Raw genomic sequence first — 144,179 nt, 5'->3', positions numbered from 1 at the left:
GCTAGTTTTCTATAAATGATAGTAAAATTCTATTTAACTATTTTTAAGTTAAAATATTAGATATAATAAATATAACAAATAACTACTTATTTCAAGTTACATGAAATAATTTAATTTAATATAAATAATGATTACCAACCATTACATACACCGCACACGAATAGTGAAAGAATATTTTTAGTTGAATCTGTCCTAAATACTTTGATTTTAAGTATTTATTTCAAATTAACTTTCCAATTGATAAAAATGTATTTTATGAAATATAATTACATTTAGCTATACAGTTTGATTTTTACAAAAGTTTCCACCCGTTTATTTCGAGGTCAACTTTGTTTTCATACTTCTTGTATTTTTGCTGTAAAAAGCAACTTTAATTCGAAATGTTTAAGCTAATATAATTTTTTTTAATAGTTTTAATACAATAATTTTGTTACAATTATTTTCCAAAAATACGGATAGAATTCATTAAAAAAATCGATCGAAATCGTCCTTATTCCTTTATCAAATTCCATGTTTTGCCAATCATTTAAAAGTTTATTGTGCTGACTATTAACGAAAAAGAGACTCATGGTTTAAAAATGATTGATAAAGCTGCTGCATTGCTGCATTACTTCAAATTTGGAACGCAAAATTAACTCTACATATTCATAAAATTTGTGAAACCTACCCTTTTCCGACCTAATATTCTTTGTCTTATTTTATTGATTTAATTTAAATTAACCTACTCCAATTTAATTGAATTATGGTATGGATAAACTCAAAAAATAAAAAAATTATATTTATAGAAAATATTCGTAATTAAAACATGAAATATAAAATAAAATAATTATAATTTAATTAAGTTTATATTCATTATATTAAAACCAAAAATCATTAATTTTATTTGATAATTAAATTGTATTTTATACAAAATTGAATTAGTTCATACCTAGCTCGAATAGTAGGTAAATTGCACGACTATTTTTGGATAATAATTAGATAATGTGGACATGGCGTTCACTAAGATTTTTAGGATATGAAAGATAATTCCGTCAAACTCGAATGCCATCATTCTAGTTTGTCCATTTTATTTGCATTGTTCAAAAATTAATTACAAGCAGATTCACGTGGTTATTGAATCGATTTTGATACTTTTGTCTAAAGTTTTTAGTTCGTGATGCTTGTAAATTTGAAAAAAGTTGTAGAGAGCAGTTTGGTAGACTCGCCAAATAGGAAGTCACTCACGAAGATTCAAGTATGTATTAATCATTTTATAAAGCACCCTTTCTGTCCCACGATCTATAAATGATGTAAGAACCTTTTCTAAACTTTTAATAAATACCAAATTAGTTTAAAACTCGGCAAATTCATGTATTTATTTTTAGTAACAAAAATTCGGATATTGGAAATTACAATATAACACCATCATAAAATAATAAAAAACTGTTCAAATTATTTAAATTATTCATTAATAAGGACCCCTGAATATAATATAGTTTGATTCTAGAAAACGGCGATGGATACTGTTAGCAAACGTTTAAACTAAGTAGGAATTCGGGAAGCAAATCAAGAACATGGGAGTAAAAAAATCAGTTCGAGAATTACACAGTTCTACATCAAAAATTCTTTTAGGTTGGTAGCTATGTAGAATAAAATTATGTAATTTACCTGATTCAAGAGTCCGGTTTTTTTTCGTAATGAAAAGCAAATTATATCCAGGTAACGTTTTGTTTGTAAATACGTGTTATGCTTTTAGCTAATTAATGTTCGTACATATACACTTGTATGCTATTTTCATTTTTGTAAAACTACCCGAATACATCCACAATGGAAGTTGTGGTAATTATGTATAGATACTTTCTGGAAGAAAAATAATTACTTGATAATATACAGAGTGTTTACTAAAAGAATAGTTAACTTTAGCACTAGTAAATAAATTGGATGCAAAATTTGCAATTCATTCGTTTTTCAATTAATACATATCCAATCTACAAGTAGTTCATAAATTTGTTTTTAATTATTATACATTATAATAGTCTAAGATCCCAATTAGGATCGACCTTCACCCATCTATTTACCGGATGAAAGTTATTTTTTATGAAATATAAAATGTTAACAAATATCCCTGCAATGGGTTGCCTAAAAAAATGTGGTCCAGACTACTTTTAGTGAAAATATCAAGAGTAAAATTTTTAGAAATTTTTCACTGACTTGCAAATCTTACGAATTTTGATCTACTCGAAAGTAAAAGCCATAAAGAATATGCAGCAGCTATGTTGTCTGCCTTTTTTCGTTCACTATAATCGCATTTATACAGGTTGTGAATAGTAATTACGTTCATCTGTTAATTCATTGACTCGCATATATAAATAAAGATAATTTTATTGCAAATACGGTGCTATATGATTGTCCACAAAATCAGTCAAAAAATAATGTTTACAAGCTTTCCCAGTTTTGATATTTTTATTAAAAGTTGTCTGGACCATATTTTTTAAGGCAACCCACAACAGGGATATTTGTAAATATTTTACATTTCATAAAAAATAACTTTCATTCGGTAAGCAGATAGGTGAAGGTCGACCTTAATTCGGATCTTGTACTATAACAAAAATATTTATGACATAACATTATACACGTTATACATCTTTTAGGTGTAAAATTTACAAAATTAAAAAACCCCCCGAGAAATGTTTCGGGAATGGAACCCTATGAAGACTTTAAGCTTAAATAAGCTTTAAAAAAAAAAAATTTGGGTCATCCGTTTAGGCGCTACAATGCCACAGACAGACAGGCAGACACCCACACAAAGCGGTCAAACTTATAACACCCCTTTTTTAGTTCGGGGGTTAAAAACTGCTTGATTATAAGTTTTACTAATATTTGCAGTAAGTGAATATAGTTATTTATTGTACTTGATTCGACGAAAAATGTAAATTTTGAGGCGTACACTTTCACATAGTACTTTTTCCATATCTTCTAAAATGAGACGATACGCGTTTTTCCAATTTTTATTTTTCAATCCGTTTTCGAAATAAAAGGATGGAAACTTTTTATAAAAATTAACCTGTATATATAAGAACAAACTTCCGTAAGTTTTAATTGTCCAAAATGAAAAAGATGTAAACGGTATAAATCCGAATAAAAGAGGGTGTGTAATTTTGTTATATAAAAAAAGAAGAAATATTACTTGCAGACAGCATTCATAACATGGAAACGAAAAAGTATAATACAGAAAAATTCTAGAAAACTTTTTCTAATTAAACTAATTTCATGAAATGGTGACGTTTTTTTTTTTTTGCACAACATTTTTGTAATATTCCCTATATTATGATTTATGGACATATTTATTAGTCTGAACAACATTTCTTGTAATTGAAATTAATATTTATGTATCTGTTAAGTTGGTAGCGTATGAGAATATTATCTTTTGTTCCTTACAGGATAATCTTACGGGTACTTCCCGGCTAAATGACTCTTGAAAACTTTCATAAAAAGACGTTAAGTCTCTACATTATTTATTGCACACAAAAATTGGTTAATAATGTAAACTGTATATGTAAAATTCAAAGCATGGGAAAGAAAATATCTTACAAATGAGCAAATTTAATAAATTAAAGTAGAGAGAATTTAACATTATAACTATATTCTATAGCAGGCATGGGCGAGTTATTTTAAGTCGAAGTCACTATTGTTATAACTTTATTGGGTGCCATAAACTTTACTGTGTGTCTCTTTATCCAAGTCCGCATTGCTCATAGAGGATGAAGCGAGACGGATATATGACTCGTCTACCTATCTCAGTTTCTCTTATAGTAATGAGATAGGTACAAATAAAATGTTATTCTCTGTCTTACTCGTATTTTTGGTTGTCAATGGTTAAGTTGTCACTGTCTTACTCGCATTTTAGATACAGAAGTATGAGTGTCTTCTCTAAGCCACGTTTGCCCATGCCTGTTCTATAGAATAAAAATTAGAATCCACTTTTTAGTGCTATAAAGCACTAGAGTTTTATTAGTTTTAAAAAAAAATGTATGTTCTTATTTTTTAGTTCGCTAAGTTTAATATTGTATACTCTTAAAGTAGAATGGAAAAAATCTATTAACCTGGATGGTTTCCGAACTGACGACCTTTCTCATCAAGAGCGGGTGTAATAACCATTACACATCATCTGATCGTTGACAAAACTATTAATATTTTGAGATAGTATTATTTTCGATCGTTTATCTTGGTGATCCTGGTTAGGATTCTAGGACAATTGGTGGAGGACTGATACATGTGCAAATTGTCAAGTTAATCGGGTAATTTGACCTAAAATTTGAGTACATTGTTTAGTAGTTATTACCTACAAACAAGTTAATATAGGCATGTTAAAATGTTGATATTCCTTTGTATCTGTATATATTCTCAAGGTGTGTTCTTAAGTCATCATTTGAGCAGAATCGAGCAGGGCTTGAAACGACGCAAAAAATTTTTAAATGTATAAGTGTACCAAACACTGTCAAAAGGTATCCGGTTTCGCACGCCAAAATGATAAAACATTAAATTTTCCTCCAGTAAACAGAGTTCTAAAGCAGTCACCCATTCAAGTACTGACTGTGACTAATGTTGCTTAATTCGACAGGTTTCTAGGTATTAACTTTAAAATTTATTATTTACACAATTTGTGAAACTTTAAGTAGGATACTGTACATAAAAATCTACCGGATAAAATTATCTACCCGATGAAGAAAATTGTTTTATAATCGGCTCTATGTGGTTAAGAAGGAGTTAACGAATAAACATGATAGAACAGCGACTTTCTTTTATACTATCTACACATAGTTTCTGACATAGAGTTTCAATGGATTTATCTGATATAATATGTAGATGCTTGATGAAATGGATGACTGAAGACACACACATATAGGTATAATATGATGGAATTTTATACTTGAACAACTTTTTCAATCATTGAGTTTTGTGTTAATTGTCCAAGACATTTAGTTTCATAGATAATTATTATATAAATTTATATAACATGTTCAAATCTAGGTTAAATTTAGTTCATATTATAGATAAGGCGGTAAGAGTAAAACAGACTTCACATGATTAGGAAGCTTTTTACAATTATACATTTATTTTTTCATGAAGTGTGAGTTTCTAAACCCCATCAAGAAATAATAGATTACGATGCCACATTTTTTTGCTCAAACAAAAGTAGGCCTGTTTAACAACCAAAAAAACAGAATTATCAATACGATTAACACTAAAATAGTTTTTGACAATTATAAAATTTTATACAAAATATGAAAACTTTACGAAAGAGTGGCTCACTGTCAATTTGTGAGAAAGTGGCGCTACATTAGTTTATTTTTTAAATGTGTACTACCCACAAGTATAAAACCAACTTTTAAAAAGCCACTAGTTCACTTTCAACAAGTGCACATGTGACTTGTGGGATTATGGAAACGAACCTTTTCGAAGATGGCAGTCGGTGATGATTATTCTTTAATTAGACACTACCGAAACTGTCTGGAATTATTAATAATTACATGTCCGGATTTTATAACAATATAATATTAAATCCATCCATACTATGACCATCCTAATCGTAACCAAAAAGTCGGGCTCCCCCCCGAATATGCGATTTACTATGTAGCATTTTGGCTAGGATAACTGTAATAAAATTAAATTTCTGTTCATGATTTGGATCAGCAAAAGATAGATCAGTATCATTTGGGTCAGCAACAAATAGATTTCTATTTAGTCGAAATTTTGTGAAATCGTTAGTAAAATAGTTTAGATCCATGTTATTTTTCTTAAATCTGTAAAGCATACGGAAAACTTATTGTCTTGGGTATGTTCTAGTAATTTACATACAAACTTAAAGAGGGAACTATCGATGCATCAAAACATTCAAGCCAAGACAAAGATTCAAATAAACTTTCCGATGGCGTCTAAACTGTAATAACTATACCCTTTTGTAAACCACAACAACAACAAAAATAAATACCAGTAATTGACAGGAACCAGATGTATTATTATTGATTTTATTTCAATCCAAACATATTACTGTACAAACCAGATGACACCGTTCGACACATACATGTACAACAGCAATTAATCAATCACAATATACCATATCAATCTATTGTTTTAATTTTTATTAACTTTCTGATAGGCGGTTATTGTTTTCACCGAAAAAATTAAAACCGCTTACCGCATATATGGCCGCAGCTCAACGATTATTTTCCACATATTCATATAGCGAACTCGAATTTGTTAATGTATTGATTACCAAACCTACCAAAAAGTTAAATACTTACCAGTATAATGAATCATGAATGCACCATGTATCAACTCATCGGCGTGGTTTTAATATACCTAAATCGAAACATTAGAATTTTGAATTAAACATGGTATAAATTTATTTCCCATTCAATCGTTTTCGTATCATTATTTCCGTTCGCAATGGCTGGTTATTGTAACTATTATCGTGATAAATGATCCCCTAGATGAAAATAACACTGACCATTACTTAATGATAAATCAACCACAATATATGTACCTTTAACGTTTTAGTCGCAGGTAAATGTATCGAGTTTTGTGGGCATCGAGTTTTAAACGGGTTGCTATAAGTTTGACTGCTATGTGTGCATGTCTGTGTGTTTGTTTGTGTGTGGTTTCGTAGCGCCTGAACGAATAAACCGATTTTAATTTTTTTAGATTTCATTTGAAAGGTAATTTAACAGAGTATATTCTTAAACTAAAAAATTGGCGATGATTTTCAAAATCGATTCAGTTTGGAAATAGGCATGACATATAAATAATTACTATGGAAATGAATAATCAAATAAACCTGGTTCAATTCATTTCGAAATGGTAAAATAATTAGTTAATTTAAAACAATAATTTAAAAGACCAAAGTCAACTCAAATATTTCAATTTCAATTAAAATATTTCCAAAAATTAGTCCCAAAAAATGATAGCTCTCTAAGTATTCTTTTTATCTCATCTGGTTTCCTTGACCATCACTTTGATATTAATTTAAGAAGGATTGTTATAAGCTTAAAGTGAATAAATCGCATTTGTCGGGGCTTTTTAAATTTTTTAAATTTCACTTGTGTTGAATTTTAAACAGAAATATCTATTTTCATTATCCCTTAATTCATTTTTACTTAGTCACGCAGGTTTGTATGTAGGTTAGATATATACTTGGCGTAACTCAAAAACCATAAACCGTGTTTTGTTGAAATTTTGGATTTAGGATTGTTACAACTGACTATTTGATCCTAGAATATTGCAAAAAATTTCTAACAAAGAGAAAAATTGTCATTTGAAATAATTCCGAACTTCAAATAATCACATTCAAGTTTAATTGTTCTAAAGTTTATTATGTAGCATCACTTACCCTGAAAAAACGCTTAGTCGTTTTTCTAAGCTGTAACTTATCGTTTTTTTTTATTGATTAAAATCTTTGGTCTGTTATCGAAGTCTTACAATCTGGTCTGAGATAAACTCACTAAAAATAATATTTCTGACTAGGTAATGTTCAAGTAAAGACTTGGTGGGAATTAGATTTGTAAAAATTATAAGCTTGTGTAAAACCAACTTTCGATTTTTGAAAATTTCAAATATTTTACATTTATTTAACCGGTACTAAACATTATAGTTTTTGTTTTTGACCTTGAAAGTTATAATCAGTAAATAAAGTTTATTTTTATACACAAATTCATTATCTAATTGAGTGTACATTTCCGTTTGTGTTTTTCTATTTTATTGGCAATAAAAAATTTGTTTGTACATATTTGAACACTCAAATTTTGTTCAAGCACATCAAATATTTTAATTTAAGTTTTTTAATTGCGCAATAAAATTATTTAAAACTTTATTTGCTCATAGAGACATGACATAACTTTTTTTCTAAATAGTACTTATTAGACTTTCTAAACTTTAATCAAAAATGAAATATTAATCAAAATTTTAGGAAAAAATTACTTAGAGATGGGAATTGAAAAGTAGAAAAATAGTTTTATAATAAAGCAACGTATTATAAATAATTTCAAAATAGTTATAAGGATCTTATAGTTGGAGTACTGATAGAAAATGTTAAGATTTAGCCGTAGGTACTATTGCCATTTTATCAAATTTTTAATAGGTTTTTAACACGCTTTTAATAGCTTCATACTCGTGTCAGTATGTTAGTATGTAACGGAAAGTTTGAACATGATTTTGATTCTCTTCAAAACGTCGGATTGACTCGAACTTTGGCATACTTATCAAGGATCGATGACAATACAGTAACTTATTTGATTATCCTGATCAGAATTTTCAGTATTAACGATTTTCCTATCTGAAAATATATACATTTATTTGTGCTCCCACCATATTTTATACTGAATTTTTGATAAATAAATGATAAAAAAACTAAAAAACACAAAATGAATAATAGTTTAAAAAACCTGCTGTTGTAAATAGTTGAACTAAATGGTAGAGAATAATTTCTTTCAATTCACAAAAATTATCTGATCTTAAAAAAGCGTGTGGTGCTTTTTAAGATATTTTATAATTATTACTTTTACCAATATCTGTCTATAAAATATTTACAATAATTGAAATTTAGCACCCTCGCTTTTTTACCATAAAATGATTTTTTTTTTTTTGGAATTGAAAGAAATTAATTTTTACTTTTTGAGTATATAAGTACTAATATTCGTAGATATTATATACATTCAATCTCTAAATTGATTTTGTTAATTATTTCAGAAGAAAGTTAAAATTGTCCAGCAAAGCGGGTCAGTAACGGCAACTTGTCTGTACTTTAACTTTGTTAGACAATAACATTAAACTTAAAGGGGGTCTGCTGTAAAGAGAAGGCAACGAAAAAGTTTAAAATTTGCGGTCTGTAACTTTGACTTTGAATTCGTTCAATATAACTGCGTTAGTAAGACTTTTTTTGATTTAATCTTTCGAAAATAATCGAATATTTTGCTGGTCTGTTAAACCTATGAACCCGGACAATTAAAGTGGAAAGCGGGTTCAAGCAACGCAAACAAATAGTAAAACAAAATATGTATTGAAATGAATAAATTAAAAAAAACCACATTTATATGATAAAAGAAAAAAAAACTTTCAATGTATTATGTATATAAAGAAAAAACCACAAAATATATTCTATAAATAAATAATGTAAATAGACATTAGAATTTTTCCATAATAAAGTTGGTATCGAGGGCCTTATGCTAGAAGTGCAAATCTGTCAAAACCTACTTCATTCAGTATGAAACTTTCCATTTTAAAACAACGTGAAAAAAATTAATGCTTTCATGTCTTCTCTTTCAATAATGCCGATTCATCTTTATTCATTATTTCCAAATACCTTGTGGCTTATCTACGTGTAGATTATTTGTAATACCTTATTTAACAGATGGGCAAAGGAGTATTTTCACACTGAACCCTCCCCCAGATTTTTACGCACTTATTTCTTCAAATTTAACTATTTCTTTCGATAAATCCGTAAGAGAAAGAGCACAAAACTAAAGAGTTTAGCACAAATCCTTAAACTTAAACTAAATAGTATGGGAAAGCACATAGATGATAGGGGCCTGAAATATAGTTTCAGGGCTCATAGGGGCTTTCTTTAATTTGCCACTAGATGTAGGGGGGGGGGCAAGCTTTGTCAAATTTTGAAAAATCATATCATATTTTAAAAAAAAAAAAGAGTGTGTGTACTTATGTACACGCGTTAGAAGTTATACTTCTTTGGCGTATGAAAAAAATTTAAAATAACTCAAATGCAGTAGTAATCGACAATAAATATTAAAATCAATCAAAAAGATTTTGTTAAAGATTTGTCAAGTAATCTGTAATATAAATTAAAAAGAGATGATTAAAATTATTCGATTCGATTCACAAAATGATAAAATATTATTATCTAAAGTAATAAATAATAAATAATAAATAATTAAATTTTATTATTATTTGATTATTTGTTAGAAAAATAATAAGTTCTTTAGAAATATATCTATATATTATACTTACAAAATTAACCTCTAATATTTGAAAACACTGTAACTATACACTGTACTGTAACTATATTCAGTGTTGATATATTTTTTTATTATTTCAATTCTGTGGCTAACTTCATCATGTCGTTCGTGCGCGCGCAGCTCACAAATTCACTCTCATCCAAACGCGCCAAAAGAAGTATAACTTCAAAACTTTAATAAATAACTTCTTTTTAATATTTAAAGCTATGTTGATAGAGTAATGGCAATAAATGCTAGTTTTAAGTTAATAAGTGCAATTAAAAACAGTACCACATGTAACCTATCTATATTCTTTGAGTTTTGACTTTGAGCATGACATCGAAGTTAAGAACTTTCTCTATCTAATTATTTAGTAATAGGTTCCAGTGTACAAATAAACTTTAGCTATACAAAATAAATATTCATTCAAGTTATTGGAAGGTAAAATTTAAAATTATTATCGATTAATTCCCAATTTTATCTTTTTAATTTATTATGTTATAATATATAACTATCAATTTTTTTAACCTAATATTTTAATAAGATAAAAACCAACAAGAATAACAAATTTTCATCGAATTCCGTGACACAATTATCTACAAATACGCCTTTAGGCACTCTTTCTGCACGAAAATATTCTATTTAGGTAGTCATTACTTTGCTACTAATTTAATTACAATTAGGCCCGGTAAAATTTTTTCGTTACAGTCATATATTTCTTAAGATTAACTCGTCTATATCTGAGTAGGTAAATATTTTAGCTACAAAAGATTAAAAATTTGCCACAATTTATTCTTTTTAACAAATGGTATAGGTATTAACAAAATATTTCAAAATCGATATAATGGCGGATATGTTCATCTGGCATGAGGGGCTCGCATCTACCTTATCAACATTAAAATATATTTATTATACATCATTTTTAAACAAAGAACCAACAACTTAGTTCCACAGTGTGTTGTTATACCCTGTTTATACAGGATCCTCCACTTAATACGTAGAAAAGTATAAGAATAATTAGTCATATTCAAATAGTCACATGTCTGCCCAAATTAGATAACAGTCAAAAATTTGAGTCGAACAGTTCAATTAGTGAAAAACAACTAATTTCTGCTATAATGTACAGTGTGAAAGAAAACCTAAAACTCAAATAAATCGTTGATCAAAATAATTGGACATTTCTGCTGTAAACTTATATATAACATAATACACAAAGTTAAAAATTCATCCAGAACTCAAGTTCCATGCGACACACTTCGTGTAAAAATAGCATTTTTTCAGTTGAAATTCAGTAATCTTAATTTTATGAAAAATTTCAGTTTTCGCGAAATCAATGCAGTCAATAGTTGATATTGTTATATTGCACAGGGCTTGTTACACGCTTGGACAGGGGCCCCAAAAATGGAAAATTTTGAAAACACATTCGAAAATTTGAAAAAAAAAAATAACACATGAAAAAAACAAAAAATCCATGTCAACAATATCGATCATTCATTTTTTACGCTCATCGATGTGTCAAGAAAAAGTTCGTGATTTAGGCTTACTGTTTATCGAAAAAGACAAGCTTGAAAAACTTGACTTTGATGATGTCATTCATCAATTTGCGACTGAGAAAAGTAGAAAAAAGTTGTAATTTAGATAGTAAATTATAAGTTAACTGTAAAATATATTGATTATGCAAAATTAACTAGTTATTCATTATTTTGAAATATCGGGAGGGGGTATTTTACAATGAGGGCCCCTCATATTTGGCCCCAAAAACCTGAGCTTGCTTGGGGCCCCGTCAGAGGTAAATCCGGCACTGCTCGTTGTGGACACAGTTTAGAATATTTTTGACTGATATGTATGTATTTATAAGCATCTGATGATGTAAGACATGTATGATGTTTACTACAATGCTGGTTAGGTATAGAGACAGACGCCATAGTATCTATTTTAGGATAAGAAATAGTACAGTATTGAATAGAGTACACCAGAAGTATTGTAAACTAGTATGGGCCTGACACCCATACTGAATTGATTCGTCCACCATTCACATCGATATGGTATTCACACCGTTATGTATTCACATCGATACTGATACAGCCTCAAAAAATTTCTTACCATGTAACAAAATTTTAATTAAATAATACCGTGTAATGCATATATGTACATTGTACATGTTCCTATACTTTATCACGAAATGGAATAGTCCATTGGCAAAATTTGTAACATTAGAGGTCTCCCGCCTGTGATGAAGATTTTATTTATCATAACCATTTCAGATGAAAATATTGTCTTTTTTCATACTTTTAAGAGCGTGATTTTTGTGATCGTCGAGGTTTTAGTTTTTGAATTTTTTTTTTTTTAATTTGTCTTTCCATTTTTTCGAGACATACTAATTTTGATATACTATAATGATGTTCTAAAAAGCATCCTGTATATGAGGTAAATTTTATAAAAGAAATTTATATGATTAATAATTCATATCCCTAGAGAGTGTGAGACATATTGATGTGTATTAATTTTCTTTTTATGATAACAACTCAATTTACCATTGTTTTAAATCTTCATGCATTAAATGTTATATGCAATTAATTTTTTATGTTTAAACAACATTCATCATCCTGAGGTAGAGTGGATAGCGACTTAAGAGATCTTGTTTGATGTTCCATTCTCATACAATTAGGGTAATAGGTTGTAAACATGAATATTCAAAAGACTGGGGTTAGTTTGTTCAAAAACCAGCCAATTTTTTTACTTTATAAAAACGTCAAAGAACTACTCATCATCATTTTGGAAAATAGTTTTTGATTTAACTTTATGAAATTTGGAAAATAGTTCTGGAACAGTCTCAATGGCCACAAAGCTCAACAGTTTCAAGTTTTCGAGATATCTTCCACAGAATTTGTAATATACTTAATTCTTTACAACACCACGCTCTAATTTTAAATTAACACAGAATGTGCAATGTTATAATGCCAAAATTTATCTCTGAAAGGCGATCAGACCCGGTAACTCTTTGGATTCACTTGAAGTTTGAAATTTTAACCATTGGAAGCAGTTTCAAAACAAGAATTGTACTCCATTTTTCCAGAAACTGTATAATAATGTATGTTCTGCCGCTAAATCAGCTTTTTCGGAAGCGAAAAATGACCATTTTGTAGTGACTATTCACTAAATTCACTATTTCAAACTTAAGAGAGTACATTATGCGTTTCTTAACTTTCAGGAAAATATGTTTTAAGCTTTTGAGTTTTCTACAAAGCCAATAATTTTGGTTTAATTTGTATATACTGCAATTTACTTTATAAAAATACAGTAGAGTCTCAATATTTCGAACACTAATCGAAAATGTCCACTCATATGAGCTTTTTTTGTCCGCACTTCAAAATAATATAATATTACTTGAATTTTTCCATACAATCCCAGTGATCCAAATAAATTAATTAATCCGAAACTCCCTGATTTTTACTGAATCCGGATTATCGAGACTCTAGTGTAGGTACTCATGAAATACATATAACAGCTCTTGATTTATATAATTAGTTCAACAACCATAAAGTTGATATAAATAAAATAAAAATTTATTTTTTCTTTTTAGCGGAAAATTCTTAATTAACAGAAACGAATGTTTAATGAACTGCAACATTTTATAATGAAAAATCAATTCCGCATGAATAAAAATTGTTGTTTAATGTTTATGATTTTCATTTTCAAATATATCATATACTCACTTTTTATGTAAAATTTGTAAATGAAGGTCATATTGGCCATAATATTTTATATGTCCTCTCGACCCCTCCCGCCACTTGCAATTATGATGCATTAATACAATTATATTTCATGAATTTAATATGTTTTTTACCTCCGTGTACAGAGAAGATCGGTAATATAAGAGAGATATTCTGTCATAATTAAAAATCTGTTTAATGTAAAATCTATCAAATCTTTTCATTTTAAACGTTTCTCTCGGTTTCTAAAAATGGTCATTATGTCATTGATTATGTCATGCAGTCAAGCTATGGTAATTGTCACAGATTTAGAGCAGGTTGTGATGATAATCGAAAAACCGTTCAGACACAATCGATTCTTTAGTATAAGAGGATTTCAACAGAAAAAATAAAAGGCAGCATAGGTTCATTCCGCCCTTTTGAATACCAAAAAAAGTTTTTATGTGGTAATAGACAGTGTTCCTTAATACAGCAGATCGTTGGTCAGGAATTATGATCGGGTATAATATCTTAGTATTACTTTTTTCATTAATTTCCTACAATTTTTGGAAAAAAAGGTGCCTAATACATACAAAAATTTCTACTTAATCTTAGCTTTCTATGGTGTGTTTTGTGCCGAATATGGTTCAATACTAGTGGGTTCCTGACTTTCAGACCAAATTCGTTAAAATAAATGTTGTAATTCACATAATATAATTGGGCCCGAAAAATATCCAAAATAATGTACCGACCAAATTGTTTCATTTATTATTTTATTATACTAGCTCCAGCCTGATCATAATTTCCTATTCGTTGTGTGCGTAGTCATGGTGGGGATAATAAAATCGATGCCAGCGCTTTAAGTGAAAAATTTTGGAGATAAAGTGGGCTGTTATGACTAATTTGCAATTATTTACATGTTAATGATATAGAAACTGTCAAATTAAAATGATTGAAAAACACTAATTAATTAAACTTAATGCATTAAAAATTGTGAAAATAAGAAATCAAATTGTACAAATATTATTTTTCAAATGTTAATTATCGTAATTATTTATTTAAATTTGTGAAACAAGAATATTAAATTTTAAATGTAAGTTTTCAATGCAATCCACACAATTATATATGCATCCATTAATTCTATAATTAAAGTAGTGTATCGTTGTCATGGAAACGAAATTCACGCTCGGAGCGAATACATGGCCTCAAGTAAAATAATAAAAATCTGGTTGATTAAAGAGCCTACAAAAACAGTCTGTAAATAGAGAACGTGTGGCGTTCTTGTTACCTTTTTTTTAATATATTATTTTTTATTGTTATTATTTATTATTATTTTAATAAAACGTTTACCTTGGACTTCGATCTTTGAATATTGTGCACACACTTTGAGTTTTTTTTTTTTTTTATTAAAATTGTAAAATATTCAAAAATTATAAATTTTAGTTCAAACGCAAAGAAAAATTTATGCAAAAACCAGCATCAAATTTTTCATGAAATTAGCAATCGATACTAGCTATTCGAAACTATTGATCCAATGTTTAAACTCAAATCTGTAAAACGTACCATATTTAAAATCCAGAATCCTATTGCATTTGAGATTGTAGTTTTCATTTGTGTAGAAAAAATTTAAAATATAGCATAGGTAATGGTATATAGAATATAGGTAATTAAGAAAAGGCATTTGTAAAGACTGTTTTTTTCAGCCATTTTAGGAACTTTAGAGTATAGTATTTTTAAAAATACTTGTGACTTTTTCAATAAAACTACATTATCTAAAAATTAAAATTTCTTCAATTTTAGTAATATCTGCAGATATTAAAAGCTATTTGCTGACAAATCTGACAAAAATAAAGGATAATTTATTAACATAAAACAGCAAAAATTTTTTTATTATTTTAGCTGCTATCATGTGATCAAGAAAATGGTTTGGATTGGCTAAATTTTGCGACGAAGTAATAGCAACATTGTTTTAATTGGCTGAAAATAGCGGCATAAACATCATGTTAAAGATATCACAAATAGTGCATAGGTACCTACAAATAATGCATGAGCTTACAAAAAGGTGCTCACAAATACCATTTTAATGGGATTTTTAAATCAAGTATTTTTAACCGACTTCAAACAAAAACGGAGGAGGTTATCAATTCGACTGTATTTTTTCTTTATGTGTGTTACCTCAGAACTTTCGACTGGGTGAACCGATTTTGATTATTCTTTATCTATTTGAAAGCTGGTGCTCCCGTGTGGTCCCATTTCATTTTGGTCCAGTTCTAACAACGGCATCCATGAGAAAACTATAAAAGACTTAAATTTGCATTAAGTATGTCGACAACTGGACGATTAACTCAGTATCACGCCAACCGATTTCGATGATTCTTTTTTTAGTGACAAATTAGTTATTGTACTTCAGATTCATTAAAAATCACAAAAAAAAAACTTTTTACAAAAAGAAAACCGACTTCAAAAGAAAAACTCTTCCAAAACCAATTAATATGCACTAAAAAGTAAAAAAATAACGATAATATAATGTAGTTAAAATTAGTGTTATTTTTGGAGTCGGTGTCATCCAAGCTAATGTAACAAACTGTTCTGTCACAGTTGTTCCCTTGGCTGACACCGACTCCAAAAATTTTATAGCAATAATTTTAACTACATAACTACGTATTAATATGTTTTGGAAAAATTTTTCTTTTGAAGTCAGTTTTCTTTTTGTTAAAAGTTTTTATTATTATTTGTTATTTTCTGAAAAAATTTAGAAAATGATGAATAGAAATGAAGAAAACACTTTTTATAATCTGAGAAGGTTTCCAGATATCACTCAGATATTCTATTGAAATAAATCTATTTTAAGCATCAATAAAAATCACTTACAAATACAATTTTCTAAAATATATCCAATTTCTTTTTAAAATTGTTAAAATTTGCATTTCTCTTTGGTTTTTATAGTTAAAAGCTTCTATTTTTCTTACCTGTTAAATACATTTACGATAATTTAATATAAAGATGATCGGAGACAAATAAACTTAATTTTTCGTGGTTGAATTTTTGTGTAGGATTTGGATAAATGCTGTCATTTAAGGTATGATAATTCCTATTACTCATGATTTTTGTTTGTTGGTTCTTGTACGATAAAATAGTGTGCAATACTAAATTTTAGGAACTTTTATCAAACAAATTTGTAGCGCCTTTAATCCTCAATTATAAATAGGTATAAAAGTTAAAACACTTTTCTCAAGCCACTTTACTGCATAGTCCAAGCGTGAAATGTGAATTATCTGTTCACAAGGTTACATCAACACGGACCAATATGAAATCAGGAATTTTTGTTATCTCGGAGGTAATTTGTAAGCGTACCCATGGCGGCTATTTATATGGTATCGTTATAAAAGTGTTTCTTCTTGAATTTTTTTTTTACAATTATTAGTATGACACCATTGAAATGGAAAATGCTGTAGTTTCTCAAACAACTGATGAATATTTTTGTGAACAAGCGAAACCAGCACATCGTGATAAACTTCCAAAAATGTTGACAGTTTATTAAATGCGTATAAAACATAGAAGGAGCCTCAAATAAATAATAAAATGTACCCCACATTTTATATCATTCTTTATGTTTTGACGAAGTACACGTAATTCTATGCACTTATTTTTATATGAAATTAATGTTACGTCATAAACATAATTCACTACCTACTTGAGAGCAACATGAATCATAAACTAGGGGAAATATATTTTAAGTTGACCCCTGGGGCGGTTGGGTCATCATCCAACAAATAGACGCATGTATATTATATACATCTTTCATTCTTTTCAACTCATTAGAAGTTTCAATTTTGGTGCAATTATTTAACAAAATATTTTTTACAATTACAGTCAAAACTCTCGGCCGGTCAAAAATTATTTTGTCCAGAGAAAAATACAACATAAATTTTTTGTTTGTGTATAGATCTTAATGATTGTAATTTCTAGGGAAAGAAAGGTTAAAGAACCAATCCATCCCATCATAAGTAACCTCAACCCAATAAAAACAAACTTTTTGCAGTTAAAATGGATTTTAACCAATTAGGATAAGACTGCCATGTATATTGATTGCGAAAGGCTTAAACATGTATTACATGAGCTGTTGAAAATGGATTTACAATAACTTTTTCAATAAAAAAAATCCAGCAGAAATCGATAAAAATTTATCATGCATTACATTGCAAAAATATGAAGGTTTTATTGCCGGACATCCTTCATTCCAACAATAGGTAAGATCTAGTACCTAAAGTTCGAACTACTTTGAATTCTTCTAAAATTTCTTGCCAGATATTGCTGTTAACTGAATTTGGCGAAGAGGTATGTTTTCCTTGAGTTCGAGTGCCAATGACCAAAATTTTTTCCAAGTTCTTGCGATTCTCGATTGAGTTTCTATAATGTTGTTAATTTGAAGAGTTATTATTTTTCCAAAATATTTTTGCTACCATTTGGCAATGTATATAATTTGTACTATAAACAGAGTAAGTGTTGATTTTCAACACCCACCCCCCACTAAAAAAAAGGGGTGTTATAAGTTTGACCGCCATGTGTGTGTGTGTACGGTTTGTTTCGTTTGAAAGGTAATTTAATGGAGTGTTCTATGTTTCAAGTGCCACTTTAAGGTTCCGTACCCGAAAAAACAAAAAAATTGACGATGATTTGTAAAAGGATTGTAATTTAATGGAGAGTGTTCTTAGATATGAAAGTGCGGGTGCCCTATCCGAAAAATTTGCCGGGGGTTTTTTAAATTTTGTACATTTCACTTTTACTTCTAGATAACAACCCCTTTCCTTATAGAGTGATGTACATAAAATAATTTACGCACCAACATAGGTAGATACGCACGCTTTGGCTCTCAATATATATAGTATCTATTCTATTGAACGCGCTCGCCTGCTTATATTAACTTATTATATAACAACACCTTGGTATATTTCATCTCTTTTCATAAATGAATTAATGATGTAATTTCTTAAACGTATATATTGCGAAACTTGTTATTTATTATTAGCGTATTTATTATGTTTAAATACGTCTATAAATTACATTTGAATTTATACAAAGGTACAGGATTGTCTTAAAAAGGCATAACAAATGTCTTTATAAAAGTAATACAACTTAATATGCAATGTAAATATTGAAAATGGTGGCTAAGTATTACAAGCCACTAAAGGATAAAAGACTAAAAATAGTAAATTCTACCATTATAAGATTTGAACCGAACGTTTTCATAATTAGATTTCTCTTAATTTCAAGAGCTCGCAGTGTAAATACTGTCGTTAATGTTAAGGAATAACATGGTTGAAAGTATTTTTGATCATTTTGACAATAAATTAAGCAGTGGTAGAAAAAACTATAGGCAGAATGATTTGCAATTGATGTAATTGATTGAGTTTCAAAGTCGCTGTTGCGCGATTGAGTCAGAATCAAGTTCGTTATGTCAAAATATAGAAGTCTGTGTGCATACAAGACTTTTGTCGGTTTAAATAGAAAATAAAACATGTCGGTTTAAATAGAAAATTTCAAAAAAATTTGCAAAATCAAGTTTTTTTCACAGAGATTGTCTTTGTTTGGATGCAAGAAATGACCTATGAAAAGTCCATTGCAATATCATGTGCGTAAAAAAATCCATTGCAATATCATGTGCGTAAAAAGGTCAAAGGTCGCGAAAATAGGTTTTTTACAAATATCTCGTAAGCTATTAAGTTTATCGCAGTTAGTTACTATTCAAGTTTGTGTGTTAATTTTACATAAAAAGTAATTATTTTTAACAGGAATCAATTTTATATTCTTGTTACCAACTTATGTTTGAAATTTTTTTCCTAAATCTCAATTTTTGGTATTGGTAAACCTCAATTACCTGATTCATAAAATGAAGATAATAAGGAATTCATGGAATTTTTAGGCTAAAGATTTGAAATATACTTCTTCATTTTCATCATCATTTTCTTACAGAATCCTAGTTTGTTTTTTTAATCGAAAAACAAGTAATTTTTTTGTCAAATAAATTTTCTAATACTATTTTTCCATTTTTTATGTTTAAAAAACCATAACATCAGATACTCGAAATTGAGATATAGGGAAAATTTTTTGGAACAGAAGTGACTTATTTTGAAGCAACGAACAAGAATCTACTACAAAAAACATGTAGTTCCATTTAAAAAGCAAAGTTGATATGCATTTAATCAAGGAGGAGTTCTCGTGAAAGAAAAACTGAATAATGAATTTTCATTCCAACTAAATGGGTGCAAAGTTTAAAAAAAAAAATTATTCTGTATAATTTTTCATATTCAATCGTCTAGAATTAAATAATTCTAGAATTCTACACTATACCATCTTTTGAAAGACGGTACTGTAGAATGTGTAAGCCATAAGTAAACTGATGTCGGTAATAAATATGGTAATGTTAAAATATATTGATATTTATTATTAATTGCATCTATATACCGATATGTTTATAAATATAATATATATTGCTTTGCTATTTACATTATACATTTTGTTTAATTATTTTGCTTGTATATTTATTAGGATCAATTACACACAAGTGAAATTTAGAAAAATTAAAAAACCCCCGAAAAAATTTTCGGCTACGGAACCTTACAGTCGCATTTGAAACATATCTAAGAAAACTCTCCATTAAAAACGGTATTTTTGATAGTTAATTTCTCATAAACTGTACTCCTTAAAGCCTTTTCAAAACTGAGCCAATTTGGAAGATCATCGCGTACATACGGTTTTCCCTAAGTTCGTACTTAAAGCATAGCTGAGATCTCATTCTGAGATCATTCTTCATTAAATTACCTTTCAAACAAAACCAAAAAAAACAAAATCGAGTCATCCGTTAAGGCGGTACGATGCCACAGACAGACAGACACACAAACACCCTTTTCTTTTAGTTCGGGGGTTAATAAAACAAGTGAAAACAAATAATTGACTGAGTTGATTGTTAAAATACCCTGTGTTAAAAAAAGTGAAAAATCCGAATTAAGTTTAGTAGCAAGCGGAACCCATTAATTTGTGCTTTCGGCATATAATTAAAAATTAGCCTATTAAACCGAAGTAGAGTTTATTTGGTTTATAGTTTATTTGAATTTTGTTTTTTATTCTCAATTTTGTTCTTTTGAAACTTAAAAATAACCGATGAATTGTTTTTTATTTTAATAAGGAATTTTAGTTGTAAACGAAGGAAAAACTCGTTTTTGATTAATAAAGCAAAATAATGAGAGTTATTACGTTGAAAATTGCTTCATGTTTTTTTACTAAATAAACCTCCTTAACTATAAAAAACAAACTATGCAAAACGATAATTTTGCTAATTTAGAAAATATAATTTTAAAGACGTGCAACGCAATAAAATAAATTTCACACATTTTAATTTTTGTTCGTACAACTTCAAATATCAAAGGACAAATTTAATTTGATAAAAGTAGTATTTCATGGATGAATTAGTTTAAGATGTAGGTAGATACTCACTACAAACTTAAAGCAATTACCTAACTCATTTACTTTTGTTATAAAACTTCCTGATTTTGTATAAATTGAGGAGAACTAAAACAGAGACTATTCCTACCCACGACAAATTAATTTTCAGTTTTATTTCCAATTAATATACTGGATGGAACATAATGATTCAGTTTTTTTTTTTACAATGCATGTTTGTAACTCAAAGCTTTTCATTTCATTTAAGGTAGTTGTCATCGTTGCGGACCTAAAAAAAAAGAATACCTATTCGCGAATTATTGTTTTGTTTTTCGGAGTTGCGAGTCATCGAGTCTTTGGCTGCAGTAAAGGGACCATTCATAAATAACGACTAATGTCTAAATTTTATGACTTGTATCTCTTCCGTCATTTTTGTAACAAGTGGTTGCCTTTATAACAGAAATAGGGGACTTCTTTAGAAATAATTAAATTAAAACAACAGTTTAAAGCTTTTTTATTTTCATGCAGTTTTATTTTAAGGAGTGTTGATACCATAACGAAAGTCTTACCAAAAAACTGAAAATTTGTGTCAATTAATGGGTATTTAATACGCCTTTTGTATAAAAAGTCAATTCTCTGTACGGTTTACGACAAATTAATTATTTAAAAAAAGCTCTTTTTACATGGTGGTATGTGAAGATAAGCGCTTTTAAAAACATTTCACCACTAACATAAAAATTTTTATAAGTAGTCCTCAAGCTTAAAGCTTTAATATCATACCAAAAATAAGAACTGTGCATAAAAATGAAAATATTTTTTTGGTAAAAACACTGACTTTGTTAGCTATTTCTCCTAAGCCATACGGAGAATCTATATGAATTTTTCGCAAAAGGCGTACAAAAGGATGATTAATTGGTGACTAAAATTAAAAGTTTTGGTATCATTTTCATTTTTACGATATCGAAATACTTAAAAGAGTTGAAATGAAAATACTAACAAAAATTTAAAATTTTATTTATTAATTAATCAGGTCTTTTGTGAATAATTCATATTGATTCTGTGTACGATTTTTGGTAAAATATAAACTGTCTCATAAATCGACATAAATTACTAATTTTTGATATCATTTTCATTTTTTACGGTATCGAAATATCTTAAACGTACATAAACCTTATAAAATAGATCGAGTTAGTAACATTTTTAACATTTTGTTTTCGTATAAATCTTGCGTTTTGATATTTTAGATTTTGACATGTGATACCACAAAGATTTTTATCTTCATTTTTATTCACTAAATAAAATTTAAAAAAAAAATTGAATACCTTAATTAAATATACAGCATTTCCTAGGAACTCTAATCTTAACAAATCATTTATACTAACATTAAAACATTTAGTCATTAATCTTACGTATAAAAAACTAAAAGAAAAATTATTTGAATAAATAAATATAAATATCTATTGCATGAATAGAGACGAGACAAATAATAATAGGAAGAGCAATGAAATTTACAGGAGTTCATGTACAAGTTTCTGGAATATTATATGTTGTACAATTTAGATATACCTCTTTAAATATAAATATAGGAAAAACATACACAAATATTGTTATGATAATCATAATAATAATAATATGTATACCTATATAGAGTTCGTAAACAATTTATGTTAAATAAAATAAAATTGGAGCTCTAAATACTTCAGACTACAGAGAATTTTTTTCTGCATTAAATTACAGGAGTTATTTTTTTAATTAAATAGGTTCAATATCACGTACTGAATGTAAATGCACAAAATCCTTACAAAAATAGTCAGGGGAAGTGTCTCCATTTTAAGGAAAACCATTTTGGGTTGTAATTCCATAACCGTGCACTCCATACCAAAAATGATAATCTTTATTGTAGGTAGTGGTAGTTAAATTTCCTGTCTTTTTTGTCAAATATTTTTTTTGTATCACTAACTATAATATATATATATATATATATATATATATATATATATATATATATATATATATATATATATATATATATATATATATATATATATATGACATTTTACTTATTGATTATTTGACCGATATTTCTTCTAATAATTGTTTAAACAATAAAATGCTAATAACTTAACTTTTAAACCTCAAAATTTTCTAAAACTTTCATTTTAAACTCTTCTTTCTATAATTACTGTTGTTGAAGATATTACGCGTTCGATATTGCATTACAGCTACAGTTAATTGATAATTTTTTAATTTTTTCTTCCACTAATTTACAGGAGTGCACTACTTAAAATCTATACTTGATGAATTAACTGTAATATTAGTTTAAAAAAGACATACTTCTGATTTAGCAGTCAACCTAATATGTGCATAGATTACCCACAATTTGTTTGATCTGGATATTAAATATGACATAAAATTTCTTTGTACTTACTTTAAATTATCTCTTTCAGATAACTCACAGCTCAATTTTTGGAATGATAAAACATAAATTTTAGACAAAAAATACAAATTGACAGATCCTAAAATATTTTTGCCAATTTTTACAATTCATGGCAAGTTGAATCAATTACAAAAGTTTTAGTTTCCTAGGTTACCTTCATGTCAGATTTTGAGGTCGTTTTTATTTGTTTCCCTTTTTTATGGGTTTTACCTTCCAACCAGCAAACAAATCATAACGTGCGAGATGGAACATAGTTCCAAAAAATGTCTATATTATTGTATTTGGGAGGCAAATATATCTTGTGAAATGCCTGTTTTGTTTTTCATGGAAAATGTAGCATTATGCTACCGAATAATCTATAAAAAAAAAAACAAAAATTGTTTGTACTATTTTTTTAAAGTATTTTACAAACTCTCATTAGGATATAAAAATGAAAAAATGGAGTACACATGAAAAGAAAATACTTGTAATTCGTCTTGATGCCGTTAGCTTGTGCTGCCTAATATATATTTTTACAATAGAAAATACTCTCTTCAATATATTTAGTATGTAGTAGTAGATATATAGAATAGTATAGTAGAAATAAAAGGAAAATTCTGTATATATATATATATATGTTATAACAGACCTATTCTGAAATACTTGTAACACATACATACATACTCCTAAAAATAGGAACTAACAACTTTCACTCTGCGTGTACTATTTTCACAGACTGTACTTCCACACTACAATTTATGTGTATGTATTAGTGTATTAGAGTATTGATCCAGAATTTCAAAATAAATGTGTCTGTCTGTTTATGTAGTCTGTCTGGTTACAACACAAACATACTATAAATGTATAGTAAAGTACACCCAGCATGTCCGCACACACCCGTTTTCATATCCCCGAAGCTTTAATGTTCTCTCCACATTATATAGTACACATTTTGATGAAAATTTTCGTTATAAAATGAGATAGATGTATATAATATGTATTATATATTGTGAATGTTGTCTCATTTTATTAATGTTATGACCTTCAACCTTTTTTCTCTCAGTATATTCTGCTTCCGCCACATTTCTCTATGTATTTTATGCTGTATATACACTTTACAATAACAATAATATGAACCAAAAACATTCTGATGAATACTTGAAATTATATTTTGAAAAGTTTTTAACTTTTTTTTATATTATTGAGAGTTGAATGAAAATCCTTTATTAAAAATGTATGTATTGCACTTTTTGAATCATTATTTTTTTATCAAATAATGTGAAAAAATGCAGATGATCGATTATATAATTAAAGTTTTATTTAACTCACATTCATCGCAAGTTTTAGATGACTTCCATTCAAATAGTTTAGTAATGCCTAACAGAATTAAATCAGTTGCCAAGAGATCATCTGCTTGTTCCTTAATTGTATAGGTGCAGTAGAATCCCAGAGGGGGTTCGGCTAGCTGAATTTGTTTCGATTATTAGCTAGGACTGTATAAAAAAATGATTGTTCTCGTGAGTCGATGAACAGAGCTTAAGAGCATCTTCTTTGGACAATTTCAAGTAGAAAGTGCCTTATATACCTTTGCTCAAAGCCCAATAGGTATTAGTTATAAGGAGTTATGTGCACTTTTATGTCCCCCATGTCCCCATGAGGATTAACCCTTATAGAAAGTTAATCTGGTAGGACATGTAATTGTTTTGCCATATTGTTGGTATGGTGTCATTTGATTGATTTTGTTTGAGTATTTTATTTAAGTTGTAATTTTGAGATTAATTTAATAGCTGATAAAAATTTAAGAATATGCTGGTATTCACTCTATACGGATATTGTGACGGAAATGCAAGAGCACCAGTGCGGTAATATCAGTGAAGGTTTTCTGAACAAAGAATTATTAATAAATCATTGTTTTTAAGTCTGCTTTGTCATTTGGTAGAAAACGGTAATTTTTCTAAAGCTAATGCGATCGTTCCCTACAGCAAAAACGTTCCGACGAGGAAGATATATTCTTAATATGGTTGAAAATAGTCCCTCTAGAAGCGTACGAAGAAAAACTTTTAATTAATAAACCATTAAACTACTTTACTCAACAATGTCTTTACTTTATTGGTTAAATTCAATAGTGTCCATAACTCCTTAACTATTGTGTTTTGGACTTAAAAGTGTGCAAAAAATACGCTCTTAAAATGTATATTTAGTACATATATCATTTTAAGTGATTGTACTCTCACAAGGGTAGAGAGCCGTGTGGAAAGGGTGGGCGAATCGACATGGGTAGCATAGACAACAGACAAAACAGCAATAGAAAGTAGACTATGAATGTCTTAGGTTTGTCTTTCTATGTATTCTAATGATTTTTGGGCCTCGAAGTACAAAATTTTACTATAATATTCCTCAGTAAGTTGAAGAAAATGCCATTCTTTTGCGTAGAACCCCTAAATAGGCGGTATTTCGAATTATTTAGACTTTGTAACTCGAACAAAATGTTATTTCCTATCGAAGCTTTGATATATTTATACTTTGTAATGCGAATTTAGACTCCATATGTCGTAGTTAGTAAAATATAGTGGCATATTTTTGTTTCAATTAATATATACTTGAAAATCACGCCGTTATGTCGAAAACTCAAAACTCGAAATTAATGTGACGTTCAAATTATCGTATATCCACTCTATTTAACGTCGTGCTTTATCAGTCAGAATGGTATTTCCTAAAAAGGCATCATATGCTACCTGAACCAAGCCATGTAATTTATCATAAGAATTTAATTTTCTCTTCTGAAGTTTGATTTAACAAATGAGCACTTGGTTACAAATCAACTCTCAATGAAATATATGGAAAATTTTCTAAATATCTTGAAGTATTTTATAAAAATGATAGATCATAAAAGTCTGTTAAAATTGATTCTACCTGAAATATATTTTAAGGTTCATTAAACATAGACGCTGTCCATCCACTTATTTTTTTTATATTCTATAATCATCCTATCAAAGTCCCTCAAATTAAAATAAGATTATATTATTCAGGAATTTTGTGAGTGGCTTAAAAAGTTAATTCAAATCGAAAAACTTTAATTAGAATGAATAATTAGAAGATCCTATGTAGAAACTGTTGTGTCTCTAAAAACTAAAAAATATATTTTTTTCTCAGCCACTTGTGTATAACTACTAATTTGCGAGGCCCTAAGGCTTTCTTGTATAATGATACATATACAAAAATTTATTTTTTACTTTTAAATGCGATAGTAATAGCTTTGATAAACGTTTTTTACTTAAAGACTATTAATTTCGTTTTTTCAACACTTCCTGCATTTTGCTTCAACCTTTTTTTCATAGAGTTAGAGTCCGATTGACACATTTCCTACGATTTTCAATTCTCTATCACATCTTAAAGTACGTCTGTTTTCAAATATAATAAACATAATCAATTTAATATTACAAGGCTTCCATCATATTCGTAATATTTTTCTGTGTCTGCAAATATTGCATTCTACTTACACGTCAACCCTAGTAGCTCAATTGGTGAAGGCGTAACTAATTCTGCTCGCGGTATGGCTAGGGTAGCGGGTTCGGTTCCCGTCGTCACAACAAAAATTAATTTAATTAATAGTTTTGATGGGCTGGTGTAGTGTATGGTATATGCACGAAGGAGGTGCAATCAGCCTCTGAAAATAATTGAGGAGCTGATAAATGAAATCATCAGCGGAAAAGGTGGTAAAACACATATATAGTATCACAATGGGCTCCATAGCCTAAGTGTGTCCTTCATGGATAATATAAAAAAATAAAGTTTTCTGATTCGTTTTTTTTTTATTTAATATATAAAAAATTATCTTAGCTTAATTTTTTATCAAAATAATGTTAACTAAAAATTACAATTTGTATTTGGGATAAACTGCAAGAACAAATCGCAATTTTATGAATTATTGTATTAATTATTGTATTAAGATAGATAGAGGAATGCAAGAAATTATCAAAACTGCTCTGATTTTACGAAATCGCCGATCGATATATGATATCCTTCGCTGATTGTGATTCTTTTTTATTGAAAAAGTCCAGTGCTGTAATATAAGAATATACGACGATATATCTCGTGATTTTCTTACTAGTTACTGTACAAAACATCATTTCTACACACAAAAAATTAGCTTGATTGAATTTATATTTGAAATGCATGTTGATTTAAAGACCAAACAAATAGACGCCAAGAACATGTATTACGATATAGTGATATGCTTATACATTTTGATTTAATAAAACACACACTATGATTGGTTGATTCAAAATATTATATATTATAAAATATGACACGTATACTCAATGTCACAAAAAATGCTCGTTTTAAAACATTCTAAGTGTTACTATTATAACATAACATATGATGCGTACGCTTAGAATGTTTTAACTGTGGCACTTTTTCTGACAGTGAGTGTACATAACATTATATGCATGTATAATATTTTATAATTATGGTAATATATTACACTGATATAAAATACTCATTAGATTACAATTTTATATAAATAATAATCTACATACTGAGTTTGACAAAAATGTTGGAAGTGGTAGATACTCCAGACTACAGAGAAATTTTTTCTGCATTAAAAATTACAGGAGTTACTTTTAACTTCCCAAAGGGATAGTTATTGTAATGAGTCCGATTTTGTAAATTGTAATTTAGACATATCTCCACGTTTCAAGGCCTTTAGAGTCGAATAGTATGGTTTTTAAAAGGATGTCCGTGTGTGCACATGTATGTATGTATGTATGTATGTATGTATGTATGTATGTATGTATGTTCGGATTCAATTTTCGTCTCGTATATCTCGAGAACAAATGATGATATTGACATGGGACCAGTTTCATTTAATGCATAATTATATAAATTAAACCTGATTAGGTTTGTTTTGAGCCAAATCGGTCAAGCCGTTTTTTGTACCGAATGAAAAATTGTATAATTGTCACTATTATCACTTATTATTTATATATTTTTAACGTCATGAGGGGTGCAGGGTTTGAAGCCCCCGTTGGGGTTGCAAGGGGCAAAACCAGTGCTGTGGGTTCCACGGAAAAATGAAAAAAAAATTTTTTGCCTTTGTATTAACAATTAGTATGTAATATCTAATATTGGTTAACATTAAAAAAAATTGATGGAAATTTTGAAAAACAACAATTCAAGTATTGTTAAAAAAAGCAACGCAACGTTTCGTGTTTTTTACTAAGACTTCTTGAAGCAACTAAAAAATAAAAAGAATATATATTAAACATTATAAATACAGACAGGTAATATAGTACAACGAAGGTATATTGAATATTTAATGGTCACCATTTTTATAATTTTGCAACTTCAGGAAGCCTTTGTCCAAATTCCTGCCAGCCTGCATTATTTAATTGCAAATTAGACTATAAAATGAAGATAATATATCAAGGTCTCGTGGTCTAAGGCTATTAAGGAAATTGCATCTTGTTCTTATATTGTTTCCTAAAATCTAACTAAATCAAGCCTAGCTAGCCCTGCATTATTGTACATACACACTCAGAATTAGGACATACTTGAGTATTCTCCCTTCGATTTTGTATAATCTGCCTTTATTTACATGTAAAATTTTTGCTGTACAAATAAACAAGTTTTCTTTTTATTACAACTTTACAAACAATTTGTGAACTAGATTTTTAGTTCTAAAACAGATAATTGCCATTATAAATTTTTTTTTACTCTTTAATGTACAAGTAAAAACATATTTCTTATTATACCTACGTTTACAATATTATACAGATAATTTCCAAAGATTATATTGTTACTATTTTAATATACAGTGGCTTAATTTATTCTAAAATACATACACCAAGAGGCAGGGGGTTGCCAAATTTTATACCATGTATATGAAATATACCAAGGTATACTAAGTTTAGTCCCAAGTTTGTAACGCTTAAAAATATTGATACTATGAACAAAATTTTTGTAAAGGTGTTCATAAAGTCACCTAGTTAGTCTATTTCCGGTTGTCTGTCTGTCTGTTGTCTGTCCGTCTGTCAACACGATTACTCAAAAAAGGAAAACGATTTTATTCCGTGCTTAGGACGTTAAAAGTGAGGTCAAGTTCGTAAACGAGCAACATAGGTCAATTGGGTCTTGAGTCCGTAGGACCCATATTGTAAACCATAAGACATAAAACAAAAGTTTAAATGTAAAAAATGTTCCTTTTAAAAAAATTAAACAACTTTTGTTTGAAACATTTTTTCGTAAACAACACTGTTTACCCGTGAGAGCGCAAATTATATAGTATGTATTATATGAGAATATCAGTTATATGTGTGTGACATGTATGGATGTGTAATGTGACAGAGTAATCAACACTGTCTATACATGGTATTTCAACAATAAACTCAGTTAATTGTTTGATTTCACTTGTTTTTTTATGAACTTCGTGTATCATTTTAAGAATTCCGCTTAATTCTAGCAGTTATTTTGTGATCAAAATTCTATTGGTCCTTTTCTTTCCCTTTTGTTTTGGCAGAACGCTAGCTTTATACCCGTTTTAAGGGTACCATAAGTAACTGTGTGTTTCTATTGTACATGTATTTCACAGGTATACAATACATAATGTATAGCAAGCATGGGCAAGTTATTTTAAATCGAAGTCACCATTGTTATAACTTTATTGCGTGCCATAAACTTTATTGTGTGTCTTTTTATCCAAGTCCGCATTGCTTATAGAGGAGGAAGCGAGACGGGTATACGACTCTTCTACCTATCTCAGTTTCTCTTAAAGTAATGAGGTGAGTAGAAAAAAAATGTTGTCTCTCTGTCTCACTCGTATTTTTGGTTGTCACTGGTTAGGTTGTCACTGTCTTACTCGTATTTTAGATACAGAAGTCTGAGTGACTTCTCTAAGCCACGTTGGCCCATGCCTGATGTATAGCGTCAATGTTTCAATGGGTATTATTTTTCGTGTGATTGCAATGAAAATGATATTCATTTATACATAAAATATAAAATATTCGATTTATTCGACAGTTATCTATGACACCAACAAAGACTTAACATATTATATATATTTATTAAACATCTGAAACGACAAGCATGTTGAAAAGCTTTTCTACATTTTCTGAATGACAAAATTAATAAAGCTTTACCATTTAAAATTATAGAGTTTGAACCATGGTATTATATGACATTTGTGTGATATACTACAATATAAGCCAAATTTAACGCGTAGGTTTACTGGGACTCATAATATAATAACTACAATTTTCCGAATGCTCGACCGTAGGCAGGGAGGTGTTATTTTCGTACCTAAAAATCAAGCATAACTTGAAAACCGTGTATTAGTTGATAGGAAGTTGTAGCTGAAATAATTAACCACATTTTACTATGTATATACCATTATACTAAGTATATAAAATATACAAGTTATATATCCTAAATTCACTTAAACTATTAATTAGTATACTTATATAAAATATGTCAAGGACGTTATTAACAAATATGCAATGACGTATTTTATACACAACATTTATAAATAGCTTTCTAAAAACATCCTTATTAAATTGCATTCCAATCTAATGACGTATTTCACATACATCATTTATAAACAGCTTTCTAAAACACCCTTATCAAACTGCATTCCAATCTAGCGATACTTTCTAAAAACAAACCAAAATTTAGTATATAAGCCATCGTTAAATTGATAACGATTGTCTTTTTCATTACACAAGTTCGGCTTCTTGCACGCTTGATTGTAGCGAACTAGCGATAGAATTATAAGTTGTATAATTGTTATTGTATTTAAATTAAAATAAGTTTAACATTGTATTGTTGTTAAATTAAATAAAGTATTTTTTTTAATACATTCGAAATCTAAAATATAATTTACATAACAAAATTTTGATATACGTGTTTATAAAATCACCTAAGTAGCCCATTTTCGGTTGTATGCCCGTCTGTTTGTCGGTCCGTCTGTCTGTCAACACGATTACTCAAAAACAAAAAGTGATATCAAGCTGAATTTTTTACAGCGTGCTCGGGACATAAAAAGTGAGGTCGAGTTCGTAAATGAGTAACATAGGGCAATTGGATCTTGTAAACCGTTAGAGATAGAACAAAAGTTTAAGCGTATAAAATCTTCCTTATAAAATAAGCAACTTTTGCTTTAAACATTTTTTCGTAAACATCACTGTTTGCCCGTGCGAGTGCAAATTAGGCGCAAATTATATAGTATGTATTATATGGGAATATCAATTATATGTATGTATGTGTGACATGTATGTATGTGTAATGCGACAGTGTAATTAACACAGTGTATACAAGGTTTTTCACTCAGTCAATTGTTTTTTTTTTCACTTTTTATACCATGCATATATGAAATATACATAGTATATTAAGTTTAGTCCCAAGTTTGTAACGCTTAAAAATAATGATGCTAGGAAAAAAATTTTGTCATAGCTGTTCATAAAAACACCTAATTAGTCCATTTCCGGTTGTCCGTCCGTCCGGCCGTCCGGCCGTCCGTCCGTCCGTCCGTCCGTCCGTCTGTGGTCACGATAACTCAAAAACGAAAAAAGATATCGAGCTGAAATTTTTACAGCTTACTCAGGACGTAAAAAGTGAGGCTAAGTTCGTAAATGAGCATCATAGGTCAATTGGGTCTTGGGTCCGTAGGACCCATTTTGTAAACCGTTAGAGATAGAACAAAAGTTTAAATGTAAAAAATGTTCCTTATAAAAAAATAAAAAACTTTTGTTTGAAACATTTTTTTGTAAACATCACTGTTTACCCACGAGGGCGTTAATTAGGTACAAATTTTATAGTATTTGTATGTTGTATGTGTGTTTGTTTAAAAGTGAATATCTTTTGTTATTTACGTGACGTCAAAAAAACAAATGAGTGCGCAATGTATGACACTGTCTATACATTTTATACATACTGTCTATACATGTGTTATGTGATAAAGAAATCAACACTGACTATGCATGGTATTTCAACAATAAACTCAGTCAATTGTTTGTTTTCACTTGTTTATTTTAATACGGGTTTCTAGCATATCAAAACTAGGCTACATATCTTATTTTTAAGTATTTGTGAAAATAGTTTTTGGCAAAAACTTGCAAGCTGATCGGTGGATAATACATCCTTAAAGTGACTTTGGGGCTTGATCCACAAATAAAGGCAAATAATGCCATCGGGCAATAATAGCCTAATATATCGCCCAATACTATAGTCGTAGGAACGAAGAAATGAAGTTCGAAAAGTTTGAGCAGTAAGTCGGATTTGAACGCGGTTTTCGATTCGTTAGAGCGTTAAGAAATTTTGTGATTTCAGTTTATTTTTAAGAAATTAAAAATATGCAATTTGCATAAATAATATGCAATTTATAATTTCATTTTAAATTAACCGTAAATATACTCAATTCATAATTCCATTAATGGTATTGAAAATGATTCCAAACTTGTTATTCGGGGTTTTTGGGGTCGATGTACACGAATTTCGTATCAGAATCGGGTATCTCGGAGATCAATTCTGTCGCGATATTACACGAATAACAAAGTTTGAAATCATTTTCATCATTATTAACCGAATTGTGAATTTTGTATATTTACGGTTAATTTAAAATGCAATTATAAAATGCATATTATTCATGCAAATTGCATAATTTTAATTTCTTTTAAATTTAGGTCATAAAATTTTCTGGCGTTCTAAGCAAGCCGAATGCAGATAACTGTATTCAAATCCGACTACGACAGTTCAAATTTTTCCCGTTTAGACCGTTTTCAGTGTTTTGTTTCTGGGACTACTATGTCTCTTACGATCTAGCCCACTATTTGCAAGTAACAGGTGACAGTCCACACAGGACATTTAAGATGATTATCTATAAGTTTATGTGTATGTATATAATTGTGAATATTGTTCGATTATATGACAGTTTGATAGCTATTACCTACAGTATAAAATATATATTATTGAATATTTTCGATTACTTTATGTATAATATTAAAGCTTATAACAGATGAATAGAGTATCTATCTATAGCTACGTATGTGTTGTATGTATGTAGTATAAACCTATTAAACAATATTATAATAAATGACATTGAAATGAAATTCATGCATAATATACAACATAAAATTACATAAAAACTAAACATATAAATTATATAAACATATATAATTATGTACACAAAGTATAACTTTAATATATTTATATTATTCATAACGTTACATTTTTAGAAAAAAAATTACATTTTTATATTCATGTATAGCACAATGAAACTAAATATCTCAAAGGAAAAAATTCATGCATCTTTGATATTTTCTAGAGTTTTTTATTACCATGTAAAAACTTCGTAAAAAAAATTGGATCTGCCGATAGAAGTAATACACTTTTAGTATAAAAATTTGAAATTTCATAATATTTGAATTAAAATTATCAACATCAATCTGGTTTTCACATATGTTGACACTCGGAGCAACATTTATATGCATGTTTCTACGGTTTTTTATTATTATTTAAATATATTACGGGCTGTACAAGATTTTGACAAAATAATAAATATAATTCAATTGAAATAAAAATTAATATACAATCATATGATTTGTGAATAGTATTTGTATTTACCAAAATTTCAATGTACTTGTTATATACGCAGCACTAATTTTACACAATACGTCAGTTTTTCATTTGATTGAAAGAGCGAAAAAATTCTATCTTAAAATTCCTATATCTTGGCCAATTTTGAAGCTTAAAAGTCGAAAAAAAATCAAAAATTTGTAAAAACAAATCAGCTAGAACTTTTAGTTAAACTTTTGTTATTTGATACATAGTTTTGTTAAAAACTGATTAAAATCCCCAACTACCCCTAAAACAAGGGTGTTGGGCGCGCACCTGAGAGGTCGACTTTTTTACGAACTTTTTACGACCTAATAAACAACTGTGGTAAATTTCAAAGATGATAGAATTTTTACTTTATTACGATGATTTCTGATTTAATTTTTTTGTGCTATATTAATATATCAACATTAATAATAATAGGGTTTTTTGTAGGTAAATATATATATTTTTATTTCCCTTGAACTGTTACCTTGAATGCAAGTTAGTAGGCATTACAGAAATACACGAATTCATGTAATTATTACTTATACCAATTAGCTTTCTTAATAAGTATCAATTCATTATAATATTTTATCAAATTTACTGTTTATTAGGTTTGTTTTATTACTTCGTAATAATCAAATATTGAGCTTGGGGGGAGGGGGCACATTCTAAGTCACACAGTCACACAGATATTGAACTGAGATATTGCAATAAAAGGTTTTTAATCTTCTGAAAATGTGCTTTTCATCATAAATAAAAGGAAACATCCATTAATTCACTTTTGAAATATATTTGTTAACATTTGGAATTATAAAAAATGGATGAAAATTAGAAAAATCTGAGCTAAGAGTGAAATTACACGCAAAAAACATGCCATAAAAGTATAGGTATATAATATAGGAGACCATATAAAAATATAAAATAGTTCGCATTGTGTTCGAGACTGTTCTTAGATATGTTTCAAGCGCGAATTTAGGGTTTCATTTCCGAAAAATTTGTCGGGAGTTTTTTTTTATTTTGTAAATTTTACTTGTATGAAAAAATAGTCTCACCGTAGCAAATACCAAAAACGCGCTACCCGTTGTAGAGTTATGGAAGAAAAACGGTTTCAAGATTGCATCTTCAAGAGTTTATAGCGCCAAAATGGACAACTCATACCGGGACAAATTTAACTAAATCGATTTATTTTAAGCTAAGCTACATGTAGTAGAGCGTTGTAAAAACCTTTTCAGGACACCACGTAGAATTTCTTGTTTTTCTTCTGGCTGATTTGAACTTATGCCATTGCACTATATTAAATTTTGCAGTTTTAACATACATTGAAGTGTTTTTTATGTGAGGTATGCTTTATTACGTAACAAGGATAATTTTCGTAAGATTAATTTAGAAAACTAGTATTTATGAGTTAAAAGTATGTCAAATATTTCTCAATAAAATTATAACAAGCGGGAATCAATTTTTCCATAAAATACATTTGAAATGATGAAATGAATGGTGATTTTTGTTAAAAAAATAAAAATTTTTACTAGTAGAGATTTTTTCCAATCTTTAGGCATCAATATTTGAAAAACTATAGGTATACATCAAAAAATTTTACTCTTAATTTTTCGTCTAATTTTCCCTAACAGAATTGGCCCTCAAAATTTGGAAAGTAAGTCTAAAATATTTTCATACACTTATTTACTTTCTTGGAAACGTCCTTAAAAGGTAGGTAATTTTTTTGTAAAAAAATTGAATTAGATAAGTTTACTTTTTGCGACAAATACTGTTTTTATTAAATTTATACTTTGTACCTCGAAGTTATCACGGGAACGGAAAATCTTTTAGAATAACTGAAAAAAGGATGCAAGTTTTTTTCATTTTTGAATTCATTATGATTTAACTGTCATCATGATAACCGTTTTCTTGGTAAAAGTTACGTTATAAGCAAGTAACACGGGCTGTATTTTATTTTCAAAAAATTAGGGTTCCGCATCAAACAAATAATACCCATGAAATTGTAAAGAATAGAAGGCCTAAATGAGAACAAGAGAAAGGAAGGTTGCCTTATAACACGTTGGACTTTTTTTTAATTGAAACTTTCCAGTGAAGAGGCGGGTAACTTCTAATGCTATAAAATAGAGCGTCAGTATTCCATTCCTCTGTCTGATACCGGTTGATGGTCGGCATGATTGCCATCCGTTCAACAATGTCTACATGGGTTATTACTGCAAAGGTTTTTACTAGTTATTAACAAGAAATTTTTTAAGAGTCTATATTGTTTATAAATGGTGGAGTATTCAATTAATTAATTAAGTGAAATTTACAAAATTTAAAACACCCCCGACAAATGCGATTTATTTCTTGTAAACCGATTTTTGGAAACTTAGCTATAAAATGTTCTCAATCAAGGTGGTTTGGTCGTTTAGGGGCTAAAATACCACTGAGAAACATACAGACGCACAGATAAACACTTAAAAATTATAACACTCGCTTCTTAAATCATTATCAAAGTGATGGTCAAGGACATCAGATGAGATGAAAAGGATACTTAGAGAGCTATCATTTTTTGGGAAAACTTTTGAAAATATTTTAATCGAAATAGAAATATTTGAGTTTAGTTTGTTCTTTGGAATTATTGTTTTGAATTACCTAATTATTTCACCATTTCACTTTTGAAAATGAATTGAGCCAGGTTTATTGGACCATTCATTTCCATAATAATTATTTATATGTTAAAATTACACGTCATGCCTTTTCCAAACTGAATCGATTTTGAAGATCATCGCCAATTTTTAGTTTTTTCGAGAACGGAACTCTAAACACAGCTAAGAACACTTTTCGTTAAATTATCTTTCAAATGAAACCATAAAAATTAATATCGGTTCATCCGTTTAGGCGCTACGATACCACAGATAGACAATCACACATACACCCTTTTTTTTAATTCGAGGGTTAAAAAAATCATTCGCTCAATACTACAAACTTATCTAGAATAAATTCTTTGTTCACGAGTGCATATTTTTCAGGGGCGTAGCTACCGCCATATCAGTCGTATCAATGATACGGGGCCCCGAGATACAGAGGTCCCTAACGTATGTTAAAAAAATTACATTAGGACTTCGATCGGACAGGAATGGCTATCAGACTTGTCACTATTGTCTATGGAGGCAGAAATTTTAGAAAAACTTAAATCGTCTTCAGCTATAGATTTTTTAATGAAAAAAGGCACGAAAAGTGTGTGTTTTTATTTTGAATTGTTTGGCTAGTTCAATTTCTAGGAGGAAGTGTTTACTTATAATCAATAAATATTTATTTTTATTTAATGCAAGCATTTTTGTCTCTTTTGTGAGAAATCTTTACCATTCATTTGAGCCCCCCAACTAATTCTGATACAGGGCTCCACCAAAGCGAGCTACGCCACTGATATTTTTCTTAATTATACATATCATTAAGAAATAAGTTAAACATAATTGTAAAGATAGTACATAAAATAAAGACACTGTAATTTTTACATTGGTAAATGTATGAAACAAACTTAGAATAATGATGTTTAGTTTGTTTTATCGCTTTGCACATTGCAGGAGTCAATGTCCTGTTGGTGCTATGGTGCTGGTGTCGGTAGTGTTATGTGGTGACTGATATACCCCGCATTACATCACCACACCTCTGGATATATCCATATTATTATATACTTTGGCATCAAGATATTGAGATCCTAACTCACTAGCAACATATTCATAGTATTCATACCTTCATTTAACAAGCCGTAGTAAGGCTTTGAGGTACCAGACCATTAAATTTCTGAATAAGTAAAATATTATGTTCAGTTAAAACCTCGATTCATTAATATTTGATAGTATTTAATAATATACCACTGATAAATGCGATATATATATTCCAAAGAACTTGATATAATTCTTTACGTGCATAACGGCTTCTTATAAGGTATTTCCGATTGATAACAGAGACAAAAACTAAATTGTGAAATTATAAATGAAGTTAAATCAAACTTAACGGTAAATTGTTTTCAGTTTTTTGGAACTATGTTCCTTATCGCACGTTATGATTTGTTTACTGTTTGGGAGGTAAAACCACAAAAAGTGCAACTGTCACCGAAATCCGAGATAATAGAGAAATTAAACATAGTAGAGATAAGTTAAAGTACAAGGAAATTTTATGTTAAGGATGTTCCAGCATGGTATTTGCAGTTTCTATGTTAAAGCAATGGTACAATTTTTTTTTCGACAGAATTTAACGAAAAATTAAATTTAAGAATTTAATAATGCTTACTATTAATTCCCAAAGTTTCAGAAATTTTGACCGTTTAAAATGGGAAATAATTATGCCAACGTCCCAATTTCGATCGATTTACGTCAAAAGTAATATCTCGAAAGTGAAAATTAATTTCTAAATTTTTTTTTTAGAATTGTATTGTATAAACATTTTTTTCTACTTTTTCTTCAATATATAAATAATATCATAAAAAATAGTTGGAGAGACCGGACATTTTACATGCTTTAAATGGGACATGACCCTCAAAATCGCGAACTTTGTCTTTAAATATCTCGCGATCTAAACGGTCAAAAATTATGAAATTTTAGGAGTTCATAAATAAAGCTATTATAAACCCGAGAAAAAAAATTCGGCCAAATCTGTCGAAAAGTGATTTCATGCTGGTACTACCTTAAGTTAAATTATATATCCTCATCAATTAAATTGTGGTCAATGCACCCACATAATGGGTTGACTACTTAATCAGAAGTAAGCCTTATTAAACTTATATTGCAATTAATTCATATAGAGTTAAGGGTAGCTATAATACTTAATTCTTTAAACAATAAAACAAGAATTTTACTTTTTAAATTAATACTTAAAATTTTCAGAATTACCAATCCACAGATATGCAAACAGTATCTTGTAAGAATAAATGAAAAAAAAAAGAATATAAACATAAAATTACCTACGTTCAGAAATAAGAAAGCTTCGAGAGAAAAAGAAAAACAATTGAAAGGAACTAATGCACTAAACCCTCCAAGGTAGAGTACCACAAAACTAATATTAATAATTAGTTACTAACTAATTAATTAGTAACTAGTACGAAAGGAACATAATTCCTACCGGGTATCTCACGACACCACCCTTTTTAGTGTACATTTGGGACATCGCTTTATTTATTGAAAAGTTTGGTGTTTTTTTTTGGGATCAATCTTTCTGCCATTTTTTTGCAAACCACCCATTTCCGGCGTTATTGAAGAGAGTCACCCATAAGAGCTTATGTAATTTTCCCTAATTTTAATTAATTATAAATCTTTAACAACGCGGTAAAAATATGTTATTTTTCTTCACCTAACTAATAGAATTATGATGTTTTATATGATTAATGTTCGATTTTGTTTTTCCGGGTGAAACAAAAGCTTTTTATCAATTATATGAATATTAAAAACTAAAACATATCTAAAAATTAAATACTACATAAAATATTATAGCGTGGGCCATAATTATCTATTCATAATCGTGTAAAAGAAAATGCAGCTAATATGTAATTAATTTTCTGACTGGACTAATGTTGTGCATAAACTTGCCTCGAAGTTAACAACGACCGATCCAGCCGTCCCGGCCGTCTTCAAATCAACTTTTGTTGTGAAGTTGTTAGCTCTTATTTCAAAAATTACTTTCTTCAATTAGCGTAGATAAAAAGAAAATGTAAAACCCTCGTTAAAACGAAAACTATATGTACATGTTACTTTTTATCTAAATCACGAGGTATACCTATTAAAACTATAAAATGTCTACTTATATATCTTAAATTTTATAAAATACATAAAATAGATTTTCGTAGATATATAAACAGACCCGTATGTGTAACATGCCAGTAGTGACCCTAGATATGGTCTTACATGTTTTAAAGCAACCTTACAGTAAAATATACATTTTTTACCTCTATATACAAATTACGAAATTATTTGCTGAGCTTTCTTGAATATATTTAGTTTATACACTAAACAAATAAAAATCATAACACATTTTTTCGTCAAAAATACACAAATTTGCATGAGTGTAACTTTACTAGCATTTCACCAATAATTTTTTCATATTTTGCATACTATCGGAGATTTTTTGAAATCATCTTAATTTAAAAGCATATTTAATAAGTGCGTGCATTAAATTCGCTTATAATTTTACAACGAAAATTCATACAGCTTTACGGGATGGGGGAGGTCTAAAGCAATTTTATAAAGAGCGTTATAGTTTTCATAAAGTAACTCTTGCGATACGTCAGGCAAACATTGAACCCTTTTTCCTTTTATATAGGGTCTTGAATTTTCGATCACCACGACACCTCTTCTAGCTTTAGAGTAGAATGGACTATTTATGTCATGAAATTTTTGTGCATTTTTAACGAAACAAAAAATGTCACGTTTTTGATTGTATGTAGTGTACATGAATGTCTGAATGTACATGAAAACGTTACAGAAAACAGAAAAAATTAAGAAGAACAATAATATTTTATAAATAATCCTTAAGGGTTTCGGCATTAATCCGAAATCCGATTTTCTAAGTTTCAGACGCTCGATTCTCTGATAGGGATAATTTCCCGTTTCATGTATGAAAATACTTGTTTTCTGTGAACCCTAACTTGCCTTTAATTACTCACCAAATCTTGCTTAAAAAAGATAATAATGGAAAAATCGATGGGATTTCTTCACAGCGTTTTTAAAATCACACACGTTTTGGTCTTACACACTACAGTCTATATACACAATGAATATCTAGCCTGTATATGGATGCTGTGTGGGTTTGATGCCATAGTTTTATTGATACAATATAAAATAGTTTTTAATATTATTATTGGTAATGTTTATATTGCTTATGTAAATAATATTAAATGGTATTTCAAATAAAACATTTTATTTTCATGTATCTTTTTGCTCTGGTAATGCTTAAAATGTTTCAAATATTTTAAAACATCGGTTATTTCAAGTGTAATTTTGTCCGAATACTATTATCAAATGTTTAATAAAGGTTTCAATAACAGCTTTTTGAAAATAATGGTTTGGTAAACCATTTATTTTGTTCACGTAATTTATTCCACAGCTTTGAATCGAATAAAGGTTAATCAATACTTCTTGGTAGAAAAAAAGGTTTAAACACTAAAGGTCTGAAATTCTGGCTTATTCTTCATGATAGTTCATAACCTCAGTAATAAGTGTTCAATTATGCTTGGGGATGGAGGGAGAAAATTCAGCAGAAAATTGACTTTAAAAGATATAAAAGAGTTTGTACTTCTTGGATAACTAAAAATATTTTGCTTTTTTTGCTTTTGCGACAAATGATTTCAATTAAAATAGCAAATCGGGAGCTAGAAACATATATACACAAAATCCAATAAAAAATATCACTATTATATCTTATCGGCTCTTGAAAATCTCGTTTTATCATACACACATTGACGGAAAACTTCAGATGTTGCATGCTGACGTAAATCTCCGCCAATGTGTCAACACTCTAAGACATTAAACGTATCTGCCAGTCTTGCAAGACAAGAATGTATACTCTCTACCAAAAACGCTACATTTTTTTCGTTTCATAATTCTGTGAAAAGTTTTCTCTCTTACATTGAATTCATACGGAGCTAAAAGATTCGCTCATTATGCTTTACCTGTAGAGCAATAGTGTCCAAAAGTTCACACTTTTTCCAAAAAGACTACACAGACACAAGAGAAACCAACCAGAAAGGCGTAACTGCTTGGAATCACCAAGATAGCTTCGTTTTAACATCAAAAAAAAGACAAAGGAACATGAACTATCAAATGAAATAAAAAATGAATCGGAAAAGTTTCTACTTCGATACGTATAATAACGATCTTTTAAAGGCAGAAAATGTTTAAGTTAAAAAAATTATTAAAAAGATTATGAAAATTATATGATATTGACTTTGTATTTGGAAAACATAACCTCTAGTATATTACAAACCACGTTAAAAGCCAACAGCTGGTGAAATTTGATGCGAAAAAAATAATTAAAAACACTGCGACCTGCATCTGTATTCACTCTAGCAGTATGTTCCTAACAATGATCATTTCTATTAATTTTTTACCCTGAAATGAAGGGTTCTCTAGAATCATATTTTTCTTTAAGAGAAATTTAAGAGTAAGAACAACACCGATGGCGTATGTATTGTTATTGTGAAAAATGAAAGTTTTTGAAGATTTGAAGCCTTTGGTTGCGTTGAAAAATAAAGGATGATTCGGAAAATTAAAAATATTTAAAATGGAAAATTTAGAAATGGTGCAATGTCGCTTGTCTTTTAAGTAACACGAAAAAAATTGAGAAACCATTTCAATAAATCACGGCGTTTACTTTTCAACGAAAAAAATTTTCCAAAGAAAAGTCATCCCCCAACGTAAGATCAAAATGATTTAAAATGAGCAAAACAAACTTCACGGAGAAGTATATAGTTTAATGTCGTTGTATTTCCATTACACAAAACTTCGCCATCTCTTAGTCTATGTATCTCGTCCGTGTATAGAGGTTAATATGCGAAATTATAAAGATAAGATCAGATTAAACATTATTATCATCTTGAGAAAGTAATAAACATCCAAGTCATGTAAAAAGCCATCATTTTATTACAAAACCTCAAGTAATTATTATTTGGTAGTTGTTGTTTTTTAATAGATTTGCATTAACAATCTTAAAATATCACAAATCAATTTAGAAGAAAGTTTACAGAGGCCATTGAATCCGCGCACAATAGATAAAATAATTTATTATTATTGAATGATGACTCTTAAACAATTTGTTTTGGTTATCCATACTATACCGAGTGTCTACAACAAGTGAAATTTACAAAATTTAAAAAACCCCTGAAAAATGTGATTTATTTCTTGTTAACCGATTTTTGGAAACTTACCTATAAAATATTGTCAACCAAGTCGGTTCGACCGTTTAAGGGATGCCACTGAGAAACACACAGACGCACAGATAAACACTTTAAAATTATAACACTCCTTCTTAAATCAATATCAAAGTGATTGTCAAGAATATCAGATGAAATGAAAAGGATACTTAGAGAGCTACCATTTTTTGGGACAAATTTTTGGAAATATTTTAATTGAAATTGAAATATTTGAGTTGGCTTTGTTCTTTTGAATTATTGTTTTGAATTACTTAATTATTTTACCATTTCACTTTTCGAAATGAATTAAGCCAGGTTTATTTGACCATTCGTTTCCATAGTAATTATTTATATGTTAAAATTATATATCATGCCTTTTCCAAACTGAATCAATTTTGAACATCGTCGCCAATTTTTTAGTTTTTTTCAGGTATGGAACCCTAAACATGGCTAAGAACACTCTCCATTAAATTACCTTCCAAATGAAGAAATTAAAATCGGTTCATCCGTTTAAGCGCTACGATACCACAGATACACACACATAGCGGTCAAACATATAACACCCCTTTTTTTTAGTTCGGGGCTAAAAACATATTTCTTCCCCATAAAACACAATTCAATATTTTACGGATGAACCCTGTAGTTTTTTGAAACACTAGATAGGCCTCCGAAAATCTAGGACTAAACTAATATTAATTGGGTCTCAGTCAAATTTTCTCATATTGCGTGATTTTGTAGACTTGCATGCTGATCAAAAGTTTCAATGGCACATGATCCAAATGTTTCTGTCCGTCATAGACTGTTTTTTCCTGTGATGTTGGGACAAGGCCGCCCAGGGAGTCAAGCATGTAAGCAATTGCGAGGTTTTTGGTAAAACGTTGCTTGTCTTATTGTCCTTACGATGGAAGTAAAGGTGGTTTTGAGGAGCAAGCTAAGCGGAAGCAAGTGAGTTAAAGGCTAGAATGTGGTGGATTCGTATTTAAAGTTGTCATTTTTTATCTTGCGAGCAATATAAAATTCATAAAAAGGATCAGTGAGAACAAAGGACGGATTAATGGTTCGCAAAGTAAAATCTTACAAAAAAAAAGTTGTGCTACCTTCGTAATCCGTGAAAATTGCAATATTTTCGGATATTTTGAGCTCAAAAACTATGAGCTTTTGAGTTAGTTGCTGTCATTTTGAAAGTATATTAAATTTGAAACACTTTTAGCCAATTCACAGCTCTATATGTCTAATAGTTCTGCGCTGTACTATTTATTAACTCCCGAACTAAAAAAAGGAGTGTTATAAGTTTGACCGCTATGTGTGTGTGTCTGCTTGTCTGTGGCATCCTAACGCCTAAACGGATAAACCGATTTTGATTTTTTTGGTTTTGTTCGAAAGGTAATTTAATGGAAGTGTTCTTAGCTCAGCTATTCAGGTGCAAATTTAGGTAGTTTTTTAAATTTTGTAAATTTTACTTTATTATACAAATTCCTTTATAGACCAATTATTATATTTTAAAACCCATTTAACAGGTCCAAAATGTATATTATGGGGCAAACACATCAAGGTTTTACCATGTAGATGCTTTTGTTTTTATTTTTTGTATCATAAATTATTTAAGTAATTAAAATGATCGTTTTTGGTTCAATTTTAAAATATGAATTCAATACAATAACAATTATTCTTATTTTTAAGTATATTGTTGTCTGTTACGGTTCAAATAATAAAAATTGCTTTCGTACTTTGTTCTCAGGTTAACTTACACACATATAACAGTGAATACATACAGTTTATCAGCATTTTTTATCTAGTTTTTATGTATATCTAATAATAAAATTTATTCAAATTATAACCTATTTTATGTAGATTATTCTATTCATTATTTAAATATTATTCTATACTGACTTATGACAAAAATTTATTATTTATTTCTTTTTGTGCCCTATAGTCTTAGAGCTAATGACAATTTAAGCCAGTCCATTCTTCAAGATTGAAGCAAAGCAAAAAATAGAAAAAATTCCTCAATTCGTTGATCGTATCGTACATTCAAGAGGAGTTTGGGGGAATTTAAATGCTTGCAAAACATTTCATTCTAATAGTGATTTTTATCATCCTAAGTTTTAAGAGATAAATTATTTCGTGCGGTATTCAAATATTCTGATTCTACGTTGAAAACTGTCGACAGCAAAATAACCATCAACTTTTGTTTGAAACTTTATCCTAAATTTTGTTTATTTTCGCTTATCATTGGTAAGAAGTTTTGAATGAATGTGAGTAAAAGCCAATTAAAATTATAATTAAAAATTCTCGAAGCTAGGAATAAATGCTTCTATTTTCGATTAAAATTCGTCTAAATAGTCGACTAAGATTAAGTAAAATCCGATGATGATTTACATTTTTAGAATGTTCATTAAACTAACTTTAATTTTTAAGGCTATTCAAAGAAGTCAGAACGCTGGCTCTCCGACTATTAAATTAAAGTATAGTTTATGAGAATGAATAATGACTTGCCACTTAAATTTTAAACTATTCGAAGCAGCGTCTATTGTTTGGATTCTTCATACTTTTTGTTAAAATGTAACATCTCTGTTTGGAAAAAAGATACTATCTCAAACCGAACTTAAAAGTAACCAAAAAATTTCTAAATGTAATAAATAATAGGGTGCTCGAAATAGCTTCAAACTTGGTCAAAGTGCATGAAAAAAGATGAAACGATATACGAATGGATCATGTGTCCTTACGTCATGTGCATTTTCATTTCAAAGATAAATGGAGTGGAAAAATTAAAAATAAATAAAATTAAAGAAAATTATTCAATTTTATGATAACAAAAAGCGTTTGTATTGAAAATTGAATCGGCTGTATTCAATTACCACATCTTGATGACGAAAAAACCAATAGCAAGGAATTATGTTATGGTTTCAACTTTTGCTACTGCTAGTATTCGAAGTCAAAAGACATTATTTCCACTTAAAACCAACCTTTTACCAATTAACTACTAAATATCGTATTATATTTTGCAAATCCACGTATTTTTTTACCTTGTTTCTATATTTATAACATATCAAAGTAGATATATTAAATTGATTTTTTAAACTTTTCCAATTCATTAAAAATAATGCTAGCACTTAAATTCAACATTCTCTCTACAAAAAATTTCAATTAATATCTCAATCAATTGATTATTTTCACTTGTTTATTATGACAGAAACTTGTTGCTGCAGCGTAATTTTTATAAACCAGCAAAGGCTTAAGGTAGCTGTAACCCTAAACACAATTCCTAAAAAGATGTGGAAAAATGAAGACTTTTCAATCAATTTCAAGTTTGAGTTGGTTAGGTAATAAAAATCACTAGTTGGTATGCTTTTTCATTTCAAAGTCCTGAATTTCATACATTTACAATAAATGTCTTTACTTTGTGCGTTCCGGAATGATTTTACAACTGAACCCTGGCAATTTATAGGAAGCCCTCCAACCATAAAATAGTTATCGTCTTGGAACTTCAGTTGGGTATATCAGAGGTCTTATAATATCGGAATATCGATGGACTTAAGCAAAATTAGTTAAACTGCAGTAGGAATAGAATAACAAATTGTGCTGAAAATGTTCTTGAATGTTTTTATATTAAATATTACCTCTCAATAGGCTTTTGCTCACTAAGAATAAATCGGTTGGATAAAAGTTTCTAATGATTAATCAGGATTTGTAGATAACAAAACAGAAAATTATTTTTCATAAAAAATAAGGATTATTATTATTTTTATAAACTAATTTTAGTAAAATTAAACATTCAGTCTCGTGACAGCAAATACTAATCTGAAAGCATTGAAAGTATTTTGTCACACCATGACAAACGCTATGTAATTGTCTTTTACTATAATGAAGCAGGTGACTTGAATACAACTGCTTAAATTAGCCTGAATAAAAATACTTGTATGCCAGGTCGTGATGTCATTCAAGACGCCATGACACTCTTCATTGTTTTCGAAGTTAATTTCAATTGATTTTTGAAAATGCAAAATAAATAATGCAAATAGTGTTTTTTTTAAATAACACTTTTTTATGGTGTACCTAAATCAGATACGTATGTAACGTATAAACGAATTTTTCAAATTTAAGACAAAGGCCTATTATTTTGTAGCTCTAAGTCCATATTAAGTACTGTGCGTGTTGTCTTGATTACAAAATTTAATTTTCATGTAAAATATTTAACATCATTAAAAAAAGCATTATTAATTCGGCAACGTGTCTGATGGCCATGAAATAATGTACACATTTTATCATATTGCATTTTTCACGAACATACAACAAATATGAGAAGATAAGGTGCACACACCAACATAACGAAAATAAAAAACCAAATTTATTAAATATGCATGCATATACAATAAAATATTCACACGGCATCATATTTTTTAAAATTTTCCATATTTGTATATATATGAGTGTGAGTGTATTTGAAATTGTGTAAAGTTTTCATCAGTGTATGTGTGTACCTGATATTTATTACGAAATTATTTCAAGGTCCTAAATAATATATAATCAATAACACAGAAAACTTTTAAAATATAATACGATTTACGTAACATAAGCAAACATTTTTTAATATCTCCTTTGTTTTACTTTCGAATGAAATTTTCTTACCAGCAGCTTTTCTCACGCATATTCTAGTCTAGATAAGAACAGTCTTAACGAAAACCGGCCTATCTTATTTTTTCCAATGTTATTGAAATTCATCTGTTTTCATTTTGCCATATATAAACGTACAGGTAAAGTACAATAATTATACAAAAATAATTATTTGTATTTCTTCAGCATTTTATCTTTTTATGATCCTAATTTCTCTGTTTTAGCGGTAAGATGTAATTGACCTTAATGAATTTGATTTGGACAAAAAAATTTGATTTGGATCAATTTTATTGTATCCCAATTATTTTGTGAAAACACCATTGTTTGACTGTAGACAATTTTGTCATACAATAAATAATTCGATTGAAATATTCGACTGAAATCTACTTTTTTCCTTTCACATACGCAGTATATAAAACTCACGTAATGAAGTTAAGCCGAAGATAATTTGTAATATGAGTTCGTCAATAATTGCACGCATGGATACGGCATTTTCATATCTTATGGTAATTAAAATGAAATAAAAAAAACTTTTAACAAAAAGAAAACCAACTTCAAAAGGAAAACTTTTCCAAAATATATTAAAATGCACTAAAAAGTAAAAAAATAACGATAATAGAATGTAGTTAAAATTATTGTTATTTTTGGAGTCAGTGTCAGCCAAGCTTATGTAGAAAACTGTTCTGTCAGAGTTGTTTTCTTGGCTGACACCGACTCCAAAAATAACAATAATTTTAATTACATTATAATATATTATCGTTATTTTTTTACTTTTTAGTGCATTTTAATATATTTTGGAAAAGTTTTTCTTTTGAAGTCGGTTTTCTTTTTGTTAAAAGTTTTTTTTATTTTGTGATTTTTAGTGAATCTGAAGTACACTCATTAACTTGTCATTAAGAAATGGGAATCATCGAAATGATACTGAGTTATTCGTCCTCTTGTCGTGCATACTTAATGCAAATTAAAGACTTTTATGGTTTTTTCATGGATGTCGTTGTCAGAACTGTACCAAAATGAAATGGGACCAAACGGGAAGCACCACCTTTCAAACAGATAAAAAATCATCAAAATCGGTTCACCCAGGCAAAAGTTCTGAGGTAACAAACATAAAAAAAAAATACAGTCGAATTGATAACCTCCTCCGTTTTTGTTTGAAGTCGGTTAAAAATGAGTCAAAATAATTTACGATATTTCATTTTTCAATTTTTTATAATCTTTTTACAGAGATACAGCTAAATTTTTTTATTTTTTATACCTACTATACAGCACAAAGCTACTAAAAGTATCATGTATGAAGGACTTATATAAAGTACAAAAAAATTAGAAACAAATTTAAAAATTTGGTTTCATAATAAGAATATGTAATTTGAGTCTCTTATTTACCAGGATGAAATGTTTGTGTATTCTGTATACACAATTACATAGTAGTAGAGTGAAATTACGCCTTGTGTATGGATTAAAAGTTCGAGCAGTGAAACTTTGGGGTTTTTCTTTTCACATCAAAATAAGTATTTTTTGAAATTTTTTACTTTCCCGGAGTGGTGCAACATGTTTAAAAAACAAAATGGCGTCAAAAATGAAATTTTTTTCAGAAATTTTATCATTTTTATTTTATATTCGCAAATGGAGACATCGGTGCATATCCAAATTTGGTAGGTTTGTAGTCCATGTTAAGAACTACTCCTCATAATTTTTTGGTGGGGTTTCGTCCCTTCCCCTCCCAGTTATATATATATGTATACATACATATGGTAAAACAGTTCATTTGACTATAACTTGAAAAATATTCGATTGATTTTAATGAAACTAATATCAATAGTAGGTTTTATTACTTACAACTTTCGGTAAAAATTTTAGCGAAATCCGTTAAATAGTTTGGCCAAAATTTCCAATTTAGGGAATTGTTTAAAATGGCTGCCATTTTATGCCATTTTGTCCTACGAGGTTAAATTTGTTTTTAAATTGTAGCATTTTTTATTATCTTTCGATTTTATAATAAGTGGCTTACCCGTAAAATGACTCCTTGATCCATATTTTTGCGAAAAACGGGAAATTTAACACTTTCTGGAAATAATTGTTTGGAGGGTGTATGGACTGGCTTTGGGGGGTGTTTTTTGCTTGAGCATGAGAAAACTATTTTTAAAAGAGGTCTATATGGTTTAAAGCAAAATTTTAAAGTTTTAACCCCCGCGCTGTAAGGGGGAAGGGGTGTATGAAATAAATGTATCTAAAAAGATTTTAAAAAGAGGTCAAAATAGTTTAAAATGCTAAAGTAACCCAAAATTTTAGATGCTTTTATTAATATAGCACTTTTTACAACATCCACCCCTTCCCCTCCCGCTTTCATATTTTTTGCAAATTCAAAATTTTTATGACGTATAAAGGGGTTTTTAGGGTCGCTGATCTCGAATTTTGCAATAGATTATCAAAAACAATTGTAATATTTTTAGGGGGTGTACTTATTTGGACTTATTTGGGCCAAAAGTTCGAGATCAGCGACCCCAAAAACCCCTTTATACGTCATAAAAATTTTGAATTTGCAAAAAATATGAAAGCGGGAGGGGAAGGGGTGGATGTTGTAAAAAGTGCTATATTAATAAAAGCATCTAAAATTTTGGGTTACTTTAGCATTTTAAACTATTTTGACCTCTTTTTAAAATCTTTTTAGATACATTTATTTCATACACCCCTTCCCCCTTACAGCGCGGGGGTTAAAACTTTAAAATTTTGCTTTAAACCATATAGACCTCTTTTAAAAATAGTTTTCTCATGCTCAAGCAAAAAACACCCCCCAAAGCCAGTCCATACACCCTCCAAACAATTATTTCCAGAAAGTGTTAAATTTTCCGTTTTTCGCAAAAATATGGATCAAGGAGTCATTTTACGGGTAAACCACTTATTATAAAATCGAAAGATAATAAAAAATGCTACAATTTAAAAACAAATTTAACCTCGTAGGACAAAATGGCATAAAATGGCAGCCATTTTAAACAATTCCCTAAATTGGAAATTTTGGCCAAACTATTTAACGGATTTCGCTAAAATTTTTACCGAAAGTTGTAAGTAATAAAACCTACTATTGATATTAGTTTCATTAAAATCAATCGAATATTTTTCAAGTTATAGTCAAATGAACTGTTTTACCATATGTATGTATACATATATATATAACTGGGAGGGGAAGGGACGAAACCCCACCAAAAAATTATGAGGAGTAGTTCTTAACATGGACTACAAACCTACCAAATTTGGATATGCACCGATGTCTCCATTTGCGAATATAAAACAAAAATGATAAAATTTCTGAAAAAAATTTCATTTTTGACGCCATTTTGTTTTTTAAACATGTTGCACCACTCCGGGAAAGTAAAAAATTTCAAAAAATACTTATTTTGATGTGAAAAGAAAAACCCCAAAGTTTCGCTGCTCGAACTTTTAATCCATATAACAGCCTTTTTTTGCTTAGATTTACTCCAGTATAGTTAATTAGTTAGTTAGTTACATACAATTTGTGTCTCTTACATAGAACAGAAGAGACCGAGATACATCCTAGACCGTATACTCGGGTTCCAGTTCAAACTTCTGTGTAATTTTTTTGTTTCTTTCTATTTATTCAAATAGAAATACATAATGTATTTTTTCTCTGGGACTGTGTAGTTAAACGTAGCTCTTTTCGTACCTTCTTTCCTTCTTTATAGTATTTTACTGATCATTGTCAGTTCTTTTCATACCCTGTATATTTGAAATATATATCACAGTATACTAATTTTTGTTTCAAGTTTGAAACGCTTAAAGATATTGATGATATTTTTAAATATTTTTATCATGAAATTACTAGTTAGTTGATAAATGGAAATCGTCTCCAGCCATCCATTGATAAATATTTTCTTGAAAACTATTAATCAATTTAATAATAACAAAAATATATACAAATAAATTAAATTTATAATTAATAACATATTTTTTGTACTGTTACAAAAAAATTGTACACGTGTCCCAAACATCTCTATGCACTACACATAGTTAAGAGTATTTACATCCAATTGAATTGTTTATTAGACCTGGTTTTTTTTTTACAATATTGCCTATTACTAAACGTACTTTGTGACTATAATATTATATTGTGAACTAAATTGCACCCTAGTGAGTACCACCAGACACTTGTCATTGGCGCAGTCAATATGTCAATTATCCTAACCGCAGGCAATTACTTGTGGTGATGGATCTATACTCTATATCTTGTATATGTATATGGGTATCCATACAAATTCATATATTCCATTTCTGTGTTCTCTGCAATGTAATAATACTTATTTTTTTATACTCACCCCTATGTATTTCACCCTCTTAAAATTGGTGTGGTGAGTCCACCCATGAAAACTATACACATATACATATATTCATTTGAAATACACCCTTAAATATAAGTAAATTAAAATGTACTCTTTTTCATTCCACTTCCAGATTCTATTGTGAATTGTATAGAATATAAGCTGGACGGAGAACAGTATATCTACACATACATAGAGAATATTTCCTAGGTAGATTCTGGTTGTTCTTTGAAATGGGTATCATCTTATACACTATACTGTTTAACAGTACGAGAATGAAATAATATATTTAATTTTTAAATTAAAATGATCAAGTTTTAACGCCAAAATTTACCATGTCTTCAATTGCAATTTGCACATTCCTACATTTTTGGTTGTTTTTGGAACTATATTCCTTATCGCACGGTATCGTTCTGATTTGTTTGCTGGCTGGGAGATTAAACCAAAAGAAGCGCGACATCAACAACGACATCAACAACCGACTATTTTCAACTAAGTTACCTAGGAAACTTAATATTTTTCAATCTATTCAACTTGCCATTAATTTTAAAAAAAATTTTTATTTTATCAATTTATATTTGTATTTAAATGTTTTTTATTTCAAAAAATGTGAAATTGAATTAAAAGAAGTTAAAGACAATAGAGATAATTTAAAAAAACTACAAGGAAATTTTATTTTGTCATAATAAATATCCTGATCAAACCAAATGTAGGTACGCACATATTAGGTTCACTACTAAATCAGAAGTATGTCTTTTTTATACTAATATTACAATTAATTGATATAGTAAAAAGTAAAAGTAGCTTAAAATAAATTCTTGAAAGAATAAAAGAAGTATTTGACTTCTAAAACGCTATACATTTTCAGAAAAATATCTTGTAAAAAAAATAAGCGATACATTTATAATGTACGAAGATACGATAGAAACATGGTTCCTATTGACCCACGACACCTTTCGTTTTTTTAGCAGATTAAACTGACGTCGATAGTAAGCTTGTGGTAACCTTTACTATCATTCGACGTTCTCTAATTTTCTTAACAACTGATGATATCAACCATGGAGAATACACAAGAAGACCGAACTCAATTGAGCCAAGGCGCGAGTTTGAATTAAAAAATATGACGAATTTATGAAGTATTTCGTTCGAATGTTTGTATCTGTTCGTACTTATTTTGTGCAAGACACTTCAGTGAAAAGGAACATTAGCGATGCTAGTGGCTCAAATAATTTATATCATAAATGTAAATTCTCGCGCTTGAGTTCTTTTATAATCTCCATGATATAAACAGTGAATGAAACGTACGCTAACCCTTTTCATTACATAAATTTTCGTAGCCAAGACGACTTCTTCAGAAGGAAAGAACAAATTTTAGGGCTTAAATAAAGCTTCAATAATAAAAAAGCCTCAAATTGGTGAAGATCCTTTGAGAGTGATATTCAAACGATAATTATCTACATCAAAATTGCAAAAATCATTTTTTCCGAACAAAAGAATATGTCTATTGTCCGACAATTTGAAAGTTTTCAATTTGTTATGAAACGAAAGCAACGGAAAACACATTTTTCGAGTGTCTGCATCACCCCCAATGGATTATTCATCAATTTTCAGCTTGTTACGAAATAAAAAATTTCCCATATGCAATATGAAAGACACCAGACACCCTAGTTGTGGTAATTATCGTAAAGTGAAAAGTTGCTAGGCTGAAAAACCTCTCAAATTTCTGTTCTCTTTTGCCAAAATAAGTTGCAAATTATAAATTTGATAAAAAGAATATTTGTATTATTTACTTTACAAAACACATTGCATCGTTGTCAATCTATTATTTTTACACCCTCTTCATTCCCCCTTCATATAAAATACTAAATTTAACAAGCTTCACTGGTTTTTAAAATTGGTGTTAATTGTTTATTGATATATTTTTACATGATGGCTATCAGTTACGCTATTAATATTTAATTTAGATAATCGTTTTTGATTTTTTCTGATTTTCTGAGAAATAATATTTGGTAGATATTAGTTCAATCGTTCATTGATCGATTAAGTTTCTGTACCTCCATGTACAAAGTAAAATTATTCATGAGTAAGTATATAGATGGGTGGTTGCAAGAGTACGCAGGCCCGGTTCAAAGGCAAACCTGTCACGTGTGTAAGACACGACAAAGGATTAAGTACCTACAGAAAAACATGTAGTAAGTTCAGAGTCATTGTCTAAAAAATCTTTTTATTTATGATATTGGTGAAGGTTGAAAGTTTCTAAATGAGAGTGCGCAATTACCAAATGTACAAAAGTACAAACGTTCTCGTCAGCAAAAAGTAAAACTGGTTAAAAATGCTCCAAATGGCAAACAATAATTTTTAAATACCGAGTTCCATTCAAAATTTTCTTGTGAGCTTGGAAGTTGACGCCAATCAGATATGGTAAACGTCGACTTGAAAGCATAATTGCTCTCAAATTATTGATTGGAGAATTACTTTTACTTTTTGTGCACTTTACTTTTCGTCCGTTTTACTTTTTATTTTATACTTTTTAGTGAGTTTAGATTTGTCTACTTTCCTACGTAATAAGCAAAGGCAGTGTACACTCGTACTAGTCTACATCTTAAAAATTACTGGACCAATTTTCATGAGACAATTATGGGATCACCAGGAGAGTATACTTTTGCAAATAAAAATTTCAATAAATTTTTTCTTTTATGAAAGGTCTTTCATGTAACAAACAGCAGTGAAAAATTATTTTACAAATAAATTACTTCTTGCCATCTCTTTGCGGTATTTTCATATATTGTTAAGAAATGGAATACAAATTTCATGAATTTTTCCGATCGTCGGAGAAATCGATCCGCAATTGGTGGCTCTAAGTTACACTGATATTATGTTTACTTCCTAAAATATTACATTCTTCTCAGTTAATGCATACTGTATACAGAAGTTACTTGGCGTTCACAAGAGTTTTTTTTCTTACAGCGGTATATCAAAGCTATCAATTATTGTTATTATTACAATTTTTTTACATATTTGGTTACTTATATTTTTTCACACACCTTGTAATTAGAAAACATCATAAAATTCTTATACAGGAAAAGATAATAATCTACAAATACGGTGTTACCGGATTTTTATTATTAATTTTTATTTGTTTGGCTCAATCATCCTTTAAAAAGTTGTTTAAAGAACATACAATTTTAAAACTAAATTAAATGTTTAAAAAACTAATGACTAATCTTTTATCTCTTCTAATAGGCAATCCTTTGAAATAAAAAGGTTTAAAACTTACAACCTTCAGCCGTTTAAATTTATATCAAGATAAATGTATGCATTTCCTATACAAGAAAATAATGCATTTTTTTTTCAGTTTCCAAAAGGTGAAAATATTTTCAAGGTGTCAACAAAAGGGAATCAAAAAGTTGCCAAGTTGCTTTCTAGTTTAAGGCTCTAGAGCAAAAGACAAAATTCATCATACTTCCAGATCTAAAAAATAATGTGGCCCACCCGACTTTGATAAAAAAAAAATCCGCAGCACGGAAATTTTCCTAACTACGCGCTACACTCTAAGACATTTCAATCAATTATAAGAGCTTTTGATCTGCAGCTTAATCTTTTATGTAGAATCTCTTAAAGTTCTCAGCTTTCGTATAGATAATGCCAACTAGCAAACCACAAGACTTAAGACTGCATTGAAGAGAATCATTGAGGCTACATTTTTAACCCCCGACTAAAAAGATTAGTATTATAAGTGTAACGTGTTAGTGTATCTGTATGGCTGTTTGTGGCATCGTAGCTTCAAAACGGATGAACTGATTTTGATATTTTTTTTTGTTTGAAAGGTAATTTGGTGTTTAGCCATGTTTTAAGTGCCGAGTTTAGGGTTCCATATCCGAAACATTTAAAAAGAAGCGCTGATCTTGAAATACCTGAATAGATTTTTTGTAGCCTAGATAAAAACACTCTCGATCAAATTACTTTACAAAAAATCAAAATCGGTTCATCCATTTAGAAGCCACAGGCGAATGATGACACCTGAATTTGTTTGAATTTTTTGTAAATTATTACTAAGACATATTACAGTTATAAAAAGAAAGGGACTTTTAAATCATCTATGTGGAATAGTAATCCAATTTTTAAATACATTTGCACCATTAGGTCTATTTTGTAAGAAACGTTTGTGTAACTTTTGGTGAGAGAGCGAGAAGATAGTAATTAAGAAAATGCTTAAAAATAACATGCTGATAAGACAAGTGACTTCTAAAAGTAGCATAGAGCTCATCTCAACCGAAAACTTTATTTATAGGTAATACACAAATAATTAATTCAAGAATTGAAGTAATTTGAAACTCAAATATCTTTTTTAGTAATACATTTAATGTCCCTTTTTATTAAAGCATATAAAATCTTCCATTCCTTTCATGTCTGCTTGATGTATGTACGTATGTATGTATGTATCTCATGTTTATGATGATATAATTTTATTAATATGACATAAACATTATACAGGAAATAAAATCTTGTTTTTTTATGTTCTACAGAACGTATGTTCAATCATTAGACCTACAAATACTATAAAGGGTCCTTTAAAAATTATATATTATCGAAACGATGATTATTTTTACAAAGAAACATTACATACTTAGTTTTGAAGTTGAATTTGAATTGATTTTGAATGAAATTGAATTTACTCATGAAACGAGAGCTGGCAACATTTTTATGAGTCTCTTTAAACAGCTTAATTTCAAATAAATCATTGTATATTGGTAGATGAAGTGTCAACATTAAATCTAACTCCACATTTAAGGGGTCATATAACACGTTCTTTTATGAATTTCTTTGGAAAGGCCATTCATTCATTTTACATGAATATAAAAAACCTATAGGTGTGTATATAGGTATATATTTCAACCTATATATATACTCGTTGTCAGATTTCAAAAATTTGATATGGTATTGCTCCTGTAGACCTTCCAAAAAAGGTTTCAGGCGATAAGCACCTTATCTCTGGTTATTTAAAATGAAAAAATCCATAAAATTTCTCTAATCTAGATAGATGAATACAGATAATTATCTTATTCATCAGAAATCTTATTTCTTCGATTAATACCTGGGGAAAATATCGCAGAAGATTTTTAAATAATTTAAAACCGATTGATCGAGCCATTTCGGTGAAATCTTGCTCACCTTGCTTGCTTTAAAAACGCTGTTTCGAGAAAAACGCGTTATCAAAAGACTTTTGAACGTATACAGATGTCCTTACATATATGCGTTTATCTTCGTAAATATTTCTCGGATCAACTTGAAATTTTCAGGGAAAATACTTAAATATATGTACATTCCGGACATTCAAAAAGTAAAAAAATCAATTTTGTGAAAACTCTAGCTGGATATAGCCCCGTAAATCGTATCTTTATCTCAAAACCACATTAATATTGTTCAAGAGATACATAATGGGTTATGATACTTGTCTTAGATCATGGGCTGTCACGTTCTATGTCAAAGAAGAGATAGCGTTTGAAATTGTCATTGAGTTTATTCCAAAAATAATATTTTAATTACTTTAATATTAATGACACTAAATCAACAATTTAAAATTGCCTTTTTCAGGCAATTTTCCATGAATCAAAGTAGTTTTCACAAATTCTTACACTTTTTAATTCATTGCGAAAATTTTGTAATTAATGGCCAAAGGTTTTTTCCAATTAAAATTTTTTTAATTACCTCCAGTAACTGAGCCTTTTATGAACTGTGGCTCTTGTGCCGAATTTTTGGAAATCAAGTTTTTCGATTTGTATTTGCATTTCGACCATTGTAGAATTTTATAGCAGCCAGCATTTTATATTTCAAAAAAAAATCATAGACAACACAATCCCTAGAAACAAAAAGCAAGAAGTTTTCAAGTTGAGGGGGTTAAAGAATGTTATACTTTTGACATTTGCCAACTTTCTGACATTTGTTTGTACTATTTTTCTTGTCCGAAATTGCGTTTACGGTCTACCTCCGTTGACTACAAATGATTTAATACACAATAAGTATATATCAGACTGTATAAAGGTGTTGTTGTATACATTTGAAATTTAAAATAAAAAAATCATCTTAATTTACACTTTCTAATGTTATGCCTATTCTAACATGTGTTATTTATTATTAAATGTGTGTCTTGTTAATGTATGTTTATATTTATTAAAAAATATATATTATTTTATAAAATTTTTTAATACTTTCGCCAAGTCAATTAATCGTATCATCTTTCAATTACAACTTTCAGTAAATCTCTAATAAGTCCCTATTAAATACACTCCCACATGTAAAAAAATATATTATCAATTATAAAATTAGCAAGAAAACGAGTTTCTTATAACCTACTACTGATCCACACTTTATCAACCGACTTCAAACAAAAAAGGAAGAGGTTATCAATTCGACTGTATTTTTTTTATGTCTATTACTTCAGGTCCCATTTCATTTTGGTATTCTGACAACGGCATCCATGGGAAAACTATAAAAGTCTTAAATTTGCATTAAGTATGTGCGCGACAAATGGACGATTAACTCAGTATCACGCCAACCGATTTCGATTATTCTTTTTTTAAAGACAAATTAGGAAGTGTACTTCAGATTCACTAAAAATCACTAAATAAAAAAAAACAAAAAGAAGTCGACTTCAAAAGAAAAACTTTTCCAAAACAAATTAATATGCACTAAAAAGTAAAAAAATAACGATAATATAATGTAATTCAATTATTGTTATTTTTGGAGTCGGTGTCAGCCAAGCTAATATAGCAAATTGTTCTGTGAGAGTTGTTTCCTTGGTTGACACCGACTCCAAAAATAACAATTATAATTTTAACTACATTATATTAACGTTATTTTTTTACTTTTAAGCGCATATTAATTTGTTTGAAAGAGTTTTTTTTTTGAAGTCGGTTTTTTTTTTGTTAAAATTTTTTTTATAGAAATTTATGCTATACCATTACAGTCGAAAACAATTTTTTAACATTTTTCACATGTGGGATGGTTTTACAATATTAGCTAAGCATTATCAAAAAATAATAAATGAGAGCTTTTTGAAATAATTTAGTCTCGATTTTAGATCAAAAAGATTAACAACAATTACAATGTAAAAAAAATACTATTTGCAAGAAAGTATTATGTTAACATGGTAGCAAATAAATATTTTCTCAGTTCAAGAAAATACTGCAGTTGAAAATGGAGTAAAAATCCGAAACATGTCCAAATAATAAATTATAATAAAGTTGTTAAGCAAAAAATAAGCATTTAAATTTGTATATTATTAACATATTTAATAAGCAAAGTACTTTTAATTTGTTTAATTTATGACACCACAATTTTTTTGTGATCACCTCTGGACTAAAACGTTCATATATATATAAGAATAGAAAAGTTTATGTTTAGGAAAAACAATAAACTACATAACAAACATTTGCATAAATAATAAAACTCAAAAATAAAAAAGTTATTGTTAGTCATAGTTAAAAATGTTATTACTTAGATAAAGAAAACTGTTGAAAAATAATAAAATATCTGCTCATAGTTTTTTCCATTCCCTTGTTTTTTAATGTGATAGAAGAGAAAATATTGCAATTGTGACCAATTATTTAATTTATCGTACTCAGACAGACGTAGGGAGTGGTGCGGAAAGACCAGGAGAAAAGTGTTCGGATTGCTGAGGCTACTGTAAATATATTTACATATACCAGGTATTTTTTTTGGAGTTGATAATATATTTTTGAAATATGATGAAACTCGAAATATAAATTTTATCGATAATAATGTTTCAAGCAAAAAATGTTAGGTGTATAGGCACACGTCTTACGCAGACCTGAAACTAAACCTAGGTTTTTCACTTCAATGAAAACTCACCATACACTACAATTGAAAATTGATACATGAACATTTTAGATTAGAAAGTTGTTATTGATTAAAAAGATAACATTTTTGTTCGAAACATTTTTTCACAAAGCGTATAGTTTAGGCAAGAACGGATTGAAAAGTTTTATCCAAAATGGTTTTTTGAATAATTATTTCCAATAAAAGTGGTTTATTTTCTATAAAGACCATTTATGTTCAAATTGAATAAAGAAACGTACAAAAAGTTACATTTTTACAATCAATTACTGTCTAAACTATTCAGTTAACAACAAAATGTTTGCGTTTTTATAAAGAACAACTTTCTAATTTAAAGTGTTCGTCTAATATTTGCCAGTTATGAATCCAAAGTCAGGCTTTAATTGAATCTGAAAGCGTAGATTGAATTCGATACCCGTAGGAAATGTTCTCGATAAATCATATTTTTCGGGTTCACGTATATCTCAAGTTAAAAAAAACATTTTATCCATACTTGTTTCTCAATGCTTTTAGTAATCTACAGCGGCTCTATTTTGTTTAAATCAGCTAAAATTTAGCTTGAAGGTTGAAGCTAGCCGACCTTACCACTCTTTTATATAGTAGTTGCATGTTTTCAAGAACTTGAAAACGCATAAATTCCATGTCATTAAAAAATATATTTTATACATAGAGCTTTAGTGATGGAATAAAGGACTCACAAGTTTGGTGTAAGTGATTTGGGCAGTGTAAAAAATTGTTAAAAATATATTATTGCATTTCATGCAACACTATCTTTGATTTAAGATACTACAATTGAACATCGTACATCGCACGTGTATCATACAACAAAATTATGTATATTATAGTACGGATATAATGCCAAAACTTGATAAAACATAGATTATTCATTATTTATAACTATCAAAAAATATTTTTAGCACTCCTAAAATAACTTATTCTTTTTTGTAAGTTTAATCAATAAAAAAAATTTAATATTTATTGATTTATTACGTCTATGGGGAGTTTCCAAAGTATATTTAAGTAAGTACAAGTTGAAATTATTAAAAAATTGATAACCTATTGGCGTCACTAAAATATGTATAATTCAATATACAAACGCACAAATAAGGTACATGGAAACTACCTTTGATAAAAGTTTACAAAACCTTTTTCTACTAACCTTTTAAAAAAAGTTGACTTTTTTAAAATTTTGTAATTCAGTAGCAGTTGTAGAAAATCCCGTGTGGATGCTGTGGCCATGGAGCTAAATAGAATATTTTAATGCTTATTGGGACGTTGAATCAGATGAACCCGTCCTCAAGTGCTAATGTGTTATGCAGTTAAAACAGTAAAAACTGGTTATAACGACAATAAATAATATTTTTAAAAAAACTAAATAGCACGCTTTTGTAACTAACTGAACTAAAAACTAGAAAATAATTTCTTAAAACACGGAAAAAAATCATTTTATCGTAAAACAGGGTGGGGTGATAGATTTCAATTAGTGTGAATATTTTATAGATATAAAGAAATGTAAAATCATTATAAAATATCTTAAAAAGCACCCCACGCTTTTAATGATAAAATATTATATTCTACCTTTTAGTTCAGCACGTAACAAAAGCGAGTTTTTTAGTTTTTTTAAACTATTATTTATTTTGTGCTTTTAAGACAATTATTCATTAATCAAAAATTCAGTATAAATATGGTGGGAGCGCAAGTAAATGTATATATTATCAGATATAGAAATCGTTACTCCTGATAATCTTGATCAAGATAATCAAATTAACTTAAAATTATTGTATTGTCGTAAAATTAACTTTTATTTTATTTTATTGCTAATAAACGCGTGTTAAAATGAAGGATATCGCATGAAACTTTATAAAAACAATAGACCGGGCTTAGCAACATCGGCTATAACAACATAGCGAACAGTATTCGAATTCTAAGCTTTATTCAATTTGAGTCTAATTAAATTTAATTTGGACCTTATTAGCTCATATATCGGGTAAAGCGACCCAATATAATTGGTATTAGTCAGCAATAACGACTAAAATGTGTACAAATGAACATAATTTCACTTTAATATAAAAATGTACATATGTACGCTTATAATGACTATCCCTCGTAAATGTTGTTATAACCAATTTCGATAGTTCAATATCAAAATTCAAGATTTGGGCCCTACTCTAACGCATTTAAGAAATTATGTTGTTTTAATGTGTTTTCTGGGGTAGTTTTTTCACGTTGAATCGGATGGTTGAATCTGAAGGTTGAAATAAAGTCAAGGAACCAGTAATTTGAAAAAAATATAATAAAAATAAGGATTTTTTGGGCCTAACTCTAACCCATTCCCGAAATTAGTTGGTATTTAGACCTATTCCACTGTGATTATAAACGATTTGATTCATTTTGGTAATTTGTTGATCTTTAGGTCTTTTTCATTACAAACTCTAGTATGTTTTAAATGATTTGAGTCAAGGGACTAAAATATTTCGACTTTATGTCAACTTTTTATAAGTTTATATGTATGTTCAGATAATTTTATTTCAAAGCATCTAAAAGTTTTATTTTTAAACATTTTAAACGCTTCATGAATATTATATGTAAACCGCTTAGAAATAAAACATCAAGAATTCTTTGTTAAAAATTATTTTTTGTTATTTGAACATATAATGAAACGTGTAGGTAAAAGTGAATTTTTTTCTTTTTTTAAAGATTGCTTTTCCTCTAGTGAAATTTTGTTCGCATATAAATACAATCTTGAAGACAGCAATATCTTTCAAGAATTTGAAGCGCAATTGAAAGTACAAAACATAAATCTATAACTTAAAGTTTACCTGAACAATTGCTCAGTGACTAATTTTTAAATTCCTAATTACATGAGTCAAATTAAAATTATTGAAAAATAACTAATTAAACTTCTTGCATTAGAAATTTTGAAAATAAAAGACGAAATTGTATAAATAATATTTTTAAAAGTAAATTAACATAATAATTTATAAAATTTGTTAGAAAATAGTATTAAAATTTCAATTTAAACCACATATGTATAAACCATAGACTTATGTGTCCATTCATAAAATTATATTAATAAAGTAGCGTATCGTTACCATGCTTACCAACACAAGCAATTTTAACAGTTTGGAAAGTTTCCGATGCCTGTAACTCTGTATGCTTGTTTCGGCGAATTTTATCACTCTCATAATTTTATTAATCATTTGTTCAGATACAGCTTTTATTATATTTGTTTTAATTACTCGATTGTATAATTAGTCTGTTTAGTTGGGAGTGGTTTCTTTGAAACAGTATGTAAATATTTTTGTAAAGTATTTTATTTTTGTGAATGGTAACTGTTGTTGTTATTAGTATATAAAATGTAAATAAATTAAACTATTGTTTAAAATCAATTCATGTAAATAATTTTTAATGTTTTTAATAACAATTATAACCTTGTAAAATAAAAATATTTTAAATAAATAGTCAGTAATAAAACTATTCATGTTTTTTTTTCATTATTTTTTAGACCATGATTTTGTCCAGTAATCGTTGATTAATTTTACCCTCTATATATATAATTTTTTTTTTATAATTTGCATGTTTTAGAAGTAGAACAAGGTCTCTTAACTATATTTTCTTCATATGGATTGGTTTTAAACACACTTTTCTTACGAATTTGATGAAATTAAAATAAATTATTAATATCGAAGTATTAAAAACAATTAATTTTATATACAGGGTATCTTTTTTAACTAGACATTTCCAAAAAATATATGAAAGAATTTCGTGTTAAAAAACCACTTCTTCTCAATCCACAAATTTTTTTAAAATTGTCCCATAAAAAATCGATGTTATTTTGGTTGATTTTTAGGTCAGATCACAAAAAATATGCATGAAAAAAATTTGTTTTCTTCACATAAAAGTTATGTTTTTTACCCTATAAAATACGAATCACCTAGAAAAAAATAGAGTTCCATTTGAAACAATGTGGTAAGCCATTATTTAACCTAGAATCTATCCATCTACAAATAAACATGCTTTTGGAATTGATCGATTATAACACATATCTTTTGCGAATGCAAAAAATACGAGAAACTTCGAAACCAAGATCCATAACGATATAGGAATAGCACTAAGCAACGACAAACCCGAATTAAATGAAACTGACTCACATTTCTTAATAAATACTAAATTTTCAACAAAGTAAAAAAGAAAAACTTTTCAAAAACAAATTAATGTGCACTAAAAAGTAAAAAAATAACGATAATATAATGTAGTTCAAATTATTATTTTTGGAATCGGTGTCAGCCAAGGAAATGACTCAGTAGAACAGTTTGCTACATTAGCTTGGCTGACACCGAATCCATAAATAACAATAATTTTAACTACATTATATTATCATTATTTTTTTACTTTTTAGTGCATATTAATTTATTTTTGAAAAGTTTTTCTTTTTGAAGTCAGTTTTCTTTTTGTTAAAAGTTTTTTTTTATTTTGTGATTTTTAGTGAATCTGAAGTACACTAACTGATTTATCACTAAGAAAAGAATCATCGAAATTGGTTGACGTGATATTGATTTATTCATCCTCTTGTCGTGCATACTTAATGCAAATTTAAGACTTTTATGAGTTTCTCATGGATGCCGTAATAAGAACTGAACCAAAAATGGGACCACACGGAAAGCACCAGCTTTCAAATAAATAAAGAATCATAAAAATCGGTTCACCCAGCCGAAAGTACTGAGGTAACACACATTAAAAAAAAATACAGTCGAATTGATAACCTCCTCCTTTTTTGTTTGAATTCGGTTAAAAAATAAATAAGAAATCATTAACAAAGTTGTAGTAGGTACTGCGTAAGGATCGTGTAATTAAAAACACAGAAAGAAAACATAATTACTTGCTATTAAAGTGAAAGTAGAAACAATTTTGCTTTATTGTATATAGAGGTTGGATGACGGTCATAAATTTTTTTATAATCAATAATTATTCATACAAAAATTATTAATTGTTCAAATATTCAAATAAAATTAGTGATATTTTTGATAATAGAATTTATATGCCTGCACATACCTACGAAATATGTTTATGTAAATTTTATTGTTTTAAAAATTAATGCTGAATGAAAAGTATTTATAATAAATGAAAAAATAATCGGCTATCCATTTTTTGTTTTTAATGATTCAGCCAAAAAACTCTTATAGAGTCAATTTAGAAACTTTTCACGTAGATAAAAAAGGAATATTATGATAATAACATTTGATTGCTTAAGTTAATTAAAAAAAAAGTTACAGCATTTTAAAGAAAAAGTATCGTGGGACACCCGCTAGGAACTATGTTCCTTTCGTACAAATAACTGTATTAGTAATTAATTATAAATATTAGTTTTGTGGTACGCTTCCTTGCAAATGCTTGAATCATATTGGTATCTAAACTACTTTCTGATAAAAAATAAATGCTCAATACTTTGTATCAAGTATTAAAAAGGGCAGATTGTATTCGACCATTCCATTTTTTCTATTAAAATCCTGGTCTGACTAAGAAAAAACAGCTAATATACATTTCAATATTTATTGAATGCCTCTCAAAATCTCCTTAAATAGAAACATTTAACGTTCGCCGTTTAAGAAAAGAACGAAAATTTTTCGATTTCGATTTTTAATTATCTTTCTATAAGGTTATTTTAATCGATTTATTTAGTTGTGTAATGTTAACGTGGTATGAATAATCTACAAAGAAAAACTTTTTTATATAAGTGAGTTATACAATATTTCTATTAAGGGATTTGCAGATATTTTAATCGATTTTCTTTCATCATTTCGATTCCCTGATGCAATTATACTTACTTATATGAAGCAGATAAACAAATCCACATGTTTCCGATTTGCATAATTGGTTGATATTAAGAGAAAAAAATAATAAAACTAAATTTTAACATGAGTGATTATTAAAAAGTTTCATGTCGAGTTTAAATGAGAGACTCCTTACTGTGTTTTTGACAAAATACAACGCCTTCGTCTCAAATTTAAAAATAAAACGTAGCATTTATGTGAAACGCTCTTTAACATCTTACAACATAAGAGTTAAAAATAAAATATGTTACGTTTTTTGTATTAAATTATATGAGCGGCAAACTTCCTTTCAGAATAAATTTATCTTTTATTAAGCGCAATTAATAATATTTTAGATTTCTCTCCATTACTTAATTGTCTCATTTGAGTTGTCGCTTGCGATCTAACAACAAGAAAATGTTCTGTTAAGAATAATATCAATAATAGGCATTACGAATTGCTTATATTTATAATATGAAGTTGAACTGAGTCGAAATCAATTCTGAAAATTTTAGGGGGGGGGGGGGTTATCCTATTATTTAAATAAATAAATCACTTCAAAAGTATGCATATTTAACATTGGGCTTATGGGAAAACAGTAGATGGATGATATGTTCCCAAAATATCGAAAATTTTATTTAATTATTTAGCTTTCGCTATTTCGAAAACCAAAGCTGATACCGAAAAATTTTATTCTTATTTTTCGTCTCAAGTTAAAGCTTGCCTTGACCATCGTACTACCTTAATCAGCTTGACCATCTAATCTATTGTCGTTCATAACTTCTGTTACGTTGCACTGGAATCCAATTAGTAGACTTAGGCATTATTCACCATTAGTCGAATCCTGCATGCATTAGATTATAATTATATAAGTGAGTTATACAATATTTCTATTAAGGGATTTGCAGATATTTTAATCGATTTTCTTTCATCATTTCGATTCCCTGATGCAATTATACTTACTTATATGAAGCAGATAAACAAATCCACATGTTTCCGATTTGCATAATTGGTTGATATTAAGAGAAAAAAATAATAAAACTAAATTTTAACATGAGTGATTATTAAAAAGTTTCATGTCGAGTTTAAATGAGAGACTCCTTACTGTGTTTTTGACAAAATACAACGCCTTCGTCTCAAATTTAAAAATAAAACGTAGCATTTATGTGAAACGCTCTTTAACATCTTACAACATAAGAGTTAAAAATAAAATATGTTACGTTTTTTGTATTAAATTATATGAGCGGCAAACTTCCTTTCAGAATAAATTTATCTTTTATTAAGCGCAATTAATAATATTTTAGATTTCTCTCCATTACTTAATTGTCTCATTTGAGTTGTCGCTTGCGATCTAACAACAAGAAAATGTTCTGTTAAGAATAATATCAATAATAGGCATTACGAATTGCTTATATTTATAATATGAAGTTGAACTGAGTCGAAATCAATTCTGAAAATTTTAGGGGGGGGGGTTATCCTATTATTTAAATAAATAAATCACTTCAAAAGTATGCATATTTAACATTGGGCTTATGGGAAAACAGTAGATGGATGATATGTTCCCAAAATATCGAAAATTTTATTTAATTATTTAGCTTTCGCTATTTCGAAAACCAAAGCTGATACCGAAAAATTTTATTCTTATTTTTCGTCTCAAGTTAAAGCTTGCCTTGACCATCGTACTACCTTAATCAGCTTGACCATCTAATCTATTGTCGTTCATAACTTCTGTTACGTTGCACTGGAATCCAATTAGTAGACTTAGGCATTATTCACCATTAGTCGAATCCTGCATGCATTAGATTATAATTTGTCTGCCTAAAAGTATACTTTGTTTATAGCTACTTGTTATGATCGGACTATTTTCTTGATACTGCTCAGATTTTTAGCACTGATTGTAAGGGGGAAATACAACGCCCTCCTTTAATTTAGAAGGAATTCCCATATATACCATACTTAAAAATCGTTCAAATCCCTAAAAAATATTTTAAAAAGACTTAAAAAACACGCTTTTGTAGCTAGCAGAACTAAAAAAAAGAAAAAAGTTACTATTGGTTCAAAAAAAGTAGAGTGATTAGTAGTTGGTTGTATAATTGCGGACAAAAAAATGCGGAACTTCCTTATATATCTGATATCTTTACTGGTTGAAAAAATACACATTAAAAATGCCACTGAATATAACTGATATACGTAAGCGTTGCATTAACGCGCAACATTACTAAATAGTAATAAATTCCTGATAAAGAGGTAATTATCAAATAGGTAACCTTTATTTCCTACAATGTCTAAAGGTTTTGGTAGGAAAATGTGCTTATAATAAAATCAATTTAAAATCTTTATTTGTGGATAGGTGGGGTGTCCTTTTTGTATGTGATAGCACTTTGTTATATCACTGAAAACTAAAACCCAACGTTAAAATGGTAGCGTGTTTTTGTATAGAAGAGGTTGCCTTTTTGTCTGGGATGGTTTTTTACGCATTCCCACAAAAAGCTTACTAAATTAGTCATTGGATACTCATTTCTTTTAAAATTTGGGCTATCATTGGAATCTTGGCATCATTTGTTCCATTACGTTTTATAAAATACAAATTGGTTCTCTCATACCGTGAATCGATAAAAGTTTTCGACGAGCATGTTCGCAGATGGTTCTTTTACACATTACCACTTTTATGACAATATGACAATATGACGATCGTCAATCAATTGAAAGAATAAAAACAAAAATATATAATAAAAATAAAAAAGAAAACCCAATAGACCGCATTAGACACATTTCACCAAACAGTTGGAATTCTATATAAAAATTAACAGATAGTTTTTTTTTTATTATCTTTTTATAATAACAATAATTAGTTAAGTACTAAAGTTTGAATTAACGAACGAATGAACGGAAATAATATAAAATGGATGAGTGGAGAAAATAAATGAAACTATTGATTTTATGTTATTATATTGAAAAAAAAAATAGAATAATAATAATGAAACATATTTTATTTTAGTTGTCATTTTTTATTGATGTTTCGATTTAAAAACATTATTATTATAAGTTTATAGTTTGATGCTATCGTTTTATAGTTAATCAATTTTAATTAATATTTTATCAGTATTATTACGTAAATGATATCAACTGAAAATGATTTTAACTAGTAAACAAAATAAACAGAATACCAGATTAAACTTTTTTTTATAAATAATGAGGAACAAAATCCGATAACGCATTTTTTTTAAACAACACGAAGCAACAATGTTCAAGGATAAGGTCACACGATGCGACAAACTGGTTTTTTTCCAGAGTTATGCTTAATAATACGTCTATCATTTACGAAAAAAAGTTCTTTCAAAAGTTGGTCATTTTTTATAAGGAACATTTTTCATATTTAAACTTTTGTTCTATCTATAACGGTTCACAAGATAGGTCCTACGGACCCTAGACCCGACTGACCTATGTTGCTCATTTACGAAGCTAGCCTCACCTTCTATGTCCTGAGCACGCTATAAATATTTCAGCTTGATGTCTCTTTTCGTTTTGGAGTTATCGTATTGACAACCGGAAATGGACTTATTAGGTGATTTTATGAACACCTATACCAAAATTTTGTCTCTTGCATCTTTTAAGCGTTACAAACTTAGTATATCTTGATATATTTTACATATACACAGGGTATAAAAACTTGAGACAAAATTTAGTATACCTTCATATGTATTACATATATACAGGTTATGAAAAGATTATCTAATAACTGTTTAAAAAACTTTTTGAAAGACTCTTTTTCACCACGTTTATCTTTGAACATAGTATTTCTTTGTCAGCCGGAAATAAAAGGAAACATAAGCGATCAATTAAAGAAAGGCATATGGGTTTTTATATTAATAGTAAAACCGATTACTTTAGCACATAGCCATTTCTATTCATCATCAATTCATCTTGATATTAATTTGTCAACGATATGAATGGAATGCCATTATTCAGGATTCTTTTATCTTGTGTAGCCTCTAAGAATTATGTTAATACGTTGTTAGTATAGTAAAAATAATATTTTATGATTATTAAAGATATCCTGCATTTATCCAATGATTTTGTGTGTTTTGTACCTAAAAGTCATTGTATAGGATGATCGAATGGGTTTAACACAAATTTATTGAAATAAATTCCACGATACTAGAAATACACAACATACAACAGACTTACATTTCGCTATCACTAAATATCGATATTTCGATTGCAACACGACCATCGTCAGTTGCTTCAGTAGATTTTTATACATTTTTAATTTTAAATAAAACCAAAACATTATAATATTCTCATCATGATTTCTTTTTAATTTAGTGTGGGGTCATAGCATTTTCATTTCAAAATGATATCATGGAAAGGATAACAAGCGCTTGGAAAAAATTCTGGTTCCTGAAGTTTATACTTAAAATCTGATATGGATCCCTTTAGTTCTCAAGACCAAAGTATTTAACTCTTGTATTTACCTGTCCATACGTACGGAGCTCAAACTTTAGCGTTGGCTCAGAAACGCCATCAAAAATTTAATTTCCGATCAGAGAACAATGAAATGGAATATATTAAAAATTTTTTTAAAAAATTCATAAAATTAGAAGCTCTAAGATGAGAGAAAAATCAAAGGTCACTGACGTCAATGTTACAATCAAAAAAACTACAGTGGTTTTGAGCTGGGCTGTTTAAATCTAAATAGGTAAAAGTAATACTTTTCGAAAATTGTATGCCATTTTTAGAGATACGATTGTTTCTTGACCATATTCGCTTAGTAGGTTCAAAATTTACAATTTACATAATAATGCTTAATAAAATAGGTAAAATTTAAGAGATTTATTAATTGTTATTTCACAAATATTGCATTGACCCGATCTTAACGTTAACAAAAATAACTTACGATCTTAACGTTTTTTAAAAGTGAATAATCAGTGCGTATTAAGTAAGTTTTTTGGAATTTTGCTCTATGAACTTGGTTAAAGCTTAAAAATTTTTTAATTTTAATTTTTCTGATATTTTTAAAACATTTTATTGCTCCTTCAACACACCCATAGGTACTAAACTTTTACTAAACATACAAAACTTTTCGAAGACAAAGTTAAAAATATTCGTATAATTTTGGAGCGTTGCCGTTCTTTCTTTCATTAAAATCTATTACTACAGCCAAGTATAAAAAATTGTAATTGGCTTTTCAAAGATTGAACATTTTATAGTTTGCAAATCAATTTGTAATAGCTTTAAGTTTATTCAGTTTTTTAATTTTTACATCTTCATATTTTCAAAAAGATTTTTTTTCCAAGACTGTCGTGATCTATCTGCAAACGCGTATTTAAATGGTTTAAAATACGACAGATAGCCTCCAAATTGGATTGGATATATGCTTGAAACCCTTGAATATTGTGTCTTACCTTAGAACTATTCCATCTTTGTTGTCTGAAAATGTAAAATATATTCAGGAAATTAAAAAAACTTCTTTATAAAATTTATTTTTAGTTACATTTTGGGTCAATCGGAAATCTAAGATATTTTTTCGAAATTTACAGTATTGGATACACAAAATTAACAGGAAAAAGTCATATAAATTTTGCAATATTTGTATTTTAGGTGACTGAAAACCATATGACCAGAATTATGGCAAACAAGTTAAAGTAAGTAAGAAACCCCAACCAAGTATCAAAATAATAGAATATATCATGAGAAAAGATATAAAAAGTCAGAAATGGTGGAAGAATCGGGAAATTGACAGGTATATTGTTATTGCAATATACAATTTTATTACCCTGCGCTTCTTGTAATCGCCTTTATTTAAATATTTATTCTTAAAACAAAAACACTTTATCTACATGTGAGAAAAAAAGTACTTTTCGCACTCAGTATGCGTGGGAAAAATAGTTCATTACCACCCTAGTGTGATAAAAAATTCATACTCGCACTAGGCCAAGACTTTCTCAATAAGCCATGACTTATTTTAATAATAATTCACAAATTTTAAATAATAATTATCGTTTATTTTCACATTTTAGAGGTGTAGATAAAGTTTTGTACGATAACGCATTATTAACGTACTTTTGTGCAACTCGTGCTATGCATCCGTTGTGCAAATTTCGCGGGCGTACGTTAATAATGCTGTTATCCCACTAGTATCGTAAAATAACTGTTGTTTCTTCACTCCCGGAACTTGCAACTGTTACTCGTATCGAAAATATCATCACCCTTTTGTCGTTAAAGAAGAATATTGGTCTTTTGCATAAGAATGCAACTTCTTTTCATCGAGTTGTGTGCCATTCTTTTACCATTTTTAAATAAATAACCAAGTAAACCGATTTGAATTAAAACTAGTTTTAATTCAAATCGAGTAAAAAGAACCGGAGCAAACTGATATTGAAAATATTAATGTATAAATATAAATATGGTAAATTATTTGAAGAAAATCCATGCCTTTTTATTCATAGATTTTACGCACTTCTTATGAAAATAAAACAAAGAAACTCCCCTTTCAATTCGTATATTATTTCTTTTGATGATTTAGTAAAGAGCATGTAAAAACCTAAAACAAGAGAACCAGCCAGCTCTCAGTTTATGTATCAACCATTGTTCTCAATGTAGGTACACCAATATAAAACAGGAAAGACAATTATTCATCTAATATTTTATTGTCTTTAGCAAAAACATTAACAGTGTAGGTAATAAAAGAAATGTTGAAGAAGATTTGTTTTTAACTATTTTAGACCAGTTATGTTAGATGATTTTCATGTATGGTAAGATTTGGGTAAAAATAATACGTTTTTTCCAAACTGTCAAGGAGTGGCTATGTTTTTCGCTCGTTTTTTTCATAGGTATGTATGTCTATTTCAGGCATGGGCAAACATGGCTTAGAGAAGTCCTTCAGACTTCTGATAAGTGATAGTAAGACAGTGATAACCTAACCAGTGAAAACCAAAACTACGAGTCAGGCAGAGAGACAACCTTTTTTTTCTACCTATCTTATTACTATTAGAGAAACTGAGATAGGTAGAAGAGTCGTATACCTGTCTCGCTTTCTCTTCTATGAGCAATGCGGACTTGGGTAAAAAGACACACAATAAAGTTCATGGCACACAATAAAGTTATAACAATGGTGACTTCGACTTAAAATAACTCGCCCATGCCTGGTCTATTTGTTTGTAAATTTTTTTATTACCTCGTATCTTCCAAATGGCTGAATTGATTTCAACATTTAAGATATCATTATATTTATCTCAAAAACCTAAGTGTTCTAAGATAGGTGTTTGAAAAATAAAAGAAAATGGCGGATTTTTGGAGCAAAATTGTAAAGCATTAGTAAAAAAAAATTAACAAAACCTGTTGAGTAGGGTATCGAAATAAAGGAACTAAGGAATATTCATGTATTTTTTTATATTTTTAATTCATTGTTTATACCGTTATAACAAAGTAAAAAATAAAAATACTGCTTAAAAATGCTGTATTTAAGTGTATAAAAATATTTAAAATAAATTATAATTTTGAGATATTTAAACGAGTTTTTTGGCGCTCTCTGTTGATGACGTATAAGTACGTGATCTGTCAATTGGTGGCAGTTCAATGTATAATTTACACTTTAAAAAAATGAATTTGCACTCGTTATTATTAAGTTATCTAATAACAAGTCGTAGAATAGTATAATTTAATTAAATACCATATAAAAGTAATTAATATCATACAGTATGTCAACAAATTTGACAAGCCCGTACTATGATGTAACGTCCGTATAAAAATTTGAATTTCCATTTTAGAAATTTTTAAATGCCCTTACTGAATTTGTACTTTTATTAATTAATTTTAAGTAATTAAAAATATATTAATTACTAAAATAATGGTTTAGTTGAAATGTCCAGTCATTAAAGTTACGGAAGAAAAATATTTGAACCAAATTTAAATTTCATGAATATTCCCTATTGAAATGGAATGACAAAAATATGTATAGGATGTGTGTTTAAATTTATTTAGGAATACTAATTTACCTAGCGGCTTTGATAGTCGGGGCCCATTAAAATCTAGACCGAAAAAATTTTCGCTATAAGAAATAGTGAGCTCCGGTTGTTAAATTGCTTATACAAAATACAGGACTTGTTTCTTTCTTTTCAGATTTTATTTAACGCAATCGGATTTTTTACTTTTTTAATTATGAAATAACATAAAATTACGTATAGCTAAAGTATTTATTAAAAACGTATTTACCTACGAAAAATTAGGTAAGAAACGGCAACTAAGTAACAAAATAATAGTATATGAATATATCATGAGAAGGGATATAAGAAGTCAGAAATGGTGGAAGAATCGGGAAATTGAATGGTATATTGTTATTACAATGTACAATTTTATTACCCTGCGCTTCTTGTAATGTCCATAATAAAATTATATTTACCTAAAGAAATACATTCTTCCTTTTTTTTTAAATGATTAACACATACTTGAAACTTTGTGAGTGGCAAGCCTACAAAAATTTCTCTTTACGACTTCTTTCGAAGGTGCTACGTTTTCAAATGATCATGATACCGTCTTGTTTAAGCTGTCTGATAAAACGCAGCAGGGTATATTTCGGACACTATGGCTACTTGATAACATCCATAATTATTAAACATTAAAAGCTTTTGTCTGACAAAAATACTGCACCGATTAGCTTGTATACCACTTCGAACATGCCGAACTGTAAGTATTTTTTTTTTGAATAAGTACATTTAATGTTATCAGGTGGTCATAGTGTCCGACATATTTCCAGCTGCGTTTTTCAAATCGATAGCTTAAATATGACGTTATTATGTTTATTTGAAAATACAGCAGCACTTTCGAAGGTGGTCGTACAGAGAAAGTTTGACTCGCTAAAAGTAAGTCACTCACAAAGTTTCCAGTTTCGGTATTGATCATTTAACAAAAAGGGTGCTGTCCAATAGATTAAAAATACACTCGCCATTATAGTTATAAATTTAATAACATTTTCACGGTTGGTCGTTTGGATAACTTTTTGAACTCTAACGGTACAATTGGAAAAGTATTTAAAGAAAAACTAAAAAGAAAAACTATTTTACAAAAACAACTAAGCAAATTTGCAAATCTAGGACTCAAAAACTTTCCTGGCTTTCTATGCGAAAGACGAAAATTTACATTTTCGTAATAAAAAACTTACCTTTGATAAATTCCTTAAGTAAATCTTTGACACTTTTCTACTTAGTAGTTTCCTGCAAAGTGTATAACCACTTTCTTAAGTTGTCTTATTCTTTCATTGAATTGTGGTTCTAAGCAATTTATTTACATTTTTCTACCATTTTTGTCCTAAGATAGAAAGACTTGCCAAATATTGTAGCCAATATTTTTTTCTAACTCAATTTAGATAAATATCCAGCATTAAATGCATATAGGCATAAGTATATGGATTCCGATTTAAAGATTCGCGTCTGTTGTATGAAAACATACGATTACGTACAGAATAGACTTAAAATTAACCCAAAACTGAAGAACATTTTCAGTATTCAGCCAAACTATATTAGAAGTTTGGGGACACAAATATCATAATGCAAAATTTATCATTTAAAATTATTTGAAACTCTGGGCTACATATTTCAACATTTTAACAACTTCGTAGGTATACGTTTTTCAAAAAACCTTTCTATATTAAATTTTAAACTTTTCTTTAACTAATTCCTAGGCATTTTTCTCGTCAGCTTAAATCTATTTTTTACTGAAATTTTTCTTTTTTTATTTTGAATTAAAAATAAATCAATGCGTTATTCGTGTTGATAAAAAATAGATTATTGAAAAGTTTTGGAAGAAAAACCGAAATAATTCAGAATATCTGTAGCTCTCGATCAAAATATTTTTGCTCATGTATTAGGACTATGAAGTTTACATTGAATGAGGCCAGAAAATGTAAGCATATACAAAATTTTTGTATTACTGACTGGTCTACATCTTATAAGAAGACTTCAAGTAACATTTATGCAGCGAACCAACCAACCAGTCTCTGTATGAACAAACAAAACATTGTATGTATAGTACTAACACATACATAAGCAATCACATACATACATACAATACTGATACATCCGATACGTTTAATTAACTTGAATGTTTCATGTTCGATGTACGAAAAAATCAAATCAAATCTTTATACAATATAAAAACTAGCTAAAAGTATAACTTTGTAATGGCTCGCGAATGGTATCATACAAAATAGATCCATGTTATTATGCGCTGTGAAAATTTTCAATTCATTTTTTATTTTAAATTTATGACAAATACAACAAAACCCATCTTTATTGATTTGTAAATCAAACCAACGACGACATACATTACAAACTTCAAAATTCAAATTCTTTTTAGGAATCTCAAAAGGATGATCACCCATTAATGATCGATTTCGATCACGTTCCTTACGACCAGTCAACGTACGACGTCGCGTCGTGGCATTTTATTGCTAAAATAACAATTAATTAATAAATAACTTTAAAATTATAATAACTATAATTAAAATTTTTTCATTACTCGTATTAATATCACTTAAATTTTTAAATTATTCTACTGTAGAACTGCAAAAATTAATTGTTTATGTTTTGTAATCACGTTTTTTGTATTTTTCATTAGGAAGTTTTTTAATACTTGAAAGAATCTACAGATGGCCACTCCATTAAAATTAATATTAAATGTAGCCAATTATATATTAATATTAGATGTAACTCATACATGGTGCCACTGTCTCTGCATATATATAGATTGTATATGTACATGTAATAAATAAAAAATACTGTTGTTTTTTATTATTTCTTATTTATATAATTTTTTCTAAAAATAATGATTGATAACACATCTAGACATAAATATGGAACTACAACATTTCATTTCATGTCTAAATCTTTTGTATTTTTTTGTAAAGTTTACCACCAAAAAGTTAGTAGTTAGTGATAAAAATTACGTGTCACGTTGTTTGTCCGCTATGGACTCCTAAACTACTGAACCAATTTTAAATTTGATTTGCATACCGTGTGAAATTTAATCCAACTTGAAAAGTAGGATAGCTTATATCTCAATTTTGCAAATTATTTGTCTATTATTTGACAGTCACTATTATCTGTTAGCTCCAAACGATTCTAACATATGGCTATATCTGTTGACTGGATTGAGTAAGTATTCAATAGATGGCGCTATGTTGAAAATACAAACGTTTCATATAAGCTACAATTTAATAGTATAACCTAAGGGTATAACCTTAATTTATTATGTAATAAACGAAATACAATTTTACAAATTTATTTGTTCTTACTTTTTCAATTGTTGACGTTAGCATAGGCCTTGTGTTACTTAGACTGAAGTATAAATTAAATTCATATTATAGTGAAGATATTACAGTGAAATTATCCCCGTTTTTTAATTATTAGTGCTTCAAATGGTATCTTTGTAAAAAAGCATGGTGGTCTTCATGACTGATGGCCTCCTACTATTCCCCTTGAATAATTTACTACAATGTAATATCACAAGATCCTTTGCCACAGCAACGCGTGGCCGGGTTTGCTAGTGTAATTTATAAAATCAAGAATCAATATTTCTTTTCTATTGAAATAACAGGTTGGCTGATAAGTCCCCGGTCTGACACATAAATGGCGTCGCTAGTATTAAATGCATATTATTTTTATATAGTACCAACCTTCAAATGATTCGTGTCAAAATTTGACGTCTGTAAGTCAATTAGTTTGTGAGATAGAGCGTCTTTTGTGAAGCAACTTTTGTTATTGTGAAAAAAATGGAAAAAATGGAATTTCGTGTTTTGATAAAATACTGTTTTCTGAAGGGAAAAAATACAGAGTCCGGAAACTCATTATCAAGCCAAGTTTTTGCTTCCACTGTATTTTTTCCCTTCAGAAAACAGTATTTTATCAAAACACGAAATTCCTTTTTTTCCATTTTTTTCACAATAACAAAAGTTGCTTCACAAAAGACGCTCTATCTCACAAACTAATTGACTTACAGACGTCAAATTTTGACACGAATCATTTGAAGGTTGGTACTATATAAAAATAATATGCATTTAATACTAGCGACGCCATTTATGTGTCAGACCGGGGACTTATCAGCCAACCTATTATATACTAAAACTGTATAACAATTGTTTGTTGTACTGTAATTTCTTATTGTAATCTAATAAACCTAGAGGCATAATTTTTAGTAAATGACCCTCAGATATTGATAAAGGTAAAACCTTATGGGAGGCAATAACTAAAGTATTGACAGATAAACAAGTTTACAAAAAAAAAAAAGAAAATTAAATTTTATTTTGTACTTTAAATCTTTTTTAAACTATAATTTGTTATATGACAATTTAATATATTGAAGTACCTTGAAGTAATATAAATGAGTTTCAAGTGTTGTTTACAATGCCCAGCGTTACTATTGTGTGTCAATTTATTTTGCCTCAAAGTGGTTCTTAAATTTTCATAAACGAGGAAGCTATAGCGCATAATTAGATACACAGAATAAAATCAAATTATATTAGTATTATTATATATTCGTGTATTCACCACTTTACAAAAGAATTAAACTAAACTAAGCAATAAAACTAAATAGTAACTTTTACCCAAACCGAACACTTTGAATAGAATATGTTCTAATAGGTCTGTTGACTAACTTTAAAATTTATCGAATTTTTCGCTAAACGGCTCCAGCGATTTTCATGCAATTAAGTTTGCAGGGGTTTTTAGGGGCGAAAAATACTATTTATATATTTTTGAATCTCGGAAACGACTCTAACGATTTTCATGAAATTAAGTATGCAGGGAGTTTTTGGGGTGATCAATCGATCTACCTAGGTTTCATTTCAAGAAAACTTTCTTTTATCTCGGAAACTTGAATCTCAGAAACAGCTCCAACGATTTTCACTTTAGTATGTAACAAGCAAAGCTCCCTCTTCTAAATTTCCATTTACGTTGCAATATCGATAATTTTCGATTTTCGCTTTCCCGCTCTATCATGTACTCTTTGGTTTGGATTAAGAAGTGAGTACCGTTGATTCTTCAACAGGATTACATTTCATTTATATATAAAATTTTATAAGAATTTTACTTATAAGAGTTGTATAGTAATATACGAGAATTACGTTTGTGTGTAGCGGGGTGTAACGCACAAGTCAAGGTTATTATAGTTCCGTGCATATCCTACAGATGTACACACAATCGGAATAGGAATTTAATGCGCACCAAAAATAGGCGTAACGCGCATTATAGGCGGAGTATATACTAAATATAGGTGTGTTTGATATTGTATACCATCCTTTGGGCTAAAAACACGACCTAAAAATGATCCCCCTAAACCGGTTTGACGTCAGAGACCTCACATCGGCTACGTTCGTACTAATTTGTTCGTGTATGTTCGTGTTAAATTCTAGCAGTGAAGCGAAGACAGTATAGAGATAAAGAGCAGTGAGCTCTGAGTATATTAGAGGACATGTAGTATGTTTAAAAATAATGTGTGTCGCTTATGAGATATTAAATTCAAGCAGATAGTTTCATTACTTTCTACAAGTTTTTAAAGAGTACATTGAACATTCATTACATTGCATTACATTACATAGAGGTTGTGTTTTGATTGATTTTAGTGGAACATTCATTTAGGTTACAACATTATTACATATATCTTTATTGGATTTTAAATGTGTTTGTTATAATTCCAGTGACTTGTGGAAGTGATTAACCATGTTTTAAACAATGTTTTCTTTTCTTTTAGTTTCTGTTTTGTTTGTTAAGTGATTATTATTATAGTTTTGTTGTGTTTTGTTCAAGAGAAAGGGATTTATAACTGTAAAATAATGGAAGTGCAATAGATTTTGAATATTTTCAACAATCAAATTAACAATTAAATTGATTGTTTTGAAATGAAAATAATAATTAAACGATATTGTTTATTGTGTGTTTTTCTAGGTTCAGTGTCCGTACGATGGCAATTGTTTGTGTTGTTATAACATTGTTGGATTATGTTTTATTGTGAAGAAGATGTTGTCAGTTGTGTTGGTTACTGCTAGTGAGTGCAGTGTTAAATGAGCTCTGAATTGTGTGATGGTGTGCGGGGGGCCCTGCCACCCATTCCTGCTTTGATTCCTATAACAGTGTTGCGCCCTTGTGGGGGCACAACACAACAATCATCATCGACCTCCTCGTCACCATGCTCTGTCACTGACGATAACAACACTGTTATCAATAATAATAAAAGTGGTGGTAGTATTAACAATAATTGTGTGAGAAATAATAGTAATAGTAAATCTTATAGTAGTGATAGTCAAAACAGTAACAGTAGTGATAATATTGTTAATAACACGACAACACAACAACGTTCATCGTCATCGTTCGGGTATAGTGTTGTACGCGGTGGTGCTGCTGTCGTTTCTGCTACCACTGCTAGTGAACATTCTAGCGGGGGTGGTGGTGGACGACAACAACGCACCAGGCGGTCGACACAACAAACAGTGCATAATTCGACGATCGATCCTAGTGTACAGTCACGTGACAGGTGTAGTAGCGAGCAAGCGCCAACCCGGCGATCCTCGCGACCAGAGCGTCATCGTAAATCAGATCGTAGACGATGCGGGCACAGAACTGATAGGCAAAAGTGTACAACAACTTGTTCCCGTTCACATAGTTCAGTGCAACGAAAAATTACAAATCGTGCGACTGATAAGTCGGACACACAACCGACAACAACTGTACCGCGAGTGAATCCTATATTTTTGTGGGTGAAGCAAGAAGACACTCGAATCGTGGAGGTGCGATGCGAGGATTACGACAAGCGGAATCGGATCCGGTTGACAAAAACAGCACAAGGATGGCGGGCAATACCACGTACAGAAACATTACTACCAGCAAGTGTTACTCCTGTGTTAAGTGACCCAAAACCAATTGAATCAATTGATACAAAACAAAATACAAAACAAAGTAAAAAGACTAAAAATAGAAAAAGTTCGAAATCAAAACGTAAATCATTTGAACGTTTAAGTGGTGATGGTGTTGGTGTTGTTGTTGATGACAGTAATAATACTCAAGTAAAACCAAACAATATTGTGGATCCGGAAATTGAAGCTTTAACAGTGACCCGAGAAGAAACAAGTTCACCAGCGTGGAGCGCCCCTGTTAATATTGAATCACATTTACCATCACATACAATTACAATACCACGTAAGAAATTGTTATTAGACGGTCCTGACTCAAAGGCAGTTGTTGTGGAGGAACCCACCGCCGTTACAACAACAACAACAACCACCAGTGTGGGTGACGGTAGTGGTGTTCTTGTTGTTGGTGGTAATAATAATACGGACGAAACTAGTAATAGCAGCAGCAGCAGCAGCAATAATAATAATAATAATAATAACAATAATGATGTGGCGCGGAGTGAAGAAAACAAATGTTGTGTAAACAGTGCAGACTGCAGTGCGCCGCCGCCACTGTTATCATCATCCTCATTACAAACAGCGCCTATTATACCAGCACCGCCACAACCATCACTTGATCCGAATACGGTCGGGTCATGTGACGTAACACCGCTTGATAACTTACTAGCTGTCGCTGAGTTTGAATTCAACCACCAAGTGCATAGTGAGAATGAACAAAAACAACTGCACCAAGAAGATAATAACACAATTATTGAATTAGATTCCTCATCAGATGATGTTGGAGACGACAATGATGATCTTGATCAGGAACAACAATTAATACAATCTAGTCAAGTGAATGATAATCATGATAATTTAAATGATAATGATGATGAAATTAATGAAATAATTGATGAGGATTATACAGATAATATTGATGATAAACATGATGACAATGATAATGAAATAGATACGAATCATTGTTTTAATGAAAATAATATAAATGATAATGCACAAGATAATGATAATGATGACGATGAAGTAACGGTAGTTGAGACGACTGATAATATTGAAACATTAGCAGATTTAAGTGAACAACATAAAGAATTCTTTGAGAATATTGTACAATTAAATAAATTAATTGAATCAAGGACAGCAGAGAATTTAACAAAAATAAGCATAGAACAATCAAAAGAAACGGTAACAAATAATATTACAACTAGTGAACCACGTCAATCGACCTCATCATCTGATGAATGTGGTGATTATAACGAAGACGATGAAAATAATTTAGCAATGGATGACATTATTACACGTTTAGAACAATCATTACAGAGTCCAGAGGAGATGACAACAACAACACAAACTCCAACTACTACATGTTGTACAACTGCTGATATGGAACAATTATGCGCAGACGCTACAAATTTTATACCGATAACAAACGACGACGAGACATCGGAAAAAATAGAGGAAATTAATGACAAATCGAATAATAACAACACTGATGTTGTCGTTGGTATTGGTGATGAAGAAGATGAAGACGATGATGTGACATATATAAATGAGGAAGAAAATGAAATAAAAAATGAGACGATCAAACATGGTGAAGAAAATCAATGTGATATAGAGGAAGTAGAGGACGAAGACGATGATGTAATTGTAGCGGTTGAGGACGATCATTGTAATACACCTCCGCCTGCTACGAAAGATGATATTGGTTCAATAACACAAGATAATAAAATCACATCCTTAGAAATATTAGATTCAACGACAACAGCATTTGATGAGAAATCAACTGTTGAGAGTATTATTGATGATGATGTTGATGAAGAAGTTGATGAACAACCGACAGATTTATCAATAACAAAAAATTCAACAATTAATTTAGTAAGTAATGTTCAAGATGAAGATTTTGAAGATGATGAAGATGTTGAATTTGAAGAAAACACTGAAGAAGACCTTCCAACTGATCTCAGTATACCAAAGCATATAATACCAACACCACCTCCATTACGTGTTGAAACTCCTAGACCACCTTCGCACAGTTCTGAAACAATACAATCACCACAACCAAGTGGTATTCCAGCTGTGCCTCCATCACCTGATATATTTTTTAGTAACTCAACCCAAAAGAACAAATCATTATTCCTTGAAACTTTATTATCGTCATCATCACCAAAATTATGTTTAACACCGGAGGTAACAATTACACGACAACAGAAAGAACCATTAGATCTCGGTAAAAGTCGAAAATCAGCAAGTCCAACAGTGACATGCTCCGAGGAAGTTAAAAATGATAATAATTTTAAATTTAATAATAACGATGGTGAACCAAATGCTAAACGATTAAAGATTGAAGATATTACTTTGAAAAATTTGTTACACAAAACAAAAGGGGATGCAAAAATTACTAAAGAAAAATCTGATTCAACAAACGAAAAGGATTCATCACGCTTATTACATTTATTAACCACCGATACAGATGTGGATCCGGTTATACAATTTAAACAATTATTAGCTGATGATATTAATATTCCTGATCCACTATTGGTACCTAAAAATAGATTAAATCAAATATTAATGGCACCAGGTGTTGAAATACCACGATTATTAACTGAACGTCCAGAATTACGCTTACCAGACGCTTTAGCGTTTCCACAATTACTACAAAATCCTGATATATTAGTAATATCCATAGCTCAATTACAAATTATTTTACAAAAACATTCAGAAACAATTAAATTACATGAAACTGCAACACCGCCTGTTTCATCCAAACCAGAAAAAGTGAAACCTACACCACCAGTTGTAAAAAAATCAGTTGAAGTACAAGAAAAACCAACACATACGCCAAGTAGTACAGATTTTGTATCACAATATGCAGCAGCTAAATCAGCAGCCGCGTTATTACCACCACATATCAGTGCTGCAGGTTTATTTGATTCGAATTTAAAACCAACGAGCTTATCAAAATCAACAAAAGATAATCCAAATAGACTAACAACATCCGGCCTAGCTGGTGATATAGATGCAGCCACAACCGCTGCATTTAATCAAATGTTATGGTTACCATATTTAAATCAATTAGAAGCTGCTGCAATGGCATGTGGTAATAATACTGATTTTCTAAAAGCATTAAACGCAGTATTTCCGCCCACTTTGCCACCATTTGATCCAGCACAAATGTTTCCAAACTTTGGTATGCATAATAATTTCCCACCGGCTGCATCAATGGATTATAATAATCAATTAGAAATGGCAATGTGGCAAGAAGCAATGATGAAAGCTAATATGGCCGCATCTGCAGCAACACCAAATACACCTTCAACACCAAGCACACCTTCTCAATCAAACAGTCGTAGTAAAAATGCCATCGATAGTAGTTATCCAATGTCGAAATCGTTTTATAGAGAAAATACTAGTAATAATCATACAAGTAGCTCGAATAATTCTAGTTCCAATAATTTATATAATATGGAAGGTAGAAATTCACATTTACTAACGAGCAAAAAGAGCAACCAGAATATTCAACCAAACAAATCAACGTCATCCCATCATCATACATCAGCACGTACCAGTCCAATAACACATAATTTTAATCAACAACGATTTCCTTCGAATACTGCTGGTGGAGATACCCCAGCTAGTATGGTACCTACAAATCCATACTTAAATAATTTATCAAACGCTTATCCATTTAATCATAACTTACAAATACCACATTATAATCCAAATTTAGCCCAATGGAATGGTGCTACAGCAGCGACAGCGGCTGCAACCTCAGCCAAACAACAACATTCATCACGTAGTAGTAATAAATCTGCGTCATCATTATCAAAATCGTCTCCATCAGTGCCAAACTATCAAAATTTTAATAATTTAATGACATCCAAAAGTGATTATTTAAAATATCAACAAAATATATTAAACGCTTATAATCAACGAAATAAACAAGACGAGCGTACCGTTCAATCAAAACCCAAACCTAGTGAATCAGCAAACATGTCACAGCAACAACCACAACAAAAACCACGTGTCACATGTAAATCATTACAAAATCTATTGAGCCCGTCACGCTTATCACAAGATTTATCCGCAAAGAAATCATCGTCACACAATGAAGTGACATCAATTCGTAATACTTTACCATCGTCCACATCAATAACACGTTTAACCACACAACCAATGGATTTGTCTGGTGGTCATCCAATGTTACATTCTTCATCTGGTGGTCACAATCATCATCATCAGCAATCGTCACATCACCATCATCATAGTAGTTCTTCGTCTAGCGGTTCTAAATTAAAAGTGAAACAACATTTGGTGGATAATAGTCGTCAACCAAAATTATTGAAACACGATGAAATACCAGAAGTTGGCAGTACTACATCTAGTCTTGAAGAAATGTCCACTACACAATTACAAGATGCACAAAATCAATTGTGGCATCCACTGTTTGGCAAGTGAGTAAATATCGAACTTTTTTTTTATTACTAATTTAGACGATATATTTAAAAACTGTCACAGATCTTTAAGTTTTGTTTTTATTACAGATTAATTTTATTTGAAATTACTTAATTAATAATAATTGTTTTTGAAAGGAAGTAAACAAATAAATATGACAAAGTTTAAAGGCAATGAAATGAAAGGAAACTTTTTATTGAAAAAATAAAAGAGATTTGGATAAATTATGCAAATTGCTTTTTAGAATGAACAATTTTGTATCACTAAAGCGATAAGTGCGAAAAATGTTCAACAAAATGTGTTAAAATGACGCTTAATATGCTGTGCAAACATTTTTAACACAACTACAATGACTGTGTAAAATTTGTATCACATATTGTATAATTCTTAGAATTGAAAAGTTCATAGCAACTTTCTTCAAAAATGTGGAAACCTCATTGAAAATTTTCGGAAAAATTGAAGTTTAATATTTTTTCAACGCATAACATGTGAAAATGGACATTTTAAACTTTTATTCGTTTCAAAGCTTGCAAAAACCATAACGCACTGTTTTGTATATATTGTACTTTTTGCCTCGGTGTAGTGTACACGTAGTGCATCTAGAAAAAGACAATTTTTTTCTACTTGGAATGAGTGTATGTATGCACTAGAGTACAAAAACCACCTTACATAAATCGATTAATACTTCTTTTTATGCAATTATTCGGTGGATACTGAAAATGATTCGAGATTTAGGTAATTTTATTTGGGTTTTTGATTCGCAGAATTGGGTTTTTAGCGTCATCAGATTCCTCCGCTCGGCTAATTTTCCTTTACCCGACATATGGAATGAGCCTGAAACCATTGAAAGTAAATTTTCCGCTCAGAGGTGTGTGTGTACCACTACCTCCGTCCCCACCCCATTGAAATTTTAATCACATACATTTTTTTGTATGTAAAGTTTAAAGTGTTTGTAACTTGCAAATTACAGCATATATCGGAAAAACACGAAAATTTATTTTTCAAATGATGCTGTAATTTTAAAAGGGCAAACAATTGAATTCTTAATCTGGGAGGTAATGCTTACCAAAAAAGTATGAGTCATAAATTCCCACGGAGAGAGAAGGGTTTCATATTGGTGGCTCGATGGTCAATTAGATATACCAAAACAATATCATTCTATTTCAAAATATCGTAAAATCGTTTTTTTTTTTGAAATATGATTTCGCTTTTTTTGACCGTAAATTTTGTAACAATCGCGAATTAAAATTGTCCTTGTGGGCTAGAATTAGTGGGTGAATAAACTTTGACATTTAATAAGAAAAGTGTTCTTACCTCAGTTCCCGTTATCGGAGTAAACTTTATCGCTCTATTACTTTAAAAATGTCAGTAGGAGATTAAAAATTAGAATTACTTTATCACTGAATATCACTTTTATATTGTTTTCAATTTTATAAATTTCAATGATTTTGAAATCCTACATCGTTAGACACCTTGAAAATGAACTTTGTGGGCATAAAACAAAAAGCATTTGAGCAAGGTCAAATATTTTAAATAATATTGAAATCCATTGCATCGTATCGCGGTTTGTTAACGATAATCACATTGATTTTATTTCAATTTTAATTAATTACATTTGCCAATTTGAACATTGTATTCAATTTATCGTTAATTTTTTTTCAAGGTTCTTGTGTTATAAAAACCTTAATTGTTTAAACTGTTGAATAAAATTTTGACAGTATAAATACTTTATTTTATTTCAATTTCAGTTTTGTCAATTCATTTCACAGAGCTTTTGATCAGAACATTTTGGAGGTGGTTTAAAAAAGTTTCACAGAAAGCCGTTTTCCTAGTCATATACTAAAACTATAATATATTCGAAGCTTTGATTGCCCGTATCGTGGAAACTAGTTGTTAGACTATTACCAGTGAAAACAAACAATGGACTGAGTTAGTTGTTGAAATACCATGTGTAGACAGTGTTGATTACTCTGTCATATTACACATACATACATGTCATACATACATAACTGACATCCCCGTATAATACATACTATACAATTGGCGCCTAATTTACGCCTTCAGGGGTAATGATGTTTACAAAAAAAATGTCTCAAACAAAAGTTGTTTATTTTTTTATAAGGAACATTTTTTACATTTAAACTTTTGTTCTATCTTTAACAGATTACAAGATGGCTCCAACGAACCCAAGACCCAATTGATCTATGTTCCTCATTTACGAACTCGGCCTCACTTTTTACGTCCTATGCACGCTATAAAAATTTCAGCTTGATATCTCTTTTTGATTTTGAGTTTTCGTGACGACAGACGGACAGACAGACGACAGACAGCCGGAAATGGGCTAATTATTTGATTTTATGAACACCTATACCAAAATTTTGTTCATAGTATCAATATTTTTAAGCTTTACAAACTTGGGACTAAACTTAGTATACCTTTGTATATTTCATATACAAAGGTATAAAAATATCATTGAGTATTAATGAACAACCTGGTATTAGTTATTGTATTTACCATGAACATAACAACTTTTGTTGGGACTGCACTGATACTTACTTACCGTAATAAAAAAAAAAAAAAAAAAAAAAAAACTAAATGAAGAAGACTATAATGATTGACTGAAGTAACACAAATAAATATACAAAAAACAGGTTTTCTTGCAATCATACTATTTTTGTATAATAATTAATTAGTTTTGTTATATTTATTTATATGTATATTCATATTAGGTACCATTTTATTTGTATGTTATTATAAATAACATACATTATGACTAATTATAGTCATTATTATTATTATTATTTTTAGTTTTATTTTTTTATTTTAATTTAGTTATTATATCATATATAGTATGAATATTTTAAAGATTTCGTACCAATAATATTTAGAATAAACTTTATATTATATTGGGTTTTATGGGAATTAATTCAAGCAAAAATCTAATTAGTCCAAATCAATTAAGTGATGCCTAATCTGCAGCTTCAAAAACTGAATATATTTCTTTACAGAAGTTAAATTTATTCTTAAAATTTATTGTATACCAAATTATCACCGAATGTATTAGACTCCGTTCTATTAGTTGTGGTTCGTGTAGATCAGGCATGGGCGAATCATTTTAAGTCAAAGCCACCATTGTTATAGCTTTATTGGGTGCCATAAACTTTATTGTATGTCCCTCTTTCCAAGACTGCATAGCTCATAGAAGAGGAAGCGAACGGGTATACGACTCGTCTACCTATCTCAGTTTCTCTTATAGTAATGAGATAGGTAGAAAAAAAATTGTTGTCTCTCTGTCTTACTCGTATTTTTGGTTGTCACTGTTTAGGTTGTCACTGCCTTACTCGTATACAGAAGTATGAGTGCCTTCTTTAAGCCACATTTGCCCATGCATGGTGTAGATCACTAAAACTGATTACTGGTTTATCTGAGATCAATCAAACAAAGAAGAAATCAATAAGTTAATCTAGAGCTTGATTTAAGCATGTATTTTTCTTTCGAAAAACAAAATGACGGCTGATAATTTATTAACGAAGAAAAAAGTACTAACAAATTGTTTAAAATAATTCTAACTTATTCTAAGTTATTTCGTTTACTGGAATTGCTTTCGGAGATTTTGTGATTTTTCATTTTTTTTTTGTTTTAAAGTATTATATAGGTATTTAAAGTTACTTTCCAACTATAATTCTCTTGAAACTAGGTACAAGAACCTAACATGACTGATATAACGATATTCCTGAAATGCATATTAAGAAGAAAATACTAGAATTACATGAGTGAAAAAACTTATATTCCGAAATAAATTACAATTAAATAAGTTTTGTTTTTGTTTGGTACGGATATTAATGAAGATTTAATATTTTGTGAGCCAACGGAACCATTTATGGATAATAATACTTCACACATTACTACTTGGATCTGAATAATAATAGAGTAATAAATATATTAATTGTTACTACCCGATGTTTTGTAAAAATTACCATATAAGTAATTCAGTGATTTTATTTTTAAATCGAAGGTGAATATGGTATTGAAAGGTATGGTTTCCCTTAAATGATCTTTTTTTAAAAGATAAATTTTTGGTATTAATCGATTTTATTCGTTTATGAATTAAAAATTTAACTGGATAATTTTTCATGTAAAAATGCTAGCTAAGATCGTATTTGATAACATAAGACAACGTTAGACCAGAATTACATAAGTAACTTTAAAAAACATAATAAACCTAAAATAACAAAAAAGTTTATCTCTTTAAAGAAATTTGATCTATAGATCTACAAAATGTATTGTTGTTATTTGTTCGCGTCAATGACACATTTTACTCTCTTTCCCGAGAAAATTTTTACTGGCGGATAACCGCAACCCCCCACCCGTCTTATAGCTGGCAGTCACTTAATTATTTTCAATTTGGATTAAAAGTTAACAGCTCTGCAAAGTTTCAGATTTCTTAAAATGAGCTGAAACGAAAGGAAATCTCTGCATGTTTTAGCTGACAGATAAGGTAAAACTCCAATGCGGCAAGCAGAGACTCTATCGCGTCTCATTTCTTTCTTTCAATAACTTTCAAAAAAGCTATGTTTCATACTTGTTAAAATTACCTTTCGGAAAAGAACATCCCCAAATCTGTAGAAATCCTTTCATTTGGCGGCTAGTTAATAACATTTCTGGCCTTGTTAAAATAGAAATGTCGATCACCCACAGGACTGGAAATATAATGTGAATGTATTTACCCACTTTAAGTTTAAGCTGACTTTGATTAAGTTGAGTTCATTCATATGTTTGTTTCACTTTGCGTCTTGGGGTAAGCAATTATTGTTCTCTAACGCTATGTAATTTTTAACAAAAATTAAACACATTAATTACTGACATTAGAAATTTTATTTCTTTAGAATAAAACATACTTTAATTGCCTTCAAATTTTTTTATAACATATTTTTTTACTTAATTTAATGGGTTTAGTAATTTAATTTAATTACTAAAAATATTTGTACAAAATATTAGTTAATAAGTTATGACCCATTGTTCAATTATTTAGCATTGAAAACTCACAATCTTAATTGAATCGATTTAACAAATTTTCTAATAATTTTTTGTTAAATACAAATTTTTATGGACTTATTTGTATGTTATTTAGAGGGCAGGAGAGCTACCACCCCCCTTGGACCAGCGAACCGATTTTTTTAAAATTATTTGGAGAAAATTGATCATGTCACCCTCCCCCCCCCTCTAAAAACCTGTTCCTCCAGTCGAGTTTATTTAGTTATAATAGGGCTTTGATCACTAGATACTTGTAAAGGTTCTCGTGAAAGATTCCATTTCTTTATGTTGTCTAATTCTCTCCGAGATTTGCTTGGCCATTTAAAATTGGCTCAATTTATCTCCATAAAAAAAACAAATTCAAACTAAAAATAATTCAGGAAATACATGTTAGAGTACATAATAAAAAAACATCAATTTTAAACAAAAGAAGATTTTATGATCTTTAGATGAAAGACTTTTTTTTAAAGTTACATTATCAGTGGAATTATTATTTTATCATTAAATGTTATTAATAATTATTTTTGGAATTACAGACCATGAAGGTAATCAGTACATTCACCTTATACCAACAACGTCACTTTGTCAACGTTGACAAATTTCAAACGCTTTGTATAAGTTTACGTAATACTAAATTTGTGATTTTATTAAAATTTATCATTAATGTATAAAATAATCATGTAACTTCCATATAAAATGTTCCACATTTACCTTAAGGATTTAAAGCAAACATGCCCTATGTTGAGAAATTTCGCTAAATGAACGGACGTTAAAGCCTTACTTATAGCTTGAAAGGTTGTAGGGAGAATAAGGGAAAATTAGAGAATTATGTCACAATAACTTCATTATCAATACAGTCCAGTACATTTTTCAACCCTTATTGCGAAAAGAAAATAGTTTAAAATCAAAAAAAAAAACGCTTTTGGAATTAGCTAAACTGAAAAGTAGAAAAAATTTTATCGTAAAAAGGAATTTTATCGTAGGGTTGCTAAATTTCAAACATTGTAAATATTTTTAAATACGCGAGAAATAATCATTTCCTTGGCAATATCACTTTGATTTTGATAACTTCGCAACAATTATTTTGTGTCCGACTCTCTTGCGGTTCTTTCTAGGAGCAGGTAAGGTACAGTATAACAGTATAACAGTAGATATGTTTTTTCAGGACTTTGACTGAAGGAAGTTTGATTTCTATTAAGGACTTGCAATTACCTTGGAGGTCTTCTTTATACTTTACCAATTGTCTTGGAGACCCTTTTTTATGATTTACGTAATGTTCTTCTTAAAATTTTGAAAAATGATGAGCAATAAAGAATTATTAGAACTTCCACACTAAATAATAAAATGTATATCCACCAAGACTTATTATTATGGAAGTGCAAAAAAGAATAAATTATAAAAGAAAAACAATAAATGATTGTAAATTACCTTTATGTTTAGGTAAAACTATTGTGTATACATTATGTATTGTTTTATTTTTAGAATTGTTCTTTGAAGTTTACAAGTTCATCGAATGTTTTATATTAAATCAGCTATAAGCTATGTACCGGGTGTATTATAATTAGTGGTCAATATTCGAGGGGCTAAAAGGGTATGCTGAAACAAGCGGATATGTGTCCGAAAACGACCCCCTTAGTAGCTACAGACCTCAGATCCTTTAAAAAAAGTTTCGAAACAAAAGTCGTTGGTATTTGTTAATGGCGGAGAACTTTTGTTCTAAATCTAAGAATTTTTAGGAATTATGGCATATTATTAAAGAAATTCGTAGAGCAGTAGCTGCGTCAGCTAAGCGAACACATTTTTCTCAAAATCGAATATTGGATTTTTAGAGAGATTTTGCATTTCAAGAATTGTTATTTCTAAGCGTCTACAGAAAAAAATGACAAGAGTACCTACTTTTTTACTTAACATACCTCCCCACCCCTTGTTTATCTTTCCATAACTCCATCATAAGTACAAAAGCAATAGCTCTATTCCCTTCGACAATTCGCTAAAATCATAATAGAGCAAAATTTTAAATTTCGTCAATGTTTCTTATTAAAATATCAACATCCAAATATCGTTTCGAAAACTACACCAATTGGCCATAAACATGAAACAATTTTTCGTATTCATGCAAAGCTTCTGATTCATATAGCTCCGATACGGGCCACAAACGGTTAGAGGAAGAGCAAAACTTACAATTATTAATATGTTATCAAGTGGTCAAAGTGCCCGACACATTCTTTGCTGCGTTTTTTCAGATGGATAGCTAAATATGACGTTATCACACAACACTTTCGAAAAAGTCGTTGAGAGAAAGTTAGGTCAACAAAAAAGCCACGGAGTTTTAAGTATGTATTAATCATTTAACAGAAAGGATGCCACCCCATGGACTATGTTTTTGATGTAAGTGTTATTAGTTAACTAATCCAGTCTTGATTTTAAAAGAAATACAATTAGATGGTATAAAAAGACTTTAAATTCAAGAAATAAATTTAATTACTGTTTTTAATATAAATTCTACACTACCCTAAATTTATAATTCCATTGAAAGTAACAAAAATAATTGAAAGGAAGCCAGATTACCCTTTAGATAAAGGAACCAACAAAATTATACACAGGAACTAATTTTTTTAATGATTTTATTGTAAGATTGTATTATTGTTTGCTTGCGTGTGGAAGAAACTCTAAAACTAATATATATATATATATAGGTTGGCTTCACCGAAGGCATTTTATATCGTTCATCTACTTATAAAGGCATTATATATCATTCTACTACATCTATAATATTGTATTATTTGTATAGTATTTTTACAAAAAAAGGAAGAGTTTTTGAATTTACGGGATCATTGTTTCTTGTTTAGATATATTTTTGGAATATTTTGTTTACTTGATTCATCAGTATCATCATTAGACTACGAATACCATAGCATACTAAAAAAAAGATCAATTGAGCTTTAAAAGTTAAGAATTAATATGCTAAAATTAAATTTGTCTAAGAATCTTTCGTTTCAAAATGACTTTTCAAAAGTTCCTTCATTATGCTGATTTTTTTTTAGCTTTAAGGGGTTGTTCTTGAAACAAACAACTAATATTTTATGAAATATTAGAGATACATCCTTCGACAGGATGTAAACCAAGCAATTTTTTCACTAATGGATACCTACATATATTATTAAAAATTTTCCCAAAGCTTCCACATTCTCAAAGTTATAAGTCATACATATTTAAATTTAAACTTATCTTTATAACGACTAACATGGTAATGGAAGGACCTTTTGAATTTTATGAATATGATATCGGTAAAAGCCATTATTTGAATGTATCGGTAGAAGTCATTAAAAAACAAAAACTTTTGATTTAGTAGTCAACCCAGTATCTGCATGCATTACGTTTGGTTTGATCAGGAATATATTATGACATAATAAATATAATAAATAAAAATTTCCTTAAAAAAACTACTGAAGATTTCTCTGATAAGAACTGCATTTTTCACTATACTATTTGAATGCGCTCATTATAGGGCACCTTATACATTTAATACCTTATATTACTTATCAAAATACAAAAATCCTTAGGTAACCAACCATTAATTTATTTAAATAATTATAATCTAAAGTTATTATCAGTTTTTTATAAAGATTCCATATATGGAAAAAATACCCACAAAAGAATAAACAAGATTTAAAAAGAAAACAAAACAGCTGAGCGCGTACGTAAATCTCTCACAGACTGCTCAATATATATTCATGTGTAGAAGAGAGATACGTCGGTATATAAATCGTTATAAGGAAGGAAGTCGTTTCGTTTCAAACTACAATATATCGTAAAATTTATCTACCATTGTCTACTATACAAAGATTTCATATATCTTGTGCTCTTTTTAGTAATACGAAGTTGTAACGTCGGTATAACTCGTATATATTGTAATGATTATCGCGTTCTTCATTCAACTTCGTGGGTGTTGTCTGACAACTTATTTAAGAAAAAAAATTATATGTTTAAAATATTTTCGTGTTTTTTTTTTCTTACATATTATTTTAAGAATACATTTTATTTTTATAATAATTACAAAAAATATAATATTTTATATTTAACTAGCTGTACCCGGTATGCGTTTCAATGTCATATCAACTAAAAAGATTGTTTGGTTGTATATTATGTTAATTAAAAAGTACTTTTTTATACACAATATTTTTGATTTTTCCGTCTGGTGCGTACACGAATAAGTAAGATGGTTCCCTGCGCTTGAGCAAGCCATATAAAGGTGCCCATGTGGAAAATTTATTATAACACGTTTGACATTTAATTTTTAAATGGGTACGTGTATATACTCAAATTGAGTTTAATCCCACTCCAGTTTTTTTATATAGATTTTTAGTCCAGAAACCATAAAGGACGTCCTCATAAAAGGGTACCAAAATTTCATCACAATATGATCAACTTTTTAGAAATGTATAGAATCAGGCTTTAGAAATGGCTATAACTTGCAAGTTTATTCTCTAAGGAGCATATTATGTCGATTTAAAGAGTTGCAATACCACAAACAGATGCAAAATAATTGTATACAATCAATATATTATAATTATGGTGGGAGCGCATGTTTCTCTAATTTTTATTTTTAATAGATATGTTTAATGCATTGACTTGCGCTTCTACCAAATATCATACTATCTACAATAATAAGGCGATAGCTCAGAGGTTGTAACGATTGAACAGATTATTATTACGCTTTACAACTATTTCGGTTAAAACAGCTAATATTAAGCTTCTTATTATGTAAGGATATTGCAAATTATACAACAAATTTAAGATCTAATTTAATAATAATAATAATAATAAATTTCAGTTCTAATTTAATAATAATATTATTAACAATATTCATTATGTTAATATTAATATTTTAATTGAATAGCCAAAAAAATTTAAAATATCTCTGCATGCATTTTCCTTTTTCTAAACAAGTTCGTAATATTATCTATATCCTAATAATATACTAATTGTAGGTAGGTACCCTACTGTTAAAATTTTGTCGGAAATTTTATAATAGAGAGTAAATAAAAAGTAAGAGCTATTAATTTAGACAAAATTAATTACATGATTGTAAATTTCCTTCTGCAATAGGTGGATAAAAACACACACTATATTCTAAAAGAAAATTTTCGTTAATTTCCTCGTGAAATATGGTAATCATGTGGTAATGTTTCAAACAAATGAATTAAAAACTATTGAAAATGTTTAATGGCTTCAAATTTCGTGAAGATTAGCAAATTGGTAAAAACGTTTTGTAGCTGAAATATCCCAAATGGAAATTAAGGTAGCTTTGGCGTACAGCCACTTTTCTTAAGACGATTTTATACACATCTTTCAACAGCGTGAAATCATTATTTGATTGACGTGAAACCTTTAAATTTTTTTAAGACTCCTCTTAAATATTAATTGGTGGAAAAAAGATATTTATAAAGAAAAGCAGTTTTCTAGATAAGAATGGTTGAAGTTACAACTGAATTTCAAGCTCTGCAATTATACCCTTTACTCTATCGATTTGCAATTTGGATATGTTATAGGTACTTTTTTGTATTCCACTATACCTGGATGTGAACAGTGAAAATTTGGAAAATTAAAAGTATTTTCGAAAAATAAAAGTAACCAGGGCAAGTAGAATGTGAGTACCTATAACATATCCAAATTTTAAATCGATAAAGGGAAAAACCGCAGTGCTTGAAATTCAAACATGACTTTAATCATTCTTATCTGGAAAACCGCTTTTCTTTAGAAATATTCTCTTCCAATAATGAATATGTAAGAGGATGAAAATTAGAAAGTTTCACCAAATAATGATTGTAATAACGAACATCTTAAGAATATAGTGTTAGGCTCGACGTATTTAATTTTTCAAAAAATATATAAAATTTTTCAATCGATTATGAAGCGAGATATTTATAATTAATCAATATTGACACAATAATAATAGTACCATTGTTAACAGTGTCGTACACGGTTAGCCGTGTGGTCCTAACCACAAAAAAGTATTAAAATCGTAGTCAACTTCTTATATGGCCACACAGTGTCTTTTACACTTTTTATATACATCGTTTCTCTCTCTGCAAGTCTTTGTGTGGATAAATATCCTTTCAATCATCTCATTAAAAACTTTACACATTATGACAAAAACCATATTCAATAAAATAATTTGAATAAAATTATTCATAACACGTTTAAATAAACTTTAGCACGTTTTAAAAGATGTCTCGTAAACAAAATTTCAGAAAGATATCTTTCATCTTTGTAAATTATTTCTATATACTAATAAAATACCTTCTACAAATATAAGTGAATAAATTATGCACATATATTGGACCTTGATCCCATATCGAAGCCAAATTTATATGGTTCTTTTTGTTTGTCATTTGGAGGATTTATAAAGATAAGATTGATAATAGATAAAAAAAAAAGATTAAAAATTGTGGCTCGAGTGCAAATTTTATTCTTTGAACACAAAATATACAGAAATATGATAGGAAGTTTGCAACTTTCAAAAGTGTTTGAACATTTGCAAACTGTCTACCATTTGTTCCTGTCCACGACTTTATTCCTTCCCCATCTCTATCTCTATATATTATAAATGTGAAATTAAGGATGTTTGTTTGTTTGTTTGCTTGTTTGTTATGCTTTCACGCGAAAACTAGCGAATGGATTTGAATGAAACTTTACAACAATATATCTCATACATCAGAATAACACATGAGCTATAATTTATTAAGATATATTATATATTAAGATATATATTTTACACCATAAATTAAAGATTTCTCTAAAAATTTATGAAATTAAATTTCAAACAATTCATAGCCTTCTTTTCTGATATACTCAATGAATTATGACTATTTTACAATTAAAAAAATTGAAAATTGTGTAAATATTTTACCTTATAAAGCAATTTCTTCGAGTGTTATGGAAGGAGAATAAGTGAGATCAAGAGAGATGGAGCCTATAAAGCGGTGGTTTTTGCTTTTAAGCCCAGTGAAGCAGGCGGGTATCAAGCTAGTTTTGACATAAATAGTAGGCAGAAAAAACATGCAAAAACACGAAAACTGAAACAGGAAAATAGAAAAATTTGTTTTCCATAAGTTCGATTCACGTGTCACGAATAAATCCTCATTTTTCTTACAAAACTTACCATTATCAGTCTTCCAAATAGCAGAATGATTCATAGAAATTTGGTTTCATCATAGGCTCACGGTCTCTATATACAAAAGTGTGGTGTAGGGCTTTGTATATTTGCATATAAAGAAGGAAGTTTCAATCTTCACCTTAACTATATGTACTTAAAATTATATTTACGTTAATTTGTTTATTTGTATTCAAGGTTTGCACACGCAGAAATTTACTATGACAGATAACAAATCGTCAATGTGGTAAACAAACTTTATTTTTACACCCTCATATTTCAACGATTATATCTACAGCTACCAACTTTTAAAAGCAAGAAACCATTAAGAAAAAAATTAAAATTATTGTTTGCATTACGAATTTTGTACTTTTTACAGTGTTTCCTTCCCCATTTCATGCTTCCGTATGCAAATAGTGATTTTGGTTTTTGGTTATAAAAAAATATTCTAGGCAAGTTTCTCCAATAATTTTTGTCGATATCTCTAGCCACCTCTGACGCCAAACAAAAAAAAGAGAATCGACCCTATTTGCCAATATGTGGTAGGCTGAGTTTAAAGTTCAGATTTCGGTTAAGTATCTTAAAAAATGTGGCGCATTACCCTGTAAATTTCAAATCGATATTGCTATAAATATCGAAAATATGAGAGTGTCTACATCTTAAATGCGACACACTGTATTAACGGTATCCAAAAAAATTTTGATTGCATAAACTCGTATTCGTATTTTCAAAGAGTGAAAGAATATATTGATCAGTTAAAAATGATAATAATAGTTTTTTTTCAAATCAGTATCCGGTTAGCAAACAATATCCGGTAGTCGGATTGTACAACAATAGTACGCTTGCTGAAAAGTATAGTTTGAATTTAAAATTACAACACCAAAGAATTCCAATGGTTGATAAGAAACACATTATGTAAGCCTTATAATTTAAGCGTAAGTGATTAGCAATTATTTACGTATAGTCCTGTAATTCTGACGAAACCAAGAACCGCTTGTGCACCAATACCAGAACAAAATGGAAAACAAATTAAATTTATTAAATTTTAAAAGTGGCCGATGAAGTTAAAATAAATATGAATTAATTAGGTGATTTTAGGTACATGTATTCCAGTATTTTGTTTCCACCATGAATATTTCTACGTGTTTAATTAAAGTACCTGGATGACCGAGCTTTGCACGTTGTTTATTTTAAATGAAAAATATTAATTTTTCGCCCCCTAAATCCCCTGCATACTAAATGTCATGAAAATCATTAATTGTGGAGAGCTTTACTTTGTGGAACTCCATAAAAGTGGACTAATCAAAGTAAATTGGAAATTTTATTTCTTATCCTAGTCATGAAAATCGTTGGACGTTTCCGAGATTAAAGTTTCCGAGAGAAAACGACATTTTCTTAAAATGAAATCTATCTAGATCGATTTTTCCCCAACTTCCTGCGTATAAGATTTAATATACTGATATATGATTTAATTATATTCAGAGAACAGAAAAGAGAGTTTTTAATTTATATTTATCGAATTTCATATAATTACAAAGCTTCTTCGTTGAAATTTAATCTATAATTTTTCTTTCATAATTTGTTTACCAAATGGAAGTTTTAGTATCGTTAACTCATACTGAACAATTCGTGTATCATATTCTAAAATAAACAAAAACAAAAAAATTGATTAAAACAATTCAATTATTATGGATTATAAGTAATTAATTGTAAAATGCTTGTCAAATCAATTAAAATTGCTATAAATATTATACAAAAATTTTATATTTTTTATTATTTTAAAATGAAAAAAATATAATAATGGTTCAATTACAAAATTAGTGGAATTTTTCATTAAATATCAATTTTCTCTGTGTTTCATAATCATAATTTTAACATTGTGAAGGTTAAAAAATTTATTTTATCACAATCAATTAGGTAAACTTTTAATCAATAATATTAATTGTAAAAATAATATTTTATGGTTTTTAATTGATATTTCAAATAATTTTTTATTTTCATCAACCAATTTTCCCTCCGTAATTGGTTATTCAGAAATTTTCATATAAAAAAACGTGGCCTGGAACTAAACAAAAATATTTATAAACAATCAAATTTTGAAATATCAAAAATTATCATCAAGTGATTTAAGTATATACCAGTAATCACAAATTCCGCCGATTTTCCTGAAGACGCTCCCTTAAAAGAAAATTCCTGTATGTTTTTCTAACAGACATCTACTACTCTAACCGGTCAATTTCCCATTATAATTTGAAAAGGTAACAAAAGATTCTTTTTAATGAACGGTTTTATATAACTTAAACAAAAATCACTCAGTACGAAAAAAATGAATGAAAACCGGAAATATTCTCATTGAAACATCAACTTTTATGGCCTTTGAAAAGAAGAATCTGTTGAGGAAATAAAGTGATTCTTTGGATAAGTTTTATAAGGCGCAATAAACTTAAATGTATTTTATACATATCATACAGCGTAGAGGTAGACGTAGATATGTTAAATGTTTTGAATGAATTATTCAAGGTGTTCTTTGTAATGAATAAACATGTCTATAGTAAAAATATAAAAAGTTAACATTTTAATTCAATAATATTTAGTGTTGACCATAATATCAAGATTATGAGGCCGCTATTTTTTGTACATTCCGAACAATAAACAAACAAAAAATAATAATAATAAGCCATGGTAACTAAGAAATTGGCAGGGAAGAAACTGAAATGTAATATCAAGTGATTCGATTGTAGAGCATACAAAGTGCTTGTAATCATTGTTTTTTAGTTCGTACCGCAAAAATTTTTTAACTTTAAAATTATCTCTCTTTGTTATTAATTTCTGTTGAATCTACTTGAAAAACTACACGAAAAAAAGTTTAAAAAATGATTTTGTCTTTTTATAAAGAAAAATTTTCTAATATAAACTGGACTAAACTTTTAATATCTTATAACTTTCGATTTAAAGTTTTTTAACATAATAATAATAATAATAATAATAATGAGGTTTAACCTCCGTTTTTAAGAAATCTATCTCTAACAGAGGCCACTCACGTCATTATTTTTTTTTTAATTTATTTATTTTACTTTAAACTACATTTAATATACATTTAATATTTATGATATGGGTAGAGTCGGTTACTTCGTTCTTATCTAATCGACGAGAGTATGATATGATTTTACCGCCCCATTAATTATAATTGCTCACACTGCCGCTGCCTGGAGTCGAACCCGCAACTTTCTAGTCAGTAGCCGAACGTTTTGAAGACAATTTAATTTGCACGACCACTGTGACGGTTCAAATTTTTTTTAACATGCCCTCTTAAGCTAACAATTTTTGTTTGAAACATTCTTTTACGAGACCCTTCGGAACTTTTGAAACATGCTGTAAATACCAAAGTTATGGCAAAGTGCTTCCTGGGGAATAACACTAGCATATTATTGATTATATGATTATCTTCGTTATACAAGAGGCACATACACAATATTTGTTGTTGATATTTTCGTCATGTAACTAACTATGTATGTAATATTTATGTTACAGTCAAAAACCAAAAACTAGTCAGAATTGGTACTGACTGAAAAAAAAAAAACAGATAATATCAGCCAAAGTTGATATTGACTAGAAAAATCAGTGAAATTCGATATTGACTGACGAAATGACTAAGAATATTAACTTTTGGTTACCAAATTATTCTAGACGAAAAGTGATCAAATTAATTCATACATTTAAAACTAAAAGTAGCTATAAAATAAATTCTTTAATCAAACAAGTACTTGACTTCTAAAATTATTACTCTATATTTACAGAAAATTATCTTGTAAATAAAAAAAGTAAGCGCTACATTTATAATGGACCAAGGTACGAAAGAAATATAGTTCCTATCGGGTGTCCTACGACACCTCTCATTTTTTTTTTTTACAAAAAAATGTATATATTTTTTATCCAATCAGGTTAAAACGTCCCTTCTTTAGACAAAATAAATTTAAACTATCCTTAGTTTCCTTAACTTTAATTTAGTTCCGAAATGGTTTGAAATTACAGGCTTTTTGTAAAAGCAACAAAAATATAATTATATATATAACTAGCTGTTACCCGCCCGCTTTGCGTGGCGTAAAATATACCCGCTTTGCTGGGCAACATCCCCACTTGCATCCCTCCCTCCACATTTCCTTGCGTTGGATAACAGTTTTGTAATGTACACGTCATGCTCTTTTATTTGATACCCCACTTAGGTATATTTGTAAATATTCGATATTTCCTTCCCACTTTCTCGCTACAACTTTCTACCCTCCGAAGGTAAAAAAAATTTCTAAATGTAATTTAAAACATTCTGATCAAGTTTTGAACTATTAAAAGCCATAATTTAAAAATATGAATTTTTTAGTCATGAACACCCCCGCAACCCCTCTTGTGGGTGGAATTTCGTAAAATCCGTTCTTAGCTGACCTCTACTTGGCAAAAGAAATATTCCTGCCAAATTTCAAGTCTCTAGGTCTTATAGTTCCAGAGATATCGTGATGAGTGACTATCTATCTATATCTATAGAAAGTCTCCTATATATATAAGATAATTATAGATATTTTCGCCTTAAATAATTTGACAAAAAAAGTAAGTGTTCTAAATCACTTTTAACCAACATTTATTAGTCAAAATTTATTTTGAATGAAACCTCCTACAATCAATGTCGATATAGACTGAAGCATTCAGTCACTATCGATTCTGACTGGTTATGGGTTTTGTTTGAAACATATACAAACATTAAACATATCTAATTCAATATAATGTCGAGTCATTTTATATTATCTTTTCCTTCCTACAGTTTACTGAGCTTAATTAAATTTATAAGTAAAATCTAAAAGCACTGACGCCACGCTATAAATAAAATCAGAAATAAATATAAAAATATTTTTTAACACAACCGTTCTCATTCTTTCGATCTCACAAATGCATTTTAAGTAAAAATATTCTGGGATTCGAAAGGGATAGCTTTCGTGATATTTGCGGTAGTTCTTAAGAGGTATTAATAGGTGGTAATATAGTATAATATTTGTTCAACTTTGTCACTTTCTAAAAAAATTAAACCTATTTCCAAAGTATGTTTTTCATTCTTCTGGCTCTTATCCAGTTTTGAACACGTTTTGAATTTTAAATGATCTTGAAGATAAAGATCAAATTCGAAGATGCCATGAATCGCATGCAACTTCTTGTGAAGTATTTTGAGTCGTTTTTTTTTCGAAACTAAAAGTTTATGTTCTTATTTCAAAATATTTTGAGAAAATTAAAATGAAATAAATATTTTGCTTCAAACAAAATAAATATGTGTAAGTTGATTTATAATATTGTAATTTTATGATGTAATTGTAGATAATTTTAACGAGAATCTTGATTAAGCGTGTGAATTTTTTTTAAACAACATGCAATCGTAAACTATAAAATTTCTAGCATAATCATTCATTCTAAAGCTTATTTATTTACCAATATATATTAATTTCAAAACTATAACTTAAACAGAATGAAATACGATACAAATTTTGTTAGATTTTTTTGTCTACATGGTCATGTAGAGACCATATTGGATTATTTGCATCTTTTTACGGAAAACAGTTGAAGTTCTATCAAGTCTATTCCACCTTCTTCATGTGTTACACAGTTATTAAACATTCAAAAAAAATAATAATAAAATTAATTTAAAAAAAATTAATTGATGTAGTAACAAGAAATAAAAAATTGTATATGTTCCATTAAAAAAATTTAAATTGCATAATATTAGAAGAATGTCGATTAAATAAACAACCGATGATGAATCAGTAATATTAAAAACATACTCTTTTAATATTTAATTAATTAATCGTAAATATGGAGATTAGTTCAGAGTGAAACAACACTGATAAATCGAAAAATTGATATACACAAACTAAATTCATGGTACAATTATGATATCTATTTTTGTTTAATATCTTTTTTGCATTGAAGATTCAAATTATGTTTGCCGGGTGTAGAGTTTTGAAATTTCTTACTGAAAAAAGCGCCAGCATGGATCACCAAATTCTAAAACGGGTTTCATTTTTTACCCCCGAATTAAAAAAAGGAGTGTTATAAGTTTGATCGCTATGTGTGTGTGTCTGTCTGTGGCATTGTAGCGCCTAAACGGATGAACTGATTTTAATTTTTTTTTCCTTCGAAAGGCATTTTACGGAGAATGTTTTTAGCTATGTTTCAAGTGCAAGTTTCGGATTCCATACCCGAAAAATTTGTTTAGGGTATTTTAAATTTTGTAAATTTCACTTGTAACGATATTTTTTTTATCCAAGCACACTGAGTTTAATTAACAATTAAGCACCAAGTTTTGGAATTTATTTCATTGGCGTGTGCAAGATGAACGGCCTTGTTATTTTTGTATGTTTATTACAAAAACAATTATTTTCTTTGTAATATTTGATGTTTATTAAAATACAACATCGGGAATTTTATCTTTTAATTAGCAGTTCATATGTTTCCAATTAGTTAAATGATGATATTTCTGGTTTACATTAACTAGGTTTATAATCTGTGACAGATTTTAATTATTTTTAATTATAATATTAATTTTAAAATTGCAGCGAAAACCGTTTTTTTCGACATCGAAAGAACTTTTAATATCTACCATCAATATACTTGATAGCGTCAAAAAAATTTGCCTTGGATCTATTTGTATGAAAAGATTCTTTCGCTTTTTCAAGTCAAAATCAGGTCTATACGCCCCTTTCCAAAATACACTTCTATGGTAAATAAATAGAATCCAAATTGGATAGTGAGCTTGGACATTTTTCTGTCGTTATATTCGACTAAAAATCCGTATCGATGTTGTCATAAACGGTTTTGCTATGCATATTAATTATTGTGAATTTTCAAAAACATGTTATTGATCCTTTATTTTTAAATAATTGTTCTATATAAATATTTTTATGAAAATTATTCAATATTTAAAAACAATAATTGTACAAATATTTTCTACTAAATTATTTTAAAAGAAAATACCTGTTAAAATTCTACAAATATTCTATGTATCAATAAAAATATGAGAAACCTGACTTCATAACTACCGTATTGCTTATGTTCCGAAGGTAGATAAGATTAAAGCACAATAGCCCATCAAAGCTTTCCACGTTAATACCGACATTTCCAGCCATTGAAAGCCAAAGGCAGCCTTAGAAAATATATCAGCGTTGGGAAACGAGATATTACTCCCAAAAAGTAATGGCGAAGCTAAATATATCAATCGTCCACGTCACCTATGGCAAAACAACATCACTGTAGGAAGCTCACTTTTTAAATTACAACATCCCAGCCGACGCCTTTTCTTTCACAAAGACAATCTGCTTTCTTGAACACAAAGACAATCTGCGATATCATCATACTAGTACAGTAAAAGATGTTACAAAAATCGGCTTATAAAGGAAAATGAAAGAAACATTCTGCTAAGACCTCATAGAATGTGTTTCTTAGGTGTCAAATGTCATTAGTAACGCATGAGAAAGTTGCGCAAATATTGCTATTTGTATATAAACAATAAATTGTTAATTCAATGAAACGATCAATGTTAAAGTTCACTTAAAAAATTAGTAATCAGGCAAACTGGTATGGCGTATATGTTAAGTGTCTGACAAATAATCGAAAACTATTATACAACGTATGCGTAATTGTTTACGACTATATGCCCGCCCAATTTAAGATTTTCTAATTTGTCTAATCATAATCTTGAAATTTTTGTTTAAAGATTATGTGGAACAGCAATGGATTTATCAATTCATATGGATTTGACCTATGAATAGACATACTGCCAATTTGGGGCAAAAAAAAAAGCTTTAAAGTCGTAATTATTTGATACTTACAGGCATAATTATTTAATATTTACAAAACTAAATTTCATTCCCGAATTTATTGGTGTTTTCGAATTTTACAGTAAAAGGATCTCCGTTTTCACAACCTAAAACAAAATCATTTTGAGTAAAATTTTCACAAAAGAGAAGTACGTACAACGTGGATTTCGTTTGTAAATGCTAAAATAGAACCCTAATGTTTTCAAAATTCTGTTATTTTCTGCTTAAATAAGGAATCTGTTTTTTGATATTTTGCAACAAATTCCTAATCGTGGTGTGAGCTAATGAGGATAATTTTTTTATTACGTAAATATTGCGAATAATAACCCTCTCGCTATGAAATCTAAACACTTGAATATACATGTTTGAAGTTCAAATTTCTTATAAAATTATAGCTCACTTAACTCCTCATTTAACGCCAAGGAGTTAATTTAATTTAAATGAATTAGTTCGAAGAACAATAATTCAAATATATTTTGGCATTTTATTTAAAATCCAAGGAATGAAAAATAAATAACGACCTAACTTCGAAATAATTCCTGGAAAGCTGGATTTTGAAGTTCTAAGCAAAATCCCAAAAGTCCCCTTCGATCCGAATGGCGCTACAAAAGTTACCTGGGGTCACAGGTCACAAAATTCGATTTTTTGAGAATATTTCGTAATCGGCCGCTGTTATCGAAAAAATAGTGATTATCAAATATGTAGATCAGAAAATTGCTTATAAAAAATATACAATAATCATAGTTTCCTTCGTAAGACTAACGGTTTTTAAGAAAATTCGACTCAAAAAGTTGTAACGTCTGGTTGTTGAATATTTAAAATTAAACGCCAAATGAAAGTAGTATGAACTAGTTCCATTTCCATTAACCATTAGATTGCAAGAACACCCATCGATACAATCATTTATTCTTTAAAACCTGAAAAAAGCTTAAGCTTGCTCGTAAAGCTTAAGCTATATTTAATCTTTTTGTAATGTTTGTTTCGTAGATCCTGTTATTTCACAGATACTGTTAAGGAGTGCATACTGTACGTTTCAACTTTTTGAATCGAATTTTCTTACAAACCCTTAGTCTTACGAAAAAATTAATTTTGTATTTTATATAGATAATTTTCTGATCTTCAATGTGTTTCTATTATTTTTTCGGCAACAGTGACCGTTATCGAAATATTCGCGAAAAATCGTATTATGTGACCTTCGACTCTTGTACCGGCATTCGGAACGATGTTGACTCTAAGGATTTTGTTAAGAGTCACAAATAGAAGGTTCATGGAAAAAAGTCAGCTTTCCGGGAATTATTCCGAAGTGAAATGTCTTTATTCTCTGTATTTTTAAGGTTTTAATTGAAGGATAAATTAGATAAATATTGAATAATTTTCCACAAAAAATCATTAAAAAAATAAATGTGATTATTAATAAAATAATAATCTATTTTATTTATTGATTGTGTAAACAGACATTACATTACGTGTTGATATTTTCCGGCAGTCAAAAAAGTTATACGAGCCCATGGCGGTGGACAACGGTGACAGTGAATGGCGAATGAAGTTTCATTAAACAACAGCAGCAATCACAACAACAACAACACCCACGCATAATTCATCAGTGAACAATGAACAATAAATGTAAACAAGATTTTTTAGAAGAACAAGAACACCAACAACAATCAAATACAAATGATATTCAAGAATATTATTATTTGTACATACTTCAAACCGTTTGCGTTGCGTTGTGGTATGGTTGCTGTCAACAATCTTCTCTGTGTGGTAACCACATCATATCAACGAATCATATGGTCAGTACTGTACTATTTTAATAAACATTTATGTAAATCTTTTATTTTAAATCGTATTAAGGGCTTACACTTAAACACAAAAAAGAAAAATCGTTCTTTAAAAGTTGGTACTGTTTACTCACAGCTTCAGTGGGAAAACCGTAGTTTATAACAGCTAAAGTGAAATTGCGCATAATTGAATATTTCATGTTTAAAAAATTTATACAAGCCGTGGGTGGGGTGGGTCTGGTGCGCCCTTTCATGTTCACGAATAACTCCCCCGTATTATAAAGAGTTATAAACAAAAATAATAAAAATAAAAAACTCGACCGACTCGACGATGATACGGAATTCTTTTCAAATCAAATTGACGTCAATACGTTTCGATCGACTTATCAACGAAGTCGATACCATTTTTTTTTCGCACGATATCGATCAGGAAAAAATTACCACGATCGTACGTACACACGCACACACTCACATGACCCATGAAACCATGACCATGAAACGTAAAAATTTGTTGAAAATTTCGACACAAAAATCGATCGGAACTCGTGGAATCCTCACCTAACACACATCAATTGTTTGAATTCCTTTCGACAAATTTCTAGCCTATTTCAAAAATTCTCATTCACGTTTATTTCGAAAATTAACGATTTAACAATTTTTGGACGTAAATTTTTTAATATTTAAGGGAAAGGGAGACTGTTAAACAAAAGTCTTTGTAGATAAGATTTCCAGTCTTTTTTAAAATCTATTTCAAATTTTAAAATTTTTTTATTCATTATTTTAATTTTGTATTGATGGAAGTCGTAATCAAAATTGAAAGAAAACTCTTGAGTCATTATATTTCGAAGTAAATCTGAATGCAAATTATCGTAGACTAGAAATGTTCATGAGAGTATTCCAATAACTAATGTGAACTGCAATAGGATCAGAATTCCGACTCATTTTCGATACATTCTTATTACGCTTGTGTTCTCTTTTTATTCTTTAAATATTCCTAATATAATATAATGGATCAGAATTTCCTCGTTTCTTTTTTCAACGTACAAAGAAATTTTATGGAGAACAATATAAACTTACTTTTGAGACGTTGTATTATGATACTAACATTTTCCTCAATAAAACTTATTTTTCGCATTGCTTTTCAAGTGGCAAAATTATAAGTTTTTGAAGCTGTTCCGAGAGTTATTTTTCTTTTAAGATTTACGACGAACGCTATTGTAGTTCCAGTTGAACTTATCTACAATATTAATTAATAATTTATACAAAATTAATTTTTGCAAACTAGTAAAATTAAGCAAACAAATTTTTTCGATCTTAAGGATTAAGTGTAGCCCCTTAAGTTGTATTAACTTTATTCAGAAACTTATTTTTTTCTTATGTGGATAGTCGATAGTATACGATTATAGTGTACATGGTTTTACATATAAATGTGTATGTGTGTATGCATGTATGTGAGGATGTATTATTGAATACAAAGTTCTTTGATCTGATAGTACTTTTTTAAATTGAATTTAATTACTTTTATGTTTTTAATTTTATCAAGTTGTGGTACGTATGTACAGCTCAAATATTATAATGTTGAACTAACTAGAAACACAGAATGCAATAAAAGTAAAATAATTGTGTTTCCTATAAAAATTCAAAGATCTATATAAATTGTATATCTTTTCATGAAAACCATGGCTATAAAATAATAATAGAATAATAGAACTTGGTTTCAATTACGGAATCTAGTAGATTTCGAAAAAAAATTCTTACGAAAATTGGTCACTTAGATAAAGAACTTCATTAATAGTTATCCTTTTGTTATGACTATAGCGTAGCTCTGTATTTCTCTAAATTCTTAAAAGACTTAAAGGTGTAAATAAAAGAAATCTTCAATTAATGTCCTCCAAATTACACAACTTTGGTATAAATAGTTTCTTTGAAAAATCCTTTCTTGAAGAGCTTTTCCCAAGGATTGAATAAAATAGTCTATTACAAAACTACGTAATTTTTAGTTAATTAACCATTACGATGTTAAAGAGATTATCCACATAATAGTGTTTGAACTGTATCTGCATACCTTAAGTAAGTGAATACTTCATACATCAAGAGTTTATTTTAGGTATTTTTTTAATGCTTGTTGTAAATATTTAAAGATATTAAATAGATACACTTCGAGGAAGTAATAACTTTTTTTAAACGAAATCCCTTATATAGGGTGTTCCGTTTTCCATGTTATTTTTGAATATGGTGCCGATTTGGTTCTTTATACTAGAATGTTCTGTTTTTTGACATGTGAAAAGTAAAAACTTTTCGGTTAACCAAAGTGGCGATAGTTGTTATTTGAATGGTTTGGCAATAGATAAACTTCGATTTGATGGGGAAAGAATTCTTTGGAAATATTTAAAGGAAAATGTAATGATTCTCAATCCATTGAGATCTCAAACTAAATGTCATTGATACTATTCAAGAGATAAGTGTTGAAATGTGTCGAAAATTTATCAAAAATTTTAGTAAACAAGACAGTATGTACATAGATAGAATGTTTCGTCATTTTCGTTAACTGGGACGTTTTCATTTGTTAGTTGTTCACACTATTTGTATTTTAATACAAAACAACAAAATAGTGGCAGTTTTAAAAAATAATAGCGATAATATAACACCCTATAGAAATAATTTCTTACTCTCCAAAGAATTTTTAATTTTTCATAAATGCGTGGTGATACATTAATGTATTTCTGTATTAATATCCATTTAAAATAACTATCATATATCATTGTCAGTCTGATCAGTTGTCTTTAAACAAATAAATGTTATACTAAATAATTAAAATAATAAAAAATAATTTTATTATTAGTAAATGACTAGAATTTTTTTATTTGATCTCAAAATTTTTCGAACTTGCGTTCATTCTCAAGAGATTCAATTTCAATTTCAAGAATGAACGCAAGTTAGAAAAATTTTGAGATCAAATAAAAAAACTTGCAGTCATACACTACTAATAAAATTATTTTTTATTATTTTAATTTTTTATTATAATATAGTATGTAATACCAAAAACCTAATATAAATTCAATTAAATAAATGTTACTTATTATTATTATTGTTATCTTTAAATGGCTGAATAGATTGACATTCATGAACTTTGAACGTCAACCTTTAAATATACAATTTTGAAGGAGTCATTCAAGATGCCTACTAAGTAAAAGGATGAGGCAAAAAGGCATTTTTTTTTTATTGGAAATATCCTCCTCTGTAAGCAAAAACGAAATAGCGTTTGTTTAAATTGTTTATAATTTTTGTGTTATGTGCTGAAAAAACCTTCTGTCACAATTTCCTAGACCTTATTCCAAATCCAACGAGCTATCACACGTATTTTTGAACTTGTTAACCAGATTAATACTCCTATTAGATTCCATAAACAGGCACACAAAAATACCAGGGATCAAAAAAATACCAGGGAATAACAAAAAATAGAATAGCCATTAGACTTTCACAAAATTTGTCGGTTTATATAAACTAGTATTTTATTAGAAATGGGAGGTATAGAGTAAACGAAGGTTTAAGCGACAAGGTAAAATTTTAAACAAAGCTCTAGCCTCTACACAACTTATACAAATTATCGGTATAGAAACTTTGTTTTAAAAATAAATAAATTATAGAATTCAATTAAAGTTAGTCATAGTTTCGATATAAGGGCTGTTCTACACACCAGGGAAGAAATATAATATATGGAATACAACCTTTTTTAACCTTTGTTAAGTAAAACAGCTAAAATATTTTATAGTTTTATATTTATGGCCATTTAAAAGATATCAATTGACAGGTAGCTCAAGAGTGAATGGACTTCAGAATTGGGTGAAGGAAGAACTCTATGTATTAATCTAGATTAATTCTAGATTAATAATTCAACTCTAAGTATTCTATGTATTAATCTAGATTATAAACTATCTTTTTGCCAAATTTCATCACTATCCATTCAGCCTTTTCAGCATTATTAACTTAACACACACAAACAATACTTAAATATAAACTTCTTGCGATTTCGAGAGTTCATACAATCATTCACCGAACATTCTAATCAAAATTAAGCAGAACTATACCTTTATGTAAACAAAGTGCTAAGATTACCGACATTAGATTTTACAAGTAAATATCACATCAGAATCCTGAGAACTTGGCTGATTACGACACGATTTCCTCCACTGACTTGGTCAGGCTGACTAAGCAACACTCGCGCTGAAAAAATAGGAGGTATAATTCTCTCTTTCATTTGTACAACTGACTCAGCTCAACGACAATGCATGCCTCAACCACTGAACCACAGTGCATAAGATAACTTAATATTTGCTTGACATACATTGAACAGAATCCTGATACGGATTTCTGAAGGATTTTTTAATAATTTCTCTAGAATCCTGAGAATTTGGAACTTTGAATGATAATTACGTCAAGAAAATAATTTTAGTTCTAAATTATTTTTAGTTACCAACTATAAAAAGGTGAAAATACCAGTATTTACTACAAAAAAAAATAGCTTGTAATACATTTTCCATGGTATTTTAGCTGAGACGGCGAAAATTCCATTAGTTTGTAGAACTACCCATATTAAACTACATAATATGATTCACATAGATGTTATAGTAGTCTAGACGGATATTCTCAATTATTCTACTCCAAAAATTATTGATGTCATGGTCAAATAAACAGAAATAAATAAAACGTAAGCTTATTAAAAATTTTTGTTTAATGTACCGAAAGGTATAAGTAATGTTATAATTTACTTAGGTACTATGAATATGATAAGAAGCTTAAAAGACGGCATAAATATGAGTGAACACATAAAATTTACATATTAATTAAGAATAAATATAAGATGTTAAATTGTAAACTAAGGTAACCCAAACTTAAGTATTATTTTTCAAAGATATTTTTATCATTAGATAACTGATTTCAAGTAGCAAAAATATGTAATTTAGCTAAAAGGTAAGCGTTTACCTTAGATCAAAATATTTCACATGTTCTACAGTTTTGGCAAAATCATAAGGACTTTGAATCGTTCTTAATTACTTTTCAGTGTTGTTTCAGAAACAAGTAAAATTTACAAAATTTTAAAAACCCCCGACAAATTTTTCGGGTACGGAACCCTAAACTGGCACTTGAAACATATATAAGAACACTCTCCATTACATTACCTTTTTCCTTTAAGCATTTTGAAGATTGTCGTCAACTTTTTTATTCCTTTCGGGTACGGAACCCTAAACTCGCACTTCAACACTCCCCGTTAAATTACCTTTCAAACAAAATCAAAAAAATTAAAATCGGTTCATACGTTTAGGCGCTACGATGCCACAGACAGGCACACATAGCGGTCAAACTTATTTTTAGTTCGGGGTTAAAAATAATCCAATCATAGCAAAACATAAACTAAGAAATACATTCTCCATGACAATTAGTGACAATTAGCCCAAACAAAATAAATGCAAAAATAAATGATTTATTGACGAATAATTTGACTATAATTGAATTGGATTGGGTTGAGTTGGGTTCCAAATTTTACGTCTCATCAAAAAATATTATTCACAACATTCAAGGGAAAGAAACTAAAAATCAATAGGCCTCTTAAAGGTGAGTAAACATGTGTCAAATAATTATAGCAAGTATATTAATTCTACTAGGGGAGAGTTGACCATATAAAACCGTCATTAATATCGTAACACTTTTCTGATTTTTCGTAGCAAAAATAAACATTTTTAAATGGCTAAATTTCGAACAATTATATAACTTTGTGAAATTTGCCTTGCTCTCTATATAAGTGTAAAGCATTTAACTTGCAGTGTTTTGAAACTATCGCAGAGTTTCGGATTAAAAAAAAATTAGTTTTAACATAATGCAAAAACAGCCTTATTTGGGTGAAAGTTATTTCTATTTAAATTAATTTTAAGTAATACGAATTTTAGGTTAAATTATCGTATGAAAATAAGTTAAATAGTTCCAAAATTTGAAAATCTAACTCTAAAGCCATGATAATTGCATATATATTTCGAAATACCTCATCAAAATATTGTTCAATCTAATATATTTTATTTCTATATTAATTAATTAATGTATTTGTTAAAACCAAAGGCACTTACCTATATCAAAATGATTTATATCTGGATTCACTGTTTATTTAAATGGTATAAAAAGTTTCTAAAAGTAATATTGTACAGAGTATTCTACCAAAATTATAATGCCTATATAATTAATTATACATTATATAGGCTCGACTGAATGCAATTTTAGATTAAATCTTATTATCAAGTTACGCTACCTTTCCCTGATTAAAAAGGAAATTGAAAAATTTCACCCAATTTCTGGAACAGCTCACTTGACACGAGAATAAAATATATTGTTACATTTATTGGTAGCAAATCAATATTTATGTCTTGAAACTACCTTCTGCTATCTGTCTCAAGGAAGTTCATGTAAACTAAAAAAGTTTTCGACTAAAAAATTAATTTTAATCAAAGAAAAGCTTTCAAATTTTCAAATATTTTCTACCTATTCGAATTTATGAATTACAATGAGCTTTTGATTGAACCACTTGATGAATTTATTCAATCAAACTTATTTTTCGAGTTGCGGGAATAAGTAAAAAAACATCCTGTATAAAAATATAAATTATAAATATTTTGATAGCGATGACATATCTGACGTTTAATATCAAAAAAGGTATTTGAGAAATGAATTACAAGAAACCCTATTATTTGAATGAATGATATTTTCGGGTTTTGTCACATCTCTTTATTTGTAAATAAAATTTTGTTTGAATCTGTTTTTATGACATTTGTTTATATTATCTGATGATAGAAATATGTATTTTTATTATAGTTTTTTAATGAGAAAATGAATCATTGAAATGAATCAATCAAAATTCTTAATTGGTTTTTGGTATTATTACGGTGGATAAATAGTGTCAGTGAAGAAACACATCAGCATATATTAATGTCATTTATAAACACACCCCTAGAAATTGGCGATGAGTTGCTTAGTTATGCTTAGTCTTCAAACTTTTTCCTCTACAAAAATTAATGATATAAATTTTTCGGTTAAATCTTACTTGGCTTCCATAAAACGGGATGTCCTCAGTCCAACAACTTGAAAATTGTGAAATTTATGAAAAAACAACGAACAATTATGTTCAAAAAGGATAACAACAGAACACGGATAAATAATACCCGCCCTTTTCTAGAAATTTCGTTGGCGAGAAGTTGTTAGGCTGAGTATAATTAAGCGACACGTCAATTTCTACATGTGGGCTTATAAAACATATTAAATGCTGCTGGGCACCGAGACTAAAACCGATTCGGATATATATCTATAAACATAAAAATAATTGAATATAATATTTACAAGATGGTTTCCAAAATATCTCCAAAAGTTTTGGTATGTATGACTATTATTCTGTTTTCGGTTCAAACAACGAACATTAAAAAAGACAAATAAAAGATATATAATTTTACTTGAATATTGTTGAAAAGAGGGATGAAAACATTTGCCAATCTTTTCACAAGGATGAAAAACAGTTATCAAACTTTCTCAAAAAAAAAACAATAACATATTTTGATACTGGAATATTTGATAGGTTTAAATAAAAGTTTAAGCCAAAGAAAATCTAACTTTTCTAAGTAGAAATTGTTGTAATTATTCAAATTAATTTTTGCTCCAAACCTATTTAATATTTTTACAAAATCAATTCAACCCAAACAAAATTACTGTTTTAAAATTTATTGAGATATTTTACAAATAAATCTTTCGTTTCATCTTTTAACAAATATAATTTATAGAAAGGTACTGTTTAATAAAATTTATTTGGTGATAATAAACCTTTGGTGATAATCATACTTTTAAAAAAATCATTAAATCATTCAGTCTGACGCACCTTTTAAAGTCATATTTTAAAGATATAATACATCCGACAATAATTATTTGTGGTTCCATTAAAAATCCATTAACCAATCAGTTTTATAGAAAGTTTAATATAAAAAAAAATATTTTTTTTGTTCCCGATATAGCCGAGTCAAAATTACCAGACGACCGAGTGAAATAATTGATATTAATTATATATATATATATGGATTCAGTGAACCAAAATACCTCTAGATATCGATTCTAATAAATTTTATGTATTTTTTTCTATTTTTGGCTATTATTCTTCCGCCTAGAGGTTATCTCTCCTAAATTTGAAAAAAACATATGAAATTTCTAGTTGTGAGTTCACTATTCCAGGTTATCGACAAAATTTAGTATTATTCACTCGGTTAAAACTATCTATACTTAATCATCTATTTGGGCTTAATCCTTCATGGTCAACAATTTTCTGAGGGCAAAGATTGTTAAAAATATCAATAAATATGTAAATCGAAAGAAGTATTTTCTCTCAGGTTTTCTTTTTGTTAAACTTTTGTTCTTTTGAACACTTTGTCTTCTGTTAACAATTTTCTTTTGTAAAACTTAATAATCAGCTTATATTTTACTATTGAAATATTAAACATTCAAAAATTCGAAATATACCAGTTTAAAAATACATTTTGATTTAAAATATTTAACTTATTTAACTGATTTAAAAAATTTAAATAACATACGATTTGCAAAAATGCAAACAATGACCTTGGGAATTTTTATAAAAAAAATAATAAATGTTCTAAAATTATAAATTGTTAAAATTTTAATAATTAATCTTGGAGTTATTATATACAATTTGTTAGTTTAAAAAAAAGGAAAGGGTATATAACTTTTGAAAAAGTATATTGCTTAAACTTTAACTTGGTTTCATATAAAATTTCGAAAGGCTTGAAACAAAAATTTTATTTTGAAAGAACCTTGATAATTCTAAAAATGTAAGGTTTTTGACAAGTATTCGTTTCAAAAAATTTAAATCTTGTCACAAAATGAGTTATTTTCATGAGAAAAAATTTGTGATTTTGTGATTTTTGGCTGATTTATTAATGATGATTTTTAGCCCTCTTGGTCTTTTAAAATAGAGAGAAAACTTTTTAAAGTAGATATTTTCTGCAGTTTGAGTCTAAAATCATCTCTACATACGCAAAAGTTTAAATTTAACTATTTTTTAACTCTTCAATTTTAATTAACATACTGTTATTTTTTTCGATTTTGATTTTTCTAAGCCTAATTGTCAAGTAAGTCACCAAAAACCAAATAAAGGTAAAAAAACTTTGGAATATTGTGTTTGCTGCGTTGGCTGGCCATTCGACCAACATCATAAACAACTCAAGCAAAAAATAAAAACCACCAGATTTAAAGCAAGATCTAATGTATATGGTTACTGTATTATTTGTAAAATAATTTAAAATTTGGCAAACGTTTTAAAGAATATTTGACAATTTGTGGGTAAATAAATTTTAAATTTATTTATAAACACACTTGAAGCTTTCTTTAACATAATAAATTGAAAAGCTTCCTTATTATTAAATTTGAAAGGTTGACAATAAAATAGATATGTTCAAACAACAGTTTTAACTGGTTACCAGACATCAAAGCAAATTATTATAATTTGTTTTATGAATACACACTCAAGGGTATTACCTACTATATTAAATCAAATTCAATTTACATGAATTAGTCAAAAGGTATAGTTATTTTCACATTTAAAGATTTTTGTAGTATTTTGATCCATTAAACAATTGCAATTGCATTTACAACATCAATCAGCGGATCTATACGAATTTTTTACTCGTCTATGAGTAGGTAATTAACAAATTAATAGTCTTTTTCTATGCTCATATAAGGCAGAAGTACTAAATCAGCGAAACGATTAAAAGTGTGGATTATTTCTTACTAGCCGTCATACCTATACACTTCAATGAAAAATTATAAATAAAAAATAATAAAGAAGCTTTTCAATTTATTATGTTAAAGAAAGCTTCAAGTGTGTTTATAAGTAAATTTATTTACCTACAAATTGTCATATATTCTTTAAAACGTTTGCTAAATTTTCAAATTATTTTACAAATAATACAGTGATCATATACATTAGATCTTGCGTTAAATCTGGTAGTTTTGGAACAAGTTCTTGGAAAACTTTTCATACTTATGCCTTCTAATTCTGTGTACAATAAACAATATTCCCCCTCTTAACACCCTTACACCACAAAATTTCTCCTTTTGACTCCATAACCACCTCTCAAGTATTAAAGAGGCTTTCGGTCTCGAAGCTCGCTTTGTTTTTTATAGTTTATCACCCCATATAACCTCTTTGGTGGTTTATTTTCAATATACAACTCTATAAACCCAACTTAATCAAAATCAAGTGGTTGGCTTAGTCTTCCAAACCAAGCACACAGATAGAGTTAGTTACTTTCACATTAATTCTATTAGTAAGTTGTTACTAAAGCTCATTCAATATTGGAAAAAATTTCAAAGACTTTCAAATAGATCTTAACTTTGAGTTTATCAGAATAAAATTTGCTAGGTCAATCATGGCTCTTTTAGGACTATTTTTGTACTGATGGACATAGTATAAAGGAAAAATTTCGCCTCTTTATTAAAAAAGACAATTTTTTTCTTTTCAAGTGTAGACCTTTAAAATAAACAGTGATGGTCACTTTTTAGAGAAAACTTTGAAAACAGCTTCTTGTAAATTGGAGTGTTCAATCTTCTTTATTAATTATTTTAATAGATTTTGCAAATAATGTAGTTAATGAAGAAATTTAATTTAATTGAAACAATTTATATTTTATGTAGAGTAAAGACGGTATTATGGGCTATCAGTGCCCTCATTATATTCAATGATACTATAAACTAGACTAATGATTACTACTCGGCCTTAAGATTCCGTTAAGATCTTAAGATTTCGTCAAATTATTTACTGCTTTGAGTTTGTAATCGAAATTCGCCCAAGACATTGAATCGGAAAAGGACATATGAATATGAAAATAAAGTTATCCAAAATCTCATAAACAGGATTCTTTAAACCTCTTTTGAAGAACATTGAAATCTAGAAGGTCTAAATTTGAAGAATATTAACCAATTTTTGCACATTTCATTTTGAAAATTGGTGACCCATCAGCTCTTAAATTAGTAGCTGAGAAGATCTTATGCTCCAAAGCTATTCATTTTTTAAGATACAACACAAATATACAATTATGCGTGTGTATTCGATTATTGAAATTACTTATCTTTGAGGCTATGGAAGCATATATAGCAGAATATACAGCAATATGTGATAAATAATTCACTTTCTTATTACTCGCTCTAAACTCGAAATCATTAAGCCTTAAGAGCAAAGAATACCATAGTTACTCTATAAAAGAATTTCATTGTATAAACAAAACAAAAATTATAAAAATAAATAAAATAACTTTGTATCTGTTTTAAGTATTACAGACCATAATTATAAAGATTCCATTGCGGGAGCCAGTCATTATCTATAAAAAACACATTTAGAGAGAGTAGTTCACACACAGTTCACATATAACTCAAATTATATCGTAACATACATCACATAAAATGTATATTAATATATATATTGACTAAAGAGATCGAATAACTCAGAATTTTCGGTTTTAATAAGAAATATTTTCCAGCACCAAAAGTATAAGTACCTATTTTAAATGTGACCGTCATTCATTTTACCAAAAGTAGGTATTCAAAGAAAATAACCTTAATTTCGCACACTATTGGAAAATCACTAATGTTATACATCAATCTGCAGTCAATATGGCAGTTATGAGTAGGCTTAAATCTTAATTGAAATGAAAAGAAAATGTAAAGAATAGAGTTTTATTTTTGGGACAGTTCATTTATTCATTTGAACAGTATTATAGAAAATTACTTTGGTTTCTTAATATGCATCTAGTTATTCAACGCTTATTGAAACCTAGTTTAAACTGCTTAGTCTATTTTAAGCCTAATAACTCCTTAACACATCTGAATGTGATTAACTCATGTAGCAGGTAAAATTTTTATTTTTCAACCAATGTCAATACCGACTCGATTTATTAGCCTTGGCCATGCTTAGGAGAGGGCTGGGAAATCACGAGTTAATTGTTGAAATACTATGCATAGACCATACCATGTAAGTAAAGAAAGTTAGCCACTCTTGCACACAAAGTAATTAGAGTATCTTTCTTCTCACTTCCTCAGTTAATATAGTATATAGTTTGCTAAAACAAACAAACACATACATAATATATGTAATGTATAAATTTAAAAAAAATACGATTGTTATCTGTCTGTATACATACTATATAATGTTTCTAACATAATTTGCGCCATCACGGGTAAACAGTGATATTTACTGTTTCAAATAAAAGTTGTTTTTTTTATAAAGAACGAACTCAACCTCAATTTTTACGTCCTGAACAAGCTATAAAAATTCCAGCTTGATACCTCATTTCGTTTTTGAGTTATCGTCTCGACAGACAGACAGGCAGATGAAAAACCGAAAATGGATTTCTGATTTTATGAACTCTTATAACAAAATTTTGTTCGTAGCATCAATATTTTTAAGCGTGACCAACTTGTGACTTGTATCTTGATATATTTCATATATACATGGTATAGTGGACAAGGGTACCTTTTCCGCGTAATTGAATTGAATTGTAAAACCGATATAATATAAAGATGATACAACTTGGCGAAAAAGTGTACATCAATTACGAAGCGAACCAGCCTCGACTGCTGTACTAATATTTTACGTTATAGACTGTGCATGAAGTAGACAATAAAATACCGGCATATTTAATTGCATATTTTTTAATATAGAAAAAAGGAAATGACATTCATTGAAAATAATTACCAACAATCGCAATAATAATAACAATAACCATTTGAAAATTATATTTAACTGTTGGTTATTATATCTGTTGGTAGTTATAGTAGCTGTAATGTATACAATTTAAGTTTTTATTATCGAGTATTAAAATATTAAATCAATAATATAAATAATTGATTATTGGTAATTTATGAATAATTGAGTTTGTCTTTTATTACTTAATTACAAAAGCATTCAGGCCCGGTGCCTTGGGTGTCAAGAATTTAGAAACAATAACTTAACTGAATTCGAAATGATTCTGATTAGTAATTTAATTATTTAGCGATATTGTATATTAAAAATTGCTAACAGAACTAGAAATATGATAGAATCGCATTTATTTATAAAAATTTGTTACGTTTTTTGCCTTTTCAACATGTTAAGAAAAAATGGTGTTTCTTGCTACAAATTCTATCTATGCACGTTGATTCTATCTATAAAAGTTGCAAATAACGGTAACTGAAATGTCCCTTGATGATTGAAAAACTCGTAAAACTAGAATTACGTAAATCGACACATTCTTCGCTATTTCTTCGCTGTAATCCATTATTTTGCTTCAAAGAAGTTAAATATTGATTATTATTAGAAGGCAAAAAAAAGGATCCTCATGTGGACAAATGACGTACCATAAACTTTATTTATCTAGTAAAGATATTTAGAGAGACCAAACGTAAATTTTATTGTAAATATTAAATTTATCGACAAAATACCCTGATGATAAAATATAGTAAAATTTATTTCCTAGAATCTTGCTTTTTATAAAAATTTCACTTTTTCTAATATTAGTCGAGAAATTCATTAAATCAGGAACCACATCTAACGAGGCCTTAATCGTTAGCAATTAGTTTATCGTCAATTATTTATCGCCAAAAGATTATCCAAGACTTAGATTTGTAAGGAATGTGTGGTTTCTGTTTGATCCGGTGATTTTGGGATTGCCTGTACATAACAAGTTATTGTTGTTGGAATGCAAATTCAATACAATCCATAAACACAAAACCTTTTATTTCTGCAAACTTCATAAATACAAATTATTATGCTAAAAAAATTCTGAAAACTCCTATTATTCTGTAAATGCTCCAATTGGTAAAAATAAAAGATAAAATACAAATTTTGAACAAAAATATATCCACTGTATCCGGGATGATTAGATATTATACCGGAAACAGTTATAAATATAATTTACTTTAACCTATTTATGGTTATCATTCAGTTTTATAAAATAATGTTCGTTTGACTTCTATCGATGAAGGTTTGTAGTATATAACTATATAATTTAATATATGGGATGCCCCCAAAACCATCACAATACAACAGAGGTGCAATGTATATGAAATTCTAAGATAAAAATTTCCTTACATGGTTTTGAATTCGATGTACCATTCTCGGGATAAGGCGTTAATTTTCATTATAAATTTGGACAATATATTTGGATTAATGTTAGTCATATTAAAGTTTTTATGAACAAAGTTTTAAAAAATTCAATTTGACAAATATTAATCGAAATATTCTCAAAATTTTAATCGATTATAACTAAGCTCTATCATTATACAGCATGTTTTTAAATGACAGGGTACTATTTTAGATGTTTTCTCTCTAGCTCAAACATAAAATAAAGGAGTTCATATGTACATATATCTATCTATGTCCGAAAATAATTACCGAAATACAGAACGAAAGATGCGCAATCAAGTAACCGTGGTTTAAGATACTTTAAGATGATAATTGAGCATTATTACTTGTTTGGTAAGTGATTAAAATTATGTGAATTACTAATAGACACTGCAGTTTATTTATGTAAATTTCGTATGAATATGGGACACATGTGCCTTCCAGGGAATTATGAAGCCGACAAGCTTGCTAGAAATGGCATAAGTCTATCGAACACAATCATCACTAGGCATCTGGCAGTTTCTTTTGCTAACTTCAAGCAGATCTTGAATGAGAAAATTTAAAGAAAGGCAAAGCTTAGATGGGGAATGGAACGCACTTGTGTAGTACTGCAAGACATATATGGTCGGATAGTTTTAGATGCTTCTAGTATTCTAGTTCTTTTTTCATTAGTGCTAAATACTCTATTTCTCTTATATATTTATATAAAACTTATATATTTGCATTACAAAGCCAACATTAACAGTTAATAAATGTGCCTTTAAATTAACGCACATGAACAAAAACATTCGATAAAATTAACGCTCGTATGACCTCAGTTTTAATTATGCCTTAAAATATATATAATAAACATTAATTTGGTGCCATTCTGTCGAGACATTGAAGTCATAATCACCTAATAGTTTTTTCTTCCAATAAAAATTTTAATGATAACAAAGTTATATTGTTTTATTGGTAATTGAAATGTAAATGAATGTACTAAGGGGTCATTCAAGTATTACGTAAGCAATTTTTCAATGATTATAGACCCTCTTCTCCCCGCATAAGCAAAAAATAAAAAAATTATGAAATCCCCACTCCCATAAATGAAAAGACGCAATAATTTTTTCTAAACTATAATTAAATAATAAAATTTACTTAAAGACAACTATCGGAAAACTTTTCATTTAATTTAAGGAAGAAGTATGAAAAAGACACCATTAAAGAGACACCATTTCTAATAATTTTGCTGAATCGTTCTACAAAAAAAAAAATTAAATTTTAAGATTCTCGTGTCTCATAGAGAAAATTTTGAAACTAACAGATGGTATCATGATTAGGGAATGCTTCATAATATTGACATCAACAAATGCAAAGAAGAAAGAAACACCATTTCTAATAATTTTGCTGAATCGTTCTCCAAATAAAATCCTAGATTTTAAGATTCGAGCAATAAAATTTTTATCACTATGATAAATAGTTTTTTTTTATTTCATAAAAATGGAGTAATAAACAATATTGTTTTAATATTATTTATTATACGAAGGAAAATTGCTTTTGAAAAAGGTATATAAATTTTTTATTCTCACAAAATATAATTAAAATGAAAATTTAATGGATATATAATTTAATATAAAATATCTACACATGTGCACAAGATTCCATGACTATAATCTCCGAGTATAATATTGATTCCATTTTACGTTATTAAAAACTTTTTGATATACCGAATGTAACAGAATATATGGTTAATATTTAAGATAATAGAATATGCAAAAAAAGAATTTTTTTGTATAAATATGTGTCTGAAAGGGGCCCACATTGGAGCTACAGACTTCCAAACTTTGAGAATATTTTTACGACCAAATCTGTTCCGTTAAAAAAGAGATATTTGGATAAGTCAAAAACATCAATTTGGTACGAATAACATGTATTTTTAAGCGCCTATATTCGGAGCTATATGAATCAGAAATTTTGCACATCGTTTTGTGTTTGTGCTCAATCCGTTGGATTTTTTAAAACAGATTTCGAACAAAAAAATATTAATATTTGTCAAACAATTTTTCAATAATTTGCCATAACTCTTAAAAAATGTTAGATTCAAGAGAAAAAATAGGTCTGAGCGGGGCGGTTTCCAGACACACGTTTACTATATACCAAAATATGTTTGTTTTGGCATACTTTATTAGCCATTTATTCTGATACACCCCGTAGAAACGTTATCCATTTCATAACATTCTACATTAATTATTCTCAATGAATTTTTAATTAAAGTTGATTAGTAATTAAGCAAAAACGGATTATTCGTTCACAGAATGTTTCAAAATCGTTATCATATGTATGTAGAAACAAAATAGATCTAGGGACTTTGATTTTACATTGATCCAACATGTAGCTATTCGTTGTGTGCGTAGTCATGGTAGGGATAATAAAATCGATGCCAGCGCTTTAAGTGAAAAATTTTGGAGATAAAGTGGGCTGTTATGACTAATTTGCAATTATTTACATGTTAATGATATAGAAACTGTCAAATTAAAATGATTGAAAAACACTAATTAATTAAACTTAATGCATTAAAAATTGTGAAAATAAGAAATCAAATTGTACAAATATTATTTTTCAAATGTTAATTATCGTAATTATTTATTTAAATTTGTGAAACAAGAATATTAAATTTTAAATGTAAGTTTTCAATGCAATCCACACAATTATATATGCATCCATTAATTCTATAATTAAAGTAGTGTATCGTTGTCATGGAAACGAAATTCACGCTCGGAGCGAATATGAGCCTATTTAAAGTTCCAAACTTTAAATAGGCTCATATAGCTACAGATTTAGCGACTAGTCAACAACACTACAAGTTTTACAATGGACTTTTTGGTCTGTTAAGTCTCGGTTTAAGTGTCATACGTTTTCTTACTTGACACTTTATTTCATTTTTTTTTTATGAAATAAGATAATAATTTCATTATCTACAGATGTAAGGGCTAAATTGTTTGTGAAATTGGACTCAAGAAAGTTCTTCAGCTCATTTCATTTACTTATCAAATCACCAAAATCATAATATTTCAGATCAACTCACTACAAATAATTTCGTAAAATTGATTCGATAATATTTGAACGAAAAAGCCCCATAAAATATCGTGGACATATAATAATTATACATGTACAGATTTCACCTCTTCCCAATTCGTTACAAATAATTCTCATCCATGCTCCTACTTTTTCATTACATTCAAACAATACTAATATTTTTTTATCGTATTTTCATTCGGCATTTTTATTGATTACGAAGAAATTGACGATTGTTAGATTTAATTGAATTAGAGAGCATTTTATAGGCGAAATAGCATGCGCAAATGGAAAAAAATTGTATAGAAAACAATCATGCCTGGGGTTTAATTTAATTCCATTTCCTTAAATTGTGGGGTTTGAGGAGGATGAGGTAATATAAATTACTTTTTTTTATGGTTGTATTTCATTTTCCTAGGTAGGTTAGGTATTATACCTATATTTCATATATAATGAAATGGTTTAGTTTTTCAAATTAACAGTCAAGCATCAAGTATTACAAGGAATTCCAAAAGTATCGAATCTCCTCTTGATATAGGATTAGATAGCAAAACTTGAAGAAAAAAAATGTATATAAAAATACTTTTTGGGGCCAGCTTTTATTGTAGGTACTAAAAAGAAGGAAATAACTTTCCTTATGAGCCACTCATACATGACTATCTGTAAAAACTGGATACACACAATTTCAAGGATATTCGAAGTGCCTCAACCTTTTACAAATGAAAACGTATGACTGATAAGAAAATTTCTTTTCTACTTTTTACTACAATAAAAATTTTGTCCCAAGAAAATTATTTTTTTTTAATTTTAAATTTAAAACTAAAATATATATATATATATATATATATATATATATATATATATATATATATATATATATATATATATATATATACATCAAATATGGTGGGAGCGATGGGAAAATCAAGTCTTGCGTACCATAAAAATGCATTGCATGATTGCAAAATTTCAGCTCAATCGAAAGTCGGGAAGTGGATCCAACTTTTAAGGTTTGATTACAAACAATGGACAGGTAAAACTAAATAAAAGCTTGTAAGAAAACTTTACCCAAACTTTACCCTTTTCGAAACTTTACCCAAATATTTAAAAAAAGAAAAAGCTCTCAGTTATCAATAATCTCTACATCATAATTCAAATATTGGATGCTGATATTTGATACCTGGAACTGTTATTGTGGAACTCTTGATGAAATCTCTCTCGTAGCCACAAATACAAAATTTGGCCACATAAAAAATTGCATTTTTAAACATTAAAAGTTTTCTTCCTGTAAACTAGATTAAATCACCCAATACTCGACATGAAAATACGCTCCATATTTATTTCAACTATAATACATTTGAGAATTTATAGAAGTCACGTTGTTTTCAACTATTTTTATTTTTATTTCATAAATTCTTAAATAAATTACATTTTCCGACAAATAAAAATTAAACTTTATATACCAAGTGTTCAAAAACTTATACCATGTCTTCAAAACAGAAATTGGTTTACGGAAATTATTTTGTTTTCTGGACGTATATTCTCCGTTATTAGTAAACATACTGTTAAGATTATGTTCTATTAACGCAAGAAGGTGATAATTTACGCGTTTTTGTATTTATGCAATATATTTTTGTCATGTCTAATATCAAAATGAAAAAATGTTCAAATCTGGGAGGCTGGGCATCCCTGTCCAGCCAGCTGACACTCCACGGCAACACTCCTAGGCTACTACATATTATGAAACAATGGTGCATAATAGTACTTAGAAACTGTTATACAATAAATAAATCATTTTTTTAGCCCTATATCAAAATCATTTCTGTAAGAAAGTGCTGGCCCTAACTTTTAGTACCATAATTCTCCCGTTTAATTGCAATTAAATCTTAGATTTTATTGAAATACTAGCTGACTTGGCGAACTTCGTACCGCCTAACAATAACTAACAATAGTATAAATGATAAATATAGAAATTAATATTTATACGATACTCACGTCACTCAATTGTTTTGCTTTCCCGGAACCCCTCTACTAACACTTAAACTTTATGATATGGTAGAAATTAAAGTTCAAATTGACTTTTAATTATTATTACGAATCTTCTGTATGGGAATATATAAAAGTGTTGTTTTTTGACTTTACCAGGAATTTTTTTAATTTTTCTCTCCGTAAGAACCATCCTCGTACTTCAAGGTATATTATAAAAACAAGAATTAGCTTAGTATTCACATTCAGCGATTCATTTTTATATTATAGATTTCATTGCAATTGCTACTTAAGACACTTAAGAAATACTTGAGAGCGAATAACGCATTTTTATACCGACAGAATACAGAAAGTGTCAAATATATAAAAATAATATACGTAACTGAATATTTTGACTTATTTTGAATATTCGTCCAATACAATAATTGTGCAGTGACCTTGAATTCAGTTTTATTTTAAAAAATTAATTCATCAAATAATTAATAATAATTTATAGAATTCATGTTATTAAATTGCATGTAGGCTTGCTTTTGTGGTTAATTAAATGACCATAAAATACATGAAGTACTCTTTACGTTTCTATGTTAACTAAGCAAAAATTTCTATAATAAATTTACTGTTAGAATAATGAATGCTTTTTTTAATTACTGTGTCCAGGTGCGTAACCGGAATTTTGCATTAGAAGGGGAAAAATACAAGACTTAACATTAATATGTAAATATATTTTACATAGAAATATGTAATTTTGTATATACAATTTATTTATAGCAGATCAGAATTCCTTTATAGCTCTTGTTACCCCAATGAAAAAAGTAAAAAAAAATCACATTACACATACATACATGTCACACATAATATTCCCATCTAATACATCCTATAAAACTACGGCTAAACAGTGATGTTTACGAAAAAATATTTCAAACAAAAGTTGGTTATTTTTTACATTTAAACTTTTTTTCTATCTCTAACGGTTTATAAGATTGGTCCTACGGATTCAATACCCAATTGACCAATGTTGCTCATTCACGAACTCGACCTCACTTTTTACGTCCTGAGTACGCTGTAAAAATTTCATCTTGATATGTTTTTTCGTTTTTGAGTTATCGTGTCTACAGATGGACGGACGGACAACCGGAAATAGACTAATTAGGTAATTTTATGAACACTTATACCAAAATTTTATGCGTTGCATCAATATGTTTAAGCGATACAAACTTGGGACTAAACTTAGTATACCTTGCATATTACATATATGCATGGTATAAAAAGCAAAATATCTCCATTTTTGCGTCTAAATCTGATTATTGGCAAGATTTTTTAAGTATATAAGGCTTAAGTAACTGATATACTATGGTGATTAGAGATTTAAACTCAGTTTTTCCAATTGAAAATGGAATTTTCGGTGTTGTTAAAAAAATTGTAATTTTCAACTATAACATGTGTGAATTTGAAAACAATAAAAAAAATTTTAAAAATCATTTGGAAAAATTTTAAAAATCATTATTTTTCATTAAAAAACGTCTTTACTTTTTTATTCTGTGTCAAGATTGTAAATCGAAAAAGCTTATAATACTCTTTATTTTGCTGAAGATTTTTGAACAATCTGGTTCAACATTATAATATGGAAGTAAACATGATGAATGGCCTGAAAACTAATTTCAAACATATTTTCCTATATATAATATTTCATAAACTTGTGCATATAGGGTACTCAAATAAAAAAAAAATTTTCAAATAAATCTCTACACAAGCATAAAAACACAGACATCATAGAAGCTTGCACATTACCAAACACAAGCAGTTGTAACTGGCTGTATGTTGGTTGGAGGTGAATTAGAAAACCAAGCCCTTATGAAAATCAATACTTACCCATTGTACAATTTTATAACTCTCTGAACTAAAACTCGACTCTCTATACCATTCTATATCGAAGTGAATGTGTGAGAGAAAGAGAACGAAATAAAATGTCTCCAACAATTGTTGTATTTACACTCTCATTTCATCAGTTCACTGTAGTTTACTACCCATATATTTCACTCTTCCGCCATTTGCTAATGGACCATTAGCGTCATGTATCACATTGACCGACGGATATCCGGATTCTCAATGTATGCCAGCTCCAACATACATTTATTATGCCATTAGGAACACCACTAGATGTGTAGAAGATGTTTTAAGTGGTTTAAGTTTCATTACTTAATGGATTCATGAAGTACACAGTGGTTTATGTCAGTAAACCATTTTGGAGAAATTTACATGGTTGTCTTGTCTGTTATAAATGAATATTCATCTACATCAAATTATATTTTGATGTTAAATGAAAATAAATTATGGAAATACTCGTATATATCTAAATCAAACGTCTAGAAAATTGTTTAAATATATTGGCAGTCGGTGTGGTACTGAAGTCGTGTGAGTGCGACCCCTGTAGTCCACACGGCTAACTTCCCAGATTAGGAAAAAACATTAAAAAAAGGTTTATTAGCCTTCTTTATCTCCATGATGTGTATTATCCACTTTTCAGATTCAGTTTATTCCGTTTTTTCCAGTTTTTTTATTATCATTAAAAAACGGCTCAACTAATTTTGCTGAAAACTTTTCACTTCTTAAATACGCGATTACGCGTCGAATAAGCCCAAACACGTGTTAATGACATAACTGGTTCGCAAGATAATCGAGGCGAAAGAATTCGAACAAACATACGCACATACGTACACACAGACATCACATTGTGATTCGAATATTGCGGCCTTGAAACCGCGGAAATATGTGAAACTGGAGATTTTTAAAATCGGCCCCATTACATTAACTTCCTCTGGGAAGTTAATAATATTAACCAAAGAAGCAAAAAAACATAGATATATGTTTTAACTTTCGATAGAAGTAACTTAATATCGGGATCAATGAATTTCTATCCACTAAGATCGCTTGAATGCATACCCCTGCTTTGGAACAAGTATCTAAGTGCGAGAATTTGGCTATTACACTTTGCTGCGCTGTAAACATGATGAAGTCGATTGGCTATTAGGTACATCTTACTGCGCTGAACGCATGGTGAAATCACGGCACGCAATAGCACATCAGATATCTTTCATTGCTTGCAGGCTGCAAAAATTGCAATTTGCGAGGTGTAAGGGGGACGAATTTGTTTTGCAATGTGTCCCATCAAACGATTTTTGCGTTTGTCATTTAATGATTAAAATAACATAAAAACTGAATATTCATCAATTGTAAACTTCTATTGCAATTAAAAATTTTGTGTGAAAAAAACGATTATCTAAAATATTTTCCCACTTTATAAAAAATATTTCACCACTACGTAATCACGAGGTCTGTTGCAACAATTTATGTAAAAACCGCCAACTTTAGTTTCCAGGCGTTTTTTGAGTATCTACACTACATTCTCAGTTTAAGATTAAAGAACTATGGTCATTTTCATTCGGGTAACATGAGTTTTTTGTTTGTAAGAGATCCTAAGATCCTTTATGTGTATAGATCAGTTAACGGATCTCTTTCTTAAAATTTTGATACTCAACTCACTTCAAAACTTGTGCTAATGGAACGAAGTTTTATAAAATAAATGTTTCATCATTTTTAACAAACACTCTTCTTTATACGCTTGAATATTTTAGTTAAAATGGTTGGTTTTCCCATGAGTAAACCCTTGAATAAAACATTCATTTTTCACTCTCTTCATTTTTAATGAGTAAAATTTATCAATTTTAACGATTCTTTCTACAATTTTCAGCAAAGAATATATTTGAAATTCTGAACTTTTTTTTTAAAGTTTTTTTTGAAAAGACGAATTAAGTATGCAAAAAATATCATATCGTTAATAAACAGCATATTTTTATTACATTTTGAAAGATAAGATACCGTATTTCAAAATTGGTTTATTCGATTGAAATTTTCTTGAAGAGGGTTTGAAGTAAAAGTGTATATACATAAATTTTCTTATGTTAATAAATATTGATTCATATAAATGTATAACTTAGAATAGAATGAAACAGTGCTAGACTATCGAAACTTGTGCGATATGATATACTAGCAAATACTCTATACTAGTACCTACTATTAATAATTTTTTATCACTATAGTATTATATAAATATTAATGATTGGCTTGGTATTTCATGAAAACTTCCAAAAAAAACTTTCAACATCACAAAACAACAAAGTTCAGTTTTAATTCTCCATTTTCTTCTTTTCCGCCCTACAAATTTCGTGGAATCATTCAATAATTTAGAACCAAATAATAACGACATTCAGAAAATCCTACTACCCGAATACTATTTATTATTTAAAAAATGATTTTCGTTTAACTTTTACCACAACTTCAAAAAATCTCTTTCTGTCAAACCTCGAGTTCAATAACCCTAGCTTATCTGGCAAAAAGAAAGCAGAATCAGCATTGCTGAAAAACCCATATTGACACTTTGAATAATCACCAATAATATTTTATGGGTTTTAAGTATTTTCTGACCACATTTATCTACTAGTGGCGGATTTCAATTATTTGTTTAATCGAAATGGATCTTAGTTATGTTTGATGGCAATAAGATATGACCTTTCTAAATCATTAGCTCTTTTCCTGTTGGTGTAAAGATTTAATGGATAAAACAAATACGGAGGCATTAAGAAGTGTAATATGAATGTGAATTTTTGTATTAGTTATTCTAAAATGTATTATTTCTCTGACTTCAATTCAATAAAAATTCAATAAATTGAAACATTAAAAAAAAGACACAAAAAATGGCTTGTTTTGTCTGCCGGGGATTTTACATATTTTTGCATTCCTTTTATTAATACTATCTGAACGTCGAGACATCAAAGCCTGATAAATCTTTGTATAGGACAACAAATTGAATACTTTTCGATAAGTAAATTCCGTGTTATATCCTTTACTCTTATATTTACATATATTCATAAAATCAAAAGACCCTTTAATGTAAGTATTCCCCTTTCTTTACCCCTTATAATATTCAAAATTATTACTTATTTTAATATAGAAATATATTCAAACTGTGATATACAAATTTCATGCACGATCCTTATACAGGGTAGTTTAAAAAAGTTTTCAGCAATAACATTTTTAAACTGTAAAGACTAATAATGGAGGACTTTTTAGGACTAATAAAGATTCTTATTCATTGTCTTAAAATATATTCAAATACATTTCCTTGCACGTTTTCTACAACTTTTAGCTGTGTTAAATTTAAGCCTGGATTCGAAAAGTTAGTCCTAAGAAAAAGATTGTCATGTAATGATAAATGATTTCTATAGAAACTGAAAAATGTATATTTAATGTGATTCCGATTATCTTACAGTCTCCACCAATTAATAACAAAATGGAATTACTAATTGTAAAAAAAATTACTAAAATATAAAATTTTCTATTACGAATCCATAATGTTGCTCGTACTACTGTAATTTTCGATTCAGTACGCCATCGTTACTAACGTGGATGCAATCTGACAATTAATAATAGTAATAATAACAATGGGGTTTAACCTCCGTTTCTCAGGTATCTATCAACAACAGAGGCCACTACAAATACGAACGACGAGTTAGGCAGTTGAAGTGATTGAACGTTTGTCACATTCCGATGCTCTATCCTGTGTTAACAATTATTTCAAATCAATTATTAAAAAAAAAACCATTAACTTAGAGGTCATATTTATGAATTACTGTATTGTGACTGAGGTCACATACACCTATAAAAAAAGGCAAGTCATTTAACGTTATTGAATAATTCATTACCTAAAATTATATACATATACTAGCAGATATCCGCCCGCTTTGCTGGGAAATTTCTCCTTTAAAAACAAAGACTATCACGTTTTAGCCTTCACTTATCCTCCCTTTTGTTCACAATTTAATGGATTTTAATTTTTTGGTAGGGAACTGTAAGTTTTTTGAAAATGAATGTTTGTCCATGATACTCCCTAATATTGTGACTTTCTATAGGTCCAATCATTAAATTAACCTGATTTTTATACTTTTTGGATCAAAATTACTCCATCCACTGAGTTTCATCAAATTCCAAAACAAAATTTTTTTGCAATTTTCTCGATTTTTTCAAAAGGTACGTACCTACCCCCCTTTAAAAAATTGATAAATAACGAGAAATCTTTTTATCTCCAATTTCGATAAAACCTAGTATATAAGGTAATTTTGACCCAAAAAGTACAAAAATCGGATGCATTTGATGACTGGTTGAATAGTTTTTGAGATACGGACTAAAATCGATCCAAATATTGCGATATCTCAGAAACTTTGCATCCAATCATTAAATTAACCTGATTTTCATACATTTTAGATCAAAATTACCTCATCCCCCGAGTTTCATCAAATTCCAAAACAAATTTTTTTTTACAATTTTCTCGATCTTTCAAAGAGGAACCTTTGAAATATTTACATATTGTCTCTAAGTATTCTCTAAGAAAACTATCTTTTACAATTTTATTTAAGAAAAATCATCCTCATTAAAAGATTTAAGAAATCACTCTACATACATTTTCATCACCTCCTAAGGCTACACTCTATATAAACACGAAGTATGTGACCGAATATTTTAATATCTATTTTCATCAAAATTGATTGATAATTTTAATGCCTGGAGGGTTATTTTTGATTTTATCTAAACGTAAACAACATTTGGGAATATCTCATTACTTTTTAAAATTGTAATGCATAGATACGTAATTATTATTTTTAGTGTGGAGGCCCATATACATTACACATTTATAAATACACTGTTAAGAATGATTTTACGATATGATTTTGACTAGTCTTCCAAACTTTTACGTTACCAAACTTTCATAAGATGGGCAAACTCTTTCAAGTCGCCTGGAAAATATCGTGGCTGGACTTAACTATATAATCACCCGTTTTTAATTTATTCTAATCAGAAGCTAATTGAATAGCAAATGCATAAACGAATTTATTGTTCCTCAAAATGACCAACACCACAAAAATGTTTCTCATGTTGATATTCCGTGTTTAATAATTTTATAAGAATATAATAAGTTGCGTTTTTTTACTTAATCGTGAAAGTACGCAAGCAAAAAAAGTTGTGCTCCATATTTTCGAATATTTTTCAGTTGGCAGAAATTTTCCAAATAACATACCAAAATCAATGGAAAGGTGGAAAAACACATAAAGCTATCACAATGAGCCCCTGTTTGTGTTCCTCGTGGACAGCCAAAATTACCAAACCCAAAGAGTCATAGTCTAAATCATCGTCATATCCGATAAAGTCTGGTATTGTCGTTTAGTTTGTCATAAGTAGGCTTTATCATAAACGGAAGAAGTATTTTTAAGGTATAAACTACTGGAAAATATAAAAAAGCCTTTACACTGTACAAATTTATGCAATATTCACCCAAAAAAAATTATCGATCAAATCTACGTATAAGTTATTACAAGTTTTGTCATCTTTTATAAAATTTTTGCTCTTTTTCCTTAACACTTCGTACCTTTATTAAATACTATATATACTACTCATGTTATTAATTGCAAGCAATGCATTAAATAAAATATGTTAATTGTTCTCCTTTGATCAATAAATTGCATTTTATTGAAAAGAAATTAAATCAATTAATATAATTAATCAATATATTAACAAGTAATAATTATTCATTAAATATACATGATACTAATTGTCATCTAAATTACAATTAAAATATAATTATTGCTGCAATAAAAGTATTTTGTTTTTTAAATTCCTACATATTTAATGGCATTGTTCACACCTTTAACTATTTTTAGTTGGAAATTAAAATATTGCGTAAGCTTATAAATATGTAACACAAATATTACGGATGTAATTAAATCATTCACTTGATTTACTTGAAAAGTAATAAACACGTATCATTAGCTTCCTAAATTTTAGAAAACTGTTCAATGAAACTTTTAATCGAGGATTTTAAAACTAAAGTTTTCTTTGTGGTAAAAACCAGTGTACATTGATTGATATAAGTATAATATTTTATAGGATACAGTAATCAAACAATTAATCTTAGCAAATAATTATTTTAGCTGAGGACAAAAAGCGGGTCCTACGGAATATAAGATATTTTTGACCCAAAAAATCCAAAAATAGGGTTTATTTAATGATTGGGTCAGTGCCTTTTAAGATATAATCCAAAATTGGACACAAAGAGTGATTTTCTCAGAAATTATGCATCCAATCGATACATACACATATTTATTGGATCAAAATTTCCTTATATACAGAGTTTCATCGAAATCGGAAACAAAAACTGTTTCCCGAATATTTCGATTTTTTCTCAGGGGTACGCCTTAAGAAAATTGCAAACATCGAGACCCAGTTGACCTTTGTTGCTCATTTACGAACTCGACCTCACTTTGTATACTTAATGTCACAAAAAATGCTCGTTTTACATATAATATTATATGTAAAACGAGCATTTTTTGTGACATTAAGTATACGTTCTGAGCACGCTATGAAAATTTCAGTTTTATATCTTTTTTCGTTTTTGAGATATCATGTTGACAGACAGACGGACAGACAACCGAAAATGGACTAAATAGATGATTTTTAGAAAACCTATAACAAAAATTTTGTTTGTAGCATCAATATTTTAAGGCGTTATAAACTTGGAATTAAACTTAGTATAACTTGATATATTTCATATATACATGGTAAAACTAGTCATATGAATTTTTGAACTACAACTTCAATACAGCGTTACAAGTACAACGTTCATTCTATAATGAACCAAAAACTTGTTGCTTCTCATTTCTAATTCTGAACATTATATCTGTATTTGGATATTGAAACTGCGATACACGCGAAATATTCCAAACTGTGAGACAGAAAAGTTAATATTATGAAGAATCGTTCATTTATATTTTATAATTTCCGCGATATAAAAATTAACTTTTTATACCATGTATATGAAATATATATACTAAGTTTAGTCCCAAGTTTGTAACGCTTAAAAATATTGATGCTATGAACAAAATTTTGGTGTAGGTGTTCATAAAATTATCTTATTAGTCCACTTCCGGTCTGTCTGTCTGTCTATCGTCTGTCTTCTGTCATCACGATTACTCAAAAACGAAAAGAGATATCAACCTGAAATTTATAGCGTGCTTAGGACGTAAAAAGTGAGGTCGAGTTCGTAAATGAGTAACGTAGGTCAATTGAGTCTTGGGTCCGTGGGACCCATCTTGTAAACCGATGGAGATAAAATAAAAGTTTAAATGTAAAAAATGTTTCTTATAAAAATAAACATTTTTTTTGTTTGAAACATTTTTTCGTAAACATGAGTGTTTACCCGTGAGATCGCAAATTATGCGCAAATTGTATAGTATGTATTATATAGGAATATCAGTTATATATGTGTGACATGTATGTATGTATAATGTGACAAAGTAATCAACACTGTCTTTACATGGTATTTCAACAATTAACTCATTCAATTGTTTGTTTTCACTTGTTTATCAATTAACTTAACAGTATTGATAATTAAATGTTTAATATGGAAGTATTTTAAACATATACAAAACCACAATAATTTTGTGGTCACAAAATAACTAATGTTGCAATGCAATTATTCAATTATGGTTCTTTGCTATCGACCTACGAACGTGCGAACATAATTACAATATCAGAATATTCTTGTATTAACTGTTTTACGTGGTTTTTATACATAACTTTATATTAATATACTAGCTGGCAAAGAAAATTGGTCACTTAGTACGTTTCACTATTTTCACGTTTCTCAGCTGAATGGTTTTAGTTCCACAATGATTTAAAACACGATTTTTTAGTTTATGCATATGCATAAATTTAATGGTAACTTTGGATATAGATACCGACTTCGTTGAGTGGCTGATCGAAACATATTAACGGCAATATGATCCGAAAAGAATTTCATAACATTCAATCAAGTCGGTCAAAACTTTTTGTTTTTAAATAGCTTTTTATTATGCTGGGGGGAAGTTATTTGTGTGAACCTCAAGGGTCTCATCAGACCCTACCCACGACTTGTCATATAGTGCAATTATCTTGGGTTTTCCCCTCTTACTTTTTTCAAACAAGATTAACTTTTGGTGACATAGAATTTTTTGTGTAAAATCCAAATAAAAAAAACAGTATGAAGTCAAAATCTATCAACTAATTCATTAGAAATCCTTGTTTTTCTTCTGAAATTTGGTATAATTTCATTCTCATACGATTTTTCATTTTCAAGCTATTTTCATGCTAATATTTTTAAAATTTTATCGCATTAAATATTCTACAAACAAAAAATTCTTTGGACATGTTGTTCTTGGGTCCGGTGAACAATATGCAAATTTTGGTGGAACTTTTTATACAGAATTCCATGAAATCTTTTCTTTATTTTAAACGTTTGCTGGGTAGAAGAAGCTAAAACTTTTTTTATTCAACTTTGTGATGTAAACTTTATTGCCTTGCACAAAAATTGCCTTGTTTTCAGAAATTGAGAGGTTGGTGGAAGAATACGATACGATACGAAATAGGTTTTGAATGGCGAAAGTGTAGGGAAGATAAAAAAAACTAAAAATAAAGCTTTACGGGTGGACTAAAAATTACAAAACAAATTTATGATAATTATAAAATCAATGTTATAAAGATCGATTTGACATTTACTACAGCATTTACATGTAAACAATTGAAAATTAGCCGTATTTTAAATGAAAAGCTACTATGCTCTCAGCCAATATATAATAACATAAATTTGGACTTTTAGTCCATATGTTAAAAAAATATGTTCTTTGTTTTTAAAACAACATTTTTTTTTTAAATCAGAACGCTTTTTATATTATATTTTATAATTTACTTTCCTTACTTATTTTTAATGCTTTCATCATACTTAAAAATATTACTTACGTCACCCGAATTCTTTTAATACTCTAAATAAATAAAAATCAACGAAATAAGTCTTCCAAAAACAACATAAAATTGTTTACATAATAATTTAAATACAAATAAAAATGAAAAAATGTTTTATTTTGAGTGCAAGTGTTAATTATTTTAATAAGACATATATTCTTTAAAGAAGGTAGCCTCTACAGGGAGAGAAATTTTTATTATTATTTCATAGCAAGATAGCTTAAATTATTGTCTATCTACCAATGGTCTTTTTTATAACTTACTATACCAAATAAACTTATAGAAATGATTTAAACGTATATTTAAGCTCTTCGTGAGGCAAATTAGAATGAGTTTCTTCTTTTAATGGCTTACGAAATGTCACTTAGTAAAAATATGACCCTTGAAAACACTTTTACTTTCTCTTTCAAGTTAGCCTTCCAGGCTGTGAAGTCTAGATACTTGATTTAATCAGGTCCGTGCGCAGGAATGGTCCAAGGGAGGGGTTCAAACTTTTGTTCGCCATTGTTGTCATACAGTCAATAAAACAAGAAATTATTTTTTCGAGTAAGAGTTAATTAAGTCAAATTGTAAAATTCAGTCACTGTTTTTCAATAAGTTAATTCTGCGAGGTACAGAAAAATCTTTTCCAAAACTCGGTGCGCATCAGCTTCTACACCGCGATGTATATTGAGCGAGGACTAAACCGCTTAGCTGACCTTCAAACCTTGCCGATCTAGTGCTTCGAGTGAATTTTTGGCTACGTTTGGCTACGCTAAAGTTGAATTTTGTCGACCCAGATCATACGGGAATCATCGTACAAAATGAATATTCAAATTCAAAAAGTTGAGCAAGAGTTTTTATCAAAATTTTCCATTTTATTTAGAAAGAGCCATCTAAATTTGATAAAATATTGCTATGATTCAAAATTCGATCTCTAATCTTCAACTGAATCAGTCTGTATATTCAAGAGTTAAGTCTGTTATGATGTGAACCTTAGCTTCCACACTTCGATGTCGTATTCATCGCAGATATCGCATATGGTTTTGAAAATTTTCCTGAACTCTTCTCCAACGTTACCTCTTATTTCAACCAAAATATGTTTCACCGCATCAGCTAGTTCGATACCCACGTCAAGATCCAGATTTTCTGTTTGAAGTACTCGACTCAAAGACAAAATCAAAGAATGTACCAACCTCAAAATATGCATGGATATCTGATTCGTCAGTGGAAATCTCATGACGTCTCATAAATGGGTGAATTTACAGGACTATATTGTTTGTTCAAACTTTATGTGGACAGATTCTCAATGGGAGGATTTAATGTTTATACCAGTCTTGACACTATTGTTTTAATAGCCATGAAATTTTCTCCATGTACTTACGTATTTTTCTTAAGTAACACTTAACATATACTTGTCATTTTTCGATATAAATATTTAAATAAAAAAAATTAATACAATACCGTTTTATTTATTTACAGATGACAACAAAACTATAACATCAACTTGCATCAATCGTGTGGATATATTAAGGTGTGGATTCAAAAAAAAAGAACAATTTTATAAAAAAAACAGTTTATTTAAACAAACAATGTACCTTTCTTCAACAAAATACGTGAAATAATAAATGTATACCAAACCAATATGAAGTTAGAAGATTGGCTTAAACAAAAATATATTTGAATGACAATATAATTCGACTCGTAACCCAACATATCTTTATGACTATAATAAATTAAAAAAAAAAATTTAAATATATATTAATAATTTTATTTATATATCTTATATATACATATATTAAAAATTATAATTACCATGTTTTCAAAAAGAAAAGAAAATTAAATAGCGAACATGTGTAAAAAATAAATTATTATACATATTTTAAGAAATATTCAAAGATATTATGTTTTTACAAAAAAAAGTATTTATTCGATATTTAATATGATAAAATTAAAATTAAATAAATTTTTATATCATAATTATTCGAAAATATTCATTTAAGTATGTGCGAGTGTTTACAAAATTATCATTTTAGTCTACATTTTTAATGTATTTATTTCGTAAATTGTTTTCGCAAGTTGAAATTAGGTTGATATATTGTACGATAAATGAATGCTGAGTGCAACAAAATTTTGATCAAAATATAGAAAAGCCGTGTAAAAAGTGACAACGATGCTCTTTTAGCAAGCTGATATTAAATTTTAGTCTAATTCAGTCCATTCCGTAACTATCGCATTCGGAGAGCATTTTATAAAGAGGATAAAATCACAAAAAAAGTTCATGTGTAGCTTTTTGAATCAGATATATCATTAACGAAATAGGACTTTGTTAATCAACATTTTTAATTAAAATTAAAATAAAAAGCAAAGTTATAGAAAATAAAATTAACTGCAATTGCTCTCCTAGCTAGCTTACGGAAACCTGAAAGTATCACTGTCAATTTATGAGAAAGTGGCATTACACTAGTATATTTTTTAAATATGTACTACCCACAAGTATAAAAGCTATTTTAAAACAAAAAAAAAACACTAGTTCACTTTCAACAAGTGCATTTGTGACTTATGGCATTATGGAAACGAACCTTTTTGAAGGTGTCGGATTTGGTCATGTGCAGATTTCTAATTAAACGTCAAAATAAAGACTTAATAATTCTTTTAATGGCTAGAAATTAGAAATGTGCAGATGCAAAAGAAAAAGTTTTTCTGAAAACGTCATCAATTAAAGCATTATTTTTTTTTTAAAATAATATAAAATAAAATTTTTAACTAATTACATAAGATAAATTATAGACATTATCATATTATTATTAAATCCGGACAAATAATTATTAATAATTCCAGACAGTTTCGGAAGTGTTCAATTAAAGGATAGTCATCACGGACTGACATATTTAAAAAGGTTCGTTTCCATAATGCCACAAGTCACAAGTGCACTTGATGAAAGTAAACTAGTGACTTTTTAAAAAGTTGGTTTTATACTTGTGGGTAGTACACATTTAAAAATTAAGCTAATATAGCGCCATTCTCTCATACATAGACAGTGAGCTATTCAGGCTTCCATACTAGCTAGCATAATCAAGATTCATATTGATGTAAAAATTTTCTTCTTACAACTTTGCTTTTTTTTAAATATCGGTTATATTAATTAATATTAATCAAGAAATTCTTAATTAAGAACCTAATAAATGACCCACCTCTCTGGCTAATACATTGGATCGAAAAAATTCAAAGAAAGTTTTTTCTTTTAAAATTTCATTCTCCATACAGCAATGCATTTTGTAAATTTCAAGTATATTTACAATTTTTATTTTCAAAAATATTTCAAACACAATATTACCCGCATAAAATGCATATAAATAAATTCCTATCATTAAAATTTAAATATGTGCCCCTTTGTTTATATAAAAAATCAATAACAACAATTTATGTGTCTGCTGTTATTAGAAAGGCTAATAATTTAGATGTCAAATATTGTAAGTAAATAACATAAATCATTTAAATAAACACAGCAATTATGCCAGCCAAAAATATTTTATACAAAATATATTATTGTCATATCAAGGCGATTTATATTCTTTTTAGTTTCTTTTTTTTTTTGCATAATTATTATAAAATATTTTCCTGACCTTACCATGGGCGAGGCCACAAAGAATTAATGACATTATATTCAGTAGTATAATAGCAGCGGGTGCGGTCCAGAGCAGACAATACTTTTCTAAGGGCAGTTAATTTTAAGAAATTCTAATTTAAAATCAATTACTTAATTGTTTTATATCAAATAAATTCATCCTTGGCGGCGTTAATTTTTTTAAATTAGTTAGCAATAGGTACTTTTGAGAAGAAAATTACAAAAATCGTTTCTTAGACACTTGAAAAAACAGGATATCCAATATCCGATGCTCTAAAAATTTAAAATTTTGAGATGTTAAACAACGTTATCCCTAAATCCGTTTTCACGAGTACCGAAAAAAAAAATTGTGAATTTTTTATTCAATTATCTTCTTTTTGAATAACAAAACAAGACACTCTGTTACTTAAAACGGAATGAGATTTCGTAACAAAGTTCTTGAATAGCACTGGTTTTTGCTATAAACCATGTTTGTGAACTAAATAGCTGCGTCCAGCCGAATTGAGAGCCTACGAGCGCTTACTTAGACTCATAGATATCTATACTTAGAACCAACACTCAATCTATTGATAAACTAGTACTATCCAAGCAATAACCCAACCTCCTTATGTAGTCGGATGATAGAATGTATTCAAAGCAGCATCGATGATTTAGAACACGAATCGAAAGTCAGGATATCGTATATTTTTCTTTTTATTTGATTACAAAATACATACATAAAATGTGAAATGAAATTTCATAAAACATTGCCTTGAAATTATATTTAAAGCCTAAAGAAAAGATATCAAATTACCTTTATTAAAATTATTTTATTTTACTTTTATCAAAATTGTTATTTTTAAAACATGACCGAATTCTGTAAACGAATTTATCTAAAACGATTTGTTTTTTAAAACATAATATCTTTGACTAAAAATATATAAAAAAAAAAAACTTAATAAATTGAATTTCAAGAAAAGAAAAATTATTAGAAAATTTTTTGTATGATGATGAAAAATCTAAAATGTTTATTTCTAACTTCGGAAAAAGAACATTCCACGCTTACTAAATATAATAATTAAAAAAATTAAATAAAATTAAGTAAAACAAAATTTGTAAATTAAAAATTAATGTTCCTTGTATAATTGATCTGTTAAAAATGATGAAAAATGAAAACAATTAACAAAATAATTAATAAAAAATAAATAAAAACAAAATGAATATTGCGTGTACATATTAATTAATTAATTAATAATAAATATTATTAGTAATAAAAAACTAAGTAAAAAAATATTTGTATAAATGTGTGAATCTATTAAAAATAATAATATTTATCTATAATTAATAATTATTAAAATGTTCAAGTCAATTTTTTGTTTATTATTTTAACTTGAACAAAACGGAAATGTATTCGAAAATATTTACAGTGCAGGTACAAGCTTAAATCGTTGGTAGAGAGTGTCACAATTAAACGTGAAACGGACATAAAAAAAGAATTTCTTGAAACAATAAATTTTTCTTAAAAACAATAATATTTTTGCATTATAAAAGAACGAAAATAATATTTTTACAAAATAAAATTGGCAGCTAACCCAATTTTATTGTTTTCTTACCAACGGCATATACCCTTCTACTATCATCATGTTAATACAAATTTTGTTTTACATTCGTAAAAAGTAAACAATAAACAAATTAGTAATGTATTCGAAAAACATGGCCCATGGCATATATCATAATACATACAGTGGGTTGCATTTATCAAATGTTGCAAATCGATATTCCTATAAATAACGAAAATATGAAGGTGTCTTCATCTTAAATGCGACACACTGTATGTAATATTATTAAAGCCTCGACATTCTTCGTTAACTTCTTCGAAACATCATCTTACATACCATTAAATCTTTAATAACCACAATCGATAGATTTCGAATTAAGTAACGAAGAATTATATTTACTGTACTGAACGTATCGATGTTCAGATTTCAAAATACGCTTAAATTAAGAATAAAATTTGTATTAACAATATCATACCAATAAATTTATACACATGAATGTACATAGATCTTCAAAATTTTTGTATTAAAATATATTTTTTATTCTCATTGTTTTTAATATGGCTATTTTGCTAACTAGCGGTTTGAAAAACATAATCTTTCTCATTTATTCTGTTTTACTGTCTTTTTCAGGCGTTTAAATGCAATTAGTAATTCACAATGAAATCCGAAAAAATTCACTTTTCATTCCGCTCAGTTTTTTGTTTATTTTAAAAACAGATTTCATTCACATAGCAATTTTTACTTGAAATAAACTGAGCTAAACATATCTTGAAACCATCAACAATCGAAGATGACAAGATAATAAAAAATAAATTGCCCAAAATTTGTGTCTCTGAAAGTTATGTGAAAAAAATCTAAAAATTTAAATTTTATACAAAAAAAATTGAATTTATATTTTTAGTTTCATTTGTGTTATAAAAAATTGATATTCTGTGAACTAACAAGAAATTGTACCCATTCTAAAAAAAGAAATCACATTTTCTTTAGCAATATTCAATAGCGCTAAGTGCTGCCACAACTAAAAATAACTAAATTTTAAAATATTGTTTTGACTTTTATTACGGATTATTTTCGAATATTGCAATATTTAAAATATAAGAAAAAAACAAAAAAGCTTTACAATAATAACGTCCAATTAGACTAAAGTTTCAAACTATTTTACATGTAAGCATGGTTTTCAAAGGAAAAGTTATTGGAAAGCATTTTGTTTATATAATCTCAAAAAGGTTTGATAATCGTAAAAGATCATTTGCTTAAACTAATTAATGACGTTACAAAACCATATGTTTAATATTGAATGTTTTCTATTTAGAAATTTAAGGCGTCACTTTGGAAAATTTTGGATTTGATAGAAGTCGTGACGGCTTATTTTTTCTTATGGAAAAAATTCCAGTATTTACAGCAATGTCTGTACTTTTAAGTTAAAATGTGATTATGTTTAAGTTAAAAAAGGCATTGGCAAAAATAATCATGTATATTTGTGAAAATTAAAAGGAAAAAAGATCTATTTTTTTTTTATAATATTCAATTTATGATTAATTTTTCTTACGTCAAAATTTTTCACAGTATACAGTATGTGCGCTAGAAAAACACTGCGTATATGTACTTTAAAATCTGTTACGAAAACTGGATAACTGAACTGGGTAATATTATAGAGATCCATTGCTGAGCCCGATTATTATTAAATACCATAATTTGAAGAGGTCACGGTAAATAATTAATTAGAGGCGTATTCTCTAGAGGACTGTAGTCAAATTTAGAAATATTTTATAAATTTGCACTAATATCTATAAAGCTCACCAATAAAATGGAGTCTTAGTAAAATTCAATGTACATTTTCTATCGTAAGCTCTTTAAATTCTGATATTTGATCATAAACGACCCCGCGATGTATGGTTCCAAACACATATAGTTTAGACCATGCTTACAACTAAAAAAGAAATTTACTTACCTTAGAAAGTAGTATTAAACATTTAAATAACTGCAAAATATCTAAAATTCAGATAATTTGATTAATAATTATTTTCCACGACATTCGAGGGGATCGTTTCCGTAAAAAATGGTATTAAAAAGTTTTTGTCTTTGTTAATAGGTCTTTATATAAAAAATTTTCCACTAACTAATAATCAT

At 28.7% G+C, this 144,179-nt stretch overlaps 1 protein-coding gene across 1 annotated transcript; it reads left to right on the top strand.

The window, feature by feature from the left end:
• The first annotated feature begins 79,488 nt into the window (after positions 1-79,488).
• On the top strand, positions 79,489-138,591 carry LOC123298555 (probable serine/threonine-protein kinase DDB_G0282963). Its single transcript, XM_044880587.1, has 3 exons — positions 79,489-84,964; positions 106,492-106,798; positions 138,366-138,591. The coding sequence occupies exons 1-2, from the start codon at positions 79,674-79,676 to the stop codon at positions 106,547-106,549; spliced, it is 5,349 nt and encodes a 1,782-aa protein (XP_044736522.1). The 5' UTR covers positions 79,489-79,673; the 3' UTR covers positions 106,550-106,798; positions 138,366-138,591.
• Positions 138,592-144,179: the final 5,588 nt, after the last annotated feature.

The sequence above is a fragment of the Chrysoperla carnea genome, chromosome 4 (assembly GCF_905475395.1).
Source record: "Chrysoperla carnea chromosome 4, inChrCarn1.1, whole genome shotgun sequence".
Taxonomy (NCBI): Eukaryota; Metazoa; Arthropoda; class Insecta; order Neuroptera; family Chrysopidae; genus Chrysoperla; species Chrysoperla carnea.
The sequence above is the reverse complement of the archived record's forward strand: the minus strand, read 5'-3'. Positions and strand labels throughout refer to the sequence as shown.

Coding starts and splice junctions, on each gene's coding strand:
- LOC123298555 (XM_044880587.1), top strand. CDS start 79,674: ATGAGCTCTGAATTGTGTGATGGTGTGCGGGGGGCCCTGCCACCCATT. Junction 84,965..106,491: donor TGGCATCCACTGTTTGGCAA/GTGAGTAAATAT, acceptor ATTTTCCGGCAG/TCAAAAAAGTTATACGAGCC.